Here is a 127451-nt window from a genome sequence, read left to right as displayed (position 1 = left end):
TCTATCACAAAATATAGTTTTGTGTATTAAAAAGGTCAACATTTGTGTAGCTTTTAAGAGATTTTCCCTATGCGCAATGTCTTTCCCCCTCAATTTTTTTAGCTCATTACGCCACTGTATACGGATTACGATTATTATTTTTTTTTCAATGGGTTATCTGAAAGCATCCCTTTTTCATTTGCATGCACTGTGGAGAGAAGTTTTTTTTTACATGTACATAAAGACCTATATTGAAATGTGAAGTTTCGCCTAATTATATTTTCATTCTGAGTTAATTTGATTCCATACATAATGAATGATGGTCAGAATCGATTTGTGTGTGCATGTGACGCAGAAGACTGGAATTGTTTAAAGGGGAAATTCCGATCATTTACTGTAGATAAAAAGAAATAAGATGATCAAAACATGTTCCCTCCATGATTGAAATTACTATGATCGTCATATGGGGAAATTCAACAAGAAATAGAGATCGAAGACAGATTTAATTTATAAAGCCACCCAATATCGCACTTATTTTCGCATCTCCTGCGATCTTTAAAATGTCACGTCTGTCAATAAATTGTATCTTTATTTTCTCATATTCATTTTGCTTGAAATGATACCACCCCGGGTGTATAATATATTTTTATTAGATATTTCTAATGTTTTCACAATGATTTTTGTCTTCAACGATGGAACGTTTAAATACGTTGAATTGAGAATAATTTAATCAAGTGACCTTCATTCAAAATGTCATCCTATGCAGTCGAGGAAATCAAACTCCAATATAATGCATGGTGTACATTGAATCTATGGAATATTTTTGCAGTATCAGATTCCATGATGATGCGATTACACCTTCTTGACTGCGCAATAACGAAATCTCATAAAAACGTCAATTTTACCCACGAATTGTTTACGTATTTTTCTGCGTGGCATATTATTTATCGTTTGATAATCACTATTTTCAAATTATATTTCCTCCGGGAATATAGGCATATTGTAAATTGTTTAAGGACCCCCCCCCGAATATATTGTTTACTGTAGTATCTTATAACAATTAATTGAATAATGACATCTTTAGGTCTTGTTTTATCATTAATCAGGTTACATACACATCGCAAGTGATATGCAAGTGAGCAGGTGATTGACGTCAGACATGCATTCACCATTTCTTACATATCTTATTATGAAGTATCAAATACTAGATACTAGTACTTAGTGTTTCTTGTAGATTTGAAAACAAGTAAGGTCTTATTTGATTACTAATCATTTACAATAGTGGTAGATCCACATATTTATAAGCAGTCAAATCATGTTTATATAAATTACTGGAGGATAGTGAGTAGTATAATCAATAAAACATAGTGATCTTGTGACGTAATCTACTCACTTATTTGCATAAATGTGGTGAGCATAAAATGTTACTGTTTTGTGAAATCATGAAAAAAATTCTAAATGTCACCTTTAACATCCGATTTCGGGGTCATACTTCTTGTGTATTTCTTTTATTTTTCCTCTATAAATCAAATCATTGATGGGATGGACTTGGCCTTTTAACCTCAATAATATTATAAATCTTTCTCTAAAATTATACCATTTTATACTTTCCCTAGAAGAATCAAATTTCATTGATTGCTCCCTAACGTCGGAACACATTTGAAATTACGAGGCACTTTATTTCAAATGATGTGCAACCCACTTTTGACCCTTCGAACATCTGGAATGTGTGTACGATTTTTTTAAATCAAAATAAAGGGAAGCTGGAAAGGAGCGATTGTCCAATATAGAGTATTTCTGAATCGAGATTTAGAAAGAATACTCTGCAGATTCCACCTTGATACTTCTTAAGTAAATAATAACAATGGGCGTTTGAATGATTTTTGTTCTATTCATGATTAAAAAAGATGGGACTTTGGATGCATAGCGTAAGTTAAACATGATGTCTGTCAATAATGTTCAGTGAATACACCACAAGGGAATCGTATGTCATCTCGTCATCCGTTGACGTTCGAACGTCAACGGATGACGAGATGGTGGAGAACTGTGCCTTTTTTTAAGTATCCGTAGGTTCATACAAATTCCATTATGTTACATTTTCAGCATCATAATTTTCATATTCATATTTCCAAATCCGTAAAATAATCAGATTTTATAGTAAAGTAAGAGAAATTCTTGATTTTTGACTGACTCGCCTCCAATGAGACGCACATGAGAAGTTTCATAACTGCCTGAACTTTATCCAGCTGCTTAAAAACATCAAGTACATGATCATGATTAACTCTGGCCGATGTTTTTCCCCTAATTCTGAAATCATTATAAAAACAACATTGATCCCATATCCAGGGGCATCGATCCATGTTTCGGATGGGCGGGAGAGAGGCAAAAGTGGTAAAAAATAAAAATTATCCAGAATTTTTAGTGCAGAGCCCGCCGAAAATCGACAATTTTGTAAGTTTAATAGTATTATGCCAAGACTAGTGCTTTCTAAGGCTTTTTTAATATATATATATATATTTATATATATGTATATGTGTGTGTGTGTGTGTGTATATATATATGCGAAGCTGTCAAGGTCATTGGGGGCGATCGCCCTCCTGCCTCCAGGATCGACGCCTCTGCCCATACGCATAATTTTTTTTTGCAGTTGAAATGATTTAAAATTTTATTTGGGGTTTGCATTCATCATGTTCATGGTTACATGATTAGAACAATTAGGGTCATTTAGGGTATCACAAAAAAAACAGTGAAAAGATGATCAGTGTACAGGATTACTGAATGATTGGAAAGGCAATAATTACTATTCTATGTTGTGATGTCGGTGGAATAACACAGACGATTATTGATTGAGTCCATCATTAATTTATCATATCTTTCATGAATATTGATGAGAATCAACGTTATTCTTATTGTCTTTATTGAGTTTAATAATCTGATATCTCCTTGCGTTTTATGACGAGAATTAGATGCTAGTTTAGAAGTGACTTCATTTTTGTCTCACCTGCATAGCAGAGTGAGACTATAGGCGCCGCTTTTCCGACGGCGGCGGCGACGGCGGCGGCGGCGGCGACGGCGACGGCGGCGGCGGCGTCAACACCAAATCTTAACCTGAGGTTAAGTTTTTGAAATGACAGCATAACTTAGAAAGTATATGGACCTAGTTCATGAAACTTGGCCATAAGGTTAATCAAGTATTACTGAACATCCTGCCTGAGTTTCATGTCACATGACCAAGGTCAAAGGTCATTTAGGGTCAATGAACTTAGACCATGTTGGGGGAATCAACATCAAAATCTTAACCTAAGGTTAAGTTTTTGAAATGTCATCATAACTTAGAAAATATATGGACCTAGTTCATGAAACTTATACATAAGGTTAATCAAGTATCACTGAACATCCTGCTTGAGTTTCACATCACATGACCAAGGTCAAAGGTCATTTAGGGTCAATGAACTTTGGCCGAATTGGGGGTATCTGTTGAATTACCATCATAACTTTGAAAGTTTATGGATCTGATTCATGAAACTTGGACATAATAATAATCAAGTATTACTGAACATCCTGTGCAAGTTTCAGGTCACATGATCAAGGTCAAAGGTCATTTAGGGTCAATGAACTTTGGCCAAATTGGGGTATTTGTTGAATTACAGCCATAAATTTGAAAGTGTGTTGGTCTAGTTCATAAAACTTGGACATAATAGTAATCAAGTATCACTGAACATCCTGTGCGAGTTTCAGGTCACATGATCAAGGTCAAAGGTCATGTAAGGTCAAAGAACTTTGGCCATGTTGGGAGTATTTGTTGAATTGCCATCATATCTCTATAAGTGTATTGGTCTAGTTCATAAAACGTGGAAATAAGAGTAACCAAGTATCACTGAACATCTTGTGCGAGTTATAGTAGTTTCAAAATCAGCACTGCTGCTATATTGAATCGCGTGATGCAGGTGAGACGGCCAGAGGCATTCCACTTGTTGTTAACCATATACCACTGGCTATCATGTGGTTTTTTCAATTTCCTGATCGTGATGAGAAGGTTTGTTATCAGAGAAAAAGGCATCCAGCAGAGAGAATAAAATTAACCATTAGGATTGTTGAAATTTACTTTGGATAAATATTAATAGAAACGGCGACGATCTAGGAATGAATCAATAGAGACAATATGTTGAGATATGAGGATGAAAGAAAGAGAAAAAGATATAAGTGGGGAGTAAAAGAAAGAGGACGAAATTATTTAGGAAAGAGAAAGGTTTTCGAGAAGTGATGTTTTTTTTTTTTTTTTTTTTTTTTTTTTTTTTTTTTTTGGGGGGGGGGGGCGGGGGCGATGGGGGAGTTTACATGTGTAAAGAGAGAGGGAAAAGGATGAATGAGGTATAGGAAATGTGATGAAGGAGATATATTGAGAAAGAGAGAGGGGGGGTAGATGGTGGTATAAGCAGATAAACAAAGGAAGATAGTGAGGGCAAGACAAAAAAGGACAAAATAGAGATACATTCGAGCCTTGCATCTCAAATATAACTATTGCCAAATTTGTTAGGTGACGGTAATTCCCAGCAGGCCTGTCACTTGACGTTCTCTATCTTCGCGTGTCGTGGTTGCTTATTTCATCGTCAAAGAGATGTACAACAGATGATGTACTCCTTTCTCTCTCTTTTTCCCTCGCTGTGGTTGCGCACTTTTTTTCTCCACCCCACCTCGAGCATCTTTGCATCACTTTACTGAGCGACTGCACACTCTGAGTTGAGACGCGCCAGATATCGTCTGCATTCATGGAGGATGCTGAAAAGTATTCTTAGTTCATCTTTCCTGTTGTTTACGATTTGGGCGCTAACGGCTCAGGTGAAAAAGTTTTAAAATAGGGAAGAGTCGTCTTGGCGGGAAGAACATGCATGGTGACAGTCGGAGTTACATGGGATTAGCAGCAAGCAATTTAAAACTCAGAAAGTATTCAATTTCAAATCGATGTTGACGAAGTCAATCAAAGTTGGTGTGTCGGTCAAAAAGTCACAGATGCTGGAAGATTCAAATGTCATTAACATGATGCGCAAGAGATTTGATTTCAAGATTTAAAGGAATACAATTTTATGGATTCTTCTCTGAATGGATTGATGTTTTGATCGGAGCCAGTTTTCAGTAGGATGAAATACGACCGTAAACAATATATGCTTACTCATTGCAGTCAGCAAACTCTACCTGTAATTTTTATTGGTATATTGTGACTTTTACTTTTACCATTGGTGACTCTTATTTTGTGCTTCACCGCCATGAACGTACCAAACTGATCATATTCACTTCTGTGTACCGGTTGCGTTTTTTCCGTGCCCCATTTCCCTTATTTAATTCTGTTCGTTCCCAAAAAAGATTACAATTCAATTTCGATGTTGGAGGTAATAGATATAGGTTTCAAATCAAATCTCAACCACAACCATCTTTTAGTTCAATCTCCAGCTGTCAAAGAGAAGGAGAAAGTCACCCGGGGAAACATTACCCATTGTGATCCCGTTTCCTATATCAAGAGGGAGGGAGAAAGTAAGAGATAGAATCCGAGGATAGAATCTAGCACAAAGTACTGATAAACCTTATATAAATCATCGAAAAGGAATCGATTGCCAAGAGAATTGATCCTTCAACCTTTTTTACCACCCGTGGTGCTTGACAAACTCAATTCTTGCCTAAGTGGAAGATAGAATCAACTGGATTGTAAATATATCTGGCGATCAGCACTCCTCAAAGGACCACAACAATGCCCAAGGTTCATCGAGATGGCCCCAATCCACAGGTAGCTTATCATCTAGGTAAGCTATGTCAAATTTGTTGAGAATGCTCATATTTGATTAAAAAATTATGTTTTAAAGAATGTTGCAGTATGATGATGAATGGACCAAGATGTTGTTAGGATTGAAATCATGTCCGTATTTTACACATCCAAGTTTGTGACCTCGGGATGAATGAAATTTAAATTGATTGACTTTTTAAATCAATTAACTGATCACTTAAAAAATCATTCATTCATTTCTTAATTAATAATTCAATCAAGCAATTTATTAATCGATGGTTCATTAAACTATTGGTTTGTGCTTATTTGTTGTCAATGTATCTGATATAAATGATTTTGATCTGAAAATATGTATTTTTTCAGGATGGCAATATATATTCCACGTTCATAAAAATTCTCCACACTGAACCAGTCGTACAACTTTCTTCCTTGCTTGTACAACGATGTCGACCTGATTACCCACGAATTACGTGTTGGATACTCGTAAATAATAGATTTTCACACAACCACTACAATTTTCTACCTTCTCAATTTTCATCACGACTCGATGGAACGCTGTCATCAATTATTTATACGCTGCAAATGATTTTATTGTCCCGGAAATATCCGAATCGATACGTGACAATCGGAATGTCAAAATATTTAAGCGAACCAGCATTTTCAAGTCTTCACAAAATTCAATTAACCAAATGAATTAAATGGAAAAAATGAGAGAATCTTGAAGTTCTTTTCTTCCCTTTCACTCAAGCATCTTCTTACTACAAATATACTACGACTGCTTCCTTCATCACCACTACTACACTGCTTTTAATATTGTAATACTATGCTAAAATTATACTTCTCTATATCACTATACTACCACACCACTATACTATTATACGACCAAAAAAAAAACCAACAACTACTGCTACTACTGCTACTACTACTACTACTACTACTACTACTACTATTACTACCACCACCACCACCACCATCACCAGCAGTACTGCTACTACTACTACTACTACTACTACTACTACTACTACTACTACTATTACTACTACTACTACTACTACTACTACTACTACTACTACTACTACTACTACTACTACTACTACTTCTACTACTATACTACTACTACTACTACTACTACTACTCTACTACTACTACTACTACTACTGCTACTACTACTATTACTACTACTTCCACTACTACTACTACTACTACTACTACTACTACTACTACTACTATCTCTACTTCTACTACTAATATTACTACTACGTTCTCGGTGCGTCCGAGCAGATTGCGGCTCTTTTCACCTACGTCCGTTTGGCCGTAGCGACAACTGAATACCCGTAGTGGCCGCGCAGAAGACTGCTACCTTTATTACCACCACCAACGCCACTACTATACTGCTTTTAATGTTGTAATACTACTACTACTACTACTAATATTACTACAACTACTACTACTACTACTACTACTACTACTACTACTACTACTACTACTACTATTACTACTACTACTACTACTACTACTACTACTACTACTACTACTACTACTACTACTACTACTACTACTATTACTACTACTACTTCCACTACTACTACTACTACTACTACTACTACTACTACTACTACTACTACTACTACTACCACTACTACTACTACTACTACTACTATTACCACTACTACTACCAATACTATTACTACTACTACTACTACTACTACTACTACTACTACTACTACTACTACTTCCACTACTACTACTACTACTACTACTACTACTACTACTACTACTACTACTACTACTTCCACTACTAGTAGTAGTAGTACTACTACTACGTTCTCGGTGCGTCCGAGCAGATTGCGGCTCGTTTCACCTACGTCCGTTTGGCCGTAGCGACAACTGAATACCCGTAGTGGCCGCGCAGAAGACAATGGATGGAGTTTCTGTTTCATGGCCCTGGAAAGCGGGTGTGCTTGGGGTGCTGAAGCATCCCAAAGATTTACCTGGGAGTGATGCGTGTGTTATTATCCATAGGCAGCACCCCCTGGAAATCTGATAGATATGCTAAATAGCAGAAATTTTTACTAAAATTGAAAAGTGAAACAAATTTTTTGGCTTTTAAAATTTCTCCTGGAGCAAAATGACCTTTATTTGGTAGCGAAATCTCCCTTTTTTTACCTGTCAAATTTAAACCAGCACCCCTGTTAAAAAATTGTTCCAAGTGCCCTTTGCTGCTTCGTTTTCCCCGTGGCTCCGTCGGTAGAGCTGTCAGTACTGGTAGGTCCTATAAGTAAGACCACCATACGCCTTACGATTGGTCTGCGACCCGATATTGGAATAAAACGTAGTAGAATTCTATGCTTAAGATTGGGACATGGAATATCTTACTGTGTAATGTTCTAAATCGTCATACGAATATGTTCAAATCTGTGACTGCTGTCATCGTTATAAGAATAAAAGCGAATTTGATATCTAGTCGTAATGACGTCATAGCAGTCGTACGATTGGCTACGATTTGAAACTAATTTGGCCTTTACTCCAAAATAAAGTCTTTATTTCTTTTTGAATTGTTATATAGTATTCTTTCAATTACTTTGAGACTCAAATAAAAAGATTCTTTTCATTCACATTTTCAGAAAATTAGCGAAATTCGATTTGTTCTAAAAATGGGATCGTGGACCAGTCATGTGTGCGGTGACATTCTCACTGCGCCTTTACCGTCCATTGTGTTGACGGCTCTCCCACTAAATAGACTTTGAGCTCAGTACCAGGTATAGATCACTATCACTTCCAGGTCCTGATTAAAAAAATAATAACTGAAAGCTGTAAGGATGAAAGTGATAGGAACATTCATAAACGAGGCCAATTAGACTAATTACAATTGCAAGGTTTTGATTCATATTCGTGGAAAACATGAGAGAGATAAAAAATAAGAAACAAAAGAGATATTGATTGTAATTATATAAGTCACTAAGCCATGGACACTATCTGACATTGTACTTTGTCATGAATATTGATTATATAAAATATTTTTTGCCGTCGGCTGTTGAGCCGATGCTCAATGTGTATGAACAAAAATGATATATGGCGTCTCTTGATATTTTCATATTTTATATTTAATTTTTAACAATCCTTTAATTAAAGAAAAAAATCTAATCATTTGAAGTTATCTTTATTTTTTTCAGTTAGCTGAAAGTAGAATTCGCTTTTGACTGTCATCTGAAACATTGAAATACAATATATGATTACAGTAGACGCGTCATTAAAGATTAGACACATAATTATGAGACGACGACGAATTCTATTTTGTTTTTCTTCAAGGGCTTTTTCTGTCAACGATCTTTGGTTTGAGGGCAAAAAGGGAATATTCACAATGGCTGATTATAATTGAATGAATGTTGAATTGAATAAACATCTCCACGTCTGGTGCACTGCAAAAACTCTGGTGTTGATTTAACACCAGCCCGGAATCTATATATGTCCACACCAGAGAAGTATTGAAACAACACCAGTTTGGAATCAAACCGTTCCTTTTTTAATACTAATTGGTGTTGTATAAACAACTATCTGGTGTTATACCAAAACGAAACTGGTGTTGTTTAACACTTCGCTGGTGTGGACATATATTGATTCCGGGTTGGTGTTAAATCAACACCGGAGTTTTTGCAGTGTGGTCTACATAATTTTACATCAATTCATCTGTCAAAAAAGCATTAACAAAAGCAACAATAAAACAAAATGTCGATATCGATTTGATGGGAGAGAGGGTGTGGGTGTGTGTGTGACAGAGAGAGAGAGAGAGAGGGGGGGGGTTAGAGAAGGAAAGAGAGGGGCTACCTGAAATACGCAAACAAAATTAAAAAAGAAAAGAACATCACCGTCATAATGCAATTCCAAAGATAATGTAAGGAAGAAAATACGAAAGAAAGATTGAGATGCAGAAAAAAGCCCTGTATATTCAATGACTAATTTTATTAACGATATCTAGTGTATAGCAGTATATGAATCCATATGTTGGTTACGGTGTTTTCACCTCGGCCTTTATTCGACCATGCAGGGATGCGCTCTCACGGAGTCGGAATACACAGGGCTTGTGGCCATGGAGCCCCAAAGGGATGCTCTGTCGAGGGTTCTTGTGTCAAGAGGGGTCCTCAGACAGTAGCAAGCCTTAGGTAGGGGCATGCTCCATGGTATAGGGGCGAAGGATGGGTGACGCTAGTGCACAATAGAAATAGAGTGAGTGAGAGTATGAGAGGGGGTAGAGACTTACAGCGATAGAGATAGAAGATGGAGGGTCGGGGAAGGGGGAGAAATAGAGAGAGAGAGAGGGGGGGGTAGGGAAGGGGTATGGAATAATAAAGGATCAAGATCGACTCTAATCGATTTAATCAACGCAAAACCATGGAACATCAATTCATGGACTATAATTTTTTTTCCAGGACATGATAGCATGAACATCTCAACAACATGACTTCTGTATTTTTTGTTGAACGGTATACGCATTAATGTTCGATCATTTTGTAAGCAAAATACCATCGCTTTATTCTTTTTATATTTTGATTCTTGCTTTTTTTTAAACTAGGTGATATTAATTAAATATGTTTTGCTCTCTTCAGAAAAAATAAGCCTTTCTTTTTATCGTTACTTCATCTGGGGAGAAGTTCATATTAATGGATTCGCACAATTTCTTTTAAATTATCTGTAAGAATAAAAAGGATCAACGATAATCGTTCTTTACTATGACACCGTTAATATATTTAAAGGTCCTGAAATGTCATCGAAAGAAGGAGGGGGAGTGGTGTAATCCAAAAAATGACTTCGATAATCCTGTCCAAAACGTGTGGAAAAACTCTTTAAAGACTCTCCGATTAAGTTAGTGACAAAGATAATTTAGGCAAAGTGCGTGGGCCGAGTTGATGCTATGGGGGAAAAACTAGCTCTCTATTATTTACGATTAAGGCGAAACATGCAGTGAAATACATTATCAGTCATTAAAGAAAGTCTCATAATGTGAATTTTGGGTTGACTTGCACCAGGTCTGTATATATTATTCCACTCATTTGCCATCCTCTTTCAATGTATAAATAAGTATATGAAAATAATCTCCTTTAAGAATATCATCGATGCTGATAATGTTCTTTCTTTCCTTAGACCTACGAAAAATACACCAATAGGTGAATTTAAGAATCTAGGAGAGTTTTTCTCCCGCCCTATTAAATTGAGGCCTAATCAAAACATGCAAGCGCGAAGCGCGAGTCAAATCTTTTATGATACTGACCTGTAAAAGAGCCATTGTAAGCACTTTCATTGTACACATAAATACGAAGCATAATGTATTTTAAAGACGACTCGGCGATTTAAAATGATTTATAGGTCGGCGAACAAAGCCAGGTCATGAAGGTGTTTGTAATTTGGAATGGCGCGGTTGACGAGGTGATACGTCACAATGGCGCGCCAGACGGTATTGTTTATGCGCCCATTGACAATAATTTATACTGGGCGCAAGGAGCGCGATATTTTGGCGCGCGCGCCTAGGTGAAGGCGCGAAAAATCCTTCATTTTAGTCTTGGCTTTCAACGGAGATGAACGTCCAAAATATTCGCTTGTAATTTTTCTTACGACCTTCCGTTTTTCGAGACGTCGTAATCTACAAAGTACAACGAGATCTACAAGAATTTTTGTTGAAACCGTCATCGATCGGGAATCATCTTAATTTTGCTTAATGCAGCTGTAAATGCTGTCCGAATTACTTGAGGATTCTCTATTTCTTGCCTGGCCTAACGATTAACCGTCTGCTTTGAACCGAGTTTTATAATTATACGACGGTACGAGGAGCTACGCAACGTGTTGTCGCTATAACACTAGCAGTAGCAGATCGGCTGGGTCCAAGAACTTTTTGGTTTCAGCAACGATGAGAAATTGACTCGAGCTGCTAGATGGAATTCCGTTCAACGACATACGGTCGACTGGGATTCATCATGATTATGAGTATTGAATGTTACGTTAGTCAGAGGTCCTACTACTACCGGTACTAGCTCCCGACTATGATGATGTGAAGCAGGTGGGCTGGCTGAGCCGATCGAGGCAACGGTCTGGATTAGCAGACGGGACGGGGTCGGTACCAGACAATATACAAGTTCAAGTCTCTGCAAGACCTAGCCTATCCGGTGAGTACGGAAGCAGGAATAGATCTAGATCTATTCTAGGCTAGACTCAGTCTGGATTAGTGTTAGTAATAGTACATGTACTAGTACTAGTAGTGGGCCAAGGCCTAGGGCCTAGCCCTAGGCCTAACTTAAGCCTATAAAAATGTTAGTTAATAAGTTAGGCTTGTTGAATGATCGAGGCCTGCTACAGAGTACAGTGCTACTGCTAGTACAAGTAGTACTTCTAGTATCGGGGTGATTTATAACTTTTGGAGCTTTCTTTAGACTAGCGCAGGTAGGCCTGTCTAGATCCTAGTCTGACTGAGATTTTGAAAAAAAAAAAAAAAAAAAAAAAAAAAAAAAAAAAAAAAAAAAATCATGTTCTTTTAAAGTTTTATTGGTCAGAAGTCGATTAGTTACGCTCTGAGTCTGACATAAATCTCTTTCAATTTCATGGCCCTTCAATACCCCCCCCCCCCGGTTTTTACGTTAGCACGCGAAGATCCCATTCCCATGTTTGTGCTACTGCTAGGCAAATCAAATGCCTAGGGCCTAGTTAATGTAGTCAGGCAAACGGGGGGGGGGGGGCATTTGCCATTTGGCTTGCTAACGCAATTGGGGATTTACATGTAGGTCAAATGTCAAGCCATAGATCCTAGGCTAGACATAACTTGGACTTGGCCTGGAATTAATTTTAAACTTGGTCCAAGTGTTTTAATTACGATCATGATGGAAAAGGGAGGGGTCAGCTTCAAAATTCAAGCACAGGCCTAGCCTGGCCTAGACCTGGTCCTACTTGACTACTTGTTTTGGTGTCTGAACCATCAACCAGGTGTGTCATGAGGGAGATTGGAGGTTTTGAGAATGAGTTCAACAATTTTAACGTTGGTTACCGTAGCGTAGGCGTAGGCCCTAGCCTAGTAGTAATACTAGTATTGCATCTGCATGACTAGATCTAGGCCTATGGTTAATACGGTTGTAATATACAATTTCGAAGCCGGTGGTTTGGATTTGGCCCAGTGAATGCCAACATTGCGGTTCTAAAATTTCGGCTAGTATCGATAATATGTATAGGCCTATACGATGGAAAATCAAAAGGAAATTGTAGTCTATATTGGTGCTAACAGTAACACTAACAGCTGATTTTAACTTAGGCCTAGTTATGGTCTAGGCTAAGATCTATTTAATACCATGATTAATTTTGAGCCACCGTTTATAAAAAATTGTGAGAATAATAGAGGGTCTACTAGTGATTGGCGAAAAGTTCAATTTTTTCGGTATTATTGATAAATAATTGAGTGGGAAATGTCACTTTGTTATAAATTTACAAGTACCGGTAGTCTACTGCACTGCAGCAGTGCATGGTGACACCACAGAGTGAAACTAGGCTCGGCCTAACGTTAGATCTACTTACAGTAGACGCGGTTTTACATGTCTGTTTGGGGATAGACCCTATTATCAGATGGTTCAGTTTGGCCTATAAATAGGGATAGCACACAAAAATTAAAACTAGCTAATATCCATTCAAAATCCATTCTGTCTTATAGAGCTTTGTGAGAGCTTTATTTTGATACCAACTTCATGTAAATTGACCAATGTTTGGTAAAGTTATGGTCGATTTAAGTTATCGGAAAAAGGGTAAAAACCTGCCGGAAATCATCAAAATCGCCCTAAAAAGGCAAAAAATGCGTTTTTGGGCAAATTCAAGTATCTGTCACATGAAAAATATGATTATATAGTGTCTAAAAACAATTAAACATAGCTATAGCACTTGTGTTCTACACAGTCTGCAAAAACGGGATCACATGAGTAAGTTACTGCTGAATTATAGTCGTCAGAGTGGGACCTATTAATTCAAAATCACCCATCCGCAACCACAGAAAAACCTTCAAAATATGCAAATGAGAGCTAATTAATATGCGTAAATGCAATATCTCCAGTTATATTAGGTTTCACGCAATGAAACTTGGCAAGATGTTTTCTTGCACTAAGACCTTTAATTTTCACCACTTTTGTACAATCTTATTTGACAAATATGCAAATTAGCTCATTTATTATGCAAATTAGCTAATTTATGCATAATTATTAATACATAATTCATCAAAGATTCATCGGCAACAATCAAACCATCCTACAAATTGTCTCTTTCATATGGGTTATACAAGGTTGATAAACTTTATGATTTCACAACACTTATCTTTTACCTATACAGTGCTGAAAATGAGTTTAAGAACAGCACTGGACAGATAACCTTAATGAAAGAGGATATTATTATTAACATGCCAAAGACAGCACATATCTGTTCTTGGCAGTTCTGAAATTGAATGATCAGTTGCTGCACAAGTCAATCCAGGCTGGTATTTGAGTTTTCTTTCAAGTATCACAATAATATTACAGATGCTGTTTCATTAGATATTTTAATATATTCCCAATTTTAGCATAATAAATTGAATTTTTAATAACATTGATGTTTAATACATTTCTATGAATTCTGACTTCAAACAATTTAACAAAAAATAACTGTAATCTTCATCCCATTTCAAGTAGGTCATGACAAGGACAATGAGCAACAGCCAAGGGAATCAAATCGAGAAAGGGGAAACTGCAGCCAGACACAAATGAGCGGACAACCTGATGAGAAGGGATAAGAGGGCATTCAAGGCATAGTAAAAGCCATTGGACAGTCTGCATAAGATATTCTACCTCATTCATTGAACTTGAGTTTTTTTTTTAGCACAACAATAATATAACAGATGCTGTTTCATTAGAATTTTCCAAAATCTGCCTGGTAGATTTTTGATTGCAGGTTTGTATAAAGTGTAAGAGTAAAAAATTAATTGGTGGACTGGTACAAAATTTTGAAAGACATTCATATTATATGTACCACAAACTAGTGTCTCAATATGGCAGGAAATATTACAATTCAATGTTTTTATGTATTGCAAAAGATGAAGTAATCTTGATTTACTACAAAAAGAGCAGCTATAAACATGTACTGAGTAAAAATAATTTGTACATTAGTGTTATTCCCTGAACATAATTGTAATTGGTGGATTCATGCAATAAATGCAATTACATTGAGTAAAAACGAAATTTATTTCTACGATAATGAAATAGCTCTACAATGATTCCATTTGAGATATCTCCTTGTAAATTACTGCATCCTTCTTTCAACAAACCAGGAGTAATTCCCAATTGCTGACATGCTGAACCAATAACACGATTAGACCCAGACAAGTCTGTATATTCTTCACATAGGGATTCTAAGTTATCAGCACTGATTGCTTTTAAAGCACTGCGTTTCACTTTGGACAGGATTCCAGGTAATGTGCAGTTAGGTTCTTTGATGCCCATGCTCTTCAAAATATTAACAAAGTCTTTCCGGAAGCTCAAGCTCTCAGTGTCATCAACACATTTTCTGATGATTTCCATTAAGCCAAAAGTAGGCCTTGGGTCCTCCCACCAGTGATCTGTAATTAAAAGAAAAGGAAGAAGAAAAAAAAAATGTCAATGTAGGTTCTTTGCCTGAGTGATTTAAAATCAACGGCATACTAATTACTATATTTACTCAAATAATTGAAAAAAAATATCAATCAATTATTGATCTAAACTTTAATTATTGACATTAAAAAGTGTTAAAAAGTGTTTGCTACCTTAAATAAAAGGATAATATTTGCTAATTTAAGAGGGAAAGTCTGGATTTATAAAATAAAAATAATGTGAAACTTGAAAATAAATGCACATACTGTAGACCAAAACAAATATTAGGACTGAACCAATATATGTGTTTCTTAAAAAAAAAAAAAAAAAAAAAAAAAAAAAAATTGGGCAGGGGGGGGGGGGGCCACAATTCTTTGTCAATGAATTAAAAAAAAAATAATTATGAACGGGCACTAAACAGAGAAAGGGTTTTAAAATTGATAGGGGAAGGATGTGTTATTCACAGCAATGGTATAAAGAAATTCTGAGAATGAGAAATAATTATTAGCTTATAATAATTTTTAAAGCCCATTTGAAAGTATAATTTGTTTCTTTTGTAATTATGTCTCTTTGAGGCCCCCACCCCCTCCCCCTCCCCCCTAAAAAAAAATTAATTAATAAAGGAAAAGAATTGGTTATGGGCACAATTGAGACAAAATAATTCAGTAAATATGACCAAACAATTAATTAAAAGTGACAAATTTGACTTTCAAGTCTAATTTCTTGAATTGCCTGACATCACACAACTATTGATTTGAAAAACGTACGAGGAAAATGAAAACAGTCGTTCCAGAGGGAGGGAGAGAGGCAATGGAATATCCATACCTTAAACTGCGCATGCGCAGAAAAGAAAAATTCGGTCGGCGAATGTGGCCGGTCGACTGGAGAAATGGCTGTGCAATTTTGCGCGCACTCCCTCTGCACAATCACGGCAAAATTGTTCATTAGATATTTGAAAAAGATCGATATTTTTCACATTTCATGTCACAATCACAACCATTTCACATCATTTCATAATAAAAATCCAATCAATCGGGTATTAAGAATACGTAATCGGCACAAATCTACTCACCAGGACATTTCCGTTCGTGTACAAGAGAGTGAATTTCATCGGCAGTCCATCCGGTGAGTTGGAGTATTCGTGTATGTTCTGCGCTGAAGTCAGCGGATGCCATGATTGAAGTCAAGCGCGTAGTACCTCGAAATCGTGAACCAAAATTTGGTTTGCTCAATTCAAAGCCATTTCCTTGCTAGTTACACTCATTTTCAGGACAAAATAATATCATCCCTAAAAAATGTAACTCCTAACCTTTACAACAAGTACTTCACTCTTCGGAAATACACTTGAATACCGGAGATATGAAGAATCCAAGCCACACGGTAAAATCGCCTGCGGTGTGACCATAAATTGGTTTCCACGGAAGCAGAATACAGGGTCATGATCGGAAAGGTCACGATATCCTTATATGGAAATTTCATGCACATATTTAGAGTGTAACATGTGAGGATCGTTGATTTTTCTGAGGGGATGTTTTTAGTCATTTTCAGGGCGTTTTCAAAAATACGCGAAGTTAAGCGCCACGCGTCATTTCCCCCCAAGTACCGGCGGTGTGCTTGGAGTTAAATATTGATTAGAAATATGAATTCTTCATGAAAAAAGGTGAGAAGCGAGACAGAGCATATTGACAATACAATAAAAATGGAGGTAAAGAAATTAAAACTATATACTTATTTTTAAACTCACAGGAATGTTTTAAAAAGTAACAAAAATTATGTTCACGCAGGAATGGATGAATTTAGCATTTCAAGCAGACTGTGTGCGCATACGCTGTGCTATGCCTACTATAAAAGTAAAAGTAGTATTTGACCTCTGACATTTTCTGGATTATGGGCCAGCGAGAGCTGTGTTCTTGGTCGCAAAATTATGTGGATAGACCGGTAGTGGTAATAATTATAGATTCTACTCAGCTTTCAAATGTTATTGTTGAATCAGTCATTATTTTGGAAAGTAGCAGATGATGCTTATCATTATGATTGTGTGATTAGCATTTTGTAATAATACACTTTGATAATCATTATAAATATAAATACCTCCACTTGCACCAAGCAGTTCTGTTTAAACATGTACGCCTTGAAAGGAGGTTGATTTTGGGAATTCACTTTGCATGAATTAAATGCCGATGCTTGGTAGAACTGTGAGCTCGAAGTTTCGAGGAAACATGGTACAGGTAAAAGTAAACTTACCATGCACATAATATTAAATCGGATGTAATTTCGAATTAGCTTGGAATTGAAGTCAAGGGGTTCAACGAGCAGTTGTTATAATACTAGTAGTATGGGCCTCCTAAAAAGATACCTTGATTTTTTATGAATTTGTATGGTTTATAACTTGTGGAAATAAAAGAATATAAATGCTTAGGCCCTATTGGAATTGAATTACTTGTTTAACGCTTTATCAACCTCTAACCGCTCAAAGCGCTTCAGAATTGAACCTTACACCTCATGGTTCAATATATATATATCAAATAGGCCTATTTGACTGGTCACTGATTTGAGCTGAGATAATATCGATAGTATCATTCAAAATAATGATAATATATTATAGATTTGGTACCGGTATACATGATCAAGGCGGCAAATAAAATAATAAATAATGATGATGAGCTTATAATTATGAGCTAATTCCTTGAAGGCATTCAGTGGAAATTGATGTAGTCGATTGACATGGGCCTGTGTTGGAAAGTGTCTGAAATCTTGTACCATACTGTCATTTCCCTTTGTTGCTTCGGGGGACACAATATACGGATGCCTTAATAATGCAATAAGCCATATAGGTATACTAGCCAATCAAACGAAATTTACCGATTGCTCAATCAGAAACCAGGTTCCAAAAAGTATATCTTCTTCTTGGAATTGGACAGCGTGTGAAATATTCGTGTTGGTGGCCTGTTGATTATGAAAATGTATATAATGGGCTGGATGCAGTAATTTGGCTTGATTATGTCTGCAGTGGTCTAGAGGTAAAACCGAATACTGAAATAAGAATAACAAATAATAAAAATGATAAGAGAAGTTATAGTCTACAATTAAACAGATTATTTGAAGCTTATTGAGTCTGGTTTTGAAATATTGTCGAAGTTGCAACACGCACATATATGCAGATGATATTGCATCGCTGGTTGGGGTTATAATGTAAGGAATTGGAAAATAGCAGTTATAAATGAAACATAAGGAGCGGGACTAATGATTACTCTGTGAAGGCGGTTTCAGATGTTTCGGGAAGCTGCTCGTTTCGTATAAAGCTCAAAATTTAAGTACGCTTATATTGCAGGCTACGATAAAGAGGGCGAAGGATATATATATTTTACAAGTTGTTTCTGAATAAATGGTACAACCCCATAGGCATTTAGGGGGTTCAATTGAGCCCCCCCCCCCCCCCAATACTGGTGAGGATTGTAATCTTCCAAATTATTTAATAGGATTTTCACTAGTGCTTGTGTGTTTGCAGTAGATGAAGAAATGTTTCTAGATATAGAATTTGGTGTTCTGCCCAGGCTTTTTTCTTCTTTTCTTTTGCAGTGCCGGATCCTTGGATGAAAGGGATTCAAGTGGGCTACTGCGAGGCAAAGTAGGCTGACAGGAAAGTCTGATGACAATTAGACCTACTACTGTATAGTATGATCTAGAACGCTCCAAGTCTGGCTGCCAAAGAGTTGCTCTTTGGTTGGATCTATTTCCTGACCAGTTAGCTTAGAGTCCATAGTAAAGGATGTCATTTGGGGCGTTAATACGCTCTTATAATAAATAGAACTGACTGGGTATTGCTGCCAGCAATGACACTAATTGGAGCAGTGGTCAACGTCTTCATCTTCATAGAACTAATTTACCGACAAGGTGGTTTTAACACGTATTCAAGGAATAGAGGTTTTTCTTCAGTCAAAAAACTGGTGAACAAACATTTTAGCCTTCAAGCAACAGGGAAAGATCATATTTGAAACATCATGATACAGTGGGCTGTCTTGAATGATGAGTTCATATAATATGAGGATGAATTCGACATGCTTTCAGTTTCAGACTTTTAATGAGGTCCCCCATATTGTTCACTTGGATGGGATTGGAACTTGAACATGTGGAACATATGAAGAAAGCCCTTTGTACGTATGCTTTTGCCAACAAGAATGGAACATATTATTCAGGATAAGCATATATGAATGTATCAATGTATAGGGCACTTCAAATTTTATTCATTATCGTTTGAAGGACTACTCGTTCGGATGTTATTTAATTTTTGAAATAAATAATTATTTCATGGATGTGGTGAGGATGATTAAACAATAAAAAGGCAGTCATGTTTTACGTTGATATGTGAAAACATTATCGAAATGATTCATCCCGGGTAAAATTCCAGTTTATGTTAACTGGTTCTTAGTTTAACAGCATATTTAATTGAGGAGTGTAGCTCTAACCGAATAGTCCTGATCGGGAAGGTTTCATATTCAATTTAGTTTTAGTGCCTTCAATTATCATGATTATACTCCATGGGTTATATGGGGTTATTCTGTGGATGTTACGCAAGCTTTCAGTTTTTATTTTATCTCATTTCAACATAACAATTTACTAAATCCATTATAACACAGGAAGGGTATAATTATGTATTTGTTGGAATTAAGTGTGAGGTAACTAACTAAATGCTGTGGTTGGATTTAATTGATCGATTGTCTGCGATTGAATTATATTTGTGCATAGGGTTAAATCATGCACTGTTATAAATGGCAAATGGGGCAACAAGAAAATGGCAGTACCTCAGTGCGGCATGCATTGCTGGTTTAGCAATGTTGGGATGCTACTATGTGTTAACTATATGGTCAAACTGATGGCGTTCGGCCATCAAATTAGTTTTAGTGCCTTCAGTAATATCATGGTTATACCCCATTATCCAATGGGGTTATTCTGTGGATGTTACTCAAGTTTTCAGTTTCAGATTTTAATTTATCTCATTTCCAACAGAACAGTATACAAAATACATTTAAAAAAAAAAAAAAAAAAAAAAAAAAAAAAAAAAAAAAAAAAAAAAAAAAAAAAAAAAAAAATTATAACTCAGGAATGGTATGATATGTATTTGTTGGAATTAAGTGTGAGGTGACTAGCTAAATGCCGTGGTTGGATTTTATTGATCGATTGTCCACAATTGAATTATTTGTGTGCATAGGGTTAAATCATGCACTGTTATAAATTTATGGCAAATGGGGAAACAAGAAAGAGGCAGTACCTCAGTGCGGCATGCATTGCTAGTTTAGCAATGTTGGGATGCTAGTATTTGTTAATTATAAGGTCAAACCGATGGCGTTCGGCCACCATTGATAACTTATCAAAAATTAGTGATGCAATGAATTTCAATTTTGAAGCTTGCAATAGGTTTGTATCAAAACCATGAAACTTAAAGTTGCATATTATCTTGTCTTCCTTCATATGTTTTGTTTAGTTTTGTGCATGGTAATCAGATTTTAATTGTGAAGGAAGTTCTGACACGGTTTATGTTTATTGTATTTCTATTGGGAGATTGTTTCCAACAACTGAATACATACATGTAGAAGTGTTTTCCATGCTCTCATTAAACTTGAGATGGATATTTCTTCATATACTTGAATTGAATATTTCTATCTGGTTTTTAAATGTCATTTCATGCTGGTTTAAAAGGGGGCTGGTATGTTGGTCATGGGTAGAAAGCAGGTATAGAGGCAAAGAATGCAAGCCTTCAGGTAATTGTGTCATGGAAGACAGCGACGTCAAGGGCTGTAAAAAGATGTATAATTTTGATTCATTTAAATTTATTGATGGAGGGCTTGGAGGCCTGTTATGCATAACTGATTTAGCTTGGCCAGCTAACACAAAACTGGGGTAAATTATGAACGAAGGCTTAAAATAAATGAAGTGTTTTGGCGGCCGATCATATATATAAAATATATTCTCGTTTGGCGGTAATTTGTCAAATTATGCGCCTAAACACTGATGTCATAAGATATATTGGCATGGAATATGTTATTTAATCCACAATGGTCACTTTTGCAAGGTGTGTAAAGCAGTGAATGATATTTTAGCCTCTAGTTATTAGATTTTCCACTTTGATGCCATGTACGTTGATTAATATTTCATATTGAATCGGGTCCTCATTCGGTACCTAGACGAAGGGGATTTATTTATAACTTTACATAGTACTTTAGGAACGCAATTGTAATTTGAATGTAAGGGTGTCACGCTCGAACTTTCAGTTTAGGCCTCACCTGATCTCATAGGCGGGGAGGCTGGTATTCTGTATACATTTATATTTTTCGTGAAATTTTTGCCTCACCCAAGTTCTCATGCGGGAAGGCTGGTATATATATGTATATTATATGATATAAGTATGCCATCTGTAATCCACCGATTTGCCGATAGCTCATACATGTAGTTAATAGCTGTGCTGGTATTCCTGTCCGGCTAGCAGAGAACCAGTGGGAAAGCAGCCGTGAAATTTAACGTTGAATTTTCTGGGAGGGGGGCCTTCTAGCCGGGGGTTTAACCCCCCTTCGGGGAGCTAAACCAAGGCTATCGGTTGGTTCCAGACATACATGAATGTAAGTCTCTAATCAGAGGTATTCATATCCATGTTTTATACTTATGTGATTGTGACACCAGATTCGGAAAAGTGTTCATCTCTATTGAATAAAGCCACGACATAATCGCATATTATTTTGTTTTGTCATTTTGTTTGCCGAGTATAATGTATTTTAAAGACGACTCGGCGATTTAAAATGATTTATAGGTCGGCGAACAAAGCCAGGTCATGAAGGTGTTTGTAATTTGGAATGGCGCGGTTGACGAGGTGATACGTCACAATGGCGCGCCAGACGGTATTGTTTATGCGCCCATTGACAATAATTTATACTGGGCGCAAGGAGCGCGATATTTTGGCGCGCGCGCCTAGGTGAAGGCGCGAAAAATCCTTCATTTTAGTCTTGGCTTTCAACGGAGATGAACGTCCAAAATATTCGCTTGTAATTTTCCCACCTCCTCCCCAACAACCATCCATGTAAATGTTACGTTTGGGTCAAACAACGTTGGAATGTTGTTTAAACACATGCAATGGGGAAGGTCGAGAATGAAGATACTCTAGGTATCATTCAGAGTTGATTTGTGTTTTATTGGAGTGTATAGCTCGTTATGAATGGAATAACGGATCTGGAATTGTTATTTAATATATGGACATTTGAATTATTTTACTTATATGAATTTAATGTTGATTTATATAACGAAACACGAATTCAAATCCGGGGGCAGTTTGCCTGGTCGCACATCAAAACAATATAAAGATCGTCGTGTATTTAGAAATGTGGGCCGTAAGGGAATTTTATCCTTCTGATCTATTTTGGTCTGTGGTCAGGTGGGTTTTCGCCCTTACCCGTTTTTGGGACTGGGTGTTCGTTATATTTTGGTAATTCACATGAATTGAGTTCTCATATTATTGGCATGGCATATGTTCTTTAATCCACAATGGTCACTTTTGCAAGGTGTGTAAAGCAGTGAATGATATTTTAGCCTCTAGTTATTAGATTTTCCACTTTGATGCCATGTACGTTGATTAATATTTCATATTGAATCGGGTCCTCATTCGGTACCTAGACGAAGGGGATTTATTTATAACTTTACATAGTACTTTAGGAACGCAATTGTAATTTGAATGTAAGGGTGTCACGCTCGAACTTTCAGTTTAGGCCTCACCTGATCTCATAGGCGGGGAGGCTGGTATTCTGTATACATTTATATTTTTCGTGAAATTTTTGCCTCACCCAAGTTCTCATGCGGGAAGGCTGGTATATATATGTATATTATATGATATAAGTATGCCATCTGTAATCCACCGATTTGCCGATAGCTCATACATGTAGTTAATAGCTGTGCTGGTATTCCTGTCCGGCTAGCAGAGAACCAGTGGGAAAGCAGCCGTGAAATTTAACGTTGAATTTTCTGGGAGGGGGGCCTTCTAGCCGGGGGTTTAACCCCCCTTCGGGGAGCTAAACCAAGGCTATCGGTTGGTTCCAGACATACATGAATGTAAGTCTCTAATCAGAGGTATTCATATCCATGTTTTATACTTATGTGATTGTGACACCAGATTCGGAAAAGTGTTCATCTCTATTGAATAAAGCCACGACATAATCGCATATTATTTTGTTTTGTCATTTTGTTTGCCGAGTATAATGGGAGCGCAAGCTGAAATTGTTTGATTTACTGACCTGCAACTGAGAGAGTTTGAATGCATTCATGAATAGAACGAGTATCTCACTGAAAATGATAATGCGAAAACGAAGCATGCTGAAATATTTTGACGAACGGAACTGAAATCTGGATATTATTAATATTATGTATTTTTGGAGAGAATATTAAGACTTATATCATTAACCTGCATGAAAATGTGATGTACTGTAATTATTTTTTTTTGGTTAATGTTATCAAAATAATGCTATACCCTTTTTGATGGGGACGGTGGTGTTGAGTCTTTTAAAACACCAACACCTGGGGGTGTTTCATGAAAGTTGTCGGCGCTGACTAAATTGTCAGTGCTGACTATTTCAGTGAAATCCTTGCATTTGATTGGCTGAGAAGCTCTGGCCTCTGACTGTTACTATGGTAACTGTCGGAGAAAGACATCTTGTCAGTGCTGACATCTTTCACGAAACGGTCCCCCGGACAGCTCTTACATGGCAAACTTGATCAAGGAAAATGATTGTTAAAGAAACTAGGTAGGTAGACAGAAAAGGAGTTTGTTCAAGGATAATGACACCTTGTAGGAGAAGAGCGAAAATTTGGATTTCCATGAATTTCTGATAGAAAGAAAGCGATTTGTAGCAAGTTTATCTACTCTAGTCAAAATTCTGCATTCGCATTAATGAAAAGGAACGTGTTTGCAAACAATAAATGGCATAGTAAATGGGCTAGAAATGCAATTAGGAAAAACATAATTATATAGACCGAAGCAAATGATAGTATGTTTCACAAAGTTTTCATTTCTATCTATTTGGTTTTTATTTTCCTACAATACTATATCTCTCCTCATCCATTTTTTTTTTTTTGGGGGGGGGCTGCCCCGGTGCCCTTCCCCCAAGTTAGGGCATTTTCAGTGTGTGAGAATAAAAGAGAGTAAGAGGACATGTGTGAGACACTTAAGTGGTCTCTGTTGCACTTTTTGAGAATTATGATTACATAGTTAATCTAAAAGGCTCATCACTTACTCTTATTAGAGTAATAAACCATGATAGCACAATTGTTAAATCTGCCGCGCAGCTAGTGTATTTCCTCGTGCGTAAAGCTTTATCGGGCAATGATCCGTGTTTTTCAAAAGGATGTCAACTCATTACAGCCCTCGAAAATTTCCGATAAATAAAATACATAAATTTTCTTCCTCTCCATGACCTTCATCAAACACATGAGATAGATGATGGTAGTAACCTTAACTCGATGGAATTTTCAATCAGAATTCAATGATGCATCTATCTTCTTTGCTAGTTTAATATTTTATCATGTCGTCGAACATCACGTTTTTCCAATTACGAAGACGTGTGTTTCAATCATACTCACCATCATCAAGTGATTGGATCGATGAAGAAATGTTTAGAATACACTCCTCGTCTCAAAGTCTTCTTTAACCACCCAAAATACCCTGAAAATCAATTTTCAAAATATGCTTATTTCCTGTTACGTTCCCGTATTATGTGTTTTGGATATGTTTCTTTGGACGAAGGAGCTTAATCAAATTGACGTTAACGCTTGACATTTACATTCAGACCGTTTTTTTGTTCTTTATGAGAACAATTTTGTTATTGTAAGCGGCCAAACGTATATAACCGCTATTGAACTTTGCATCAGTGGTTTTAGCACTTAATTTACACTGAGGATTAGTTGCTGTGCTAGATATTATATTTACTGAATGAATTATGAATTTGAATAAATTAAACGAAGGTCAACATTGGATAATACAAGACATGCTGTATAGCATAGGATTCTTGCATGAAATTAGTTTGTTCTTTGATCATTTTGACACTAGACAGGGCCAGGGCTGTAGTAGGCCTATAGCAATTTTATTTGTTAATGCAGTGCCCATGGGTTGGGGGCGTTTCATGAAATGACTTGTCTGACGTTTTATCCAACAAATCTCATTTTATCCGACAATTACCATAGGAACAATGCCTCTCAGCCAATCAAAATCAGGGAAAGATGTCAGATCTGACAACTTGTCGGATGAAAATGTTGATGAAACGCTCTCCTGTTTAATGCTGTTACGTCACCAGCATCATAATTACATTTCAATCTAACATCACATTCCATTTTATTACATCAGATTGTAAAATTTGCACTGACGATGATATGATTGTATATATTCATGGTTTTATTACGAGTAGAGTCAAAATTGAGAAATTCGTTGCTTTCACGCCGCTCTAACATGAAAAGAAGACAGAACTGTATCGAGGTACCGGTAATTTGTAAACCAGTCCTGGTTGTTTGAATATTTTATGGAGCCGTTGATTTTCTTCACACATTGCTCGTAGAGAAGAGGTTACCTTTGGGTTTTGATTTATTTATCAAAACGTATATCCGATGTATGGTCACCTTGGTCATATACTCAGATCTACTCTGCCTATATTCTGTAGGGCCTACAACGAAAGGGATAATAATATTTATAAAGTGGATTTCATAGTTGCCAGCTCTATCATGTTTTTAGCGTTGTGGCCCAGTGGATTAGTTTCCGGATTTTGGCATAATTTTCTTCAGCAAGAAATTGATCTACAATTTAATGCACTCAACCCAGGTGAGGTAAAGGCATTGGCGGCGGAGCAGAGGATTAGCTTTTGTGTTGGGGGGGGGGGGGACGCGTATTGTTGCGTTCCCCCCAAACACAAAAGATAATCCTCTGCTCCGCCGCCAATGGGTAAAGGGATACCTGGCGGGAATTCTTTCCTTGAAACGCAGTGCACATTGCATCCGCTCTCGTAAGGCAAGTGTAATTAATGATGCATTACTGTAGAGCGCTTAGACATTTTAGGTTCAACGCCTTATAAAAAAATATAAAAGTGGTAATTATTATTATTACCGCTTTTTCAAATATAATGATACAAATTCCTCCATTACGTCAAATCTATTTAACGAGCTGTTAACACCCTTAAACCAAGAAGGGATAGCGAATTGTTCTTTGCAATGTAATCTCCTAATAAGAGCGACATAATGCAAACTCTCCCTCTATCTATATATATTTTGTGAAAGAAATGACAGTGAGAGAATAATAGATGTGGAGATGTAGCTTCACTCAAGGTCCCTCAGAGCTGTCATACATTCTGAATCATCAAAGGTTTAAAAATGCCTTCACCGGGAATCGAGCCCGGGTCCTTGGCTCTGAACGCCAATGCCTTAACAACTAGACCACGGAGGCGGGCCAGCAGCTTGGCGAAACCGAGTTAAATTAGCGGGCGGGAAAATTTCCAACCTTTCTCTGATTCCTTGTCTTTTTGTGAAGATGAGTTAATGAAGAATGAGTAGCCGCGTGACGAAGATGGATCCCAGCTAATACAAGCCAGAATACATGCATTCATCAGAAAGAAGACAATGCATTGAGAGAAATTAGAGAGATGCAAACAACTTTTTTTGACCGAACTCTATTTTCCTGATTTATACTTTTTTCAATGAAATGAATTAAAATGAATTAAAATGAAATAAAATGAAATGAAAATGGATTGTCGTATCCCCGTTATGTGATGCATAAGTTATTTTCTACCCTCCCCATTGTTTTTGTCAATCTCATTAAGCCACTGTGTGTCATTTTGTTCCAAGGGATACGTTAATAGGACATATAAATACAAGTTCAATCGCATTCTGATTTATTCGAAGAAAGCTTCCTAATTTCGAATATACATGGGGATAAATACTGCATGCAGAGAGAAGACAGCATGTTCCCTCGACAATTGCAATTACAATAGAGCGCCAGCTCTTGTCAGTGCCATGTGTAGAAGTACGGATTTACAAGCAGGGCATGAAGGAAGAGGTTATGGGCACACATGAGTATTACAGACCCCCATTGACTCACGTGTTAAATCATAGCTCATCAAAAAATCATCAAAAATCAATCCCACGATAGATTTTGCTTTAATTCTCTGACATTAGTCACAATTAACGGTACATTAAGACCTGATATGTTAATCTGGTACTTGCCCAGCTCAATCAAAAGTTAAGTGGCCTGAAATAAGACTAACCATAATTTCGGCCAGTTCATCGCCAGAAAACCCCGAACTGCATTGTGGGTAATAATAATTCAAATGAAATACAAAAATGCAGTCTAGCCTCCCCAAACGCCTTAATTATGAAAGAGTATGAACATAGCATTATCTCTATCGTTTTTCTTTTGATATACAAACATTTGATCTATTTTTACTGAATTATTTTAATCAAAAAAGTCATGTGATCTTTACTTACGCCTGTCCGACATGCTTTGCGCGCGGTTGAATTACTCTCATGTGCCCTATACTGAGGGTCAAACAACGAAAAGTTGAATATTTTGATCTCAAAAGAAAGAGTGGGTTCTCCTGAAGAGATTGATATATTGCATTCAATACCTAATCTGACTAAACGCGTTAAAAGAAAAGAAAACGTCTCATTAGACGCCCCTCATTTTAATGTAAAAATACAGTGTTCCATTCATATAATTTGTGCGCTTCCTATAGGTTATGGTATTGCAGCTACAAGTTCTACTTGTTTGATGTCCATCAATGGGCTAAAATATATATTGTGTGGAGTTAAAACTTCTTGTTAGCATGTTTAATTTTGTTCGAAGTGATTTATTACCTTTTTTATTCGCATAAAAATAAACAAAGTAAATACAAGAAAATTGATAACAAACAAAGAGTGTAAGCAATTCTTGTGCTCATATCGCCTCTCTTCCTCATTATAACTCACAAGCTGGAAGGGGGGGGTGCTATAGATATATACCATCAACCCCGCCCTGCTTACAAGACAGGAGGATGAGGTATGTACCCCGACTCAGCTCCCCCCCCCCCCCGCTTAGCTTTCAACGAAGTGAATAGTATTCAAGTGCGCAATCTACATCTGACTGAGACAAGTTTATGTATTTTAATGTTTTGTTCATCTTTCTTTCTCGGCGTGCTCTAAACACTAAAAATGGGAATCCTTGATGATAATTAGTAGTTATTTATCATTTTTAAATCCCTACTTATTTCATTTCACACTCTCAAACCAACCAGATCTGATCTCCTGTTGGCAGTAGAAACTCGCATTTCTGCATGATAAATGATAATAAGCATTGAATATGCATTTGAAAGCGTCATTTCATCATAGTAAGCGATAAATGCACTAAATGCCGAGTTATATACCGATCAACTGTTGTCAAACATAACCTATTTCATTGTATAAAACTGTTTAAAACATTCCATCACTGATTTCTAGCAGACGACGCTCAGCCTTAGCAACGACTGTGTAGAAGTGTAGTCGCAGTATAGGGCACACATGAGTATTACAGACCCCCATTGACTCACGTGTTAAATCATAGCTCATCAAAAAATCATCAAAAATCAATCCCACGATAGATTTTGCTTTAATTCTCTGACATTAGTCACAATTAACGGTACATTAAGACCTGATATGTTAATCGGGTACTTGCCCAGCTCAATCAAAAGTTAAGTGGCCTGAAATAAGACTAACCATAATTTCGGCCAGTTCATCGCCAGAAAACCCCGAACTGCATTGTGGGTAATAATAATTCAAATGAAATACAAAAATGCAGTCTAGCCTCCCCAAACGCCTTAATTATGAAAGAGTATGAACATAGCATTATCTCTATCGTTTTTCTTTTGATATACAAACATTTGATCTATTTTTACTGAATTATTTTAATCAAAAAAGTCATGTGATCTTTACTTACGCCTGTCCGACATGCTTTGCGCGCGGTTGAATTACTCTCATGTGCCCTATACTGAGGGTCAAACAACGAAAAGTTGAATATTTTGATCTCAAAAGAAAGAGTGGGTTCTCCTGAAGAGATTGATATATTGCATTCAATACCTAATCTGACTAAACGCGTTAAAAGAAAAGAAAACGTCTCATTAGACGCCCCTCATTTTAATGTAAAAATACAGTGTTCCATTCATATAATTTGTGCGCTTCCTATAGGTTATGGTATTGCAGCTACAAGTTCTACTTGTTTGATGTCCATCAATGGGCTAAAATATATATTGTGTGGAGTTAAAACTTCTTGTTAGCATGTTTAATTTTGTTCGAAGTGATTTATTACCTTTTTTATTCGCATAAAAATAAACAAAGTAAATACAAGAAAATTGATAACAAACAAAGAGTGTAAGCAATTCTTGTGCTCATATCGCCTCTCTTCCTCATTATAACTCACAAGCTGGAAGGGGGGGTGCTATAGATATATACCATCAACCCCGCCCTGCTTACAAGACAGGAGGATGAGGTATGTACCCCGACTCAGCTCCCCCCCCCCCCCGCTTAGCTTTCAACGAAGTGAATAGTATTCAAGTGCGCAATCTACATCTGACTGAGACAAGTTTATGTATTTTAATGTTTTGTTCATCTTTCTTTCTCGGCGTGCTCTAAACACTAAAAATGGGAATCCTTGATGATAATTAGTAGTTATTTATCATTTTTAAATCCCTACTTATTTCATTTCACACTCTCAAACCAACCAGATCTGATCTCCTGTTGGCAGTAGAAACTCGCATTTCTGCATGATAAATGATAATAAGCATTGAATATGCATTTGAAAGCGTCATTTCATCATAGTAAGCGATAAATGCACTAAATGCCGAGTTATATACCGATCAACTGTTGTCAAACATAACCTATTTCATTGTATAAAACTGTTTAAAACATTCCATCACTGATTTCTAGCAGACGACGCTCAGCCTTAGCAACGACTGTGTAGAAGTGTAGTCGCAGTATAGGGCACACATGAGTATTACAGACCCCCATTGACTCACGTGTTAAATCATAGCTCATCAAAAAATCATCAAAAATCAATCCCACGATAGATTTTGCTTTAATTCTCTGACATTAGTCACAATTAACGGTACATTAAGACCTGATATGTTAATCGGGTACTTGCCCAGCTCAATCAAAAGTTAAGTGGCCTGAAATAAGACTAACCATAATTTCGGCCAGTTCATCGCCAGAAAACCCCGAACTGCATTGTGGGTAATAATAATTCAAATGAAATACAAAAATGCAGTCTAGCCTCCCCAAACGCCTTAATTATGAAAGAGTATGAACATAGCATTATCTCTATCGTTTTTCTTTTGATATACAAACATTTGATCTATTTTTACTGAATTATTTTAATCAAAAAAGTCATGTGATCTTTACTTACGCCTGTCCGACATGCTTTGCGCGCGGTTGAATTACTCTCATGTGCCCTATACTGAGGGTCAAACAACGAAAAGTTGAATATTTTGATCTCAAAAGAAAGAGTGGGTTCTCCTGAAGAGATTGATATATTGCATTCAATACCTAATCTGACTAAACGCGTTAAAAGAAAAGAAAACGTCTCATTAGACGCCCCTCATTTTAATGTAAAAATACAGTGTTCCATTCATATAATTTGTGCGCTTCCTATAGGTTATGGTATTGCAGCTACAAGTTCTACTTGTTTGATGTCCATCAATGGGCTAAAATATATATTGTGTGGAGTTAAAACTTCTTGTTAGCATGTTTAATTTTGTTCGAAGTGATTTATTACCTTTTTTATTCGCATAAAAATAAACAAAGTAAATACAAGAAAATTGATAACAAACAAAGAGTGTAAGCAATTCTTGTGCTCATATCGCCTCTCTTCCTCATTATAACTCACAAGCTGGAAGGGGGGGTGCTATAGATATATACCATCAACCCCGCCCTGCTTACAAGACAGGAGGATGAGGTATGTACCCCGACTCAGCTCCCCCCCCCCCCCCCCGCTTAGCTTTCAACGAAGTGAATAGTATTCAAGTGCGCAATCTACATCTGACTGAGACAAGTTTATGTATTTTAATGTTTTGTTCATCTTTCTTTCTCGGCGTGCTCTAAACACTAAAAATGGGAATCCTTGATGATAATTAGTAGTTATTTATCATTTTTAAATCCCTACTTATTTCATTTCACACTCTCAAACCAACCAGATCTGATCTCCTGTTGGCAGTAGAAACTCGCATTTCTGCATGATAAATGATAATAAGCATTGAATATGCATTTGAAAGCGTCATTTCATCATAGTAAGCGATAAATGCACTAAATGCCGAGTTATATACCGATCAACTGTTGTCAAACATAACCTATTTCATTGTATAAAACTGTTTAAAACATTCCATCACTGATTTCTAGCAGACGACGCTCAGCCTTAGCAACGACTGTGTAGAAGTGTAGTCGCAGTATAGGGCACACATGAGTATTACAGACCCCCATTGACTCACGTGTTAAATCATAGCTCATCAAAAAATCATCAAAAATCAATCCCACGATAGATTTTGCTTTAATTCTCTGACATTAGTCACAATTAACGGTACATTAAGACCTGATATGTTAATCGGGTACTTGCCCAGCTCAATCAAAAGTTAAGTGGCCTGAAATAAGACTAACCATAATTTCGGCCAGTTCATCGCCAGAAAACCCCGAACTGCATTGTGGGTAATAATAATTCAAATGAAATACAAAAATGCAGTCTAGCCTCCCCAAACGCCTTAATTATGAAAGAGTATGAACATAGCATTATCTCTATCGTTTTTCTTTTGATATACAAACATTTGATCTATTTTTACTGAATTATTTTAATCAAAAAAGTCATGTGATCTTTACTTACGCCTGTCCGACATGCTTTGCGCGCGGTTGAATTACTCTCATGTGCCCTTATGAGAGAGCTGGGGTAGATGGAGGGAGAAAGGGAAGGTACAATGCACTGGAAATAGACAGGGGAGATATTGGGATGGCTGGAGAGAGAGTGAGAAAGAGAGAAAGAGCTGACAAAAACGTGTGATAAGTGATTGCTTCTTTAAAAATAATTATCATAATAGGGATTAGAGCGTCTCCAAGTTACTGAATATATCCTACACGAAGCCCCTGTATCACATTGATGAAATAATTCTCTTAATTTGGCACGGCACTTCGTCAATTGAACTTTTCAATATTGAGGAATGAACCAGTTTCTTTGTAAAAGGATTATTGGCATATGACTCTCACCAGGTGGTCACTTGGCAAGTTGAGGTATGTGCCTCTTGGCACCAAAAAGGAAAACGGAAACAAACAAAAAAACATCGTATATGATAAATAAGAAAAAAAAATGCGCGGTAGAAATGTAGACAATTCGTGTAAGGAGGAGGTGGGGGGGGGGGGGGGGAGGTGTCTGTGCTTTAAGGTACGCGCGTGAACTTTTGAAGTACCCCTGCGGACCAGGGGCGTCGATCCATTTTTCAGATTGGGGGGGGGGGCAAAATCATTAACGTTCCAAAGGCGCTCGATCGTATAAGACACCCATCCACACCCCCCACACACACACCCTCCCCCCCACACACACACACATATATATATATATATATATATATATATATATATATATATGACTCATGAGACACAGACACGTATCTCACCAACAAAATTAATGCGAGCGCGAAGCGCGAGCTGATTTTCTTTTTAGCATACTGACAGGAAAAGCGTGCCTGTTTAGGGCTGTTTGTAACTCATGAGGATACATATCTCACTACACAGATAGTACGAGTGCCGAAAGTGAGCTGAAATTTCTTTATATTCTGACCTGAAAGCTTGATATTCTAAGCATTTTTGGTACTAATGATTAAGATTGGTATCTAAAAGAAGAATAGATGCGAGCGCGAAGCGCGAGCTGATAATTTTGATATTTCGATCTGAAAAAATTGACAGTTTAATGGAAGTTTTTGATAAAGAACAAGATATATATCCAAGAAAAGATGATTGCAAATAGAAGCAGGAGTTCTTTTGAAGCTTAAAACTGAAAATGGGACATTTACATTCACCTATTCAATCATGAAAAGTATGGGTTTTTACTACAGAAATGATGCGAGCGCGAAGCGCGAGCTAAAATTTTTTATATTCCAATCTGAAAAGCAGACATTTTGAGCACGATTTTGAATAAAGAACGAGTTGTGTATCTCAATCTCGCTTGCTGAACATTACAATCTTGTTTTTTTTTTGGTATATCCGGAATTATTGGGGGGGGGGGGCAAAATGATATGTTTGCCCCCCCAATATTTTCATTGGTGGGGCGATCGCCCCCCTGCCCCCCCCCCCCCCCCCAGGATCGACGCCTCTGCTGCGGACATTTCACATAAATCTTTGCAATGTATTTTAAATTTTCCGTCATAAGCTTTAGGGTTCAGTCACGACTCAGAGCGGCGTCCGACCGATTAGTAGCCTGCTCGGGCGCCGCTTGAATTTAGGCATCGCCCAACGATTTTTGAAGAAGTCGAGCGGCCTGTAAAACGAACAGTGTCCTGTCGATTACCCTTTAGCCTACTCATACCAAAATCTGAGTCAAATCGGGGGAACTTTTCTGCTTGGCGTTCAAGCAGTGATCGGCTGACGATCCACCGATTCCCGGGCGGTCTCCAACCGGCCACCGGCCTATTTTCAAGTAGTCGCCCGGCCGATCTTCAATCTTGAACGGCCGGTGACCGCTCGACATCCAACGAGTTCAATTATTTAACCTAAATCGTTCGACGGCGACCGCTCGATTACGTCGACCACCCGGGCACCGAGCGTATTTAGGGCGGCGAGTGAAAGGTGAGCAGGCGCCGCCAGAATTTTTACTCCGCGCTAAAACTTGAGCGGCGACCGTAGCCTACCCTCCCCCCCATTAGCCTGCTCGGCGACCTAAAAGGTGGATCCAGAATCCAGAATTTAATTGAAAAAATACTTCTCCCCCCAAACAAAAAATTTGACGCAATTGAATTGATACCCTTAAGGTGGCGAGGACCCCCCCCCCAAAAAAAAAAAAAAAAAATAAATAAAAGGGCAACATGTAATTTGGAACTAAAATGGGTTCGTTCAACATAGGATGGGGGAGGGGTGGGGGTTGACGCATCCTCCAAACTTCCGAACGGGGGTGCTGTGTACAGTCATCACCCAAGTTTAAAAGTCGAAAAATAAATTGATAGTTGTGATATGATATAAGCTTATCATTAAAATACTCACTATTGTTATCATTGTTATTCTGATTTTCATGTAAGTTATCATTTTGTACAATGAAATCAAGAAAGAAATGTCGATTTTTTTTGTGTCACTCGCTTCGCTAGCTCCTTTATATTTGGGCAGCATGGAATGTATACACACACCGCCATATACTGACGTATAGATAGGGCTTCGAGGGTATTCCCCATAAAAATGGAGAAAGAAAAGTTCCGCAACTAGAAAAAAAAAGGAAAACAAAAGCAGAAATATAATCATTTTCTGAATACCATGTCAAAACTTACCACAAACTGAGATTTTCATTTGGAAAATTTCAACATTTTTTTGCTCGCTTGCAGCTTTTGGGAAGATTCGGTACCTCATATGCAATGATCTGCGCCCCTCAAACGGCTTATTAGTCACTTCACACATCAACCAACATTTTCATCTATACATTCTACGCACACCCACGCGCACACACATGCATAACGTTTAGATGTATACATGATAGAGTTGGCCGATTTGGAATCCCCCCATGCACGGTATGAAGACCTGTCTTCGCCACAGGTTCGTTCCATTATCCATATATGTTAGCTTCGAATGTCAATGCTATACTGTAGACATGGTAGAGAGGGATGATCTAGACGAAGAGCAGAGAAATCGGTGAAATGCAGTCAATATTTACGAGTTTGCGTCATTGGAATAACTTCTCTATAATGATCCATAACGAGCACGGGAATGGTTCGTGGGACAGACAGGAGAGAGAAATAAATAGAAAGTATGAAACAGATTGGGGAGGAGAATGAGAGGGAGATGAAAGCCAAGGAGATAGATAAAGAGAGCGATAGAAAAAGAGATAAAGAGAGAGATGGAGGAAGAGAAAAAAAAAACAGGGAGATTTAAAGTTTACATAGGAACATTCTAAATTGTGTCGTTTATAAAATGGTAACCCTTCAGTTATTTATATATGATATGAGAAATTAATTCATTAAAATTGACTTTTAAAGTGTCGTGACTTTATTGCAGTGGCAACACCTCTGTCATAATTATTTGGCATCACACTTTTACAACGAGTTTGAAAATGACATTGAAAATTAATTTGATGTTTTTATATAAGACTTTGGAGGTCAAGCGGTCAAGCGGTCTTCAAATAAAGCTCCTGAATAATGCATATACACTCCGGGGTTCGAAACCTGGTCATGACATTCATGCTCATGAGCAAGGCATCTTACTTTCATTGCTCGTCACGTATATGGGATGGTGACATTAAAGGTTGGTCCCAGACGTAAATATTCGCTTTAAAAAAGTCTGTAAAAGCCCCCTAAAATACATACAACCCCCCCCCCATACCTGCTCATTCTATCAGGTTAAAATATATTGAATGTCTTTACCACTAGTGTAAGTGCATAGGACTTATTTAAAAGAGATGTGAGAAAATGACATTCAGTGTCTTTAATGCTGTATGTTTCATCTGCAGCAAATAGATAAACAGTCTGCGTGGTTGCCCCCCGTAATACATCATTAATTCTGAGCAGACATATTGTTTAACCCTTGTTAAAATTTATTACGCGGACATTTGTGAGAATAAACGATTTAAACTGGATTTTCATAACCCAAAACTACTGTCTAATGTAGCTGAAAACACATTTAAATGAGAAGAAGCCATGAAAAGCTAGCATAGAGAAAAAATATTTTAGGTGTATTAGGTTAGGTGATCGATTTTTTACAGAATATTGACTGTTGATGTAACACCTTGTCAATGACTTGAAGAAATGTCAACATGCAAAGAACATGTATATGATTGACACATAAACATGAACATGGATTATTATTATAAAAGAACATTAATTAAGAACGCTGTAAAATAATATCCACTTTCGAGAGTTTAATTACGTAAGTTAACAATTGTTTGATAATCTTTACCATTCACCCCTTCATGATGAGAACAGGTGTACAATTTGTTAACAATGCAGTGTAGTATAGATCATAATTAATTAATTTGGATTTTCATCATTAAAATATGAACGTTTACATGGTTTAGGAACTATACTGAGACAAGAGCAAATATTTTTCTTCAGTTTTCCAAAATGATAACATCACATAATCCAATCAAAATTTTCATTATTCAAATATCTAATGTATTAATTTTTACTCAAAGAATTCAAAGAGATTTATCATTTTGATTGATATTGATATCATTTATTTATTATGATTATTATTCAAGTCATATCAGTGCATCCATCTTACCACTGTGAATAAAAACTGTGAATAAAATCATGTCAAGAAACGGAATATAGGCTTATCCCACCAATGCCACCGAAAATCGATTATTCAATATGAATTTACCAATGGAAAGAGGGAGGGGGCATAGTTGGACTGACGAATGTAAAGAATACTAAGTACAGGTATATCACAATTTTCAACATATTTATAGAGCTATTATATGGTTATCAATTTGCTTTGGAAATGAGAGTCAAGTAACAGTCTCGACTCGAGACGTAACATCTGACACATGATACCATTGTTGCTATGACTTTTGATCCAGGCCTTTATATATGTCATTAACGATGATATTAAGGATATGATTAGTTGTTATCTTGCTTATATACGGCCTCATACATTCCCTCACTCAATGTTGCACTGTTCGGCGACCTTTCTTATGAAGTGATGTTTCAAAACAACAGCTTAATCCAAGCAATTCACGTTATTCATGATTCATGACACTGACTCAGTCAATGACTTATGGCTCAATTAACCTGTGCTGAGGTACCAATTACTTCTTCCTGTACTTTTGATTCCAACGAAGTAGACTTGGTACTGGCCCAGCCACACATATCAAACATCGGTTTCGTTTGTGTGACTAAAAAAACATCAGAATGATAATAGCGCGACCTATTATCCTGATTATGAAACAAATTTCATACCCAGCAAGAATAGTTAGAAGGCAATTATATTAAGAAAAATTAACCATATTACCAGCCTGAACTACATCTAGGATAGCACATTTCAAAACCTTAACACGTTATGACAGCAGATATTTGGGTCTTAGAAGATTGAAGTTGCCTTGATTAAGTAGTAAGATAATCTGAGCTAGATGTCTTTTAAAGGTAAATGTTTTTTTTTTCTTATACATGTAGCATATTTCCAAAACTATGGATGAGGAAAATAAGAGATAACAGTGGAATCATTGCCCCTCTTTTAATATGCTCAAATTACACGCATAAAAGTTTAGGAGCAATCTTAGTGAGGTCTCCAATGAATGGAACATCATTTTCTTGATAATTAATTCTTCTCTTTCCAAGAATGGCACTAACACGAAATACAGTCCGCAATGCACAGGCTAATTATTTTAAAAATGTAAAAGTGTCGTTTGAAAAAGTGTCACTCTTAAAGTACTTATTGAACTTTCTTTGAGTAGCTCAGTCATTGTCTGACTTCTACGATGATCATGACGATGTAGCGAATAACGTGCGGATATGCTTCTAAGCCACTCGGTAACCCTGCCTTTCCTATCATTTCCTTCCATCCTAACACTAATTTCTAGATGTGGGGCCGTTCCACATTCATCAGTAGTGTATTCGCAGATATTCACAGTACATTGTGAAGGGTGATTGCGAGAGGAGAAGGTTGTATAGGCTATGTTCAGGAGGTAAATAATCACAGGATATACGGAGACTACCAGCATATATTTTTTTACTTATAAAAAGTAAAAGGATTCCTTTTGTTCCAAGTATGGGTAAGTCTCTACTGTTCCCTTTGTTGTTGTTGTTCTTTACTTTATTCGATCATGATTTATCTTAATGAATACTCTTCCAAAGAAAGAGAAATATAAATGTTAATCTTGATAATTTTACATAATCTTTATAAGATTGTGTTACCAAATGCGCCATCACTGCTAAAAGGCTTATAAGTTATAGGCTTATACCGAGTCTTCTGGCGACTGAAAATATAGTCAGTTAAAAGTGAAAACAGATATTAATTTAATGAGAAAAAAAATTAACGTCACACATAGAAGTTAGAATAAATTGTGCCTTCTCAATTTTTGTTTGCTATGAAATGACTAAAAATAATACGTAATAAGTTTTGAACACCAGCATGACAATGTAAGAATACCTCAGCTTTTGGCCTGAGTTGGCCTCGTTGAACTCAATAGCACATTCGTCTCGATCAAAACTTGACGAAATCAATAAAGACGATTAATAAAGCTAAAGGGAAGCAGGTTTGAGGAACTTTTGCAAACACATACAATGCAGGCCGTGTTCATTGAACATAAATACAGTAACGGAGGAATAAACAGTAGTGCAACTGTGCATCTTTTGAGTGTGTCACATAATGTCTACCCTATAGCGATCTTTGATTGACTCACCCCTCGTAATGTTGCTCAATATTACAGATAGTAAATACAATATCAACTATAATTATGAATGCCTTTGTAATTCAAGAGCAAATTACATGTTTTTTTTTTTTTTTTTTTTACAATTATCTCTCTTTCAACATAAAATAATAATGTTGGTGTTGAATAATGATATTGAGCATGTTGAGAGGAGTGATTAAAAAGTCAGTTTTAAGGATCTATTATCTTGGGCTAACTGGAGTACAGGTAGACGAAGGCTTGAGCGGGGGAGGGGTTCTGCCACCAAATTTTCACTACCAAGAAGAAAAAGGAGAAAGAAAAGAAAGAAAATGAAAAGGATATAAGCTATTATGTCAGAATCTATCACAAATTTGGCCAATATTTTCGCCCATTCACAACTTGTAACTATAACACTCAAATCATTCATCCTACTTAGGATATCTTGTGGATCTTCTGTTCTTCCGGATCCCCCTCCCTGCCTTTATTTCGCTTCTTTTCTCGTCTCTGTCTCTTTTCATTCGATCTACCTGTGCAGATTTGTTTTTTTGTCTGTTCTTTTGTTTGCTTTCTATTACTCGTTTCTTGTCCTTTTTTTTCAATTTGTCTGTTCTTGTACTATTTCGTATGTTTTGTTTTTGTATAACTTTTTGTCATGCCTTGTTCTTGTACCGTCCCGTCACGTCCTGTTTTGTAACGTTTCGTTTTGTGTGTCCTTTTCAGTTTTTCTTCATATCTTGTAATATAATCCAGCCTTGTTTATCTTTTACTTGGGAAAATATGCTTAAAAAATATATTTAACAAGGATTTACATTTAATTTCTACAAGAAAGATATGATGATTTGTGTATTATATATATTTTGAACTTCTACAAGAAAGATATGATTTGTATATTATATATATATATATACAGTGCGTATCAAAAAAAAGTTTACACTTAGAAAAAATCCTGTAAAATTATAAAATTGGTAATATCCTGATGAATTTTCCACACTTTAACATTTGTAGAGATCCATTTAAGCAAATTACAATATAACTGTCGAAAAATATTTCCGCTTGAGTGAGCACCACTTACTTTTGAAAAGTTAGTGAAAAATGATTTGCGCAGAACTTTAAAATAGTTATGCGAATAAAAGTAGACCTTAATCATGAAGGACACGTGAAATTTAGCTAGTAAAATTGATTTGAAGATATCTTTTACCTTTTTAACTTGTTTCCTTGGTCAATACACTTCGAAGAGTGCACTGCGCCCCACCCCACTCCCCCACACACCGAGGCCATCGTGACGATATTTGCTTTACACTGAGCTGTGATTTACATGACATGGCTTAGGCTTGATTTTCATTTTGTTAATCATTGTCTATCAAGCTTGGGAAAAGTGTGGAGAAATGAGTATTAAATGAAAAATGAAATGTAAACCCACTTTAAATGATAAAAACTTAGTGAAAAAATGCTGGATATGTCTGATATAAACTTTTCTTCAGATTCAGTTATGTCCAGCTGGCACAAAAAGGGTAGATGTTGTGCTTACTAAGTGTTGAAATTTCAGTTTGGGTGGAAAAATTGTTACAAAATGCTTGAATGTATTCGTTTTATTTCAATTGACTAAAAGGGCAAGGGAAATGTATGAGAAATGTTTCGTAGGGTAAGTTTGATTTCGCCCTTTCCCCTTGACACAGTGTGAAAATTAGCATTTCTGCGCAAACAGATTTCTGCGAGCTTTACAAAAATGGACAGTGCTCACTCAAGTGTAACATTCTGTCAAAACTTTTACTTCCATCGGATAGATGAGACCCAAACCCAAGAATATATGTGGAAAAAATTACCCAAATGTTATATATTTTTCAATTCCCAGGTCGTTTTCAAAGTGTAAACTTTTTTTTGATACGCACTGTATATTTATATATATTGGACTTTATATTTTGCATTAATATGTCTTATTTAATGAAGGAAACCTTCAATAACAAGCTTTGCTTTTCAGAAGGTTTCTATTTAATTTCATAACGTTATATTACATTTGACTTTACTTTGTAACTTTGTTGAAATTTTGGAATGAAATAAATTCGTTATCAATCAATCAATTACTTAAAACATACGACGCCATGTTATGCCCCCTCAATTGTTTTGGCTTATTACGCCAGGAGAAACTAAATGCATTATTCTAGGTCTGACCATTTTATACATTAGCCTATATTCACTTCACAGACGCATTTTGGAGCGTTAAGAATCTATTGAAAATGCCCGTCAAATCACAATGGAAAGATTAGAGATCATTGTCGAAAGTTGGTATACCTACCGGGACAGCACTCCGTCTTATATAAGATGCAGACGGGACGAAAAATTGTAAATATGTCGTTTGTCCAGAGTCCAGGACGACACCGCTGTTTAGATTCAACGATTTTCGACAAAGGTGTTTGACAAAAGATTATCAGCGTTATAAAAAGAGTCTGCGAAGTAATTGCTAAATTGTTCTATTATTTGCCATAGACTGACACCTCGAATAGATTTAATCGTCATGATTGTTGTGTCATAGAGCCGTGAGTACACCTTCTTGAGATAGTTTAGAATGTCTTATCACTTCTCCCCATGGTTTGAGGAAGACGTGGTTATTCAAGAATTTCGTTTTTCACGGAACACACATAGATCTCTAAATTGTTACAATACGAAAGGTATCTTGAGGAAAGAATTGTGGGCATGTACTGTGTGGCGATTTGGTGATATCGTTTAGTCCCTCTCTAGGAAACGAGACGGCCGCTATACAAATTTCGGAATGCGAGGGGGAGGGCACTTCCCCCGCTCCAGGGATTTTCTCCCATGATTGAGGGCACTCCTTGATTGTTTTATTTACTATTAATTGATAATCATGTGTAATATTCATTAGTATTTGTAATCTACTAGAAACGGAGATTAAAATTCGAGAGCACTTTCCTGATAATGAACCTTGTACGTGCCTATTTCCTTTTCTTTTGTCTAATACTTAAAATCATAGGCGGCGGAAGCGGGGGGACGGGGGGGGGGGGACCTGTCCCCCCCTAAATTTGAGGTGGGGGGGGGACGATCCCCCCCCCCTAAATTTCTAGTTGATAACCTTTTTTTAATTTTTTTGCTTGTCAAAATTTTTTGGTGGTCCCCCCTAAATTGTTTGGCTTCCGCCGCCACTGCTTAAAATGCCATATCGCCGTCTGTTTTCTATAGCTAGAACCCTCCAACCCAAAACCATGTCAGGATTGTACTGTAGCATTATAATCAGCGGTGGTGTCGGGATTTATTTATGGGGGGGGGGGGGAGAAAACCGATTTGTGACGTCATATTTTGTCATTTAAATAGCAGTGGTAACGTTACATAACTCAGACCTCTCATTTTTATACTCACCTTTCCCCTTTCCTTTCATTTCTCCCTCTTTTTCTATTTTCTCATCCCCTTTTCAATCATTAAAAAAAAAACGTAGGTAAGGAGGGCGAGTTGCCCCGTACACCCACCTTATTGGCGTCTCTCCTGCTTATTAAAACGACAATAATCGGCGGATCAAGGGATTCATAAGCACGGGGGCGCTGAACATTGGTTGATTTCCTGAGAATTTTCAGACAAGCAAATGAAGTCATTACTTAAAAAAAAAAATTGGACCCAATTGCTTAAATCTGGCAAGTAAAAAATGATGATGACGATAATGATGATGATAATAATAACATTAAACAATGGCAGTGATGATACTACTGAACCTACTCATTCTAATAGTGATGATTATGTCGAGTGTGTACGAGAAAACCTCATCAGTAAAGTATCATTTTTGTGGATATCACTTGAAATATTATTACAATTAATTTGATCATATTGATGCGGAGTGGCAAATGACTCGAACCATTAAATCCTTTGCTTTATAGAATCAAGTAAATAATGCACAGCACCATCAAAGTAAAGGAGTTACAAGAGTATGCCAAAATCATATCATGACATTGTTTACAATATTTCATTGTGAGTAAATAATTAGCAATGTTTATAATACTAAAGTGAAATTCCAACACAGTTCATATTTCAAGTTAATGAAATGGTGTGAAAAGATAGCTAATCTGAAAATGATATCAAGTTAGAGATTAATGTCTATTAGGATAGATCATCGCAATGGTTTATTCGCAATTAAGCCTATACTGTCGGTTTTAAGTTCAAGGATAGGACTACATTAATTTCATTTATAATCAGATATAAGAACGTGATCGTAATATTTATGATTACTATTATGGGGTATGCATGTAAATGTATAGCTCCTTTATTTTTTTCTGATTGAAGCATGGCTGAAATACCATAAAAACTATGACATAGAATCCAGTCCAGTGGGTGATTACCCTATAGTTCGTTTAGTGATAAAAATAAGTAGAAAGATGATAACTGAGTGGAAAGGTAGAAGGAAAACAAAACTGGAAAAGAGATGACTTCATTTTCTCATAGTACGTGATATTTAGAAAATGTATTTCTAAATTACACCCAGTGACAACTATATAGATTTTGTTTGTTTAATAAGTACATTATTGTTTTGGTTTCTTGTCCCTTCCCTTATTAAAAAAAAATCCTGGCACCGTCTGCCTGACGTATATGTGATGCTACTTGGCTCGCAAACGGAAGGGCTGTATACCAACTATCGTGTTAAAAGTTGCCATGTTTTAACATTCAGCATAACGTACTGGTCAATGACTCCTTGAACGATATATGAGGTACTAACGTACCAATACTCGCTTTGAATACTAAAACCCAAACAACCTTGATCTTACGAAGGGGAGTGTCAAATGTTAGTTCTGAGAAAATCTAGGTACAACAGCTCTCGAAAAAACCAGGGATTTGTGGCAGTTCTAGAAAGGGCACCCCATGGGACACCCTAATATGAAAAGTGTATGGGGTTCTTAACTCTCACTATTCAAATCCCATTGGTAGATACACGGATCAATAATTATTACACTCTTAAACTTTTAACTAACCCTGGGCAACATACTGTCCACACAACTATTGGTTAAAATCTGCCCAAATTGGGTAATAAAAACTAATATTTGGGTAAGGAATTTGCTCCATTTGATAACAATTGCCCAGAATATATATATTTTTTGTACTAACATAGATTACCCAACATAGTGGACAGTATATGTTGCCCAACATTTTAAGTGTGTTGGAGTAAATGTTCACTTTGAATGATGCCCTTTCTATATTCACGACTTCATACATTTCACATGTTTATAACATCAACTTTTTGCCTCAGCGTGACTCCGAGTACATAATTAAAATGCCATACTTTACTTCCGATTTTCATAAAAGAAACACCCCCATAAAAACACAAACATTTATGATGGTTGATATGAAATATGATATAAGTAAACATTGATTTGTTATTTCATACGTGATGGTTTATAATGATATAAGTAAACATTGATTTGTTATTTTATACTTGAACAATACAAACAGTATATACAGTCTGTCTGTTTTTGTGAGCTCGTCAATAAATGCAAACTATCTCAGACAAATATACTCGATAGAGTGAGCAATAAAGACATGAATTTTAGTTTTATCTACAAATTTTCGAAATGATAAAAGCGGGTATGATTTAGATTAAATCAAAGTATATAATTATATGAATTTTACATTTATCCCTTATTGTTCAGAGACACATGCGTGTATTTCATAGTCATTAATAACAATTTGGTACAAAATTTAATTTTCGGCAACTTCATTCAATACAAAATGCGCCCCCTATTGGTAAATTTTGTAACACTTTTCACATAAAAAGTAGTGCATGTATTATGTATATTATCCTGTAATTATTTACTTTTGTTCTTTGCTATTTACTTGTATCCCAATAATCTACTGTTGTTATTGTTGTTGCTTGATATCGGAATTGAAACGAAATAAAGATTCATTCATTCATTCATTCATTCATGATCAATATAATGAAAGCTTGTTAATTCCTCTTGCTGCAATTTCTCACTGTTTTATTGTCAAGATAGATGGGATATGATGACAGGGTGTTCATTTTTTCTCTACCAATTGTGATAACTTGTCCATGTATTTATTTCAAAATATAGAAATGTGTATTAGCTATCTAAACGCTGCAAACGGCACTGCATTGCAATAAAACAGAACATTCACATCGTATGCGGTACATAGGTATTGATAATTGCTTACTATAAGTTAATCTTAATACGCGATCAACATGAAATCAATAATCAATAAAATCAATGATCAATAAAACATTTACCCCATCATTTACTTTCAGTCGTTGCGAGTTTGTTTGACTGAATAGTAATGATTTTTTTTCCGCGGAAGCTTTTTAGGTAAAATTATTATATTACATTGACAACGATAATGAGAATATTATAGCACATAAGTCTTATATTATTGTGGCATACATACATGGATCGTTCGAAAAGTCAGGAAAATCTGATTTAGTTATCATTTGAGAGTGAGAGGTTTTGGGTTCGAATTTATTTTTAAAAGACGTGACATAGGCCCAACTTTTTGCTGTGTCATAAATAGATAATAGCCGATAATATATTACCAAATTCACACATGACAGTATGTAATTATCGATATGATTTATTTACTTAGTCAAGTATTAACCACTCCAAATGGATCTGTCGATTTACCTAATTATATTTACAGAATACAATTTGTGATAATATGAAGTACAACGATTTGGTTGTACAAGAATTCTTAGTGACAGTATTCAATTCCGTTGCATATATATATATATATATATATATACACTGTAAAAAATGAAGTGCTAATTCAGCACTTACAGTGCTTGTATAGTGACTGCACTACGAGTGCTGATCTTCTAGTTTAAATTTGAACTAGAAAATCAGCACTCGTAGTGCAGTCACTATACAAGCACTGTAAGTGCTGAATTAGCACTTCATTTTTACAGTGTATATATAATATATATATATATAGTCATAATTAATAACTACTTGTACGGTGTTAATAAGATATTTCAGTCAAACATAATAAATCATGATATCCAAATAAATAATGATATTCAGAAACTAATATCAATATACATTTTTGATTATATACATCTGTATGAATCGGATAACCAGAAAGAAACATTTGTTTGACTGATCCTTGGTCTGCTATTATCTCCCAATACATGTGTCACCCTGTAACACTCCCCGCATATGATTTGAAATAATGACACGTGATATTCTGTTTTAATGGGATCACCATCGCACTGAAGTGAGAGACTTATAAGAAGAGACTAGATGAAAGGAAAAAAAAAGCGATATTAATTCTATAGGGCCCATGTAGTTCTACATATCAATACTTATTCCCGATGCTGATTTGAATACTGCATGTGTTAATAATAAACTATATTGAATTCATAATAGTTAAAGAAGTAGAAAAGCCTGCATTATTATCAGCTTTGTTATCTTGCAACTGGTCATCATTCTCTGTAAATAACCCCCATGCAGATAAATAGCTTTGTCTCTATACACGTATTAGTGTTAAAGGGCAATCATATTTGCAGCTACATCCGTTTATACAAGCGTGTGATATGGATCTAGGTTACTATACTTCTTTCGTGGTATACATGTATTTTGTATTGATCATCTTGGTAAAGGCTATTTTGTCAACTTGATGAGTAGCCGGATTAGAAAAAAAATCGCTCACTAGGTACTGGGATTTTCAACCCATTCATTAATAAAATCTTAAAGGAGAATGAAACCCTTGAAACCAGCTGAATCCATATCAAAGAGAAAAATCAAAATATTGTTGAAAGTTTGAGGAAGATTGAATGAATAATAAGAAAGTTATGAGCATTTGAATATTGAGATCACTAATGCCATGTACATCCTCCAATTGGCAATGCGACCAAGATCTGTGATGTCACACACGTACAACTCCCTCATTACTTTAGTACTTATTTCACTTATATTCTCACTTTTATAGAGTCTATCACAAGGTGAGGTGTTCTCTTTATGAGAGGACAAGTACAGAGGTTTCACAACATTATATCATTGATGAATCGTTTGTCATATGATTAGAATGAGCAAAAATAGATGTTTTGGGGTATATTTTCAGTGTCCAAAAGGGGAGAGTTGTTCATCTGTGACATCATAGATCTTGGTCGCATTGCCAATGGGAGGATCTCCATAGCATTAGTGATCTCGACATTCAAATGCTCATAACTCTTCTATTGCTAGTCCTATTTTACTCAAACTTTTGTTGATCTTATTCTTTGATTTTTCTGCTTTCACAAAAGCTAACTTGCTCCAAGAGTTTCATTCTCCTTTAATGACAGTGTTTGAATGAAATAATATCCAGCCTATCATACATTCATCAGTGGGTGAGGCAGCGATGCAAACATTATTGTGCCACCACTTAACTGTTGAGGGGGGGGGGGGTACACTCTTCAAGTTGAACAGGGTTCTTAGAAGGTTCTATGCTTTTCCCGTATCTGGAACCTTTAAAGATTACCTGAAAGGTTCTAAATCATCTTAGACAGCCACTTTGAAATCCTTTTTAAAGGTTCTTTATAGAACCATTTAAAATTCTTGGGTACGCGAAGAACTTTTTGAGAACCCCCTTTTCCTCGAAGGTTACAAACTACGGTAAATATTTCCAATTCGCACTTTTTTTTTCTCAGAATGTATATGCCCCATGATCAGGATAATTCGATGTCCTCATCTCGAGTGGTCATCCTATATTCTTTTCAGTTTACATTGAAAAAAATGGGGTAAAAACCCAGTTCTCTCATATATTACGTGCAATGATGATTGAGCTACTATTATATACTGTAGTATCTCCGACATACTGACCTCTCTCAGTATGGTAGCCACCTTACAATTATTCACAAATTGGGTTTAATTTGGCAAATTCAAGGTCCGGATTGTTTCTCCTTGCGTCGCATTTCTCTCTTTCTCCTCCCCCTCTATCTTTATCTATGAACCCATCTCTACCCCTCTCCGTCTCTCTGTTACAGTTTATTGGGCCAAAATGTTGCACGAATCTGTCTTATGGCGTGGTATTGTGATACATTTGTGGTCTATGAAAGTGTAAATAAGGCAACAGTAATAACAATAATTTACGAATAATATAAATCCTGTTTTATGAATGACATTTAAACCATGACAACAATTAACATTTCGCTGACATTGTTGTATTGTTCTTTACTCCTTCATTTTGCTTAATATGCCAGTCTAGTTATTACGATTGTAAATCAGAAATTCTGAGATGGAACGTGAACTTTGTAAATGAAAATCCACATAGTTTTATTTTTCGTTTTAGAATAGTTGTTTTCAGGGTTATGGACCCGCTAGACTATTACACATTAGGACAAACACCCTCTATAACAAATACATTATAAACCAAACACCCTATATAACAACAGACTACATAACAGGCACGTTATATAACAAAATTAATTATGACAAAGTCCACTAGGACAATTAAGCCTAGGATGATTTCCATCTATGACGATTACACAGGAAATTGAAAAATTACCTGCCAGAATATATATCTCAAGAAGATGATGATTATAATGATGACGATTATGACGATGATGATAATATTAGTAATTTTAATAGTACTGCTAATAAAAATAATGATAATGATGATGATGATAATAGTACTCCTCCTCCTCCTCCTACTACTACTACTACTACTACTACTACTAATAATAATAATAATAATCATAATTATAATAATTAGTGATGATAATAATAACATAATGATAATATTCATAAAGATAACAGAAACTACAGTTAAAACATCGACAAGTATATATGTGGCTGTGATAAGACAATGTAAGAATTCTTTTTAGGAACACGTTATTTATTTATTTCCACTCAACAGGTGTGTGACACAGGATATAGAAGGAGATAAGAATGACTGATACAGACTCCCCCAAAATATTTTAACAAACAAATTCATTTTGAACTTTAACCTCTTGTATTCGTAGAGCAAACTGAATAATATCAAATATCAATACTCTTTGGAAAGAATTTGTTGACTGATAAAATAACCTCTTTTAACCATCGTCTCGAAATAAAAAGATCTACTGGTCCTTTTGAAGATTATAAGTCGGCTAAAGAACAAATGGAATTTTGCATGTATTCAATATTTTGACTTCTTTACTTATTATTTTTTTTAATAATTCACCGTTTTACACTCGATCATGAGCAATGTAGGCCGGATTTTATTTCTTAATCGTAATAGTTATTAAGGGATCATTTAAAATATTAGGCTACTACTCATGTGACTTTTGATATATTATTGATTGTAGTTATACAATATCTTACACAAGCTCATGTATATACCATTGATCATGTTTCTGTATTCATTCACCAGTGTACCAACATTGCAATATAAGGTAGATCGTATCTAAATAATTTCACTCGACAGTTTGACTTTTGAATATTTTTTTATCGTCAAAGGAAGATCATTCCTAACAAACCCGAGGCATCAGTCGAGTAAGTGGAAAATGAAGAGACGGTTTCATTTATGATATGTGATAAAAAGCGGACAAAATAAAGCCTTAAAAAGAAGTATATAAAGCTTGTATATATGACATATGTGCCCATGAACTATATATATCAAAGATTATATAAAACTCCTGACGTAACAAAAGGAAATAGAGAGAGATTAGAATATAATATAGGAAGGAAGCAATATATGATCTCAAACAAAATGAGGGGATGTTATTTTGTGTTCACCATAATTTCAGGACAATAGCTGTAGTATGCATAAGTTCCATAAAACTCAACAGATTTAAAAGATTATGAATCGTCAATTACCTTTTTCAGATGAATAAAAAATTCTTATAGATCTAGTTCTTGATTTATTAACTAAGAGTATCAAACAGACGCGGTGTCATTTTTATGATATGATGCCGAAAACGATTTTTCAAATTATTACCCATTATAATGTATAAAGTTAATGAAAAACTAATCGTCATAAGAGCTTATGTATATAATTTTCTAAGTTATCTCATTCCAAGAACAGGAGCTACTATTACATCGCTGACCCGATACCAGCAAATTACTTTGCAAAATAGTCATAGGTTTCGTTTTTAAAAGTTATGACTGGATTCTATGTTATATTATATACAGTTACAGATAAGTTGTGTAAGAACTTTACTTGGTCATTCTTGGTATTGACAAAATATTGTACAACCGATCCCCTTATCTACCTTTTTGGTCACCTTTGAACCATCTGGGAGTAAAAAAAAATGCAACGCCCATTGAGAAGTAAACCGCGTTGACACTAGATGATGCTTGCTTCCTGGAGATCACATCATTATGACGCTCAGAATGTGAACACATTGGTTGTATTCTGAGATGAAATTGCAACAATTTTCTTTCAAGCTGATTGAGGCTTGAAGCCATGATTATATATGGAAATTCGACGGTATATCATGAAATCCAGATGAACACTAGAAAATGTTAGTATTAACTTAATACAGAATAGAAACCACTCAGGGACTATATACACCACATGCCATAAAGGCCAATCAATGGTCCGGTTTTAGCCCCGTTTTTAAGTAGATCATGTGGAACCTCATTGCAATATTTCAGTTCAGATCATGGCATACCAAATTTCTATTTTATTATACCTCATTTTTCTTCAGAACTTTAATGAAAGTTCATGCCATGCTGATTTATCACATTTTTAACATCGGGGAAACGGGTGTACTATTATTTCTTTAAACATTATTTTTGTTTATGTTACAATGAAACATAATGTTATGCAATTTCTTTTTATATAAACAGATTGATACAGACTTTGGGTCCTAATAGAAATAAACACTTCGGTTTTTTTTCTTCTGGAAACAGTACGGGCCACCGTCTGGTGTATTGTCGTACTGGTGAAGTGAAGTGAAGTGCAGTGTGCGACACTTTTACATTTCATACGATATGCTTTTCACATTGCATTTCCTTAACCCCATACTATCCTTAACCCCGGACTATCCTTAACCCCATACTATCTTTTTTTGGATTCACACTTACCCTTTTTACACAGGCTAAAATTTCCTTAACCCCGTACTATAGGTGGGGCTAAATGGCAATTTAGCCCCACCTATAGTACGGGGTTAAGCTTAGCCCACTTTCTTTTTACACAGCATTTTTGCAAAGTGGGCTAACCCCACCTTTAGTACGGGATTATTTGGCCCTGCAAAAAAGCAGGGTTATCCCAGCAATTGCGGTGCTAAGAGCGATAGTACGGGGTTAAGATCGCTAGTGTAAAACGAAAGTGGGCTAAGCTTAACCCCGTACTATATAGTACGGGGTTAAGGAAATTTTAGCATGTGGAAAAAGGTACGAGTGAAGTACTTGTACTACGAATGATCGACAAAAACCACTAGTCCGGGGTTAGCGAGTTTCGTGTGTGAAAAGCAAGCATTCCTTATCCGGGGTTAGCGATAACAATTTGGCATGTGTGAAAAGGAAAAAAAATAGTACGGGGTTAAGGATAGTACGGGGTTAGCGATAGTCCGGGGTTAAGAAAATCCTGTGTAAAAAGGGTAACTGTCTTTCTTAACCCCATACTATCTGCTTAGCCGGGGTTAAAGCCTTAACCCAGACTATCCCACAGCTCATGAATATTGATGATTTGACCATACAGCGTGATTAACATGCAATTTCGACTTCTGTGATTGGCTATTGCTTAGCCCCACTTTTCCTTAGCCCAGTTTCGTTTCACACTGCATCTTCTAGCACCGCAATTGTGGTGCTAGCACCACAATAAGCCGACTAGCCCTGCTTTTTTGCAGGGCCATATAGTACCGTACTATTTACCGTGCTAGCCCACTTTGCTAAAACGTAGTGTGAAAACGAAGTGGGCTCAGCTTAACCCCGGGAAATTGGTGGGGCTAAGGCCCCCCCCCCCCCCCTTAGCCCCACCAATTTCCCGGGGTTAAGGAAAAAAAGTACAGTGTGAAAAGCATATTAGTGTTCTCCAAACTAATTTTCAAAAAGCTCTGTTCATATAAAATATATTCTGTCTAATCCATCGACATTGGTATATAATGCTACTGGTCCCAGCCCTGAATCAGGTGTAAACGAGGTCTAAAGAGATCTGTATCGCAGAATAAACACGGCAGCGACTGGCTACCACATTTCATTACACACAATAAACCAAATCAGATACCTTTTATCACAGAACCACCACAGTTTGGTCAGTGACTCCGCTGGAAGAAGCAGCGTTTATTGTTTCGTAAGTCTTGAATTTAACTTTTTTTTAATCAATAATTACTATTTTATGATATAATTATTCTTTGTCTGAGTGTTATCATTGCTGATTTGTGAAAGTGAAGATCCAGAAAGAGCAGCAAAAAATGATACTAACCTCCGCGTTTTTTTGTTTTGTTACCCTTTCTTCTGTCTGGATTACCCTTCGTTTGTTTGAAATCTACCCCCGGCCCCGGGAACCTACCTCCCTATAGGCTCTAGATCCTTTAACAGTAATCCATTTGAGATAGCTCAGTTCAACTAATATCATAACTACTGTATTATCACGTGTTGTATTAAAAGGAGGTAAATGCAATGGGTAATTTCATGATTAGCACTATACAGTTGTTCTCATGTGAATATCATCAGTAATGTAGCTTTTTTGCTGATCGTATGGGGTTGACGAACCATGTTACTGAACGTGAACCTATGTTGGTACCCGATGTTCCTCTGAGGGGTCGTCTGACCTGTCTTGTCCCATAAGGATCTCAGAGACTTGACGCGCATATGGGATGCCACGGGGCAATTTTTGTTTTTGTTTCCTTCTCCATTTCTTGTATTGTATTTTACAGTGTGTTTTTTATTTGTTGTAAATTTTCAATACAAGGGCGGCACCGCATGGTGAGCGGGTGTGTGTATATATGTGTGTGTGCGGGGGGGGGGCTGCATATGAATTCTTAAGTAGAGGAAAAAATAGAAAAAAAGGAAGAAAGATTGAAGAAGACTTTAAAGAAGCTAACTCTATAATTACACTCGTTATACTTTTATTGGAAAATGTGACGTCACCTCTAGGTGTCTTGCACACCTTATTATGAAAAATATCCCGGCGCCGTACCCTAGTATATCACAACACAACAGTATGATGTTGAATTAATGACACTTGTAAAGAACTTATCATTCAAGCTCACCAATTAACATTACGATTGTAACAGTTAAAGCCATTGACAGAAATTCATTATCTTTCAGATTTGTTTCGCATAGTGACATGAATTTTTGCGAAATGCATGGAAAAAAATATCTGACAGTGGTGATTGTCTATTCACATGGGGAAGAAGAGTCTATCAAAATACTATTATCAACGTAGCCCTATATATATATATTTTTTTTACGTATCAGAAAGTGGTCTTTATATGGTCATGGTTTATGTGATGGCTGAGTGTGTACTGCCATATTTGAACCCTTTTTTTGTAATGGTAAGGATCGTTGTCGTTTTCCATGCTGTGTCTAGATAAAGATATCACGGGAGATAAAGGGAGAGAGGAAGAGAGGGGTGAGAAGGGGGATGTATAGCACATAAAGATATCACAGGAGATAAAGGGAGAGAGGAAGAGAGGAGTGAGAAGGGGGATGTATAGCACATCTTGCCACGTGATATAAAGTTTAAAAATGTCCGAATTGGCGTCATTATAAAATCTTCTTATCACACGATGTTCATAAACATGATAAAGGCTTGCACAGCCGAAACGATCCTATCTTCTGATGGCCATATAAATGCGAGTTTCCACTCACATCCCCAGGCCCGCAGACGTCATAAATGGCTACTGGGAAAACAAATAGATGACTCGATTTCAAAGTACAGAAATATACATCTACAGTCTATCTCCTTCCGAATGCGATTTGTCAAGCGCTTGAAACAAGTTGGTATATTATATTCCCTGGGGCGAACCGACAGTAATGTTACTCCTTATCCGGTATATGTCTTCATGTTCAGAGTTGTTTGTAAAGCAACCCTCGAGGATATTGCTATAGTCATACTGCAGTGCTGTCCTTTTTATGTCATCCGCTTCCCTTTTTTCGTCAGTACTTATGCACCCGACGCGAGAGGGCAGTGGGAATGACCATATGTTTTGGAGGCTTTGAATCGGGTCATAAACATTGGACTTGTATTTTTTTCAGTCTTGCCTCAATTCTAATTTTTAAAAATCTTTGAAAATCGTTCTAGGCGATACTAGAGCCTGCATGATTGGCTTACTGCTTGAGCCACACCAATCGAGTTGATCATTGGGTCGGAAATGACGATATTATATCATTATTTTCTTGTCTTCCTCAGCATTCAAAGCCATACAAATTAAAACATTTGAAGATCGTTGGTTAATTATCAATATTCGTCCAAATACATGTATAGAATTGATAGGGAACATTTTTCTCTTATCAATGAAAGAGAACAATTGTGAAATTAGGCTTCTACCGTAAGTGTTTCAGGCTTATTGCCACACAATACAATAGGCCTATGATTGAATAAATAGAAATTGTAAACACATGCACTCTTGTAGTTCCAGAAAGAGGATGATACGCACAAAGAAACTGTTGTTATCAAACAATATATGTAAAATTGTCGCAAAAGGGAAGTTAATGTATCGATGAAATTATCACTTGTATGTTATAAACCCATTTGAGTACCTCCCAAATTACATTTAGTCTACATATTTACATAACGTACACAACTTCTGAAACTAAAACATCATTTACTTGGTAAACGAATAACACATTGAAGAAGTCAATCAGTATCTAACTAGAATGCATGTGCGTGAAATTTCAAGTCCATTGATGGACAATCAACTTTGCAATGATCTTTGTCATGATTTATTGATAATAGGATCATAATTAGGATAAACATGATAAAGATTACAATGAATATGAGCATCGTCTTCATGAAATCTGTCTTTATTTTGATGAGAATGTCGTGCTGATTTCGGCTGGATTCGATTTTTTTATGTGACTGGATATGTTTCCATATAGCATCAACATGTATGGCTCATAACGAGCAAAACTTAATAATGTACATATAGGTCATATCAGGCGCCTGTACTATGAATTCCTTTTGGGCATAATGAACGCCAAAATTTAAATAAAATCAAGCAAGACATGCTACGAATGAAATGTCTGCAAACAACTTTTGTTATAATGTATCAAATTTGAATAATAGTCACGACCACCACCATATTCTGTCCCATATTTTCCATGTCTTCGGACTTTGTTCCTCATGAAGATCTTTGAAACGAATTCAAATGCTTCGAAAAGATGAACCACCCTGGTAAATATTGACTTTTTGAAGTAAGAATCTGGCAAAATACGATCATTTGTGAAGAATATTATGACAACAGATGGAGGAGGAATCGATGGCTGCCCTAAATTCTTTCAGGTCTATGGAGAGCGAAAGAAGACACTTAGTGCCTGAAGGGCAACTTGGGGCGATGTATAAAACATATATACATATATCCCACTCAAAAAAGTATTTTCTTTGTAGTTTGGACAACTTGTCACCTGTAGATGAATGTATGACATGTTACATTAATTCAGTCAAACCATAAATTAATGTATAACGTTATCATAATTCACGCTCAATTGATTTAGATCATATATTCTACTTTGTTTTTGTACAATACATATCATGGATTCAATTAAGCAAAGAAAGGAGGGGATGGGGTATCTGAGATGAATGTCAAACATGTGGGAGCGGTGACACCGTGTCATATTCTGATCTTTATCCTTTAGGTGGCAACATTCTTCAATGTTACAAATAAATAATTGAAAACTGGGACCAACATATCTTACTATAAAGTGAGCTCTCTTGTGTGTATCAGTATAGATGTGTTGCAATGCAAGCTTCAGTAGGTTCACTATTTGGGTCAAGTGACTTGATATTGCAGAATAATTTATGATAAAGAAAGTTTACAAAGGTATACTTTTTCTTGGTCAAATATGACTTTTCAAGTTGTTTTCTCAGAAGACAACTAGAAAACAGCAAAAAGGATCGGTTTTGCTTATTTTCCCTTGGCGATTGACCCTGTGTTTGAACTTGTGTTGAAGCACAGGTCACTGAGAAGTCCAAAAAAATGCGATAGTTAGTCTGTATCAAAGGATACGAGTACTTATCTCAATCCCCCAATACAAATTAATGTTAATCCTATGATATAGATAAATCAATATCAGTCACCTAATATTAAAAAAAAAAATATTTTTTTTGTTTCAAATTCATAAAATACAAATCACAAATAACAAATTTTCAAACCAATCACTTATTACCAACACAAATTATGCAACAATATTGAAAGAAACAATAATTTACAGAATGAATAAAGGAGAACATTTTCGATTAGTATTGAAACATCTACATTAATATTTTCAATTGAATGATTGTCACAAGATATAAAACAAACATAATTATGTATAGCTCCACAAAATGGCATTCTTACTAAATTCTTCATGGAAGGGCCTCTGATTCGGTGAAAATGTTATAAATGATATCGTCTGCTGCACTAGAGAATGAGATTATAATAATGTGAGAAAATGAACTTTGTCAAGCTACCCAGTTGGTGGTTCGCAATAGAATGTATTAGGTACTCACTTGAAGACTTGTTACTTCAAGTGATTCACAAATAGCCGTGACTGATAAGTTCCAGTTAGAAATTGAAAGAAATAATAAATAGTATGATATTCGAAGACACATTTTGGTTAATTGCTTTTTGAGCTTTCATCTTTCTTCGTATAATGAGTTGGAAATATTTGTGTATGTTAATTGATAAACTTTCTTGAGTGTGTTCTTTTATTCTTAACATGACAAAATGCTAGCGAATGCAACAAATGAGAAAAATAGTTTCAAGAAAACACAAAATCCACTTCATTTTTCTGAGAAATAGGCTATTAGAAACATGTCTAGGATGAAGGGCTTGGAGTGAAGATGGTGCATGATCTTACACAATGCATTTACGATTATTAACTGTTAATTAATAGATATTAATAATGTACATTTTATGATCTCCCTATCTCTTTCTTCGGATATAGCTGGTTCAGCGACGCAACCCACTGAAAACAGCATGGCGGTGGATGGAAAGTTTGAAATTGACGAAGAAGGAGGCCCCAAGAAGTCGAGTGGTTACTACTGCACGACAGGCCAACTCCTCTTTCTTGCCATAGTCGGTGCTGGTATCATTGCCGGTGTTGGATGTATGGCTTACTACCTACCCGACCGTTCCTGTGAGCTACCTCCCACCGAGGAGCCCGGGAAGGTCACGGAACCTCAGGTACAACCCACGGAACCTAGGGTGACGGAACCACCAGTGACGGAGCCACATGCGACGGAACCGCGCGCCACGACGCATATGATGTCACCTACTCCAACCGATGGAATATGGGACGGTCGTCTTCCCCGTGACCTCATACCAGAAAACTATCAACTTTACCTCAAACCCTACCTGTATGACGAGGTGATTATCAAAAAATTACCACTTAGTTATGCGATTGTAAGATAGGGGATAGCGTGAAATAGTTTCATCTTTTCTATTTTGTTCTGTTTGGAATGGAGTTGGCGTTGTAGTACAGTCCTTATGACACTAAGTTCAATAAGTACCGTTGTGCTCTTGACACTAAAGAAGTTGATATGCAAATAAGTTCTATGTTTTAACTTTGAAGCACATTGAATTTAAAATTTTGGTACAAATTAATAGAGAAAGATGACTCCTTCGCTTGCTTGTCGCGGTAGCAAGCTTTAACAAAGATTTCCCTAATAGATTTTCCGTCTTATTTAACTCCAGGACCTTCGGCCAAATACGGACGACCGGAGGTTCACTTTCGACGGTAGGGTAAAGATCGTGATGGAATGTAAAATGGATACTGACGTCATCACCCTCCACATCAACAACATCACCATCCGATCGTACAGCCTCGAGTCGAAGAACGGAGACGTGGTCGACGTCACACACGTTGACTACACACCAGAGTACCAGTTTGTCCACTTCCACCCCGCTACGATGTTGAAGGAGGGAACGGGGTATGTACTGGAGATCGAGTACCTAGGAGAACTGTGGGACGGTCTGGCTGGTTTCTACCGTAGCAGCTACGCGGAAGGAAACGAAACCAGGTGAGAGGTGATCGATCACGATATCGCATCATGACGCATGGATGTGGCTGAGGTACTTGCCATGAAAAGGGAGGGGGTCGTATCGGCAAGGATCTCCGGGATGATTGCATGTTGGGGGTTGCGGGGATTCTCTGCCTCTTGAATTAATACATTTTCCTCAGAATGATCCTCAACCGATCCATGCATTCTAAAAGAAGCGAATTATTTTACTTTTTATCATTTTCACTTTATGCTACATTGATTCAGTATGTTTTAATTTTTGAATATCAATATTTTTGTTAGCAATCGTATATAGTATACTTTTATCATTATCATTATGATAATTTTTGTCATTATATTATTATATATTATTTTCATTATCCTTATTATCTTTATTACTTTTATTTTGATTATCATTATGATTATTTTTATTATTATTCTTATTATCATGATCATTTTCATTGTATTGTTACTTTTTAAAGTAATATCAATAAATTTGGATGCTTATCTTTATAGAAAACTTCGTTAATGAGTGTTGTTGGCAATCTTACATATTGTAAGATTTGCTTTGAAAAGTAGGAAGCTAGCTTTGATTTTTGTGGTCCCAAGATGTGGTGATAGTTTGCCATCATCTACCGTCTTGTAATGAATTATTAATGTAAGAGGAATCTCAAAACATATTTTTGATGTAACATATCATAGTAATATCGGAGAGCTGTATGTATAGCACATGGAGAAGAGTGGTTTTCATCGATTAAGCGATATATCAGTTAATTATTATCATATTATTTAATTTATTTTATTTTCCCTATATCTGCACTTAATTAATGACAATAACAATGATAATAATTGCTTGTACAGTGCTTAACACTTAACATTCAGCACTCTGCAGCATACCTCGGCTTTATTAGAGCAGTTGTTACGCGCACTGCATCTTAAGGAATAAATTCCTGTCAGGTATCCATTTACCTCCATGGATTGAGTGCAGCATAATGTTTATCAATTTCTTGCTGAAGGAAATTAAGTCATGGCTGAGACTCGAACCCACGACCCTCTGTTTCAAAGTCCGCAGACTAATCCACTGGGCCTTACCGCTCCGTATGTTTGATTGAATCTATTTTAAGCATTTGAGACAAAATTAATGTGTGTAATGGACTGAAGAGTAAAACAAACCGAGAAGTAATTAAAGTGAAATGAATATTAGTAATCGGTTTTAATAACACTTTCATATTGTAACTAGAGTGTAAAACATCATTTAACACTTAAGTAGACTGCATACTGAAGCCTGCTCATAATCCAGAGCTTCAGACGATAAACTAGTCTTGGTATAGAAGTAGAATTTGACTATTAACTTCTTAACGGGGTGCTGTTTAGTCATGTGTGCAAACAAAGATAAATTAAAGCATTGTTAAACAGTAAATTTGTTAATTTTTAAACCGAGTTGTAATTTACGGTCACACAGGTAGCAACTTGAAGACGAGAATCTTCCAAATGTGTATTGATACCTGATCACTGGACGCATTGTCTCACGTCATTTATATCATTGATCAAATATAATTTGCTAACTTCGTCTCACTTCGAGTAATACTCTGGGCGTAAGTAAACAGATAAGAGAATTTGATAACATCGTCCAGATACTCGAATTCGGGGTAAAGTTCAATTGATGACCAATCCAGCTATAAACCTATGCCTATATTGGTCGTGTAAAAGCGGACTTGCAGGACTTTCAGATGATGGGGGGGGGGGGGGGGGGGGGGAGGGGCTCAAAACTCGCTAGGTAATAGTTGCACTTATGCTACTGGTGTGTCATTGAAATAGTTGAAGACACGAAGGGGTGGGTGGGGGGGAGGTGATCTGTCTATGACAAGTGTACCCTTGGATCTACCTCTTATCAAAAAATATTTGTATTTTATATAAAAGTTTGACTGATTCTTAAACATAATGATAACAAATAAATGTGTACAAAAACATATATATTTCTATTTATTTTTTATAAAATTTAAGAATGTCGAGAAGAACCATAAGCAAACAGATGCATTACCCCCCCCCCCTTCTGTGTGTTCAAACCATCTACAGTCTGTGTCGTTATAATGCTTTACTTACCCCTTCTTTCCAACTTTCACGCCTTCTCTTTAACTTCCTTTGACACCCCTTCCAGATGGCTCGCCACGAGCCAGATGCAGCCTACCGATGCCCGCCGTGCCCTTCCATGCTTCGATGAACCCGATCTTAGAGCTATCTTCTACTCCGAGATCGAACATCGTAAAGACATGGTCGCCCTCTCCAACGGCATCGATGAAGGCGAGAGGGAAGGTAGCAATACTGGCTGGATGATCACCACCTACAGGGCCACTCCCAAAATGTCCACTTATCTTCTTGCTTTCGTCGTCGGCTACTTTGACAAGACGGAAATGTACACTGAAAATGGCGTCCTTGTGAGTTACAATCATTTTCATATCGGTAGCATTATTTTCAACTGTTTTCATATCCTTAAAAAGAAGTAATAGCACAGTATTAATACAATAATGGTACATTATTAGTAGCCCTTCGTCTGTTTCATTACTTTCAAAGAATTACCGACCACTGGAGTTTATATTATTTAAAAACCATGATAAATTTCTATTCTTTATCTATATAAATGAAAATTCAAATACAAGGTTGAGTCCATCATATCATGCCCATATAAGTAAGCAGTAACAAAGTATACATGATATATGCAGTTATTACTTTCTTCCTTGGAACTTTGTATTTTCATACATATAGAAGAAAATAATTTAATGATATAAAAGGAAAAAATAGTAATATTATTTACATAGATAATAAAATAATTTTAATGTTTCAGATAAGAAAAGGCCATCCTGTAAAGTATACACATATGTCTATATATTCTTTTATTTCCGACATATACAGAACAAGAGTTATTGTGTCTATTTAATCACATAAAGTTGTTGATAGTGCAGTATGGTATTGTTGTTAACATTTTAAAACCACCTTTGAAAGATGTTTTCTTGGACATCCAAAGAAGATTTTATAATAACATAACGTTGTGGTATGACAAATTCAACATAATTTTGTTTCCTCTTAATTAAAATTGGTGGACTACTTCCTCCTTCAAACAGTGTACAGATAAAATTACTTTGACCGAGTAGAAAATAAATCAGTGACGAAAATCATATTAAAATGTGACTCTATTGGTGTACAAATAGGTTTTTGTCCGATTATTTTCATTAATTTGAGGTAGAATATCATTGAAGAGGGTTCAGTACTTCTATTGCTTATTTATTGTATTTTATCTTTCTTTTGCTGTAGTTCCGAGTATGGTCACGACCAGAGGCGGTTGAATCGACAAGATACGCTTTGGATATTGGAGCTAATATCACCACATACTTTGAGAAATATTTTGATACACCTTTCCCTCTTTCAAAGCAAGGTATGCCACCATTTACCCAATATCACACCCGCAATAACTTGTCTAGTGACCAATAGCTCAACATTGTGTTTTCCTTCCGTGATGTCTCTGATTCTGTTTTCTTGGGAAACTTTAAAAGTGCCATCTTATTTACGAGATTGCGAGATATTATAACTTGCCTTACCGACTTATTTTAGCAACATGGGGACATAAGATATATTGACAAGTTGACTTGTAAAATACTATATGTCGACTTAGTGAGATAGTAAATCTCGCCATGTCGACTCGTGAAAGTTTATGTCGTTATGGTGAGAGACGTTATCTTTCCAAGTCGGCTCAATAGTCTTATTATGTCGACTTATTAACTTTGTATATTGAGATGGGGAGATGTTTCCAAGTTGACTCCCCATAAAAATTTACGTTCGTCATGGCAACATAATTTCTTGTTCAGATTGGTAAGATAATCTATGTTGCATGACAACATATTCAATTATTGTTAACATGATTTATATTCTTAATAGTCGACTTGGCGATATATACTTTATATCGACAGGACGACATATGATTTTATCGAAGTCAAGAAGAAGAGAAAGGGGTAGAATAATAAAATGACAAATAAAATCGATAACAAATTTTAAAATAAGAAGTACTGATAAGTTTGTCTGTCTTATTATTTTTCTCTCTATATATAGATATGATTGCCGTGCCCGATTTTTCAGCTGGAGCTATGGAGAATTGGGGTCTTATCATCTACCGTGAAACCGCTCTTCTCTACGATGACAAGGTCAACTCAGCAAGCAACAAGCAACGTGTTGCCGTCGTGGTGTCCCACGAACTCGCTCACCAGGTAAAATTCAGTAGTTTCTGAAATACGTTTCAAGTAAATGGTTAATAGGTTGTCTCATATTGCGACACCACGCGACCACAAATGCTACCAACAAGTGTTGCCAAATGCCGATGATGCCAAGTCACGCGAACAGAGCCGACTCTAAACCGGCCGATGGTTTGTCGTTGGTAATAATGTCATAGCTCTTGTGGGTCTGGAGTTGGCTTCGTCGTTGAGACTGCCTGTATCAATACGATACGAGGTTCGAAACCTCCCCAGTTCGTCGATCGCAAGTTCATGCATTTATTTTATTTGGTTGAAATTCCTTGGCAATCAACAATTCTTACTTTTCCCCTATAATTTGGTTCATTTGTGAAACGTTTTACCTGAATGATTAGACAGTATCCTAGGGTAGGGGAATAAAGCCAGCAAAATAAAATACATATTTTTAATGGTATTTTAATCATTACATGGTACAATAATGTGACCAGGCTCCGACATATTGTGTTATCATATTATGCTTTTTATTGACACCAATAATAAAGTTAATTTGGCATCGTCAAGACCTGTGTGAAAGAGAAGTTATCGTATTTGCAAGCACCGACTACAATATCGGCAGCAATAACAACAATAACATGAACAAGAAAACAGGGAAATCAACCGAAGAAGAAAATATTTCGAGAACAATTTTTTTCATGAGCATCTGCTTTATAAGCAGATGAATGAATACGATATTGATATATTTCACAGTCTCTTTGCCCCCTTATTTTCCATTCTTCCTTTTTCAATTTCCAAAATGGTATTCAATTACCTTTTTTCTACTTTGACATAAAAAACGTCTACTTAACGACTGTATGATTTTAAATTAAAGATCTCATTTTCTTTTTCTTCTTTTTCTCCAGTGGTTTGGTAATCTCGTCACCCCTATATGGTGGGATGATCTCTGGCTCAATGAAGGATTTGCAAGCTACGTTGAATACCTTGGTGTTGATTACGTGGAACCAGACTGGGGGATGGTGAGTGAACATTTCACCCCTGGTGGTAGAAAATGGGGGGGTGGGGGCTTTGGGCTTTGGACCCCACAAAAGTTTCACTACCAAGACGAAAAGGCGGGGGATAAAAAGAAAGAAAGTGACAGGGAAAGGGTGGAATATTATATCAGTTTCTTAATACTATGTAAAAATCTTCCACAAAATTAGATTTCATGTTAAAAAGTCAAAATTTTCTCTCGCTCGCGACCTTTTTAAAGTTATTTTGTACTATATGACCTGTTGTGCCCCCCTTTTTCCAGAAATGTTAGTTGGTTAAAACCACTTAACTCAGTAAGAGAGGTCCTAAAGTGATTTAAATTGTTTTGGAAGCAAAGTATTTACTTGTTATTTGAATATTATTTTAAGAATAATGAAAATTAATATATGTACACTATAATCTACTGTTTGAAATGCTAATGGACATTGATATTAAATATACACTATTGGTGATTTATTTCATAATTATCAAATATGGATAAACGGAGGAAAAAATGAACACAGTATCTTTTCTGATCAATACAAATAAAGAAATTCTCTCTTATCATGATATTGTTGTTTTCTTCGCCTAATAATAGAGAGAACAATTCGTCGTTGTGGATCTGCAGTCGGTATTCGAACCAGACTCTCTTGGTACGTCACATCCGGTCAGAGTACCTGTTAACTCACCAGATGAAATCAATGAAATCTTTGATTCTATTTCATACAGCAAGGTAAGTACTACATAATCATTTTAGGTTATTAACTATAAAATATAAACTATAACTGAATAAAATTACATATATACAGTTATTGAATATTTATGCATAGGTATTTCTTTCGCGTCAAGTGTTTTTTTACTCAGGAGGAAACTTATCAATAACAAACTTGTAAATTAATATTTAAGATGGTAATTTGTTTCGTGAATCTCGAATCTTGCATCAAGCCTCATCCACTAGACCATGACACTTAAGATTTTGCTGATATTGATTTTAAAATAATTAATCATTTATATTATTTTTTTCCAGGGAGCTTCAATTATCCGTATGTTGAATAATTTCTTGGGTGAGGAAGTCTTTGTTGATGGTCTAAGCTACTACCTCAATAGTCATAAAGAGAGTAATGCTGATTCTGATGATCTATGGTTTGCTCTCAAAGAGGTAAGTCTACGTATCTATCTATCTATCTATCTATCTATCTATCTATCTATCTATCTATCTATCTATCTATCTATCTATCTATCTATCTATCTATCTATCTATCTATCTATCTATCTATCTATCTATCTATCTATCTATCTATCTACCTATCTATCTATCTATCTATCTATCTATCTATCTATCTATCTATCTATCTATCTATCTATCTATCTATCTATCTATCTATCTATCTATCTATCTATCTATCTATCTATCTATCTATCTATCTACCTATCTACCTACCTACCTACCTACCTACCTACCTACCTACCTACCTACCCACCTACCCACCTACCCACCTACCCACCTACCCACCTACCCACCTACCCACCTACCCACCTACCCACCTACCCACCCACCCACCCACCTACCCACCTACCCACCTACCCACCTACCCCACCTACCCACCTACCCACCTACCCACCTACCCACCTACCCACCTACCTACCTACCTACCTACCTACCTACCTACCTACCTACCTGTCTGTCTGTCTGTCTGTCTGTCCGTCCGTCCGTCCGTCCGTCCGTCCGTCCATCCATCCATCCATCCATCCACCCACCCACCCATCCATCCATCCATCCATATATCTATCTATCTGTCTATATGTCTGTCTGTCTGTCTGTCTATCTACCTATCTATCTATCTACAGATCTATCTATCTATCTGTCTGTCTGTGTGTCTATGGATTCCTCTTTTTATTCGACTTACTATTATGTATAGACTCATATCTATATTATATTCATATTGATGTCTCAAGCATGCATGGTAAAATCGTTAGCATGATCAGGGGAGCCTTCCATAGACATTTTCATCCGACAAGATGTCAGATCTGACAATCTTCCTAGATAGTAATTGGCTGAGAAGCACTGTTACTATGGTAACTGTCGGATAAAACGTCCTACAAGTCCTCCCATGAAACGCTCCCAACTCCCAAGGGAAACTCTGTTTCAGAAGCCTTTCACTTTTTTTTCTTTTTATATCACATTTCATTAAATTGTTATTTTTTATTTCATTGTTCTTCGAAATGAAAACAAAAATGAGCTAAAAATATGTTACTGACACAAAGTTATGATAAAGTCATATGGATTGCACTTCATACTGTACTATTTCCTCTCATTTTTATTTGAAGGCAGATGTAGGTAAAGGTAACAACGACGTCAAGGCCATCATGGATACCTGGACAAAACAGATGGGTTACCCCGTCGTCGACCTCCGCCGCCACGGCGCTACCCAACTCAATGCTTCACAAGAACATTTCCTCGTCAATCCAGAAGCCGGAGTCGATGACAAATATGGCGACCTCGGGTATGCAGTTGACACAAAAATCATAAAGATTAGTTAGTTATGAAGACGGCAGGGCGGCGTCACGGGGCGGGGGTTTGGGGCAGGGGTGTGGGCGGCCACCCCCTTTGACTTTTGAAGTATGGTGAACAAAAAAAAAGAGTAAGGAAAGGAGAGGGAAAATTATAAAAGAAGAAAGAATAGTATACATTTCAGAAACAGGAGTCTGTGCCTTAGTGACATAACGACCTATTATTCAATGAAGACGTATCACGTTACGCTTATTTCGTCTTCCACCTCCAATATCACATTACCCTGGCGCCACCCCTGAAAGAAGCTAATGCTTTACGCAATTTTGAGCGAATGTCAGCAAAAGTATACCTTAATTTCCAATGCATACCATTTGATAATTGAAAAAAAATTATGTATGGCGAGTGGAGAAAAATCAATTGGATTCATTAAAAAGATTACGCAGAGAAAATGTAAGAATGCACTTAAAAGTAGGGCTTATTAAGTGTGCACCTGTAAATAATTATTGTAATAAACAAAGTTGTAGGTGTACGCTACAGAAACAAACCAGAAAAAAAGAAGAAAAAAAGAAGAAAAAAAAAGACGACCGTTGATGAAACGATTCTAGTAGAATTCTTCTTCTTAGGATTCCATTTAGTATATTAAGTCAGATTCAAATTGAAATTGTTCTCTCATTCTAATTAATTCGTTTGTTCTTGTTACAGATATTTGTGGTATGTTTACCTGACCTACACGCAGAAAACAGGAGCCGATTTCACTACTCCTGATTATATGTGGATTGAGAAAGAACCTTGGGGTAAAAAAATCTTGTTTTGATTTGATTGTGTCAATGAAAAATAAAACTTACTTACATAAAATAACTGTAATGTTTAACAAGAATCATATTTTCTTACGAGTTTGTGTTCCAATACCTGCTAGAAACACGTAAAAATGATTGTCAATAACAGTTAAAAATAGCATACTATAGGAAAATATATAGACCCCGCAGATAGACCCTATTATATTGAACAGTAATATTAAAGATATTAAAAGATTCAGTCGGATATTGACATAGATTTTAAGGTTTATTTGCCATTTGTTATCTCAAAGAAACTTGTTAAGTGTTTAGAATTATAATGACACCTCTCATGCAATCATTAAATTGCGAATATAATATCTTATCATTTTCTTACTTTATTTAGCCCTCGTGAATCTCTCTTCAAGCATGGCTGCTGATGACTGGTATCTGGCTAACATCCAACAATTTGGTTTTTATCGAGTAAATTATGATAATGAAAACTGGGCTCGTCTAAGTCAACAGTTGGTACAGGATCACACGGTAAGCCAATAGACATAAAAATATTGTTTTTCATGGACTCTTGCCATAACCGTCCTTGGAAAGGAATTTTTTAACTCTTTTTTTTTGGAAGGGTGGGGGGGGGGGGACATTTTAAGAAACGTTAATAATTTATCATGAAAAGCATCGGTGGCATTTCAAGAATTACATTCGATGTGTCACTTTCTTTTCTAAGAATGGATGAACTAATGTTTCGACAATCCTAAAGCTATTTGCTCATTTATTTTGATGTTGTGATTAACGAAGTCTCAAGTCGGTAAATATTGCCCCAAGTCATCTTTGCAGACGCTACGCACTGCAGATTTCCAATTTGCCTATCAATCATTCATGATCTTTTATAAACAAAAATATTATTTTGAATTCTTATTTCAATCATCCGACCCCCATACTCTTTATGTCTCGGCAAAACCAAAATGTATATATTTTTGTTAATGCAACATAAGCTCGCCGAGGTTTGTTTGATAATTTTTAACAGATGATGTTCCATAAATGCATACGAAATAAATGTAAGGATCACACCCCAAAACCCCCCATCAAATTACTTACTAAAATCTATTCATGAAGAATTTATCAATCGCTTCAACCTCTGACCACCCCTCCCTGTTTCTCTTTCTACCTCTCTCTTGTTTATTACAGGTGCTTCCGAACGAGAACCGCGCCCAAATGATCAACGATGCCTTCAGTTTAGCTAGGGTGGGGCGTGTGGATTACCCCATCGCTCTTAATCTAACCCTCTATATGGATCAAGAAATGGATTATATCCCTTGGGAAGCAGCACTTGGTGTAATTTCCTACATTACAGATATGTTTAGCAGGTACTCCGGTTACGGACCTTTGGAGGTAGGATGAAAATGCATCTATAGTCAAAATCATTCCTTTTTAAATTCGTTCATCCATGTATTCATAACACCCACCCAGAATGGTCTTAAACACGTTTGGTGCACTCTTACCGAGGGTGGGGCTGGGAGAAAAGTAACAAAATTATAGTTTTGTTAAATTGCTGTAGTACTGCTTAGGATCACAATAAATTAAAATTTCTTTGAGTAACGGCCATCAGATTTTTACACATGCCAAATCAAAAGCACCTTTTTTGCCAACTTAAGGATAGTGCACTGTATCAAAAGCTCAATCTCCATATGCAGTGCCTATCCATTTGTATCTTATTATGGTCCTAGGAATATATAAATGTCAAATACAAATGAAATGATGTTTTAGAAAAGGGAAAGGGCCATAGTATGTGTTTAGTACCTATCATAATAATCACTGAGAGGTAACGATATTAAGTAGTAACGCAGAAGAATTAGGAAATGATTTGCTATATTCCCCTTTGAATTCAATTTCATTAGTCTATCTATATCAATCTCGTCTCTTTTAAAATCAGCAAACGACAATAATCTCGATAGCATTTTACAGCAACACCATAGTAATACAATATGTTCGTTAGCAAATGATGAAGATAATTTTGATATTAGTCTATTGTATGGTTTACACTATACACTGCTTGTATGAATAAGCTGAAGGAAGCTATTTGAAATCCTACCGACCATAGTTTGATTAACCACATTCTCATGTAGCAAACATAGAGATTACAGAATGAATGATTTCAGTAAAATGTTGATTGTACTTTCTTGTATTTTGTTTTGTTAGAGATACATGCGCAAACAAGTTGAGAACCTGTATAACTCACTGGGATGGGAAGATGATCCAATCAATGACCAACATCTTACACAGTAAGTTTCCAACAACATGATAAACCAAACGAAGAAAATATACAATTTTTTTTCAGATAAAACGTCGACGGTCTGCCGTCAAAATAATCAAACGATCCGTGGCCGAGTTTGTCTGAGGCGCCTGAATTTGCACATGAAAAGTTAGGTTGTCAAAGTGAAAAGGCTTTAGGCATTATTGATTCCATTGTGTGCACGTAATTATGAAAACAATTTTCAAAATTGAAAACCGGCCTCGCCTTTCATTATTTCATATTGTATGTAGATCTGCTTTATGCTCATGATCTCCATGTATATGAATTCACGTCATCCATGACAATTATAGCTGTCTCTTTTGAAATGTTGATCTTCTTACCTCGCTGTATGGTCATGACATTTGGTATTTCTGTGATTTGATTCAATCATATAGGTATAACCGAATCAACGCCGTTGGAACTTCATGTAGATATCGCAACCAAGATTGTCTAGACACCGCCTCAGATCTATATCACATGTACATGGAAAACGATGCTAATAATACTGCAAACCGACTTGATTATGAAATCAACCCGTAAGTAAAAAGATTATGACTGCATTTTTTTTTTCATGAAATTTGCCCTAAGTTTCTTTCTATCATCGTGGTCGTATTATAGTCTCTGTCGTCAGGTATAGATATATTTCTAGCAAAATAAATATTTGTGGTCGCAGATACTGTCTCTATCTTTATATACATTTCCAGCAAATTGAATACTTGTGCCAATACTAATTTCAAGACTACTGACTACTAAGGAGACCTAATTAAGAAGACAGTACCAGTCAATAACTTCTTACATCAAAGCAGGCAACAGCTAGAGAAGGTTGTATCAGACACATCAGAAACTTCAAAACATAAAGTCCATGGCAAAAAAAGCAACAATGTCAATGTGATTTCCGCACGCTCAAATTGATTGACACGATTTACATGTTCTAGATGTTCTATTTCTTCTTTGTTTGTATGATATTTTTTGTCATTCACATGAATTTCAAATTGATACCGAGTTCGAAGAGGATTAATCTGTTTCAGAATATGACGTTCATAAATAATTTCTGAAGGCTTCACCCTTGCCCATGCTCAACACATTTCAGCATAGATGGCGTCAATCTTCTCTTGTGATGAATCAAAATAAAAGATCAAACGTCTTTGAATAGTGTTTTAAATTTTCATTTATTTTTTGTCTACATAGCATTACACCTAACCTGAAGACGACTGTCTACTGCTATGGAATCCAAGAAGGTGGCCAAGAAGAATGGGATTTCGGCTGGAAGAAATACGGAGAAACCCAGGATGCAGCTGAACAAACTAAATGGCTATATGCCTTGGCTTGTTCACAATCACCATGGATTCTAAGCAGGTAAAAGGATGCTAAGGGCCTGAAGGATGGATGGTGGTGATGGTGGTGGTGATGATGATGGTGACGATGGTGATGGTGATGATGATGGTGACGATGGTGATGGTGATGATGATGGTGATTATGGTGATGATGATGGTGGTGGTGGTGGTGATGATGATGATGATGGTGATGGTGGTGATGATGATGATGATGATGATGATGATGATGGTGATGATGGTGGTGGTGATGATGGTGATGGTGGTGATGGTGGTGATGGTGGTGATGATGATGATGGTGATGATGGTGGTGGTGGTGGTGGTGGTGGTGTTGGTTGTGATGATGAGGAGGAGGAGAAGGAAAAGGAGGAGGAAAACATGCGCCAAACAAAATAAAATGATACGCTTGCGCTCACAAAGGAGATGATTAAGATGGTTATGAATGAACGTAATGATCATGTCTGGTGGTGGTGGTGCTAATAATGTTGGTTGCGGCGGCGGTGGTGATGTTGATGGTGATGTCATGCAGATTGTGGTGGTGGGGATGATGATGATGGTGGTGCTGTCATTGATTTTTGTCATCTCATTGAAGTTTAGCAATTTACAATGCCTGTACAATCTTCTTGATTGATAAGTGGGCTACATCATATCAAAACTAATATCATTCTATCTATCTTCCTATCAGATACCTGGGTTATTCTCTTGATCAAAATTATCTTCGAAAGCAAGATTCATCTTACGTCATCAGATACGTATCACAGAACTACATAGGCCGTTCATTAGCATGGGACTTCCTCCGAAACGAATGGGACACAGTATACGATTAGTAAGACCTTCTAATATATAGTTCATATAAACTCTTTATCATGTTGTAAGTGGTTCGATTCACGCCTAAGCTTTGATCATGTTTAATTGCAGAATTTCATGAGCGATTTTTTTGTTTATTGTCTAGCAATTCCGATTTTGGGGAAATCTGAAAAAGCATATTATATTCATGCAAAAGCTTTTAGTGACAATAATTTGTGCCAGTGGAGCATAATGCTTTTTATTTCTATTATAGGCCCAATTCATTTTTAAAACTTTTGATATTAAGTTTGACAATAGTACTTCCTTTGATATGATGATACATATATAACAATATGTTGATTATCAGGAAAAGATGCTAAACAGCAATTACAAAATCTATAATATGTAGATTCATTGCATTAAATTACGCATTTTGTTTCCAGATTGCTTCTTATTTTTATAGCATCAATATTTGATAGCGTTTTTTGTGTTGTTCATTACTTTATATTTTGATTTGTTATGCTTCACTTTTCAATGCGAATACACAGTTATGGCGGAAGTTCGTTTTCGTTCAGTAATATAATTGCTGACGTTACAGCAGACTTCAACACCGAGCTCGAACTACAAGAGGTACGTAAAACGTAGAAAGACAAAATTATTCGAATGCATTTGATTTGGTCTTGAGATGGCATGTGAGTTTTATCATCACAAACGTGTTAAAATCATTACTGAATTTGTTTATTCACATGTGTCAAGTTTTCATTCTAGTAACCAATTTTGTACTTCGATTGCTTCATCAAAATGAATTACCATCGCTTTTTTGCATACCAGATTTTCATTTAGTCTATTGTAGTCTTGCCACTAGTTGTAAATTTTACATATAAAATAGTCTAGTCTCATTCTTGACTCCGTGTAGCTCTATATTTTTTCCTTCTGGTCATGGAATGTTCTCCTGCTTTTCTTTATAGTAGCATGTCACATAGTATTGTAATTGTCTTGTAATTGGAAAATGGTTACTGCATTGCATTTTGTGTGTTTATCAAACATATTTTTGTGGATCGTAATTTGGATAGAATTGTTGTAGTAATATCTTGATGTAGTATTAGTATATTTTATAGGTCTTGGTGCATTTTGTGATTTAAAAAAATCCCCTCGATTTAATTATAAAGTTATTTTTGCTTTATCTGATCAAATATACTGTATTAGCCTAAATATATTCCCTTAAGACGGGATGTATTCAATCATTGTTTTATATGAATTCAGTTAGCACGCTTATATTCTATTCCCGTTAGGGTTATTAATAGTATAGCGTATAAGTTCACTTTCATGTGCGATATTCTTATTTCACACAGCTTCTTATTTTACGGTGATGGGGCATACTATTAATTATGCAATTTTCATCCCTATAAAAATTGCGATGTATTTAAAAAAAAAAAAAATTCAGATTTAAATGGCCCCTTAAAATGCTATCAACCACCATGCGCTTTATCTAAAAAATTTCGTTGATTTTTTTTCTAAATTGTATATCCCAAATTAAAAAAAAAATGAATAATACAAAAAATACAACAGCAATAGTTTTGATATTGCCCCAGCCCATCCTCATTCATAATTCTAAGCCCAATTCGTTCTAATTCTTTCATCATCTTGAAAATTACGCTTGATTTCACTGAGCAATAATGCTGTCATTGTATCATCAGCTATTTTGTAAGTCTAAATGTTATTTGTATATACTTTACATAGCCGTTCACAACAAAATATATCACAATGTGTTTCACCATCATCTATTTTAAGATTATAATTATTCAGATTAATAAATTCTGTCAGTGGTTATCCAACACAGTCAACAAAATCATCCATAGAACTAAATTCAAATTACTTGCGAAAACATAAGCTTAAAACACCTGTATTATGCACTATACCATCTGAATAGATTCATACATTTCACGTTTCTTGTATACAAAAAATATTCAGTGTATGTTTGCATAAATTTCTAGGAATTACGGCAGTTTGCGCGTACTCCTTATTTACTTGTATAACTGTACGTAGTCCATACATATTCGTTTAAACGAGCCAAGATATTTTAGATAGCATGTGATTACTCTCGTTTACTTCGTTCGATAGAAGATGTGCATGTAAGAATTAAAAACCTTCCGTTATCTAAGTCAAGATACGCCATCCCATCCTTGTTTGGTGATTATTGAAGCTAGTTTGATTATTTTAATATAAAAATATTGTAGGTAGTCTCGACCGGAAACAAAATACAGCTTTTTATTGTTTGGCGACAATATCTTATCCCTGTTTTTTTTGTACATTGTACTTATTTGTAGATTATTGCATTAATATTGCGAAAGTTTGGAAAGAAAAATGATAGTTCGAAAGCAAACGATACAAAATAAACGAAATCTTTTCCCAATTAAAATGATTTGATTTTATGTTTAATCTTATATAGCTGAAGGATTTCGGCGCAGACGGTAAGGATTTCGGATCTGCAGCAAGGACATATGAACAGGCTATTGAGAAGACAGAAGCAAATGTCGCTTGGATGAATAATAATGCTATGGATGTAGCAAATTGGTTCGAGGGAGCCGCACCCATGATTGGAATGTAAAGGAAGACTACGCCCAAATTACCACTCCCCAATCGACGAGGGCGTCAACCCCCGGTATACCATCATGACTACCACTGATATCATCGTCAGAATTATCATCTACAAGGATATCGCCCGTTGTAATGTCTAGAGGGGTTTAATCGGATGAATTGTCAAGCTCAGATATGTCAGAGACATTTCCCCTCTCAAAATATATGCATATTAAGCAATCCAATACACCCTTTTTCTCTTAATGAAAGACGAAAATTCATAAAGTTAGTTGGTTTTAAAGTCGATTGATCTGTGCGGTTTCTTTTTAGGATTGGTGAACCCACTTCCGCACGACATGCCTCCACACCAACTAATTACATATTTTGTTTTTCCTTTGAACACTGCAGCTATTTCTAGACGTTTGTCTTCATAATAGTTTTAATCTAAATTCCTCAGTTTGACCAAATTACCTCCCTTAGCATCCTCATTTTGAAGAAAACAAAGCAAACGCTGTATTTTTAGATTTTTTTTCCTTATTCACAACAAACAAATCAATTAAACAACACCAAAACAAATGCTACACGTTTGCGAAACCGTACCAGTATTTCGCGAATAAGAAATAAGAGTCTTTTTGTTGGTCGTCAATGTCATAATTTAGTGTTCTGTGTCAGAATGTAACAGAATGTTGTGAAATATTCAGATTTTATATCAAATTACTTCAACTCGTAGTTTGTCTGAGACCACTGTTGTTGTGTTTTTCTTATATACTGCGTCTTCTTTCCTTTTATGATTCGCGTCCCTATTTTTCCCAATATGCTCATGGGCCAAAGTGCTTTTGCTGTTATTTTCTATTAATAGTACGTTTTTTCATCTAGTTAGAAATAATAGTAAAGACATACATTTCAGGTATGTATTTTCACATGTATTTGATTGTAATATAGAAGTAGTTTATATAACTAGAATCATTTTGGAAAAAAGTAAATAAGTGATAATATTATTGGTATCCATTCAAGATATCATGTATTCTTTGTGGCATGCATATTCAAATATTTCTGATACGAAAAAGAGCCTTTGTCATAATGACAAAGGAAATTTGAATTAGATAACCTCGTCTATTGGCGCTACAGACTTGTGTGTACATAATAACATTATTATGTGAGAGAATTGTATTTTCATCTTTATCATAATATAATTAAATTGTATAGAAAAAATTGTTTGTGATCTTGGTATAAGTAATACAATCTTTTTCTGATATAAATCTAAACCAAATGCAATCAAAGCAAAAACTGTCAAAATCAAGTCGATACAATGCCCGTGAGTTGTTTTATGATACTGTCTCAATAAAGGAATTGTGCTTTGGTTTTTCGATCGTCTTTGAAACCCGCTGTTCACTACGATCAAGGCAATTCTTACAGTCCGATTTTTAGAGAAGAATGGAGGTCATTGTATAAGATGTCGGGATATGAATTTATATCCGTTACAAAATAAATGATTTGAATAATGATAACCGATTTCAGTGCATTCATATCTCCCAATATAATCAACCAGAACAAAATCTAAATCAAATAAATTCGTAGACAAGTTCATGACTTTCTAGAACGATTTCGCAACAACTAGGAATCGATTAGATTTTTTTATCCAATTAGGAAACTAAATCCCCTCAGCAACAGATCTAATGCATTATTCAATTTCTGGTCATCGAAATGGTTCATGTTTGAATGTTCATGTCTGCAGATAATATTATGAAAAAAAAATCGGGTCGTAGTTACATCGTCAAGCGTGCACTTGACAAGAAATGATTGAATACTTGATAGTTGTATGTAAATAAATTTATGTTCTTTTTACCATGACATAATGTACGTTTTTCATTTACAAATATATGTATATAATTCGAGAAATTTCTTGTCCATGTCCACGCTGGGCGTGTATTAGCTAGGAATTGTCATCATTTTCTTACCTAGAACCAATATTTTATTGGTGATTGAACTGTATACGATGCGTACTGTTTGTGAGATACTAAAATTATGGTTATTCATGAAAAAATGACACCTGATGATCCCGCACTCTATTTATCTTACATTTTATTTGGTCGACCCATAATTGAGGCCTACTCGTTATTCGCTTATTTATGTCAAGACATTGTTTGTGATGTCATTTCACCGAAGGCACTTCTTCTTTTACCGCCATCTCTCCTTTTCTGATAATACCAACTTCAAATTACTTTGGAATAGTTTTGCTTTCGTCATCAATGCAATTATGCTTACATGTTCATGTGATAGTACGAGTTTATTTTTGAAATGGTATAGGCCTATATACCACCATGTTCATTTCATGCAGTCTACGAGTCGAATTCAAACTTGCATTAAAAAAATGCACTTCAATTCACTTATTAATTAAAATTTTTATTGATTACCGTATATTCCCAAATATTATTGTTATCTCAGAGATATCTTGCACACATTCTTTTAGAAATAGTAATGAATAGCTGACGTTTCAAACGCAATATACATAATGTCTAGTACTTGTATATTCCGAAAGATTTGAATGTATTTGATTGCCATTGTCATTCAATTACCCTGTGTATTTTCAATATAATAGGTATATTCAAAGAAAGTCGCTATCACCATTGATTTTTTTCAGTAAAATGTGCACATTTTAATTTGTATGAAGATATTTGAATTGATCATTATTACAAGGTATCAAGTGATGTATTTATAATGATTGTGTTATGAACTATGTTGATTTTTATTGAATAAAATATACTAAGTTGGATAATCAGAAAATATAGACAAAGAGAAAATGCATTATTTGTTTGAGTGGAAGAATGATTAATGATGTTAATGTCGACGGATAAACCTTACTGTAAACAAGAACTAGTTACGAAGATTAAATGTTTTTCGAAACATTGAGTTTGGGGAATGGTCATAACACATATTTGATTGATTGAGTCAAATTGTCTAAAGCAAGTTGAATCCAACATGTAAAGAATAATTGACACTCCTAAGGGGCGAAACTAGGACTTCATGGGGGGGGGGGGGGCGCAAGGGCATGGGTATTGAAAAACTGGTCCACTTACTTTTGGTAATTTCTTATGAAAAAATAGGTTCACGTTGGGCCAAAAAAATCATATTGCCGATAATGATTTTGACAAGCATAAACAAGTTATCATGAATGAGTAAGCTTTGAGTGATAGATTGTCATTTTTCAAAGATCATGTAAGACTTTTTTTTAATATTTGAGTAAATTTGAGCATTAATTTCGTCCCATTTATTTCATTATGTGGTTACTCGAGTTTAAAAGTTAATTGATAACCCTATTTGTTAGCATTTTCCCTAATAACTTTAAAGGATTTAGCCATTACCGCGCTTTATTTGGGAATTTTCCGAAGAATATTGTGTTCATCGAACTTTGCAAAATATACTTTGAAGGGAAAGAATATACATGATACAGGTGTACCTATGTCTAGACTTGAGCGGTAAACAACTACATAAATTACGATATTCCATAGATGACTCTTGAGACTTCAAACTTTGTAGGCTAATGTTTGTTCATCCATGATCCATATAGGATCAACTACATTTATACTCAGAAGTTTAGTGAATGTCGATGTGAATACAGTGGTCCTTAAAAGTTTGTGAACCCGACCAGAAAATGAACATATTCAAAGTGTTCCAAGTTCTGCCATGTTTTACAGATTTAAGCGTGTATTCAGGGGATTAAAATATTTACATTCAATAAAGTTTGTTTTTCTAGGCTTGCCGAGCATTGTAGTGTTGCTGTACATTGCTGTACACATGCGTGACCAAAATATTTCCAAACACTCCCTAAACGAGTTTTTCTCTGTGTGCAAAATAACCCCCTAGTTTTTCGCGGGTTTCATTGATACATTTTGGCCCCTAAACAAGTTGTCGCCAAAATATGACCCCTAAACAAGTTTTGTCTACTTGCTAACAATAAGCTTAAATAGACCAAACTATATTCATGGGCGGTGCAGCCCCCTCCCCCTAGGGCAGTTAGGGTTATACCACAATCGGGGAAAAACCCGAACATGCACTTTTTAGAAATGAGGAGGAAAAAGCCCCGGGGTAAAAGCTTGGGATGAAAACATATACCCTAAATACGTTTGGCTAGTTTTTAAAAATACTTTGGAAAAATAACCTAAATACATTTGACCCCGCGATTGACCATTGACCAGTCTTTCAAAACCACCTTTTTTTTTAATCGATGTTTTTGATACCCTTTACGATTGCACGCGCTGCCCGCGTCCAAAACTGAAAAAAAAAAACAATAACCCTTTGAACGCGTTTTTTTTTTGGTCATGCATGTGTACAGCAATATATTTGACTGCCCCACCCCCGGGGTGCATTTGTGGTGGTGTTCGCTAAGTTTTGTGCACAACTGTATGAAGGAACGGTCTGGTTAAGGAATGTTGCAAAAAAATTTGGTTGGAAATTTTCGCTGTTTTAATTAAGGGGGGGGGGGCGTCCATGGTATCACGGAAAAGGAAGGAGAGGTATCTTTTTTACCACCCCGAGAAATTAATAAAAAAAGAAGGAAACATTGAAATTTATAACGAATAAACGAGGTCAACTTCAGGGACGAAAATACACAGATTTTTAGAAAGGGTTTATGTCATAAAGGGCACATTCGTTTCGAAAAAAAAATCATGTGGGATTTTTCCGGGGGTTAGTGCCCCATACCCCGGCTGCAACGTCCCTGCTGTACTTGCAAAAATATTCATCGTATATAGATTTGGGAAAGGTACTTTCTATTATCCTCTCAAAGCTTGATGTATTACTATAAACTATTACTAACTATTACGTTACTAAAAAAGTGGATGATCAGAAGTGACCCAGGATGGCATGTAAAGATTTTCTTGTCCCTCTATATAATACTGGAGGCGAGACGAGGCTCTACCATAGGCTGCAGTACAAGCTTTGACATTCGAGCCCCCCCCCCCCCCCTTTCCCGGGAGCGATCGCCGCCATGGCGCTCATTGCCATATATACGTCACTTATCATCTCAGACAATTTGTTTGTGTGTGGTTACCCCCATTGTGATGATTTTCAAGTAGGGTAATTTGTTTGGGATGGTCCAGGATATCCGACAAAAAGTCGGTTAGCTTCCTAGTTGGTGTCCAGACTTGGCCAACCTTATATAAATCATATAGGCCTGTCACAAAAGCTATATATTCTAGAGACTTCACGGGATGCTATAATCTTGCTTCTCTTGTTTTGTTTCTCACGCCATTTTTCTGCAGCTATGGAAACAGTTTCTTCGTCATGCGTTTCATACTCAAGGCAGTCACCAAGTACATGAATACTCCTGGTGAACTTCAGATGGTAATTACATTAAAGCACACCTGAAAATATATTTTAGAAGCTTGTGGTAAATAATGATAATTAGGGCAACTTTTTTTTTAAATGTCCCATTATCAAATATTTGAACACGAACCAGTGGCGAATTCTGACATCGGTTCATATCGTAAATTATAAATGAGTTGAAATGTTATTATGTTTTACTGTTATTTTCGTAAAAGACTTTGTTATCGTATTTATGATCGAGTTTAAAGCATAATGATGTCATAGTTTTGTGTTTCAAGATGAGTTTTCACCCCAACCCATCCCAAAAAGAGGTATTTGAAGATGTTTTATGGGCTATTATGTATTTAAAAGACAAGCAATTAAATAGTATAGTTAATAACATTTCATTCAACGATAGATATATCTATAAATGAATTAATATATGAATAAATAAATGAATAAATTATCAAATAAATAAATAAATGAACGAATAGATAGATAGATATATATATATAGATAGATAGATAGAAAGAAAGATTGATAAATAGAAATAATAGATAGATAGATATATAGATAAACAGACAGATATATATATAGACAGCTATATAGTCAGATAGATAGATAGACAGATAGATAGAGACAGACACAGACAAGCAGAGGCAGAGACAGACAGAGTGATAAAGAGATGGATATATTAAATGGAGAGAGAGAGAGAGAAGGGAGAGAGCAAGGGGGAGAGAGAGAGGGGAGGTGAAGAGGGAGGGAGAGATAGAGGGTGGGTGCGATCAGTAACACGACATTAATCAAGAAGTCTCTGTGGGAAGGGAAATGATTATATATGTATATATTATATATATATGTATATGTTATATATATATATATTGTAAAGAAATGGATAAAGAGAACAATGGTAGGCGTAGCTTAAATCAAGGTTCCCCAGAGCTATCTACCCTTTGAAAAATTGGTGATGCCGAAAAAATGTCTCTGCCGGGAATCGAACCCGGGCCCCCAGCTTTGAACGCCGGTGCCTTAACCACTAGACCACAGAGACGGGTTAGTGGCTAGGGCGACCCCGATCCGATCCGATCCACCAATTTTTCCAAAGGGTAGATAGCTCTGGGGAACCTTGATTTAAGCTACGCCTACCATTGTTCTCTTTATCCATTTCTTTACAATAAAAAAAAAAGAGTTGCCAAAGCTGTTGTGCATGTATAACTTCACACACACACACATATATATATATATATATATATATATAGAATTTCCGCCTGATTATTGACTATTGATATTCTCACCATGAATTTGATTTTGAGCTCATCTGGCTGGTTGATTATCGATAATATTTACTGAAATATACATTAATCTATATATTCATATTAAAAAAATAGGTACGAGATTTCAAGGTTGGACGGGACTTTGGAAGTTCTACAAGGACAATGGAACAAGTTGAAGATTTGATTCAAGCTAATATCTGGTGGATGGATAACAACGCTGCCATAGTTGAACAATGGTTACGGAGTCAACCAGGGGAATAAGAAAAGGATAAATCTTCTTTTGTCAATGGTGGAAATTGGAGAAGTTTGGTCCCGTTTTCCTTGTGTTTTGAAGGCAAGGTTTAATTGAGGCACAAACTTTAAAACTGGTCATTTGAAAAGAAAACATATTTTAGCAAAGTCAGAAACTGCCCAAAGGTTATGAGAGTGCATGTCAACTTTACTACTGTAAAAAAATAGTTAAAAAGCAGAGAAGTATGAGAAATCATTTCAAATCCCACACTCTAAAGAGCGATCATGATGATGATCAAAACAAATGTGATGATTACTTCAAAATTTTGGACAATGAATTTGATCAAACCTGGGAGCAAGCAATAATTGTCATGTTCTTACTTTAAAAAGTAAATATTCTTTTAAAAATATTTTAAAAAGTTGATGCATAACTTTGGGGAGAGGGAGGGGCAAATGCCCCTGAATCTGAATTACACAGAATAAGATTATTTTCGGTATATTTTTTTAACAACGTATATAGTCTACTTCATATATGAATAAGGTTGAGTATTGGTTTGCCAGAGCTGTCTGACGAGAGGAGGGGAGGGGGGGGGGGTTGTGGGAAATAGAGAATGCACCATTTAATGTTGGTGTTGCTCTGACGTCCCAGCAACATGACATGAGTGAGCTCTGAAAGACCGTATTACAAAGTATATTTTGCATCCTGACAAAACTGAAATCTGCATCAGAAAAATCAAGTAATACAGGGGCGGATCCAGCCTTGGCCAATATGGGGGGGGGGGGGGCCCGGAATTTTTTTTTCAGCCACATTTTCTCCGATCGGCCGCTCGAAGTTAATTTTTGTTTGTTTCTTTGAAGGGGTAGTCCTAATAGTCACTTCTAAGCTTTATATATATTCTTATAATAACATAAGCCTTATTTAAAAAGTGCGAGCGCGAAGCGCGAGCAGAAATTTTTAATATGCGTTTCGATCTGATAAAAAAGGATCTGTTAACGGCAGCTTCTTAGCCATGAAGGCGTTACATATTTCAACTATCAAATAATGCGAGCGCGAAGCGCGAGCTGAAAATTTTGACATTTTTACCTGAAGAATGGAAAACGATAAGTATATAACTAAATAATTGATGCGAGCGCGAAGCGCGAGCTGAAAATTCGAGATTTAAACCTAAAAATGGGACACTTTATTCATATTTTGTAAATCATGAAAAGGATGAGTAATTTGAAATCTTCCTATATTAATAATGCGAGCGCAAAGTGCGAGCAGAATTTTTTTATTTACTGTTAATATACGTTTTGATCTGATAAAAAAAAAAGATCTGTTAACAGCTGCTTGTTATCCATGAAGACGTTACATATTTTAACTATCAAATAATGCGAGCGCGAAGCGCGAGCTGAAAATTTTGACATTTCTACCTGAAGAATGGAAATTCTAAGCACTTTTTGTAATCGTGAAAAGTATAAGTATATAACTAAACAATTGATGCGAGCGCGAACGGAAAAATTCTGGACACTCTATTCATGTTTTGTAAATCATGAAAAGGATGAGTAATTGGAAAGTTTCCTACATTAATAATGCGAGCGCAAAGCGCGAGCAGACAATTCTTGATATTGTGATGGCTGAAACTGGATGATGATAGAGAACAAGCAGGGAATATCTGAATAAATGCGTGTTTCAGATTTCGACCTAGAATATGGGTATTCTAAATACCTTTCTTATCATGAAAATCAATAAAGCGAGCGCAAAGCGCGAGCTAAAAATATATGATATTCCGATCTGAAAAAGGGTCAATTTAAGCTCTGTATTTCAAGCACTTTGTAGGAAAATTGTGAGATACCGTGGATATGGATCACAGTTTAAAAAGAGCTGATATGTTTCATTATTATTACTTTGAGTTTTGACATAGGACCGGGAAATTCTATAAGGACATTATGTCATCATATGAAAATGATGACTATCTTCCTATTTCTCTTCCTAAGCATGAGAGCGCAAAATCTGTTAATATTATGGCCTGAAAACTGGACATTATTTTAAAGCACTTTTGTAATTATGAATAAGATGCATGAGTTGATATCTTTCAACAATCAATGCGAGCGGAAATCGCGAGCCGAAATTTATGATAAACTGTCATCAAATGGGGATTTTAGTTTTATAATTAATATTGAGATATACATAACTCACCAATCAAAATGCGAGCGTGCATCGCTTGCTGATACGTTTTGACAATCTGACCTGAATAGGGATATTTTGATAACTTTATGGAATACAGGAAAATAATAGGTACCTGACAAATCAAATTTTGCGAGCGCAGCGCAAGCAGAAAATGTTAATATTCAGCCCATAAAACAGAAATTTTTACAGAGCACTTTAAAAATCAATTTGTAAATCAAACAAAATAATGAAAGTTCAATTTCCGAGCTGAAATATGTTTTGTATATTGACTTCAGAATTTGATATTTTAAGCTCCATATTGAGCAAGATATGTAAATTACCTAAAAGGCAATGCGAGCGCGAAGCGCGAGCGAAAATTTTATATCCCGACATGAAAGATTTTTTTTATTATTTTCCCAGTGTTCACCTGATCTTATTTTATTCACTCGTCTTCCTCCTCTTATGTTTCTCCTTCTTTTTTTCTCCTCTCTTTTCGGCCTTCTTTTTCTTTCTTTCCCCCTTTTTTTTTTTTTGCTCCGCCAATAGGGGGGGGGGGGGCCGGGCCCCTCGGGCCCCCCTGGATCCGCCTATGTAATATGATACATTTTATTGTATTCAAGATGCATGGCCCTGGGAAGCGGGGGTGCTGAAGTACACCCTATATTTTCGCCGGGGTGCTGCGTGTATAGTATTGTGTATAATTTCCCATAAGCAGCACCCCCTGGAAATCTTGTAGGTGTACCAAATTGTAAATTAATTAGTGAACCCCCCCCTTTTTTTTGGCTTGTCAAATTTCTCGGAACCAAATTGACCCTCTTTTATAGTGAAACCCTTTTTTTTTGCTAGTCAACTTTACATCAGCACCCCCTGTAAAAGATCGTTCCCGCACTGTAAAAACGTTTTTTAAAATAATTTTAGTCACATTGTTTAAGCCCGTCACTCTAACAACTATATTTTTAAAACTTTTTAGTTTAAACAACTTGTTGTTAGAGTGACAGGCTTAAACGATGTGCTATTTTTCTTTTACTGTGCAGGGACCTGTCAAGATGTGAACTTTTATCATGTATTTATGACAATTTCAGTTGCATCGTCCAACACAGCTATGCAAACTGTAGACTGAAATTATACTAATATGGACTAGTTGGAAGTATGAACTGAAATCCTATATAAAAATTTGAAAACCTATGATGCATTTCAGTCTGTTTTAAATGTTGTCCTACATTTCTTTCTATATTTATTCATTCACTCCATGTATATCCACATTGTATATGATCCGAGAGGTTTAATTGTATCTACGTAATGAATTATTATGCCTGGGATGTTTTCAGTCATCTCAATATGCAACAATGATCAGGATCTACTTTGTTTATAGGCCTATGCTTGCCGTTGTTTACGTTTTATGAAATACATATAGAATTTGGACTTCAGTTGTTCAACTCTGATATTAAGCTAGTGAAGATCATGAAGACGAAGTATTTTATCAATTTGATGAACAGAAAATACCGTGTTACGTGAGAGTGTTATTCATAATACATTTTCATGACAGATAGTAGATATTTCTAGTTTACCTGCTATTAAGTAGAATATGAAAATCGTATGTTTTCTTTGTGACCATGGTCAATTTTTGATTAGGCCTATATACACATGTCTGAAGCGATTCCAACATCACAGTTTGCTCTTACGTAATTCAAGGTTTCTTAACACCAAAATGTATAACAAATAGAAAATAAGAAACAAAGTATCAACGGAGGTTTGACAAAAATCTATCAAAAAATATTTCAAGCAGACATGTGATTTTCTTCTCCCAAAGTTACATTTTTGTGAAGTCAGTATAGCCTTCTTGCACACTGCTCTTCCATGTAAAAATCCTGATACAATAAAAAAAAAAGAGGGAAGAAATAAATCGCACCCCTCAATTAAAAAAATTTTTGACAATATTACAAGACAGTGATCCAATTATTGGAAACAATCGTATAAAAATAATAAAAACAATAATATAAAAAGGGGGTGGCAGAAAAAAATGCATGATAAAATAACTATTGTGATTGTTTTGAGATTGATTTTATTCACCAATAAAAAAAAGTGAATAGTCCTTTGACAGATTTTCGCCAAACCTTGATGTCATTATGGTCTATCATTTTCTGTTTTATTGAGATGCATTTGATTCGAGGGTGGATTTCATATTTGATTAAAGGTGTGTTAAAGGTCAAACAGTGCCAGTGCCTTTTTTAAATTATAATCTGCTCGATTAGGATCTATAATTTGGTGTGACAAGAAAAGGAGGAGGAAATGGAATAAGGGAGAGACAGACTGAAGGAAATATCGAGAGAGAGAGAGAGAGGGGGGGGGGTGAGGGGGAGGGGGGGGGGTAAAGATTGGAGTTGGAAAGGGAATGTGTAGGGGCAGAGCGCAATAATGGGTTAAGATGATTTTCTTATCTTGAGAGTGTTCTCCGGCTGAAAAAAATCCACCCCATTTTGATGTAGCTTACCAGATAACTCAAAGTTCTAAAAAAATAGGCCTATATCAGTTTTACCAATCCATAGTCATAACAAACTCATTGTAGAAAACACTCAGCGGAGCTTTCTTGGTTGATCGGGGACCACCCTTCCCTCTTTTTTCTCTGATTGGTCAATAGTATTGTACTACTTCTTGCGTGGAGAGTCTCCTTCCACACAGGGTACACATCAGTATGCACCTGTTGTGTGCTGACCTGGGGATGCACCCGTTTCGTACCCCTAGCACCCCCAGGATACGGGGGCGGCAAACCGTATCACATGTCTGCATTTGACCAATCCCAACCCACTGTTCTTCGGTGACGTACACGGTTGCACCACCCTAGCGCGTCCGCGCACGTCACACGACCCCACGCATACTGCGATCGAAATACGAGGGTGGGGAAACGCCATTCCTCTTGGACTCTTTTGGACAGATTTTAGTGTTAAAAAGTTAACTACTTCATCAGAGAAGCTTTGAACTGACATGAGAGAGATTCTAGAGGTGACCCAGCAATTTTGAGTTCTTTTACAATCATATAATCTGTGTTGTTTTAGGTGGTTTCTGGTAGTGTCGGGGTGACACTTCGTATGCCAAATAACTACAACACACAGTCACACACTGTACGCCATACAAACTTGTGCATACAGTATACAGGACTCGGTAAATGATATGTGAATGCTGTGTGTGCAAACAAGCAATCATCTGATTCTGAGCTGACTGAGTGCTAAACCAGTCAGACTGGAACCGAACAAGACAATTACCAGGTAAGTATTGAAATGTGAAACAACATTTTCAACGTTGCTAATGCCTAATGCGGTGTTAATGCCAACATTAAAACGGCGTTGATCTTGGAGCAAGGGAGGAGGCGAGAAAGGCGCGGGGTGATGGTGGGTCGGGGTCTGGGGGTCACATGCGGGGTCGATCACATGTGTGCCTTGATCAGTAATTGGGGGCGGGACCAGCTAGAAGGAGGCCCATACAGACTACAGGTATTGGTACTTGGTTTTGCGTGAATGGGGGTAGGTGGTGTAAAAACAGAATGATTTTTCTCAAGATTAGTTGTTAACTATAGAGGTGAATTAAAGAGAAATAGTTTCTAGACAGGAAAAGGAATTAAAAAAAATAATGAATAGGAGTGGTTGAGATGGGGGGGGGGGGGGAGGATGTGGGTCATGTGTTAAATTTGGCCAGACCCAAATTGAAATTCTTTTATAGAACAAAAATCAAGTAGGACCTACATTTCGTCCACACAAAAATTTTTGACAAGCTAAAAAAAAGAAACAAAAGTACTCACTTTCAAAGGGGGGGGGGGGCACACTTGTGTTTTAATGGCATTTTTACATCACAAATTTTCATTGTGTCTCTCAAAAGGGGGCACAAGCCGACTGGGCTGCCCCCACCCCCTGGGATCTGCCAGTGGGGTAAAGGGGGGGGGGTGGTATGTCTAGACAACCTGCATGGGTACAAAAAATATGTTTTTTAAAGAGCTAACAAAAAACTTCGAAAAGTTGATAACCACCTCATTAAATGTTCATAATGTTCATAATTGAATTGTGGGCTGGGCAGGGCATGATTGGAGAAATGGGAGGGCGGGAGGGGGATGCTTACACAGTCAGAGAACCTTTCAGAAGGGAAAGTACAATATGTACAATATGATGTATCTACATGTGCATGTCAAATGATAACAATGACAAAGTGAAACTAGATTTATAAGATGATAAAAATTTGTAAAATAAAAGGGGGTAAAACTGTTAAACAGAAAACTAAATACATAGAAAGCAAATACTGGAGTAATTGAATTTTAAAGTTTAGCAATATTTTTGTGAAAACAGTTATGCACACTGTTATGATTATGTTATTACATGAGATCAAACATTACCTTCAGTGTTCTTGTATTTTCACATACATGTATGTGTGAAAGATATGCTTACAAATCAGATCAGTTTTCAATCCATTTGTGTTTTTTTTTCATTCTTGGAGGACACAATTTAAAATGATATAATTTCACATTTTATTTTTTTTTTTAGAAAATAATAAAATAGATGTATTACATCAACTTGCTCATTGCATATGTAATGAAAAGTCAAGACATACATAGAACAGTTCCACCAAAATTATGCAAAACTTCAAAATGTTATAATTTGCTATACTGCACCTTGTCCAATTTTGATGAAATTTTCAGTTTTGTGTTCAGATTTTTTTAATCTGTTCACAACTTCACATCATATTATTTTCAGCCTAGAGTACCCCTTTAAGATATTAAGGGGAGATGAATAACAGTTTGAATACATATGAAAAACATGATTACTAAACAATGAAATTTGAAGAAAAAAAGTAGAATTATACCCTGGGCAATTGGGCATATTAATGGTCATGGTTTTTTAAAGGGGATATGTGATACATGTATACATGTATCCGAAATGTATTTCCCAAATTCATAAATGAGAAGTTATTACCAGAGATAGGTTATGATTGTATCATGTGCCAGAGAAATCAAGCCAAGTGTTAGGTCTAATAGGTATTTCTCAAATCAGTTTCATAATTTATATGGCATAATTAATAAATTCTCTATTGTCATTTAAGAGCCAGCATAAAGAGGAACCAGGACAAACTAGATATTATGGCCGAAAGTCGACGCACGTCCATGCCCCAGACCCTAAGTGAACTTCAGCTCTATCGAGTCTTAGACCGGGCCAACCTCCTCCCTTACTATGCCAACTTCATCCTACAGGGTGGAGATGATGTCCAGCAGCTCTGTGAGGCCGGAGAGGATGAGTTTTTAGAGATCATGTCTTTGGTCGGTATGGGAAGCAAACCCCTCCATGTTAGACGTCTGCAAAAGGCACTGCAGGAGTGGGTTGCAAATCCAGCAGCTTTTCAGGTATTATGATAATAAAGTAAATGATATCTGATATAGATTGAAATAGATCTCTTGTCTCTATATGATTACATACATTTAGGTACATAATGTACATGTACTGTACCTGTAGCTTCAGATTTGATATCTTAACACCATTGTTTATTTCTTTTTCATTATTTTGTAAAAAGTTACATTCAGTTGACATTTACATAGAAAGTCATACTTGTAATAACTAATAGATGTTTATTAGATTGGAGATTATCCGAGAGATGATGAATGAATGAACTTTAATTTCACTTGCTTTGGTACGAGTCCTGTTGCAAGAATGTATCAATCATTCTTCTTATCACCTGTCCTCTATTTTCAGGAACCACTAGCATCTCAGTCAACCCATCCAGGTCAGATGTCTGGTATAGACGTCCCTCTAGCCGTCAACCTCCCATCCCATGGTCATCACTCCTCAGGAAGATGGCAGCAGGGGAACGCATCCACATCATCCTCACCGGGTCATCCTTCTACCACCAGTGCCACACCAAGTCGCATTTCACCAGGAACCTCCCACCAGATCTCTACCACCACCCCACCCAGCTTCCGTCCCATTGGGAACCTGTCATCCCCTTCCCCTGCCGTCTTCAACGCGGCCCCAATCGCTCGCTCGGACAACCCGGCCCTGAGCAGGGAGATCGTCGACAACATCCGGGCTTCGGCGGAGAATGTCATTCATTCGGAAGGACTGTCTCCAATGCCTCTTAACAAGAAGGTCACGAGGGAAGTTGAGTACATCCTTAGTATGTCTCCAGATCACCCAAGCAGGATGGACGAGATACGCAAGTGGTCAAGCATCTATGGCAGATTTGACTCCAAGCGTAAGCTGGAAAAACCTCTCACATTACATGAAGTAAGAACTTGTCTTGGCATTATCCATATTAGAAGGGTGTGGTTTAGACAATGCCTCGTGTAACAATAGAAAATCCTCCGAGGCTATGCTTCAGGGATAGGGTCACATTCAAAAGATTATACTTTATACTGAAAAGTTACTGGTATAATTTTTTTGGGCTTATTATGGTCACTGACAGATGTACAGGTAACAATGAAAGAAAAAATTACATCAATAACAAAAAACAAGGCTGCAACAAGTGTATAAACTCCTTTCAGTTGTGCGATACTGTCTTGTATGAAACAGCCTAGAGACTTAAAACATCAATTGAAAACACCCCACAAAGACACCTGTATTTTATTCAGTGAAGCTAGTAATGTTCCTTCATTCCAAGGACAATGAAACCACATGCATGGCAAAGTTATATCCCACTTGCCTTTTAGCATTCAAAGGAGCTGCCTTCACATTTATCAGAAATCTGTTGCCTACAACTGGATCCCTTTGTTCATTAAGGCATATCCAGATTTTCACTTGCACAGTGCTTTCCCTTTTCAATTTGTAATTCCATTGTAGAATAAATATAAATACAACTTGAAAAATCAAAGGCAACATGATTTTCAACCAATGAAACATGTATTTGACTTGAGTTGCTTTTAAACACAACGTTCTGCAAGGTGCCTTGTGACTATAATGGAATTCTTCACTGATCTTTATATTGTTCAAACCAGTACATCCTTTTTGAACAAGAAGATGGAGGGGAAGTCATAACTAGTATTAGGTGTATGTATATGTAAACATGGCATATATCATACAAATATATAGAGATACAGTGTAGAAAATGCTGATGATATAAACTGTTTATTTTAAACAGGTGACCGTCAATGAAGCAGCCTCCCAGCTGTGCAATGTTGATCCTCATCTGATCTTACAGAGAGAGAAACTCTTTCCTCTAGCCAGACAAGTGGTCAGAGACAGTGGTTACCAGTATAAACATGGACAGTCAAGGTAACTATATAATAACATATCAGACCTTGTCACCCTGTGGTTGTCTTTTTAGAGTTTCAGTGTCATTTTGAAATTGTAGGGTTAATTCTAAATTTCATCATCAAGTCATGTGTATCTAATGCTAATGCCAGGATTTTCCAAAAGGGGGGTAAATTTTTTGGAGGATATTTCGTCCGCGGAAAAATTTGAAAAGCAAAAAAAAAAAAAAAAAAAAAAGGTCTTCAACCACAAATAAATGATTTCATACCAGAAAAAGAATTGACAAGCAAAAAAAAAAGGTCTTAAACCACAAATAAAGGATTTCATACCAGACAAAAAAATTGACAAGCAAAAAAAAAAAAAAGTTCAAAAGAGGGGTCACACGTCTGTTTTCATAGCATTTTTACATTACAAATTATTAATTTTGCTTCTCAAAGGGGGGGGGGGGGGGGGGGCACGTCCCCTGGATCAGTTGTGACTCATCAGGGGGGCAGGGGTACGTCCCCTGCATGAGTTGTGACTCGTCAGGGGGGGGGCAGTCTGCCCCCCCCTTAGGTACGCTAGTGAGACTATGTACATGTACATGTACATGAAGTTCTTGTCTTAATTTTCTGAAAAGATGATGCATCTTTCAACCATAATTCACTATGCATTAAAAATTCTAAACCTGAATGCATGTTGTAAATTAACCTCACAAATCATAATCAGAAAACATGTTTGTATGAAATTTTCAAAACAATATTTTGATGAAACTGTGATTCATTTTTTAATACTTTTGTTTACAATCCCTTATTATAAATCTTTGTTTTTAGATCATCAAAAGGCAAGTCCAAGGGCGAATCCAAAAGCAAGAGAGCAAAGATTAACAATGATCCCGATCTAAACCCAAACCCGCGGACAGTTCATGCAGAGATCATGAAGATCAGGAGAGAGGTAAGATAGGGCTCTCAGGTAACATTGCAAGAAGACTTGCAATCGATTGCAAGTTAATTTCAAGTCCCCAAATCTATCACTCTTACAATGTAAATATTGGAATTTAAAATTGCAGCTGATGACAGGTCTGCTACATGTACTTGCAACTTAAATGATTTGCTGAATTTCAATTGGATCTGCCAATTTTATATTAGCAAGTGATATTTGCAAACAATTTCAATTGATTTCATGCAACACCCCCTTAGTTACATATACATCTTTATATAACGTGGTGGCATGGCAAACTCCGCCCCTTTTTAAATTATGATATGATATCCTTCCATTGTGTTTTGTGTCACATTGTTGTCCTCTTAGACAAAAATAATAACTTGTTCATTTATAGTTGTATTTAGCTATTATTTCTTCATCCCCATTGATTATTCATATACACAATGAAGATGAGTTTTGGTCATAATTATTTACGTTAACATATTTTGGTTATTCAGTACTATTGAGTCTCCTGCATTTGTAAAATACTTTCTTTTATTATTTGTTCTAACTATTTTTGTAGTGTAAGGTATTCCTGGTATGTAGTAAATTTGTGAATCTGAATAGATTGAAATTGGTTTGCTAAAGGAAGATGTACTGACACCCATAGTCATATCAGCTATCTCATACATGTAGTTGGACCGACCGTTAGGGCACTACTAGCAACACTACTAGCAATTTTACAACAAGCTTACACCTGTACCCCTCTTAAAGTTCTCAGCTGTCCAGAGTATGATAGCCATTTACATGTCGGCATCATATTCTTTTTTATCATTGCTAAAAAAGAGTCCTACAAATGTGATGTTGTAAGTTGAAATTTTCTATGTTTAGCCCATGCTTTGTTTTTTCCCTCTTGAGTTTGTTATTTCTGGAGATTGAATTCCATTGACATATCCAAAGAGATTCAAATAACAATTTACAAGCAGAGAATTATAAGTGAATTTCTGTTTCTTTGGAAGGAGAGGTTGAACGAGATCACAACGCTGTTGAGCACCATCAAAACCCAACAGTACGACCTGAAGGCCAAGATATCCATCGGCAAAGCAGAGGACAATCTTCAGAAGGTCTACGATCTACAGTTAGAGTTGGAGAAACTGACCACCCAGCAGCTGGCCTACATGACAGAGCAGACAGACCTGATCAAGAAACAGAAGCGATCAGACAGGTAAGTGGTCTCGTTTGACACAGTGCACACTACAAGTTCACAAGACTATGATGGGGTTATAGAGGTACATGTGTAATCAAACATATTTCAGTACTGAAAGCCTTACTGCACATGAATTGAATTGAAATGAACTTGGTCAGTCAAAGAAGCAATCAGTTTTCTTGTTAGAAAATGCATTCTACCTGTTACTCACTAGTAGTCAACATATAGCAGTGCTATTAAAAGAAGTAGAAAATTGCAGCATCAGGAAATGAAAACTTTGAAAAAATAACTAGAAAATACATTTTTTTTACCTAATGAATATTTACTAGCTGTTATAATTCAGTGTTTGGACTAAAAAAAAATGTGTATTTTGTCAAAAATGAGTTTGGATTTAAAGTATTCCAGAGATGACAGTTATAAAAGATACTTAGCCAATGTGTTCTTGAAAAACTAGGCTAAGTGGATAATGATGTATCATTAGGAAGTGGCCAGTATTTTATTGTTTGCTGATGTGGCTGTTCTTAGTTAGGTTCTCCATATTAGTCTTTAGTCCTTCCTGTACAGCTTGTGCCCTAGCTGAGTGGTTTCAAAGGGTTAAGATCTAACAGTCTTCTTTTTAATCTTCACCAGGTATTACGTTGCTAAAGCAAAAGCTGAAGGAAGGGATGAAGATGACGAAGAAGAGGATATTTTACATGAAGGTTCAAACAACATCTTGCAGGACGACCAACAACAGCATCAGTCTCAGCATCAACAACAACAACAGCAACAACACCAACAAACACAACAGCAACAGTCACAGCAGCAACAACAGTCACAGCAACAGCAACAGATGCCTCCACAGCATATGACCTCACAACCAGGACAACAACATCCTGGTGAGTCTCAAATATACATGTTAATACTTTGTGCTTTGGTGTTAAATCCTTTCTTTGTTTTAAATATGAATTTAGCATTGCATACGTTTAATACAAAGGAAGGTATTCAAATGCTAAAACCTAAAAATACTGGTTTAATTTGTATCAGAAAAGTGAGATAATTCATTCTCTTGAGGGGCAACTCTACTCCAACAAAAAGTTGATTTGAATGAAAAAAAAAATCAAACAAGATCAACACTGATATTATTTCATCACAGTCAGATGTAAAACAAGAAAGTTATGACTTTTTGAACTTTGAAGTATCACTCGTTTTCACAAAACAGTTATATGCACCTCTTGATCTATATATACAAATGAGGGAACTAACGACATAATCCACTCACTATTTTGTATTTTATTATGTGAAATGTGGAATATTTTCTTGTGTGTGTGTGTGTGTATTTGGGTTTTTACAGACATTATTGGTCAGATATCATTATTTACGTCGGGGACCGACTATTAATGTCACCATCCAAAAGAAGGGACCATGGCTTAAACCTCTGCATCAATTCATAACTTTCCCCACCATGTCCAGTGCATTAATTTATTATCATGTAGCCTTCTGTCAAGGCCATCCACTCTTTTAGTAGTGTTTAAGGTCTAATAAAGAATAACGTTTGGTGTTGAAATATTACACTCATAAGCTGAGATGCAGCGAGCTATGGACCGCATTGACATGTTGAAAATCTGCTTCCAATGTGGCAGAAGCCAATCAGGAGCCATTGTTCTTGATCGCTCACCTCACACAAATATTTACAATGGACAATACTCATAGTTTTATTGGTCAATTGCATTAGGTTTTAGTCATAAAATTATTGGGAAGATGCCCTTTTTAAGGACTTCGAAGGGCAAAGGGAGATTTTATATCGGCCGGTTATTTAGGAGAGAATCGGGGACAAGAGGGTTTCTTCAACAATGCCGTGACATTAGCACATTTCAAAGAGGAAGGGACATGTGACTGCTATAGACTTAAGTTAAGGTAAGAGAGAATAGGGGCGAACATGGAGGAACTAAATAAGATTCCTCCATGAACATATTGAATTGTCATTGTTGTAACCCCCACTGTGATTTAGTTAAGGATCTCCCTATTGTCAAATAATCTGCAAAAAATGAAATGTGTGATCCATACAAAAAAAATAGTGAGTAAGTGAGTGACATCATTGACTCTCTCAGTTGCAGGTCACTGTATGTACATATGACTGTGTGAATGGTTAGCAAACTTTAAAACTGTCATACTGGTATTTTTCTTATTTTACTAATTCTGATCAAAATTTTAGCATTAAGCTTGTTTGATTTTTTTTCCTCTTTTTATTCAAATCAACTTTTTGTGGGGTTGACTGCCATTTAATTACATCCACTCAAATGATATCCATGTTAAATTATATCATGGTATTATAATTTGCTACACAGTTTTCTCTAATTGCTATTTAAACCTGCATGTATTTACCATTTTGTCCAATTTACAGTTAGGTCATGACACCAATTTTGTCTTAGAATATCAAATTGGCCTAACCACTCTTAGTCTGTGTGGTTGAATAAACTGTAAATGAACAAAATTTTCATTTTAAAAAGTAAAATATAATTAAGACAAAGTGGAAATAAGATCAAATGGGCATTAGACTGAGTCTAGGTGGGTATTAGAGAATGTGTAATGTAGACCAAAACAGCAATTATACCAAATCGGTAGTAGACCTAAAGGGGCTGAACTTCTCAGAAGTAAACCAATCACCTGTAGACCAAGTGAATATGATTCATAATTGGTGTTATAATTCAATTCCGGAAACCTGACTTTAACATGATTCTTTGGTAAATAATGCCTTGTTAAAGTTAATGTAATGAAGGGAAGATGTAGAGTGAAGGATAAAAATAACATTTGTTGAGCTGGTCAATTTACAGCAAAAACAGGTCTTTGTCTCTGACCCCATGTTTGACAGGTCGTAGGTCAAAGTGCTCCTCGCCACATGTTGATCAAGGAGAGCAACACAGCACTGACAACACCAACAACCAACAACAAAGACAACAACAGCAGCAACAGCAACAACAACAGCACTACAACTCTGCATCAAGGACTGATGATAACGACGCACAAACGGAATCCTGCGGACACATGCAAAGACAGATGAGCAGTGGTCAGTCAGTTGGCCAACAAGGTAGGAGGGGTAAGAATCAGCATAGTGGTCATTCTGGTGGTCACTTGGGTAGTCAGACCAGGGGATCCGGTCAGCAACATCAACAGCAACAAGGGAATGGGGAGCAACACTACAACAACCCTACCACCAATCCAAACAACACTCTATCCAGCAATCAGTACAACCACATCTCTACTACCGACCAGCAACATCCAGGTCCTGATGATGTCGTCCACACTGGTCTGCCAAAGAGGGCGGCATTCAAGGCCCAACGCCAGATGATGCAGCACCTGTTAATGGATGAGGGGATAAGATTAGCACAGACGTTTGGAGGCTACCATCAACCGCCGGTGACCTTAGTACCAAATATGCCTCAGAGTAGTCACTTCCATCATGGTGTTGTTGAACAACGTCAAGCAGTTAGCTCACCATCACAGCCTATGAGAGTCATGCAACATTAGCTTGTATGATTTTCATTGACCTTCTCCTGCTCAACTTGCCATGATATTGAGGCTCTACACATCGGACCAGCAGGAAATCAGATGGAACTTTGTGCTAGCGAGAAAGACTGTATGATTTTTCTTCACCTGTGGTTTATGCATGTGCCAAAGTAATGTGCCGTTAGTGACAATCATATCAAAATGTTGTTCATCTACCAAAAACGAATAGAAACGATAGCTGCTTTGAAATTGTTCTTACATCTTCAAATTGTATTGTACTATATTCAACCTTGAAGATGGTTGTGAATTTAGAATTGGAGTGTCTCTCTGCATGAAGTTGTTGCCTTCCAAGTCTAATATAAAATATGAATGTTCATGTTCTTTATCTATGACAGGGGAATTGTATTAGAGAATACATAATAGCAATCTGTCATCACTTAAAGGATGATAAATTGGTTAAGCATAGTCACATCACTTTATGAGTGAAAATACTCTCATTTACTAGTATTTCTTTCAATAATATATATGTAAAACATACAAATATCATATATTTGAACATCAATATACAAAAAAATCATAAAACATTTAGATAATGAGATTTTAATAAAATGAAAGAAAAATGTGTCCCAAAAAGCCTCAAAGGCTTGAAAACAGGGAAACCAAGAATAAAACAAGAATAATTATAGGAATTGATTCGCTAATATAGCAGAGTATAGGAATATGTCGCCATAACAGTAACAATCATAAACAAAGCTAGAGACGTGTAAAGAAAGGTAGAACACTAGAGTTAGATTGCGATGATCGGCAGTCACTTGGTCAGCTTTCTTTTCTAGTCTGAAGATTAGATAAACTGAAGCCAGGCTGTGATCTGAGACTCGTCTTTTTAGAGGGATAGTTCACCCTGGTGGGAAGTGGTTTAATAACAGCAGAAAAACAAAAGAAACATATTGGTTAAAAAATTTGTGAAAATTCATCAAATATTAACAGACTTGATGGATTTTCAAGGTTTGGTTTTGTGATGTCACATACAAGCATCTCCCCCATTGGTCATATTAAGGTATATATATGCAGTAAAATATAATTTTTCCCAAGAAAATTGAGAAGAATTTATTTGTGTTTTCATTATATCAACAGAGATCAGACACTTCATTTCACACCTACTTCTATAAGAAAGTATTTTCAGTCATCCTGAACTATTAGAGCATGTGTCAGTTGAACTTTGTCAAAGTCAAACATATTTCTATGGTCTCCAGAGATTTGACTTCAGCTGGCTCAGCTGAAATCAAATGGACATTTCCACCCTAACTTCCATGTTTTGACTCATTATATTGAACCTTTTATTGTGAGTTGTTGGTCGTGTTGATATGGAGAATTTTGTATTGTAAATTCAATTTAAATGATTGTAGTTTTATATAAGAACGATATGTCCCCAGCAATAAACTGAAATTTTACCAGTTTGTACAAAATAGCCTTTAAAACAAAGAATTACATAAAAGTTCAGGTATTATCTTCATATGAAGATTTCTGATATACATGATGTTATCTGTTGTAGTTTGACGGGTTGTTTGGTGGTATGGATAACCCTGGAAAGGGTTTATGGTACATCATGTGATGAGTCCTAGATGGACTAAGAAAAGTCAACAGAGATAGAGGTGAAATGGAGAGACAAGAAAGTGGAAAGTAGAGTATTCTTTTCTGAGATGAGTGTAGTTCTTGAAAGGACTGTAAACCAGAAAAGATGAGAGGCTGGAGGGGTTGGAGGGATGAGAGAAATCTCCTCTCCTGTTCTACAACAGTGTATATTTTTAGACATTTTCACTCCAGAAAGAGCTATAATGCACTCTCAAAAGATGTAAATCCCACTTCAAATGAGTGCTTTCTCGTTTCATTTCAAGAGTAGTGTGATTAGGGACCTGGGGGTGTTTGACAAAGATTTAAGTACGACTTGGTGTCGCACTTAAATTCCGAGTTGCGTACGGTATGAAAGTCTTGACCGCATTGGTCAGATCGTGTCATGAGGACGCGCACTATTACGTATCTATCAATGAGATCGCGCGTTGCATATCATGTACGCGTCAGCATTTAAGTGCGACTTAAGTCATACTTAAATCTTTGTGAAACACCCCCCAGATTAGCTCTTTTGAATTTAGAGTGTATAATCCCCGATTCAAGCCAGCACTCTCCCATCTCTCCAACTACTTGCGCCTCTCACCTATCTGGTTTACAGTCCTTTTAATGACTACACTCTCATCTCTCCATTTCACCTTTACCTATATTCACTTCCTTAGTCCATCTAGAACTCACCACATGGCTTGCTGTAAATAGAGCTGCCAATTAGTTACCCTATTTAGAAGAGACACTAAATAGAAAACTTCCTTTGGAAATAGGATTTTTAAAACTTGTAAAAATTATTATTTTTTATATGTTTTTCAAAATTTTTAAGAAAAATTATATTTTAGGCTGGAAAATAGGATGAAAAGAAATAGAGAATAAGTTTTTTCCACAATTACGGTTGGCAGCTCTGCATAAACGTCTGCCGAGGTTAGGATGCTATCTGTAAACCATTTGATAGGATTCTACATATGTAATTTAAAAGATCAGTTATAAAATCAACAGTCACTATGGGTTGGAATAATGTATTGTTTCCAAATGAAAATTATTGGAGTAACACCAACTGCTATATATTACGAAAACTATGACCTCCATCATAAAATTGTTTCCATGATCAAGTTGTTTTTTGCTAGATGGGAGAAAATTTAACTCTTAACAAAGAACTTTGCTATACTTGTCTACTCAGATCCAAGGTGGACGGAAATTATCAATGCAAAACATGGTTAGAATGATGGAAAATGAATGGTTTATGAATAAATCGTATTTGATCTCATGGAATCATGAATATCTATATACTCATTCTTGTATTACTGGAGCAATTATTGCTTGTTCAGTTAGATACTTCTTTCTGTTTAATTGCAATGAAAAACTTGCGTCAAATTACTAAAAAATCATATACCTGACTTTGAATCATCTTTAGAGGTGATGTGATAGTGTGAAAAACACTGTGATATCATTATTTTAGGTAAATGGTGTGCTGTGTTGACTTTTACCAGTGTTGTAAGCGTCATATCATTCCAAATAACTTAAACTGATTTATCAATTTTGTTTCTTCAAAGTTTTATAAAGTTAGTTGCATTTTTTTAAATTCCGAAACATTTTTACGACATAAGCATAGACAGTGTTGTGTTATCTGTATATATTGATACTTTTCTATGAGAGTTGAATGTATTTGTGCCTTTGAAATTGTTAAAGAATGTCTCGAGACTACCTTTTAAAATTTATTGAGTGTACAGCAAAACTAAGTGATGTGTCCTCTTGTATTTTTTGTTTGTTCAAACTTGTTTGAGGGACCTTGTTATGTCATGTGAAGCATGATGCATTTCGTGAAAAGAAGATTTGAATACTTCAATTGAGCATTTTATTGTATTTCAGACTCTGCAGTTATGATTTTTGCTGTATAAATGATGTGAAGTAGAGAAAGAATATATTCCTGATTTATCTCATTTGCCATGCTAAAATAAACTGATGCATCATATACAACCCAAATCCAGTGTATTTGTATATTCTTGCTTGTTTCATTCATGTTAGAGTGTAAACATTTACATCAAGTGTCAAATATTAGTAAAAAGGCTTTTACAGATTGCAGTCTTTACAGTCCATATGATGTAGAAGTGATACAAGTGAGCATGATTGATTATGATAAGGATGCTTTACCATTCATCATGAATATCAAACCTGTGTATTAAGAGCACACAAGGAAAAGAGAAAAGGAGATGAAAGAGAGAAACAGTGGCTTTTATGTACAGGTTCCATAACACAAATTCTTTTAAAATGTTAGACAATTTCTGTGATAGGTTTTCACTATAGACAGGTGGCCCGCTGAGACAGTTATGATTTTACTTTGGTGAAACCAAGAAATTTTAGCAGAAAAACAAGCTTATTTCCCTTTCATTTCATCGAATGTACCAACGGGATACTATTATAAAAGTATAATGTCTATTTACAGAGACATGATGAGGACTGCATTTGTTCTCATCAATCGTGAATGATTAACTTTAGAATTCTCCCCTTCTCAGCCCCAAGTAGTTGAGAAGTTCATCAGAATTGAGAACAAAGAAAGCTTGAAATTGAAACCATATTATTAAAAACATTTTCACTGTTTACTTCCTCTGTTAATCTTACTCAACTTTAGAACAAGTTTAATTAACCATTTCGTATTATCGGTGATTAGTGAAGTGGGATGAATTGAATTATGAGGCCATATGGAGCAGACAAATGTATTCGTATTCAAGTGATGAAAAAAAAAGCGGAGATAAAAAGGGAGAGTAGAAAAACAGATGAAAGAAAGAGTTATATTGAAGAATTGTGCAATGCACTACTCTTATTATATCGTCGATGAGGACAAAACTGACGTCACCGTTTAGCTCCTCTTACTCCGTACACCTGCACAGCGCACCGCCAATATTAATTGATTCTCAGAGATAACACGTTTGAAAAAAAATCATCATGGTTTTGTTTGTTTGTTTTGTTTTGTATGTTGTTGTTTTCGAGTTGTCGTGAATTATTGTCTTTTATAATACTCTAAAAGTCCACACACCTTCAAGCTGGCAATAATGACAAAGACGAAAACGAAACAAAGGTGAAAATGACAGCTTACAATCAGTATTCATTATTTTGAATAGTTTCAAAGCAGTTTTATTGTTTTACCACTGCAAGTATGAACATCAGGATAAGAAAAAAAGTCAAAACATGAAAGACATGATATGCATCTGACAGATATATACATACAGATTGAGGTTAGTATTTACATTCAGTTAATAAATAACAATCACAAATAATGTATAGAAGACTAAGCATGACACAATAAATACATACAATATTATACACAATTCACGTACACTTATTTATGCCTTTTTAAAATTTGTTTGACCAAAATTTTCCAGGTCAGACAGACAATAATGCATAATACGAAGGATGCGAAGGAGAATAAGGAGGGGGGGGGGAGGAGGAGAAGAATACGCAAAAGGAGAAGAAGAAGAATGAAAAGAAGAAAATGAAGAGCAGAGGGTAGGATTAGAAGAAGGAGGAGAAAGAGAGGAAGATGGAGAAATGAAGGGAGAAGAAAACAAAGGAAAGAAAGAGAAAAATGTAGAGGAGGAGTCACGGGGAGGTGAATAAGGGAGCAGGAGGAGGGGGTAATTCCCCTCTATATAACGATATACCACTCTATATTTAGTGTTTTATTCGTTATTTTTTTCGATCGGACCGGAACGAAATTCAGTTCCCAGGGATGCACTGAGGTGAATATCATTATCACCATGAAAGATGGTTAGAAATTCATTTACATGTGATGATTTATGAATCAATTTTTTCTTTATACCATACCCGGATTCTCCCTTTTCTTTCAACTGAAATCATTCAAAATCATGTATGGTGCTGGGAATGTAAAGGATTATTGACATTTTGTCTAAAGAAAAAATGATATTATTCTCCCGAAAAATACGATGGGCTGGGCGCCAGTGCTGCTCTAGTGAAGCGGACAATGAATGTCCCTACATAATACCAAATATTATGCCCTTGAAGCTATGATATTTTCTGCCTATTATTAAGATTTATAACATGATCAATTCCGTATACCTGGCATTCCTTCCTATTCTGTATTTTTAAAAACTTCTTTTTGTCACTTGTATGTATTTATGATGTGCAAAATAGAACAAAATGAAACTACTTGAATAGTAAAAAAAAAAAGAAAAAAAAGCGTCGCCTGATCTTGAAAGCACTGTGAAATATATTTTACTTATTTTTTTCAGTTTTGTTTATTCATTTATGGACTATTATCATTATTATCACCACCGTTATTATCATTGTTATTCATATTTTTGAGAGCATGTTGCTCTAGAAGAATAAAATAATCATTTCATTGGCAACTTATCGATGGGGGGGGGGGGGCTCGCTCACTTGTTTGATCGCAAAGTTTTCAAAGGCGTGCATTGTATTCAAAGGGCCCTCATTTTTATTTTATTTATTAATGATTTTTTTTTTGGGGGGGCCTCGTTACGTCACTGACGAAAATGTAGTCTGCTTCAATAACAATTCCGCGTATAATAAGGAAATTGCAAGAAATATATTTCAGTTCCTCATAGATCTTACTATTATTCACATCGAAAACTATGTTAAAAGGAAAAAAATGAGTGCACATTGCACGTGAAATATTGCTTATGTCTCTTAATTTAGATATTACATGTATGTCAGTACAGAAATATACTTTTAAAACAACAAATCGAGGTCAGATTCGATCAAAACATCGATATACACAATAAAAAAATAGCACATTGTTTAAGCCTGTCACTCTAACAAGTTGTTTAAACTTTTTTTAAATGATTGTTCAAACTTTTTAAACAACTTGTTTAAAAAGTTGAAACAGTAAGGGCTGTTGTTTAAAATGTGTAAACAGTTGTTTAAAATGTTTAAACAATAGTTGTTAGAGTGACGGGCTTAAACAATATGCTTAAAATTTTAAACAGCGTTTAACAGTGTACATCCAAAAACAAGATATCGATAGACATATAAAATATGGTTTAAATGTATTTTTATATCTAAACTAGAATATGATGTTGGAATTTCCCGTAAGTATAACACTTTTTGATGATATAAGTCCAAGATTGTGGGGACAGAATAATTGAAATATTTATATGCATGATATTTGAGCAAAAGATGTCTGTATGTGTTTAGTCCTCAGAATGATATAACTTCTGACACAAATTAAGATTACATGACCGCTTTCTATTTAAGCATTGATCGGGCATAACGCTATTCCAAATTGTTACCAGTGACAGAGGTGTACATAAAAATGGGTAATATTTAATTTGCTGCATGTATTTCATTATATCAAAGAATCAAAGTCTTTATCAAATAAAAACCACGAAAGAATACAGTCGCGTAACGAAAAACAATTTCTGACAGGAAATACTTATCCTGAAATCACGCCTCTTCAGTCTTTCACAAGGACGAGCGTCGAAATTATGCTCTCTCTCTCGCTTCTGACGCTTGTCAGATTAGAATTCTGAATAATTATGGCCCTGTTTTGTTTAAACTGTTGCCCTTTTGCGATCCCTGAAAACGGCACACGGGATTTATGTCCCCTTACCCCCCAGAGTGATACAGCCTCTAATACACCCATTTTGTTACAAATCAATATGCTTTTTAACTAAACTTGCTAAAACTTCACATGCCAACTATTCCGGTTCTTAACAATATAAAAATTAAGATAACTCGTTGCCCGATGAAGCGTTAGAAAAGAACGTTAAGGACAGCTATATACTTGTAAATTGAAACGGGCACCTATTTGTATGAACGCAAATTACAAAAACATCTGGACAAAACATCAAGGATGAATATATATATTTTTTTGAACAAATAAAGTAGCATTGAACGTGCAAACACTGACAATTTGATCAAGGAGGATGAGAGTAAGCAGTATACATCATGAAAATAATGCAATGAGCGAGCTGATGCTTTTTATTTCGTATTTTATTTTATGAAATTACAATTACATCAAAATTTGTTTTAAGAATGTGAACAAAATTTTTTTTATTACTAATTAGTGTAAAATACTGTATACAACTCGGCTTTTATACACAATGAAACAACAGCTAATAACGATATTGTACAGTAGATAAAAATGTAAAGGTAACTTTGGGCGCGACATTAGTTTACTCATTGCATATCCATGATGATGGCATATTGCTGATTCACCGAAATAATAATAAGTCTGTAAGACAACTTTGTTTGTATTCGATTTTGATGCAACTTTCAGCGTTTGGTTCGTTCACGTATACTCTTTTTATTCAAATTATTAGGCCTAGTATTATTCAGCAAGAAACGTTTATGAATTGGATGTTAAAAATATAGTATAGAAAAATCAGTTAATCGTAAAGTCGTTGGTGTCGTTTTAGTACTGATCAAGGATTTCGATGGTTCGAATGAATCATGATTTTTTGCTGAAAAGTCGATTTTCTAACAGCTGATGATCTGTCTCTGATGTTTCATGTTTGTGTAGTTTTGCAACTAATGCCTGTAAGATTAAAATAATTTGTGCAAATAAAATAAGAAAATTGTGAAAGACAAAATACAAGAGTCTTATATTTTATTAAAATACATAAAAAAGTAGCATTTATTCATTGACAGTGATAATAAATAATTTGTCAATAGAAATAAATTTCTAAACAATGACAGAAATTTTATGAAGACATTGAAAATGTAAAATGCGCAGCTCACCTTTGCAATAATAGAAAATATCATATCTGCATGCCCCCTCCCCGAATCGCCACCGCTGGTTATGACAATGCTTTACCTTTGCGGTATGTCAAGTTCGATTTAGGATTCTTTTGCATTTTGCCCGACTGTTCTTTAGTGCTAAAGTTGATAAAACTATATTTACCATTTCTTATATGAACACCTGAAAAAAAAATTTATTGATATGAAAATTGAAAAAAAAAAATCTCACCTTCATAATACTTTGTTTTTTTTCTGTGGAGAGGCGATCCAAAACAGAATCAAAAAGAGAGATTCTTCTCCTGATTGGAAACTGTAATCGAAAAAAAAACCATATTATCTTCAGGTCAATTTGTAAAAAGAAAAATCCACAAACACAAACGAGGACTGTTCGGGAGTTTTCCCAAAAGGTAAAAAGAAAAAGAAATGCGTATATTTATGACCATTGGTGACGTACTATCTCCCGTCCTAATGTTATTTACGTTATTGTTTACATGTTATTGGAACGATTAATAAGATGAATACTCCCCTGGTTATGGTGACGACGACGTTAACAATTGTCTTTTGACTGGGCATACAAATTCATATCAAACAAAGTTCTTCTTTTCTATTCCCGCCATTGCTCAGATTAATGAAAAAAAAATGCTATATTATATTTCAAGAACGAATGGCAATTACACACTGCCTAAAGTCAACTCATTCAATCAGCATAATAGACAATATTATTCTCATACAGAAGACAATCCCTAATTCCCCGCACACTATCAACTGTCCCTTAACTACCAACTGTCCCTAACTATCCCTTAACGCACTATGTACCCCGATATATCATTACGCTTGAGTCTTAATTTTAGAGAGTTATTTCAATTTCATGTGTCTGAGTTGTTTCTAATTATTTGTTATTAATGTGCTGCCAAAACTCACCTTTTTTCTGAAGACCTGTGAATCACTAATTGAACGTTTTCTCCCACCCGGCGCTACAAAGAAAATGATAATGAGGATATATCAAGAAAACCACTTTAGACTAATTGATGCCCTATTCATGTTTCAGGTTGATGTGTCAGCCATTGTATTTCAATGGAATCATATAATTGCTGACGTCATAAAGGAATTCAGTCACCGTTTTTAGAATGTGGATGTAAGCGTTGCTCTATGGATATCTGCTCGAATATACATAGAAACAACTAATTACGCATGATTACCATTATTGGTAAGTAGTAATGTGCAACATCATTAACCATGAAGAAGTCAAATGGAAATGTTTAATAAGAAGCTAATTATCCTATATCTTGGCACACTTGCGTACAGCTGTTTATATGGGGCTTAAGAAATTTGACATTATTATTATTTTAAAATAGTGTAAAAGATGAAAGTTTTGCTGGTTCATGGCTTTTTGATTTTTTTGCCCCATTAAGTTGTCTCCTTCAAAATTATTTGATCATTGTGTCAACTCCTTCACACAATTAAGAAATCAGGAATAGAATGATTGTACAAGTCATTTCTTTCTTGAAATTGAGAGAAATAATTTTTAAAAGGGTATAGCAAAGGGCCCCCAAATAAAAAAGAAAGAAAGGGGGGAACTTGTGCTTGATATCAACTTACTTCCACAGTACATTCGGCATAATTCTGTTCTGCATCTTGAACAATCTGAAAAGCCAGAAATCCAGAATAGAAGTGAGACAATAAGAAATGCTTTTGTTTTTATATACATGTAAATGATTCGATGTAACCTTTTCAGCAATGTTTTGTGACGAAGCTATTTCATTATCACACATTAGCATGCAACTGAAGTCATTGTCTTTCGAGCGCATCACATATGAAGAGAACTACACCCTGAAGTCGCCATCTTAGTTTTTTTTATAAAAGCAATGGAAGGGGAAAAAAAGAAATATATACATTTAAGGGGAGGTTTACCCTGATGGTCAGTGGCGTACCGTGGGTCACGGCATGGGGGGCACCAGCAAAAAAAATTAGTCACTTAGTGAGCGCGCGAAGCGAGCTCAGTTACCAGGTACACTGACCTAATAGAGGCATTTTAAGGACAGTGCCATTAAACGGATATGTATCTCACCGATCACATAATGCGAGCGCGAGCTGAATTTTTTCATATTCAGGCCTAAAAAGGGACATTATAAGTCAATTTTTTGGATCATGATATGTACCTGTCTGGCGAAACAAACAATGCGAGCGCGAAGCGCGAGCTGAAATTTTTGTATATATAGACCCCAAACAGGGACATTTTAAGGACTATATTTTAGGAATCCATTAAGAGTATACATATCTCACCATAGTCATCTGATGGAGTGACAAGCGCGTGCTGATTTTGTTAAAATCACATCTAAACTCATGAAGCACTTGTAGTCATTGTAATCATGATTAACACACGCATCTCACTAATCAAATATTGCGAGCACGAATCGCAAACTGAAAATTTAGGAAATTCAGACCTGAAGAGGGGCATTCTAAGGCTTGTTTCTAGGAATTCACGAAGACCATACGTATTTCACTGACCAAATAATGCGAGCGCGAAGCGCAAGCTGAATTTTTTTTATATTCAGATCAGAAAAAGGGACATTTTAAAGACTGATTTAAGGAATTCATGACGAGCAGACGTATCTCACCAATCCACTATTTCGAACGTAAACACGAACAGGAAATGTTTTATATTAAGAACTTAAAATGGGGCAATCACTTTAAGTAGTCATGAAAAAAAAAAACATATGTCACTACATAAAACAATAATAATTCGAAGTGCGAGGAAATTTATTTCGTGTACGTTGACTTGAAAACGGGAGGTTTTAGCATAACAGGATTATATATCTCGTTAAACAGACAATGCATCAGGAACAATGAAGACATTGGCCCTGAGTAAATTATGTTTCATAAAGTTATGAAAAAATGTCTTTATGTAATATAAAACATAATTATAATGAACAATAGTTTCGTCTTTCCCACTACGTTTCTCACCCTTTCTCCCTCTTTTTCCCCTTTTCCCAGTTTTTTTTTTGGCCAGCCTATGGGGGGGGGGGCACGTGCCCCCATGCCCCCCCCCCCGTAGTTACGCCACTGCTGATGGTAACTTGGTTTTAATAAAAGTAAACATAACAAAATTTACATATATAAATAATGAAATGAAATAAAACTATAAATAAGAGAAAAACATTTGGGAAGGATTGGTGAAAATAGGTAAAAGAATAAAGCATGTTATTTATATGTATTCATGGATTTGCTCCCACCAGAATGTGCAATAATATTGAAATTAACTTTGATAGACATGGTTTTAATACAAGATCTGCCGATTCTCTTAATGTAATCTTGCCAAAACCTAATTTAGAATGTTTCAAACACGGTTTTATGTATGCGGGAGGTCAGCTTTGGAACACCTTGCCATACGCTACAAAAAATTCAACATCTGTACTATCTTTTAAGCATATTTAAAGAAAACATTTTTAACTGATTGTTGACTTATATGTATCTTTACCAATGTAAACGTCCAGCTGCATTTATTTTTAGTTTCTTTTAAACTTTTCGTGCAATAATTTGTATTGAGAGTTGCAAACTTCGTCTCCTCTTTACAATAGTTATACTTGTACATTTGAGAATGAGTTGTATGTGGATTGTTTTTATTTATGTGTTGTTGCAGGGTGATCTGTGTACCGTGATTGTTTACTGATAGTTTATGAACGAATCTGGGTGGGGTTGATTGGTTGTGGGTGAATGTGTGTTGGGTGATAGGGTGGATTATGATAGATGGATGCGTAGTGTGTAGGGGAAGGCGGGGTAAGTTGAGCATAGGGGCAAGTTGAGCCACCAGCCCCAGGCCAATAATGAATGAGTCAGACATTGTGGTGGTGTCATGTCTTGATGACCCATTACATAACCCTTTACCCTACCACATTGTTTTCCACCTTGAAACAAAAAGTACCTTTTTAGAGGGAAAAATACACATTTCAGCCAAAAAAGTAAAAAAAGGGTGTAAAATAGATCAGTGCTTTTTACCCACACACGTCTTTAAATATAATAAAGAAATAAGAACAATATTGTTAGTCCAGGTATGGATCTTCATTCTTGTCATAGTCTTTTACATGATGGATGCATAAGAAATGTGTGGATGTGAAAATATCGCATTAAGTTTGGACTGGGGTACTTTGAGCCAGCCAACATGGGGCAAGTTGAGCCATAGTAATTCGTATGGTAATGTATAATAAAAAAGAAACAAACCTTGAAAAGCCTTTGATATGCAGGCAGAAAGGTGAAAATTCACATGACAGTTCTTTTACTTATAGAGGATGTTAGTATTTATAGAGAATTTGCAAGTGAAAAGACTTGAATTAAAAAAATGACATGCTGGTTCTTCCCGCGTACATTTAGTACATAGTTTTTGTGGCGCAACTTACCCCACAAGGTGCATGGCACAACTTACCCCACAGATGGGGCAAGTTGAGCCATTTGACATCGGTTTTTTCAAAGGTCACAATAAATTTCAGTGTGGGGGTAGAAAGTTATATACAGGTGAAAAATATTTCCCACGAATAAAATTTAACGGCAAGGTACTTATTTTTACAATATTATTAGTCATATCAATTCTAACATACAAAATGCAAAAAGTGTCACAACTTACCCCGCCTTCCCCTACTCTTCTAATGGCTCCTTGGCTGAACTGTTTATCTCGCGTAAATAGAAGTCACTTTTGTTATATAAGTGATATGTAAATGAGCGAATGAATGGTGTCACACAGTTACTAATGTTTTTTTATTGTAAGAGTTGTTTAAAATTTCATTTGTTTAGATTTGACATCGAGGAAGCTCATTAATTAAATTGCATGAGGTACCTCCCCCCCAAAAAAAAAACCAATATTTCCAGGAAGGACTCAAAACTCATTCATTTTATTTGCAGATCATACTAACTTATTTTTTTCACACAGAGATCCAAATGTTCTTGTTGATGTCGTCAATGCAGAGTTGCGAAATGTTTTAGAATGGATAAGAACCAATAAACTGTCATTAAATCTTTTGAAGACGAATTACATATTATTTAGTAACTCCTTAGCTTCATTACCGACTCAAATTATATTTGACAATACCCCACTTAAGCAAGTTTCTCATACAAAATTCTTAGGTGTTTTGGTTGATAGCAAGCTCTCCTGGAAATTACATATCGAAAATATTTGCAAAACAATCTCTCGAAATATTGGTATCATTAACAGACTAAAATCACATCTTCCACAACGATCTTTGCTTATTCTTTATTATTCTCTTGTTTTACCCAACCTAAATCATGGACTTTTGCTTTGGGGAAACACTCATCAAACTCTGTTAGAAAAAATTATATTGTTACAAAAAAAAGTAATTAGTATAATCTGCAATGCTCCGTTTCGTGCCCACTCAGATCCACTTTTCCTTGAACATAATATTCTCAAAGTAAACGATCTCTACTTGTTTCATCTTGGAGAATTTATGTATAAATTCAATTCTGGTGCCCTTCCCTTAGTTTTTCATGACATGTTTATAAAGAATCAAACTATTCATAAATATCCCACTAGACAGTCTGAAGAATTTCATTTACCTTTACTAAAAACACTTTCAGCACAAAATACATTCATTTTTGAAGGTCCTAAATTTTGGAATACTTTCCGCATAGATTTGAAAAATTCCCCTTCACTCGCAGTCTTCAAAAGAAAACTTAAGACATTTTTATTGGCTACGTGTAAAACCCTATAGCTCTCCCTGTTGTACTTAGATTGTCCCTTCTTTTATTGTCAATATTATCACTATTATAACTATTATCATTATTATTTTTGTTATTAGTATCATGATTACTATTATTATTGTGATTATCAATATCATCAACATTATTATTATCTCTTTTATTACTGTCATTGTTATTATTGTTGGTATCGAAGAACTCGTCACCACTGCTCAACCAGGCATACACTTTGATCCGTTTCCTTTGCGCGTTTACTTCATACTCGTTATACATCACCTGTGGAACATTTTCTTATTTTAGTCCACATGCAGATATGTTCTCCTCATCGTCTCTCCTTGTTATTCTTCGTAAATTACTAATTTCATGCATCATGTTGTTTATTTCACATTTTTCTTCCCCTCTTTTGGCCACTATCATTATTTTAATAATGTAATTTAATATTAATGAATAATTTGTTTTGAGGGGTCCACGATTTACAAGCACAGCTTCACAGTGGACCTCTCCATTTCCAGCATGTTATTTTCAGCCACAAATATTTCATGATCCATATTAAGTTTCAAATGTATAATTTAGATGAATATATATATATATATATTGTGTTACATGTTTCTTCATTACATTTCAATTGTTATAACTGTATTTATGATGGATTTTGTCTACTGTTTTGTTGGAAATGAGAAAAAATATAACTGAAACTGAAAGCTGAAAACCTATTTCACATAAGAGCACATTCATATTTCGTGAATAATAAGATATGAAATAACTAATGAGAAAGTGACGTCATTGGTTCCTTCATTAGCATACCGACCGCGATATCCATAATACTGTTTTGTGAAATAAAATTATTGAAAGCTGTGTTATTCATTTCTTATTTTACATCTGATTGTGATGCATTTCAGCGATATAATATGATGTGTTTTATTTTTTTCATATTTTATTGAAATCAACTCTTTGCTGGTATTGACTTGACCTTTAAAGCACAGATAGAGACAGTTTGTAATCTGTCCAGTTCTCACATTAAGATTTCAATCCTCTTTGCAGTAATTCATACATAATTTTCCACAGATTACTTAAAAGGTATAAATAATCAATTCAGTGAAGTTCATGAACTCGATTTTGAGCGATCTTTTTTTTTTCAGTGACAGTGTTCGACGCTCATAAAAAATCTCTATAACAACACTTTAAATTTAGTCCTCAATGGTTTCAAAATTGAATAAATACCCCTTGTCTTCTTCTAAGAATAAAGAAGCAGTCCCATCTTTTCAGCCTGCAATCTCCGAAACCCCATGGGGTCTAAAATCATGAAAAGGAACATGAATTCAATTACTACAAGTTTCTATGCCATTTTGTTCGGAAGAAACATTATGATCAGAGTTGTATGACTCGAGATGAGAATACGAAACTCCAGCTAAAGTGAAACGTCCTTCTGTGCTACCCCGCTGCATGTGATTGAATCATTGAAATATCATAAATAAATTTGAATGATTTATGTTGGATGATAAACTGGAAATAACAATTCATTGTAAATCATTTGCGCACCTGTGTAATTTCAATCTATTATGACTTGACTTCTTTTTTTTTATCAAACCTTAATGATAAAATGATGTGCCCAAAATGTGCTCATGAAACAATGATATGCGAAAAGTGGGAATATTTTAGGATATTGCCTCTTGACCCCCCCCCCAAAAAAAAAATGCGATGTACGTATAGACACAAAAAATTCGTGAGCACAACCAACTAATGGCATGGCAGTTTAGCTTTGTTCAAGATATTTGAAATTCAATGTAGTAAAAAACAAAGAAAAGTGAGTATTTTACATCAAAATGGCCCATAAGCTAAGCTTATTAGTAGGTCACTACGTTTCATTTCCATCTTTTTCATGGGTGTTGCTAATGTTCCATAACAAGTAGTGCATGTATATATGTTATTCTGTAATGTTCTTTGCTATTTATTTGTATTGCAATGATTTACTGCTGATGTTGTTTAATATCGGAATTGAAACGAAATAAAGATTCATTCATTCATCATTTACACACCGGGTTTGTTATGGATAATTATTTTTTAAAGTGCCATAACTTCATAATCCTCATTCGATTTTTTAATGTTGTCTCACTCAAATGTTAATTGTTTGCTTTTACTTAAAAAACTATTCAAATCAACCTTATATTAAGATAAACATTATAGTTTCACACGTAGTCCCTAGGGGGAGGGGGGCGTGGGGAAAATCGCCAAAACTTTTGAGGTCGGTTTCATTTTTATAAATTTGAACAAAAAGGAATAGATAATCAAATAATTTTCCAAAAGGGAAGACACTCCTCCAATAAGACGCCAAAAAATGGACTGGCGTACCGATGGGGATTTGGAGGCAGTTGCTTCCCAAAAATTCAAAGACGGAGGGGAGGGGGTAAGTGTAGAGAGTAAAAAATGAATCCGAAATTAAAAAAAATAATAATAAGTGTCTGTATATTCGGTTGAATCTATCACAAAATTTTATTTTCATTTAAAAGAATCAAAGTTCTTGCTCGCTGACTTCGCTCGCGACTATTTTAAACCCCCATCGTAAACCGTGTTCCGCCTTTGACATTATTTGAAACTAATTACATGTATATATCCCCCTTCCAATTTTAAAATCTGGCTACGACCCTGATATAAGTTTAAGGGGAATCCCCACTATTGGGACCCACCTGCATACCCTCATCAGTTCTAACATGATATGAGACAAAAAGTTATCAATGATTAAATCTATTTCAGCCCCAGCCCCAAGCAAGGGTATAACGCCAAACTACAATACGACTGTGAAGAATGTTGATAATTCACACTTTGATGTGCCGGCTAATAATGTAATTATGATGTATCATACAATGATTTGAATCAAATCCTATTCTAACATCCGTCAATCTAAGAAATTATCAAATCCATCACACATCCTAGATATCCTTCTCTTTTACTGAAGGCAAACAAAATAACAAAGAGTACGATGGTCTGTTTTTTTGTTGAATTACATTTTTCAAAAAGCGCAATGCTTTAAGAATGTGAAAAATAACTAAAATACATCAATCATAATAGTGTAACGGTTATAGGTTTTAACATTATTTTAATTCTGGTTCAGTGGAAGCTACACGAAACATGTCTCATTGTGGGTTTCTTTCTCCTAGAAAAAAAATCAGGAAAGGGTAAAATGTTAAAGCCTCTCTTAAGCTTTGGTAACTCCAAATGTTGATCCCTATTTTAGTTTGTTATTAAATTATAATAGAAATGTATTTTAGTAGATGTACTGTTGTTATTTTAAATGAAAATAGATCGGAATCCCGACAAAAATGAAAATAACTTCTTGCACATTTTGGCCTTTTGACATAAAACAATGATACGGAATAGATAACGATATTATAACTTTAATGAAATTATGTAAGACAAAATGTCCAAAGGGTCTTCTTTGAAAAAAAACTTTACCGAGAGAGGACGCTAAATATCCTAAAATATGTGAAATCTCATCTAGAAACAACGGATGAAAAAAAAAAAAAAAAAAAAAAAAATTAAGGTTAGTATACTTGGAAAATTTGAATTTTAAATGGTACGCCACTACAACACCATGAGTGTTGCAGGTTATATGCCTAATGCATATTCACTTTATTGAACATTTACTTATCTTTCAACAAGTATTTACAATCTTTACAATCTTTCGACAAGTATTTAATGAACGTGAAATCAAAGAGGTACTCCTTGCTGAAAATGATATGATTCGGAAATCAGATGAACATCAAAATGATAATTTCATCAAAATCAGACAAGGAATACCAATGTTATATAATTTCAAATTTTCTTTTATTTATGTGAAACAGTTAATCTATCCATGTTTTAATCAATATTTAATAAACGAGCTAATGATGCCATCTTCCCACTCATTCTTTTCTATGTTATCAGATAAAATCATTATTATTGAAATGTCCTCCAAAAATGTACAAAATAGGATTGACTATTGAGTGCTGCAATTTTATTATAAGAGAGACATGTTGCACACACGTGAATGAAAATATGATATAATTATGATTTCATGGAATAAAAAATAAAGAAATTGGGGACATGACATACATAGCCTACCTGTGGCTAAATTTGATATTAAAAAACCTTTTTATTATTTTATCAGATTTTGATAGAATTTCCAGCGTTTTGCTCCTTTAGTTTTTACTCCATTTATTTAGTAATAAGTTCTGTACTCTGTACAATATGCTATGCTCTGTACAATGTATTACATGCATGTACTTAAAAGGAAACTCCGGGCTGAAAATACTTACATCTGAAAAGGAGAGTAAAATTAACCGAGCAAAAGGCTGAAAATTTCATAAAAATCATAAAAACTTACGTTATTGAGTTTTAATGTTAAACAAGGTGAAAACGGTAATGCAATAGGTGGGCTGATGATGTCATGTCCACACTTTCCGTTTTAAAATGTGTGTAAGTCTGTAAAATAAATTTAGTATCCTTGTAACAAAATAAGTTACAGCAATGACTTTCTTACATATTAAATCAGTAGTCAATCCTTTTTTATATTTAGAGGATAAATTGTTCTTCAACATAATTTCATATAAAAAAAAGAACAAAAATAACAGCGGTTATTGCATCATCAGCTTGCTCATTGCATATTCATGAAGACAAACGTAGAACTGTTTCACCGGATGATTACAACATTTTAAAATGCTATAACTTTGTTATTCCTTGTCCGATTTTGGTGGAATTTTAATGTCTGGTTTGTCTGATTTTTCTTTATCTGTTCAAATCATATTATTTTCAGTTTGGAGTCTCTTTTTGATGGCATGATCCTACGTCCTTCATAATTTACTTCTTGATAAATCATGGTCTGTAATGTTCAGTCATACCATTAAGAAACCAACTTCAGACCCGACAATGCACAATTACGTTATTCTCAATGACATACCATCGATCGGTTTGGAGTCGGTTTCGTAGGTGTGACTGTATATAAGATTTGAGTGAAAGCTCACTTTTCTAATCATGATACGAATGCATGCATGTATTTGAACAAAGCATAATAAAACCCGAGTAACTAGCAATTACACTACTACTAGAAATCTTAAAATATGTTTAAGTTTTGTTTCGAATGCAACAATATTTTTATGTGTAATTATATTAACGGATCCTATTCAGATCAAACAAACCAAGATGCTAGGTAAAGTCATGACAGGAGCACCGCGCTAAAGGGGGCAGGGGCGAACCGGGCCCCGTTGATCTTTTCAAGAAGTGAAAGAAAAAGAAAAAAAGAGGAGACCAAAAAGACAAAAATTAAGAAAGAAGAGTGCCAAAGAGAAAGTTCTTGGTCTCGTATACCTCTTTATAGCCCCTGATAATCAATAAAGAAGGGGGGCGTCACAATTAGGAATGTCTTGTACCCCTTTAAAATATCTTGGCGTCGCCCCATTAAAAGAACTTACCTGGGGGACCTCGCCGTACTCGTAACGAGGACAGATGAAGATCATCAATGAAATCACAAGTCACCACATCGGTTATGATTCCAACAATGACGACGAAGACGACCAGATATACATTACAACTAAGATTCATTAACCTCATCATAACCGTTTTCTGAACTAAGATGACGGGTAACAAAATGGTCGCAGATGTCTTAGTGATGACGAGCTTGACAATGATTTCGAGTGTGTTGTATTTTTCGATGAACTTCGATAAAGGTTTCAACAATAGTCGTTGGTGATCGGTGGCAGTTATTAGCTTGGGAATTTCGAGAACACCCCAGCAGTGATGGGCTTGTTGCAAACCAAACTGTAATTGTCAAAAGCTTGAAGTACCGTGAGCCATTGAATAATGTCAACCATCTCTTCTTGGTCTTGCGTCGAAATGGTGTCAAGATTGGCAACATCTCCGAATATAAACGATGTCAATGATGTCCAAAACAAACCGAAATGATTCCGATACATGGATATAGGTAATGAAACAAATTAAGAAATTAGGAGGGGAGAAAGGGGGGATATACGATGATTGCTTCCGGGGCCTTTTCCTTCTTGCTGAATTAATGCACCGATATTAATACCAACGCTGATTTGCGCATGGGCGCCTCGTCTGGTTCGCCTACCTGGAAAAAGCACAATGAGGAGAGATCGCTACTTATATCTCTTTAGGGTTTTTCCCGTTTTCAATGGGCAACGCGATCGATGATAAAAATGAGAGGGCGGAGGGGCTACTTTCTATTTCATGGCATTATGTCTGATACTTTTCTATATAAAAAATAATTGGATTAAATTGCTTTTATTTTGAAAGTGCACATTTGCATTTCCGTTTTTAAAAAATATTCTTCCCGCCTTTTTTTAATAGTCATCAACCCACTGTAATGTGTTCAATCCTCGCTAAAGGCCTACACTATAAAAACGCTGTTTAAATTTCAAGCAGGTTGTTTAAGCCCGTCACTTTAACATAAATTGTTTAAAGTTTGAAACAAGAAGTTGTTTAATTGTTTTAACAAGATTTTGAAAACGTTTAAACAATTGTGTAAAAGTTTAAACAACTTGTTGTTAGAGTCACGGGTTTAAACAGCGTGATGTATTTTTTTACTGTGTAGATGTAGAATAAAATATCATGATGTAAATTAATTTATGGTGGAAATTTCATATCCGGTAGGTTAGAATACATTATATTATAGATAATTTCGAGGAATAAAAATCGGAGGGGGAAAAAAAAAATCAATTTTGAAACTTTCGTTCCTTGACTTGGGTTTTGCAATGAAGAGAAGATCCAACCTTTCTTGCTCAATACACACTGAATATCGATAGTAAATGGGCAATATATAGCCTCCTCTGACATGCGTGCATTATTTTGCTTGATAGAATTCAATTAATTTCATGACTGGTGCATATACGAACTGGTGCAATACTTTTTTTTATTGAGATGAACCTGATTGCTGTGCTTTGATGCAGACAAACCTGTTTTTTAATTTACACTCTGAAAACAAATCAGTCAAAGATAACTAGTTAATAGGGTCAGTTGGGTGCAACTGTTATTCTAGTCATACTTGACTATATTCTAGTCGTATCTTACTAGAACAGAGTTATTTCTGACTAGAATATAATGTCACAAATGTGATATAATTGTCATATCAGTTGCACCCAGCTGACTACTTTTTAGTCAATTTGACTGATTTGTTTTAAGAGTGTAATTTTTAAAAATCATTATTCTGTGACTTTCCTTGCATGCGATTTGTTTTCGGTTACGATAAATTTGCAACAGAATAACCATTATTATACTATACCGTGTAGGGTTTGGTTATTACTTCATACTTTCCGTTATTTCAAATTATGCTATTGTCCTCATTTTCAGAAGTCGTTGCACCCGAAAACATGATGGATGATGGTATACACTTTTAATAATAATTGCATGATCGAACTATGCCTATAGATCACTCCCACAGTGATTAAAAATTGTTAATCGACATTGAGCATGGCAATAATATTATAATTAGAAATTTTGAGTCCTATATCTGAAATAGAGCATAATTAACCATTTTAAGATCCCAAACATTGAAAGGTCAAATTGATACAGTCATTATGTGAAAGATAATCATTATGCATCCCCCGCATCATTTCCATATTCTACCACACCTACACACACCCACACACAATACCTCACATAATTTACAGTACAAGCCAATTCAAATTTACCAATCACTAAATGCACCTACATGCAATTTACGAGTGATTTTCATAATAGCATTGATGTTTCAAAGAAGTACACTTATTTCACTTTCCCAATTATGCAAAGTTTCAAATTAGGATTGATGAATATACCTCTATCACTTTGGGCAGCAGATAATAAGAAGTTATGCAATTAAGAGCAGATAACTTGTACGATTTTGATAAAGGCTTACTGCATGTAAAAAAAAAATGTGGACAAAATACTAAATTTCCTGCCATTCATCGCATGACAATAAAAAAAATCCATACTGTATAATTTTGCTAATATTGCGTCATTTTTTTTTGCTTGTGTTTCCGTCAGTCTACATGTATGTCTGTCCGCTATTCTCCGTTACCGACCAAACTATATATATATAGAATTGTGCCCATTCCCACTTTTTAACCTGTAGGTTTTCATTGTATATTTAGGGGGTTATATTCAAACTAAGAAGTTTATATTAGCTCAATCAGCTATAGAGTCAAAAATTCTTTCTTGCGATCAAGATCCACACATTCCATGCAAAATTAACTGTGAATCATAACAGGAAAGTAGACGGAACTGTAATGCCGATAGGATAACTTCAAAGATTTTATGTGGACTCAACATGGTCCGAACCAGCTGAAATAAAGTTGAGTTTTATTACCTCACTATCTTTGTCAATACTGCTGAATAACCCCCCTCCCCCCGTTTGAGGCTATTTTTTCACAATATATCTAATTTTCTTAGTCCCCCAGCGGAAACGATTTTATCCGATTTATAAACTATTAAGAAATTTTGTTAAGCTTTCAAACTAATTCCTTGATAAAAACAAGATTTCCCCTCGCAACCCAAAATTGCATGTAAACCAGGGCGGCGATAATTTGTATATATTACTACTTAGGAAGGAAAAAAAAACTTGTAATAATCATACGTGCCTTAAGTTTCACGAGTCATTTGAGTGGGGGTAGATAGGTCATTTTTTTCTTTGCTTTCAGATAGTGCCCTTTTCGAAAGAAAAGTTGCTCTTTTTTTCCTTAGCCCCCCCCTCCCCACTTTCAACTTCGCTCCGCCACCCCTGATGTAAAACCCCTTTCCACTGTCTTCAGAATTGGGATAAATTGTAATTTTTCCTTCGTAAGGCCCCCATTCCACAGAACGGAGACCGTTGAAAGACCACTGAAAGACTTAAAATTGATGAGGTCTTACAGCGGTCTTCAAGATCACTGAAATTTGTCATCTCTGTGGAATGGCTCAGAAAGACCCCTCAAAGAACTCTGAAAGACTGATGGATATTTCTTGTCTTACTGGTCTTAGACTAGTCCTATAGAGATCTTTCAATGGTCTTTCAGAGATCTTTTATGCAACAAGTGATCTTTCAGAATTCTTTCCATGGACTTTGCCTGGTCTTTCAATGGTCTTTCAATGATCTCTCATGAGTCTTACAGTGATCTCCGCAAAAATCTTGAGAGACTGCCGAAAGATCATTGAAAGACTATGAAGACCTTTGAAAGTTCATCGAAAGACTGCTGAAAGACCGCTGAAAGACCACTGAAAGATCATTTTCTTGTAAGACCGTTGTAAGACTGTTTTGAACCGTTTAAAAAAGTTTTGGAGCCCATGAAGACCACGAAGACCGCTGAAAGATTGGTCAGGACTCGTGTAAGACCTCAAAGACCATTGTAGGTTCATTGAGAGACCTCTGTAAGATCGACCAAAATTCATGGTCTTTGAAAGGTCTTTCAGCGGTCTTGCTCTCTGTGGAATGGCCCCTTAATGAGTGTAATTCAATATCTTCTTTCAGCTAGCCAGTTCAATGTGACGTGAAACATGCATGACGTCATTGTACACTTATGAGGTCGATCGAGGCAACAGAAGCGATGTGCAATGGATGATGGGTACGGTGCGCGTTCCGCATTATGACTGTAATCGACATGCGCAGTGAGAAAGTTAAGCTGATCACGAGGCGGTTCCCACTCCATGACTGCCATCATCATGACAACAAAATAAACAAGAGAAAAAATATGCAGTATACAATTGATATATGTATCTTTATCAGGGGCCGCGGAACGGTTTTCAAAGTGGGGGGGGGGGGGGCTGACCATGCTAAAAATCACAATCATATGGTAATTTTTACGTTTTTGTACACGGTTTTGGAAAAAAGTGGGGGGGGGGGGGGGCTGAAGCCCCCCCAGCCCCCCCCCCCGGTTCTGCGGCCCCTGTTTATATATATATATATATATATATATATACTATTAATTGTAAAGAATCAAGTTATAAATCATGAACTTCGATGTCATTCTTTGTTAATAAGATCTTGATGTGCCCATTAATCATAAGCACCTGGGGCATCATGGTTTACTTTAACCGTTTATAATCCAACCAGACTGAATAGGACTATTTCAAACTTTTGAAATGACTACACAATCCTTTATATGTAATCTTTATTTAATAAAACTGTGTGATAGTCATTTAATCAAACTCAAATGACAATTAGTACGTACTTTTAGTGTTACATGTACTTAATAAGAAGAGGCCGCGGGGCACGACCTCCTTGGTCGAGAATGCCCCGCTCGCGCGCCCGCTCCATTGCTCAGGATAGTGAGAAAATGAACAGTGAAACGTCACGTTGAGAGCTTCTACTACCCTAGCTATTCCTTAACACACACACGCTTCACCATGGTAACGTTGTTAATTTTGATTGTAAAAATTGTTATTTAGGACAAAATGTGATGCCATGCCAACAGGATAAGATTAGGCATATTTGGACTCACCATTTTTATTTTAAAAACTTTGCATTGCGTTGCCTGGCTCTCTTCGCCAGAATACCGTCAAACTAAAAACCCCGGGGACAGATTCAGGTACTGGCGTATATACATGCAGATGGGAATGCTTATAGGGGCCATGGCCCCAAAAACTTTCACGACAAAGAAAAAAAAGGGAGAAAGGGAAAAAAGGGAAAGAAAATGGGATGGAATATGACCTTAATATTTTGTTAGTCAAGATCTCGCAGCGTTTAAAAAATAAATGCCCCAAGCGCCATGTCTGTCTTCTCATTTTTTTTGCTCATTGAATTTTTTTTTTCATTACCTATTTACGGCATTTTTGTCGGAATTTAAAACGAGTTTTTCTATTTTTATTTAAGAAATCAAATTATTTTTTTAAATCTAACAATTCCTCTCTTTTCTGACTTTATTTAGTTTAATAGGGGAAAATCGCAAAATTGTCCCCTCTCAACCAAATATTACAATCAACGCTTTAACCTCTCAGCAGCAACTATCGACCCATTTACCATGATACCTGGGGGCCGTTTCATAAAGCTGTTCGTAAGTTAAGAGCGACTTTAAGAACGACTAGTGAACCTTTCTTACGCGGTAAATAATCACCGATGAACATTAATGGTGAATATCCTTTACCATAAGAAAGGATCACCAGTCGTTCTTAAAGTCGCTCTTAACTTACGAACAGCTTTATGAAACACCCACCTGGGCCCCGTTGCATTAAAGAGTAACTTTGCCATTCAATAGTAACTGTCATGCATGTCATGGTAACAATGCTAATCAGCCAATCAGAATCAAGGATTTCAAGGAAGTTTCCAGTGGATGCAGTGGATGGGGCCCTGATGACGTGATTCTACGCTTTTGCAAAACGTAACAGAAACAAGGGGCAGTACGAGAGTTGAGCTGAGGGCGTTCCCGCTCCATGACAACCATCACCATGACAACAAAATAAACAAGAGAAAAATATCCTATATAGATTATCAATACAGAATCAAGGTGGAAATTATGAACTACGATGTAATTCTTTGTTAATACAAGATCATGATAATTGGGGAAGCAGTGCAAAAATACATTTAGATAAGATACAAAAACTTCAAAATAAATATGCCAGAATGCTTTTGAAAAAAGATTATAATACATCAGTCACTGAAGTGGCAATCAGTAGATCAGCGTATAAAATATCAGTATTGTGTTCTTGTATATAAAATAATGAATGATTTAGTTCCAAATTATTTAAAACCTTTAGTATGTAAACGGCCCGTGAAATACAGGACACGGTATTCTTTACGATGCCCCCTTCAGCTTCCCAAAGCTAGAATTGAACATAAAAGAAAATCTTTCGCATATGTCGGACCCAAATTATTTAATGCACTTCCTTCAAATTTACAAGTTTGTACCTCCTTGTTAGTTTTTAAAAAATTATGCTAAGCCTTTCATACGAATTGATAAAGAGCGAAATGATATTCCTTTGATTTACAATGCTATGTATGTTTAAATTGTCACTTCCCACTCTATATTTTGGTGTTAATTGTTTCTGATGTTAGATATTTTGTATTTTGTATTTTTGATGTTGTTTGTTGTTGTTGTTCATAGTTATCTTGACATGTATTTTAAACTGCAGGGCGCCTTTGTAAAGCAGTTTTAACTACGATGAACAGGCCTACCCTGCAGTATAAAATAAATAAAACAAAATAAATAATAAATCTGTCGTGATAGCACTGGGGCACCAATTTGTATTATTGATTTGCATTAAAGAATATCCAACCCAAGTCGTTTGATACAATGTGACAATAATGCAACCAAAATGAATAGGACCACTTTAAACTTAACCAGTCCTTAAAACGTCATCATTATCTAAGAATTCTATGTGACAGTCATTCAATCAAACTTAAATGAAAATAATTGTTATGGTTCTGCGCTTCTGCGGCTCTAGATCCGCGGGGCTGGGGCTCGACCATAATAATACCTGCCCCGCTCGGTTGCCCCGCTCCAATAATCTAGGTCACGAATGGGAAATGAGATCAGTGAAGCTACAATCCCTTTTTTCTTCTAAACATACACATGCTTTACCTCAGTAACGCTATAACTTTGAATAATAATAACAGGGAAATTTGAATTTTGCTGCTAACACGATAAATTCAAAAATTTGCATTATTTTCGTCACAACATGTTCCAACCCATGACCAGCTGAAAATAAAGGGCTCGGATATAAGGGGAAAATTTGATATTTAAAAAAAGTTTACATTGCATTTCCTCGCTCTCCATGTCAAGAATACTGTCAACTATATTTAAAAAAAAGAACTTGATTGGGAACCGGTTCAGGATTAAAAATATTTGCATTATGAAAACTATTTATGGCAATGGAAAGGATTTTGTCCATTATTAAAATATATAACAATAAAATTATTTTAGTAAGCTAAAAGATCCACACTTCATTTCATTTTAATAGGGAAAAGTTACTAGATTTCCCCTCTTAACCCACTATTGCATTCAAATTCACCCTTTCACTGTCAAATAATTGCTATTTTCCTTCATTATAATATGACCATAATTCCATTTCTTCTGTATCATTCTCTCAGCTTTATATCAAGGTAGGCCTATATATCCTGGTAACGTCATCCTATAAAAGCAATGGGTGGACATGCGCAGTGAGAGAGCTGAGCTGAGGGCGTTCCCGCTCCATGACAACCACCATCATGACAACAAGATAAACAAGAGCAAATATCTTAAGTAGTCTATAATCGATCGTCCTTGTATATGGACCATGATTATAATTATATATAGAGATTATTGAATATATATAGAGAATCAAGTTTTAAATAATGATGATCTACGATATAGACCCTCACATTAATCATATAGCACCATTAAGCATATAGCACCTGGGATATTATTTTGTTCTGAAGAATGTCCGACCAAAGAAATTGATACAATTTGAAAATAATACAAACAAAATGAATAGGACCATTTTCGAACTATTCCAATGCCAATGAATACACCGTTCTTAAAGCATCGTCGTTATCTTTAAGAAATCTATGTGACAGTCATTTAATCAAATTCTAACGTCAAGTTGTTAGTACCGTTTGATATTACGCAGCATGAGGTCAGCCCCGCTCTATTTACCTAAATAACATGAATGAGAAAATAAGATCAATGAAATGTTGCATTTTTTATACTTTATAATAGTAAAGAAGAGCTGTGGTGCTTAGCGTCATTTTTTTATATAAGGAATCAAAATAATTCCTCACGATTCTGATTTTATTTCTTTAGCAAGGAAAACTCGGTAAATTCCTCTTATAACCAAACATTGAATGCAAATCCCCCTTTCTACTAACTGTAAAATCTCAGTTAATTTTCCTTTCACTTATCGACCACAAAATATATCAAGCTATATCATCTAGCGTATAGCCGGCCCGTCAAAACTTGTGATGTGTACCCTGTATATGACGTCATTCTACGCTTTTGATACGGCATACGAGCGTTCAAAGGTAATGGACATGCGCAGTACGAGCGCTGAGCTGAGCTACATGTATGCATGGCAACCATCATCATGACAATAAAATAAGCAAGAAAAATATATCTGCAGTATGCAATCGATCATCCATGTATGTATTGATCTTAATATATACAGCCTATTAATAGAGTACCGAAGCGATGACGTCAGTTTCCATGGTGTCATGGCGGCCTGGTTCTAAACAAAAATGAACCCGCCGAATGAAAGCGTGTGTTTCTCATAGGAGAAAATGGCTGCTATCGGAATTTGATCGCTTGCAACCTGTTTTTCAGACGAGCCAAAGTTATTTGCATTTGTACAGACGGTCGTCAGCTGCGACTTTGTTTAGAACCAGCCCGCCATGACACCATGGCAACTGACGTCACACTTCGGTTGTAAATCATAAATGCAAAATATTCCCATTAATCATCAATGGTAGTTGGGGCAAATAATGTCCTAGATATTTATAATGCAACCAAAATGAATAGAACCATGTCAAACTGTTCAACGAGTAAACAGGAATACGTCGCTTATGTGGTATTAATTTTAATCAAACTCAAAGGAGTATAGTCAAGTATTGTATTACCGGACACTATTGTGATTCCGGACGCGCATATAAATGCGTTCGAAAACAATTTCGTACCGTAAGACTTCCGCAATTCATTTTCACAGATCAATACATAGAACAAGATTGCAAAAACAAGGCGAAAAAATCAAATTTCTTCCTTATTTATCTCTAAAATGACAGAAAATGCTTAAAATATCATATAACATAGTTTTGCATTAACAATTGAATGAATTGATATATTTTCTAACGGAAATATGGGCCTGATTTGCCGAATTTCAATCTCGTCGGCTCCTTCGATCGAATGATGAGGTGAGGTGTATTGTGGGTGATCGTCGAAGGCTAGTTCTCAAGGTACCGTGCGCGAGGTTTACCGTGAGTAGAGCCGTCGACGATCGGCTGCGCATCGATAGAACTTGATGAGCGTCACGATACGAACGAGCACTGGAAAGTGCCATGAAACATGCAGTTAACCAAAAAATAAAAAATAAATTAAGTTATCAAACACGAATTTATTACCAACATCTGCTCAAATTCGATATAAAAAAAGCAAACAAAAAGTTAGAATTTATTCATGATATGATATAAGAAGAAAAAAATCACAGAAATGTATTCTTACATCATTATAATCAAGGATATCTTTACCCGTCCGGCGCGCGTCCGGAATCATGATGTAATTTGTCGCGCACGAAAATAATTGTTTTTCGTGGAGGGGTATGCGGCAAGTGCGATGCAAAGAAAATGGTTGGTAAATATAAAATAATTTTATCATATTAATAATTTTCATAATATTTGGAATAGCAAGTGCGAATTTTTCTTGATTGTATTTCCTCTATAGTTGTCATTTTTAAAGCACTGAAATAAAGGTGTCCGGCAATAGGATACACTGCCATACGTTTTAAAAAAGTTTATGTTTTGTTAAGTGGCACGACTTGCCCCGCTGCCCGCTCCATTAATGTACTAGTATTTATTTCTACCAGATGAGATCAGTAACACGAAATAAGATTCTATTACCACTTTTTTCTGAAGACACACAGGCTTCACCATGGTAACGCTTTTATAACTCTGAATTATTAATAGGAAAATAAAAATGCAGAACGGTGATGCCTATATAATCTCAGCATTTTTATTATTATTATAGAGTCAAACTGACAAATCCAACCAGTTCGAGGTTGAAAATAGCTTTAATCGCTATACCTTGCAATGGAAGAGATTGTTTCCATTCTGATGTATAATGACATCACATCATTTTTAAATGCCGATAATTCATAATTTTTCCAAATTCTTTAACAGGTGCAGGTCATTAAATTCGCCCCACATAACCCAATATTGCAAGCAAGCCCACATTTTCCCTCTTTAGAGTGTCCCTTTTTCCTCTTTATATCACATAAAAGAATAAATTCCACCTCTAACAAACGATTATACTATATTTATAGCTATATCCTAGTTCAGCTCATAATTTTATAGTGACGTCAAATCCATAATAAAGTCTTCATTCTACGCTCTTGATGATGCAACAAAAGCAAATGGGCGCGCATTCCAAATAAGGCAATGGATATGCGCAGTGCGATGGCTCAGCTTATTTTGGACGTACGTCCGAGTTCCAGCTTCATTACATACCCCTGACAACGAACTAAATAAAAATAAATCCATCCATACAAATGGGTTGAAAACAGGAGTAAAAAAAGGTACAATTTGAATGTAAAAGAAGTGACCAATAATAATATTGATGGCGTCGGACGGGCAACACGGAAATTCGGTAAGAAAGAAAATTGTGATTAGTATTTTTTGTGTAGGTCTATTTCTCAAGTTTGTTTCAAGGGGCTGCAGAACGGTTTTTATAGGGACGAAACGGAAGGGGGGGGGGCTGACATGCAAAAAAAAATCACAGTAAGATGATAATTGGTTTACTTTGTTGTACGTCTTTATTGACAAAAAATGAGGGGGGGGGGGGGGGGCTCACAGCCCTCTTGTTACTGTAAGTTCATTTTGATCATTGTTTACCGGCGATAGATCTATTTTCATTCAATTAGTCAATCTTTAATATTAGAAATTCACTAATAGTATTAGCCTATAGTATTAGCCTAAACCTTTTTTAAATTTAAAATCCACGCCAATACAGTAATTTACTATATTTATACATTATTTTAGAATAATCCAAAAAGGCTAGACTATATACAAACTGGCTGCTAAGGAAACCATGTTGCTTAGCAACTGCTAGTATGCATGTTTGGTTGGAAATATTGCTGGGTTATAAAGGATAGGATCTTTGGAACTCGAAATGTGGTATATAGAGTGTATATCAGATCATATACTGACTGGTTGCTAAGGTGATTATGATACTAAACAACCGTTGCTACACCAAGGGACCTCATGTTGGCACCCGTACCCCTGCTAAAAAAATGTTTAGTACGGTTTACACTCTTCCCCTATGCCAATTTTCATGCTCTTACCATTTTTCTGAACATTTTTTTTAACAGATGAACAGGAAATATGCGTATTGTACTCTGTGATAGTAAAATCAGTTAGAGTGCTTAATTTTGACTTTGATATTAGGAAAGCATGAATATTATACTAAACCCCCAAAACAAAACTAAACTTAACATGAACTATGAGCACACACACACATAAAATAAAATTGAGCATGTTTTTTTTAAATTTCAACATCATTTCTCTGAGTACTTAGCAGAGATAGAGGGCGTGATTAAAAAAGCCTTGGCACAATTCATTATTCCATTGGCTTCTAAATTAATGTGTGAAAATCTACTCGGACAATGGGTTTGCTGCACCGTCGTATGTGTGCTACGACGGTTCGGATGATCGCCGACGAATATGCACGGCAACTGGAATCACGAATCCAATCAGCATTGAATCCTTTACCCAAACCATAATTTGGATCTTTGAACCAGCACTCGGAATCTAGCATCGTGGCAAACGGAGAGGGGAACTAGTCAGATTATATCTTAAAAATGCTGAAAATAAAGGCAAGAATATCCGAGGCCACTAAGTCATTTTTTTATTGACCATTAATTTGGTTATTTTTTATGAAGTAATATAGTAGACTTGATCAGCTGCATATATGCAGTTGCCACCCCCCCCCCGAAATTTAGATTTTTTTTAACTGAACATTTTCACAACATTCACCAAAGGTATTTCAATTTCACTTTGGAAAATTCAAAAACGCCCCAATGACAGTTTCGGTCGATTGGTTCTCTCTTCCTCGCTTTCGAGTTTCTTTTAAAAAAAAAATTACGCATCTTGCCTGATCTTGCCTGATGTACTTGCGGGAGAGAATTAGTCACGATGGCGTTTGTGGATATAATAAATTCATCGAAGGATCTGATACAATTTTTTGGTAGATTTTCAACATTTCGGGAGGAGGAGGGGTATAAATGCCCTTCCACCCCTATATTGTTGGACCAAAATAAATTTCACTTTTCAACTCAGGTGACGCTTATCTAACAGAGGGCATTAATACTCGATAGAAAACTCACAAACATCACGGGATTTCTTAGCTAATTATCGTCTAAAAATGAATATCCCCCCGAAAAAAAGTTCCACGACCTAGCTAAAAATAAAGAAGAAAATCAAAGGTAATCAAAGAGTAAAAAGCTGTTACAGAAATGAAATT

At 35.8% G+C, this 127451-nt stretch overlaps 4 protein-coding genes across 7 annotated transcripts; 2 read left to right on the top strand and 2 right to left on the bottom strand.

Moving 5' to 3' along the window:
* Window positions 1-14287: 14287 nt before the first annotated feature.
* On the bottom strand, window positions 14288-17204 carry LOC129280670 (uncharacterized). Its single transcript, XM_054916691.2, has 2 exons — window positions 16442-17204; window positions 14288-15359 (listed from the first exon to the last, which is right to left on the bottom strand). Exons 1-2 carry the CDS (start codon window positions 16542-16544, stop codon window positions 14962-14964), a joined length of 501 nt encoding a protein of 166 aa, XP_054772666.2. The 5' UTR covers window positions 16545-17204; the 3' UTR covers window positions 14288-14961.
* Window positions 17205-51849: 34645 nt separating this feature from the next.
* On the top strand, window positions 51850-84678 carry LOC129257617 (aminopeptidase N-like). 2 transcript variants are annotated; one of them, XM_054895991.2, is made up of 19 exons: window positions 51850-52132; window positions 56932-57353; window positions 57681-58006; window positions 60144-60420; window positions 61295-61415; window positions 62087-62241; window positions 63123-63236; window positions 63827-63961; window positions 64256-64387; window positions 65557-65732; window positions 66443-66534; window positions 66920-67056; window positions 67711-67914; window positions 68722-68804; window positions 69211-69351; window positions 70004-70171; window positions 70832-70972; window positions 71481-71562; window positions 73382-76419. In XM_054895991.2, the coding sequence occupies exons 2-19, from the start codon at window positions 56964-56966 to the stop codon at window positions 73538-73540; spliced, it is 3033 nt and encodes a 1010-aa protein (XP_054751966.2). In that variant the 5' UTR covers window positions 51850-52132; window positions 56932-56963; the 3' UTR covers window positions 73541-76419. The 2 variants fall into 2 exon arrangements, with proteins under 2 accessions (XP_054751966.2, XP_054751967.2); XM_054895992.2 differs by lacking the exons at window positions 71481-71562; window positions 73382-76419 and adding exons at window positions 78771-78852; window positions 80202-84678 and having other exon boundaries at window positions 52047-52132.
* Window positions 84679-85156: 478 nt separating this feature from the next.
* Window positions 85157-98880, top strand: LOC129257618 (mRNA export factor GLE1-like). 3 transcript variants are annotated; one of them, XM_054895993.2, is made up of 8 exons: window positions 85157-85730; window positions 87550-87847; window positions 88194-88724; window positions 89575-89708; window positions 90500-90620; window positions 91607-91812; window positions 92425-92672; window positions 94646-98880. In XM_054895993.2, exons 2-8 carry the CDS (start codon window positions 87587-87589, stop codon window positions 95299-95301), a joined length of 2157 nt encoding a protein of 718 aa, XP_054751968.2. In that variant the 5' UTR covers window positions 85157-85730; window positions 87550-87586; the 3' UTR covers window positions 95302-98880. The 3 variants fall into 3 exon arrangements, with proteins under 3 accessions (XP_054751968.2, XP_063952705.1, XP_054751969.2); XM_064096635.1 differs by having other exon boundaries at window positions 85323-85467; XM_054895994.2 differs by having other exon boundaries at window positions 85326-85730; window positions 91610-91812.
* Window positions 98881-101376: 2496 nt separating this feature from the next.
* On the bottom strand, window positions 101377-114986 carry LOC129256459 (uncharacterized). Its single transcript, XM_054894656.2, has 5 exons — window positions 114759-114986; window positions 105211-105255; window positions 104533-104585; window positions 103841-103921; window positions 101377-103408 (listed from the first exon to the last, which is right to left on the bottom strand). The coding sequence occupies exons 1-5, from the start codon at window positions 114898-114900 to the stop codon at window positions 103322-103324; spliced, it is 408 nt and encodes a 135-aa protein (XP_054750631.2). The 5' UTR covers window positions 114901-114986; the 3' UTR covers window positions 101377-103321.
* Between the last annotated feature and the right edge of the window lie 12465 nt (window positions 114987-127451).

The sequence above is a fragment of the Lytechinus pictus genome, chromosome 3 (genome assembly GCF_037042905.1).
Source record: "Lytechinus pictus isolate F3 Inbred chromosome 3, Lp3.0, whole genome shotgun sequence".
Taxonomy (NCBI): Eukaryota; Metazoa; Echinodermata; class Echinoidea; order Temnopleuroida; family Toxopneustidae; genus Lytechinus; species Lytechinus pictus.
Note: the sequence above shows the minus strand (reverse complement) of the source record. Positions and strands in the feature narration are given on the sequence as shown.

Excerpts from the sequence above, each read along its gene's own strand:
- LOC129256459 (XM_054894656.2), bottom strand. The coding sequence starts at position 114,900 with ATGATGAGGTTAATGAATCTTAGTTGTAATGTATATCTGGTCGTCTTC. Across the intron at positions 104,586-105,210 it reads ATGCCGAATGTACTGTGGAA|CGCCGGGTGGGAGAAAACGT; the intron begins GTAAGTTGATAT and ends TTTTCTTTGTAG. Across the intron at positions 103,922-104,532 it reads CACAGGTCTTCAGAAAAAAG|TTTCCAATCAGGAGAAGAAT; the intron begins GTGAGTTTTGGC and ends TTTCGATTACAG.
- LOC129257617 (XM_054895991.2), top strand. The coding sequence starts at position 56,964 with ATGGCGGTGGATGGAAAGTTTGAAATTGACGAAGAAGGAGGCCCCAAG. Across the intron at positions 57,354-57,680 it reads AACCCTACCTGTATGACGAG|GACCTTCGGCCAAATACGGA; the intron begins GTGATTATCAAA and ends ATTTAACTCCAG. Across the intron at positions 68,805-69,210 it reads AATGACCAACATCTTACACA|GTATAACCGAATCAACGCCG; the intron begins GTAAGTTTCCAA and ends TCAATCATATAG.
- LOC129257618 (XM_054895993.2), top strand. The coding sequence starts at position 87,587 with ATGGCCGAAAGTCGACGCACGTCCATGCCCCAGACCCTAAGTGAACTT. Across the intron at positions 90,621-91,606 it reads TCATGAAGATCAGGAGAGAG|GAGAGGTTGAACGAGATCAC; the intron begins GTAAGATAGGGC and ends TTTCTTTGGAAG. Across the intron at positions 92,673-94,645 it reads ACCAGGACAACAACATCCTG|GTCGTAGGTCAAAGTGCTCC; the intron begins GTGAGTCTCAAA and ends CATGTTTGACAG.
- LOC129280670 (XM_054916691.2), bottom strand. The coding sequence starts at position 16,544 with ATGGCATCCGCTGACTTCAGCGCAGAACATACACGAATACTCCAACTC. Across the intron at positions 15,360-16,441 it reads ACACGAACGGAAATGTCCTG|ATCACTGGTGGGAGGACCCA; the intron begins GTGAGTAGATTT and ends TTTTAATTACAG.